The sequence below is a fragment of the Perca fluviatilis genome, chromosome 19, assembly GCF_010015445.1.
Source record: "Perca fluviatilis chromosome 19, GENO_Pfluv_1.0, whole genome shotgun sequence".
In the NCBI taxonomy this organism is placed as follows: domain Eukaryota; kingdom Metazoa; phylum Chordata; class Actinopteri; order Perciformes; family Percidae; genus Perca; species Perca fluviatilis.
The window spans coordinates 14,759,092-14,903,270 of NC_053130.1; the positions used below are offsets into that span (position 1 = coordinate 14,759,092).

General features: G+C 39.0%; 2 protein-coding genes across 3 annotated transcripts; one reads left to right on the forward strand and one right to left on the reverse strand.

Moving 5' to 3' along the window:
• Positions 1–10,366: 10,366 nt before the first annotated feature.
• Positions 10,367–58,245, forward strand: LOC120548334 (VPS10 domain-containing receptor SorCS1-like). The gene is made up of 27 exons (XM_039784514.1): positions 10,367–11,236; positions 25,500–25,567; positions 27,858–27,957; positions 28,186–28,344; positions 30,692–30,765; positions 35,236–35,300; positions 35,835–35,953; positions 36,295–36,384; positions 37,245–37,424; positions 39,483–39,629; positions 40,764–40,866; positions 41,088–41,164; positions 41,741–41,832; positions 41,989–42,096; positions 42,360–42,477; positions 42,608–42,741; positions 43,884–43,997; positions 44,669–44,840; positions 45,125–45,311; positions 45,788–45,921; positions 46,455–46,578; positions 47,401–47,513; positions 48,347–48,481; positions 52,385–52,484; positions 52,990–53,098; positions 54,159–54,313; positions 56,141–58,245. Exons 1-27 carry the CDS (start codon positions 10,514–10,516, stop codon positions 56,197–56,199), a joined length of 3,759 nt encoding a protein of 1,252 aa, XP_039640448.1. The 5' UTR covers positions 10,367–10,513; the 3' UTR covers positions 56,200–58,245.
• A 1,635-nt stretch (positions 58,246–59,880) lies between these two features.
• Positions 59,881–104,236, reverse strand: sorcs3b (sortilin related VPS10 domain containing receptor 3b). Of its 2 annotated transcripts, none has more exons than XM_039784651.1 (27): positions 103,395–104,236; positions 86,695–86,762; positions 83,207–83,306; positions 82,886–83,044; positions 82,623–82,696; positions 81,726–81,790; positions 81,035–81,153; positions 79,213–79,302; positions 78,814–78,993; positions 76,947–77,093; positions 75,402–75,504; positions 74,942–75,018; positions 74,734–74,825; positions 73,809–73,916; positions 73,482–73,599; positions 73,154–73,287; positions 72,457–72,570; positions 71,654–71,825; positions 69,592–69,778; positions 69,156–69,289; positions 68,677–68,800; positions 68,254–68,366; positions 67,861–67,995; positions 66,034–66,133; positions 65,065–65,170; positions 64,786–64,946; positions 59,881–60,209 (listed from the first exon to the last, which is right to left on the reverse strand). In XM_039784651.1, exons 1-27 carry the CDS (start codon positions 104,085–104,087, stop codon positions 60,172–60,174), a joined length of 3,711 nt encoding a protein of 1,236 aa, XP_039640585.1. In that variant the 5' UTR covers positions 104,088–104,236; the 3' UTR covers positions 59,881–60,171. The 2 variants fall into 2 exon arrangements, with proteins under 2 accessions (XP_039640585.1, XP_039640584.1); XM_039784650.1 differs by having other exon boundaries at positions 59,881–61,264.
• Positions 104,237–144,179: the final 39,943 nt, after the last annotated feature.

Here is a 144,179-nt window from a genome sequence, read left to right on the forward strand (position 1 = left end):
GTAGCTTCATATGTAGCTATGTACAGCCATGAGAGTGGTGTTAAAGGACAATTCCGGCAAAATAAACATAGGGGTTATTAACATATGTGTACCGAGTCGACCGTTCTCTGGGATATGGTTTCATGCTAATTGAATGATGTCTCTAGCTTGAAACAAGCTAGGGCAAACCGGTGATTAGCTTCTAACGCTAGCCTTCGGAACAGAGGGTAAATCGCTATTTCTACACCACTAACAAGGCTCAAAATAGCACCACACTTCAACAGTAGCATATTGAGGGTCCCTACATGTAAACCGAAGCATTGACAACTTTGTAAGTGTACAGACAGTTTATTAAAAAGATAGATTATAAAAACTGTACCGTTCATGTATACAGGCAGGCGCCATCTTGGGAAAACAGTCATGACCAGTCGAACCACGAATGGTGTGCTTGAGCTATGTCACTGGTTACTGTTTGCACGGCGTTCGTCGTTATAAGCTAATCAGCGGTTTGCGGCATCTTGTTTCAAGCTAGAGACACATTCGATTAGCATGAAAACATATCCCAGAGAACGATCGAAGCGGTACACATATGTTATTAACTCCTAAGCCGGAATTGTCCTTTAATCTCCATCGTCTAACTCTAAGTGTGTGTAAGGGTGTAAGTTTATTTCCCAACATTTTTTTACTTTTTCTTTAAATATACATATAACACCTCTACCTTATATTCCACTCACAACGTCTGAATGATGAAAATATATCCCATTGTACCTCCTTTGTGAGACAGCCACGTTCGCATCTTGCCACTGTCATGAGAAGCAAAAAGGAACTGATTTCTAATGGCGGTTTTAGTCTTAAATGACAGTTCTCTGTGAGTGCCATTGTGTGGAATCTACTCCAATAACTCCATTGATTAATTTTGTCTGTGGAAAGGGCAGCTATCAGTTCTTTTATACTGATACAGAGAGTCAATATGTGGCTTTACTGTTCTCAGTTTTCTCAGTCAACTACCGCTCAGCGTGTCTTGGAAATGACGTAGCCAGGAAAAAACGACTCTGTCAATAGAATGAACACTGACACGCTCTCAATAGAGGCATGCCCCCTCGCTTGCAGTGGAATAGATTTATTTCATTTTCTCGTTATTCATATGCCATTCATGACAGTCACCTGCATGCTGATGACTTCCTTTCAGAGATTCTTAATGCAAAAGCATTCTAAATATGAGCACACACAGTTGCAGCCACAGTTTGGTAAAGCATGCTGCAGTGCAGACCAGCTCGCTGTATAATTGAGAACTGGGAATAGCAGTGAAGGGACTGACCTATACGAAAGGAGCTGTGCATTTCAGACCTTCAAACCACTAAATTAAAACCTTCATAAATGGAGATTGACAGCACAGTTGCCTTGTGTGCTTGGGGAATCTTGGGGAAGTGCTGCCAAGTACTTTACCTGCGTCCCTGAGCTGCAGTGCAGGGTCAGCGCTGGAGGTGGCCACCTCAGCTGGGTGTAAAATGGCCAGTAAATCACAGGCGATACAGGCTAGTGCTTTTGTGGATATGTGTGTGTGTGCATTTATATTTCAATGCTGTTCATCCTCAGAGCTTTGTCTACACAATGCAAGCATGATCAGCCAGAAGATTATACATTCAGGTATCAGGATACTCTTTGTGCACCGGTGACTGTTTATGTTTGCTTCTATGCCAACATTTGCATGTGCATGTGTGTCTGTGTGCGTGCAGGTCACCCTGAAGCTGCCAGACCAGATGCGCAGGAGTCTGGATTGTGCGGAGTGATGAGTGGCTCCCTCGCTGACTCTGCAGACTTGGAACAATGCACACAGGTCTCTCCAACTAATGAGCTCTCTATATAGAGAGCATACAGTAAGAGCCTCCGCTCTGCCTACAGTTTCAATCAGGACGGGACCACCATATCTGGGGAGCAGAGCATTTTATACTTGTGCTGGCATTGGACCAAGGAACTTGATACAAAATGCAAATCAGCATTGAATACCAGAGGTGGTTCCAGTTTGTTTGTGTCACAAGATGGAGAGTGACAGGTTCTTTGGATCAGGATGGAGTAGGGTTAAGAATGCAGAGGCAGCAAGACTATTTTTGCTTTAGACTTTTTAATAGAGACAGTACAAATGCATAGGTTTTGCTTCTCCCAGAATGTGTTACAAAGCACATTGTATATCTGTGACAGCACCCCAAATCGTATAAAAATACATTTTAAATATTGTCAAAGGTATGTTGTGTGGGTAAACATAGCCTACTATATCACATTTACACATCACAGCACAAGGGCAAAGATGAATCATCTGTTATATTGTTGCAAGCTCATCGTATTGGAAAGCTCTGCTTCCCTATAGGCTGTTAAAACTGAGTCAAACTAATAAAGGTTACAGGGACTAGAGAGTGACGCAGCCCCCCTTGAGGCATGTGTCCAGACTTCTTACTGAGAAATGACTCTACATTATTCATTTCATGACTAATGTCTTTATTTTGCAACAGTGCTTAAAGCAGAGCAGGACCACTACCTTAACTCTGCAACGCCTAACTAGCAATGGGAAGCTGTGACAGAGATGAGATAAAATTTCACTGTGCATAAGAAAAAGATTTTTTTGTCATTTGAAAATATACAATAAAAAGTGCTATGGCAACTGTATCTCATCATTATTAAAAGCACCCACAAGGCGGGGGAAAAGTCTTTTTATTATCACCGGTAGCAGCAAAATTGAAATCTAGTCTTCCTAGTGCTAAATATGGCCCATTTATGAGTTGGGGAATTGTGGGCTTTTAACCTTGGGTAAATATTTTTACCTGCCTTGTGGTTTTTAACCTCAGGGGAGACAATAGAAAACACCATACCACATGTTTTTGGACTGCTGGCTACATTAAGAGGTTGGTAATGATCATTTTTTTTGCACAACAGGCAGTTTGGAATGCAAATCTACTCTTATGCTACCAATATAGCCTGGTAGCAATATCATAAAATATTCATTTTCACAGGAACCCTATTCTGTGGTGGTGCAAAATCCTCTGCCTCTGATGGAAAAGTACAAAGATAGACTTACATACCCTACAGTGTTCCTGTGCCATATCGTGTACCTGTCAGGGAAATTACAAAGACTCGTGAGTTTGCGTCGGATTTCAAACGCCTAACCTTTCAGTCTTAGGCTTGTGTTTCTCTGGCAGCACTAAATATATGAGATGCCCTCTAGTATTTTACAAGCTTGCTGTTTTGATCTATGGGGTTGAGATATAAGCTTTGGTTAATAATTGATGTTTGGAAGGATCTCTCTCTCCAGTTCCTTCATACGACTCAAAAATGACATTCCTGAAAATAAGAGGGGTCTTCTGCAGGATGAAATATTTCACTTTGTGAATCACTGATGTACATGTGGGAGTTCCCACCCCCTCCTTGCTCCCTTGTTATTGTGCAAAGTTCAGTGTTTTTTAGTTTGCAATGGCCTTTAGACTAGTAAGGATAGGCTGTGCTGACCTCATTAGTGGTTACTGGCTAGCATGTGAAGCTAGTGATGTGTGTCCTGAAGTTTCTCTCCATATGCTAAACAACAAAACTGACCTTCTCTTTTTCTCATATGTCTCTCCATGACTAATTAAGTTAGGGAGAAGGGGACTAGAAGATGACTGCTTTGAAAGGAGAAACATGAGAACAGCATGTTGCTGCCAAAGCTAAGCTGCTACCGAAGGGTGTGTAAGCCAAGTTTAGAGGAATAATTTACGCTTATTCGCTTTCTTGCCGAGAGTGACATAAGAAGAACACCACTCTCATGTCTGGTTGGAAAATATGAAGCAACAGCCAGCAGCTGGTTAGCTTAGCTTAGCATAAAGACTGGAAGTAGGGGGAAACAGCTGTTTCAAGTTTTTGTGGTACAGTAAGCTAAGCTAACTAGCTGCTGGCTGCAGCATTATATTCACTGTTCTATGAAAGTGGTACTGATCCTCTCATCAAGCAAATACTGCTGTTGGTCTCATGTTTTTTATTAAATAAACCTATAAACTGTAACTATGACAACAAAGCTCCCTTAACTTTAAAGGTGCTGTAGGTAGGATTGTGAAGATCCAAATAATTTGAACATCGACAACTTCTCGGTCCCTCCCCCCTTTCTGCTAAAGCCCAAAACAGTCTCCTAAGCCCCTCCCCCTACAAGGGAGTGTGTGCGTGAGCAGTGATTGACACACAGTCACACACACCCCTGGCCCTGATTGGTGCATCTGAACAGGGAGCGGCGGATTTTTGCAAATCGCACTACAGGCTGTAGGTGGTGCCAGAGGAGCTGGATTTTTTTTTTTTTATTACCTGCTTCATGTAGTTCTACTGGAACATAGGGTCAGTTTCAGCAAATATGACAGAAAGTTAGTTTTATAAGGCTTACCTACTGCATCTTTAAAGGAATACTTCACCCTCAAAACAGACAAATAATGTCGTCCTGCCGATAGTTGGCGTCAGATCAGCAAACGCTTCTATGTGTCATTGTAGAAGGCATGGACAGTATTTGGCATGAACGTTTTATTGTCATTTAATTTAGAGAACTTGTTGTAATGTCAGACTATTGCTTTAAGTGAAAATCAGATTGTATTCAGCACCACGTGGATGTATGTACGTATGGATGGATGGATGGATGGATAGATAAGAAAAATGTGGCACAAAAGAAAATTGTATTGATTAATTTGCATCTGATGAATATGTATGTTACAGTAGTCATTGTAGTAATTATTATTCAGTAATCAATAGTACCACAGAGCACTAGGTTTTATGGCTCTTGTCATTTGCAAATTGAGGGGACAGTTTGAATGTGGACATCTAGAATTGGTAATTACAAATATGTGTGTCATGGTTGTGCTGCTGTGGGCTAATGACGAGTTGATATAGACTCCCACTGTGCTGAAAATTGTTTGACTAGTCAAGCTGAGGACAAACCTGATCCTGAAGGTTTGTCCTGCAGTTTTCTGAAACACAATGTTTACCAAGTTCATTTATAATATTTATATGTGTAGTTATTACTTAAGATGTCTCTCTTCAGTTGCAAACTGCTGTAATAATCTCTGAAGTGAGTTGGTCAAAAAGAAAAAAGACACATTAATCAAGGAAATCTTCAGCGGGGTGCTCAGACTTCTGTCATTACCACCCAGCTTGTGAATGGACAAGGACTTCTTAAAGATTTAATTACAAGCTACTTAAGGAGAACTTTGGCCCACGCTGTGCTAATATTGCAATATTTCTCTCTCAGATATTAATGTTTGCAGCCAGGGTGTCGCCCAACTAAAGCTTATTTTTCTTTTTGCACTCTCTGGTCTTCCTCTGACCACCTGAAACCGTCAGGAATCACATTTGCTAATCTAATAAAGGGATTAATCACCTCGCCATCATTTCCCAAGGTGTCCCATTTTTATAAAGAACAATAAGAATACGGCCATTATATGCTTACTTGTGTGAATGTGTTTCCCAACATGAACTTTACGTCAAGTTTAAAAGCATCTTCTCATAAATAACTTTTCTCTAGCTTTTATTTGAGGCACCAAGTAACAATTACATTTGTATAACAACAATGGACACTCACTTGGAGAAAGCTATCAGCACTAACATCTCATCTAACTCTAATGTACAGGGACACAAAAAAACTCATTGAAAAAAGATATTAGGCTGGGACACAATGCATGGAGAGATCAATCCAAGTGTGCACACCAGTGGGATATTAATTAAAGAGATAGGCTGTTTTATTTTTAATGGAAGGTACAGATGGGCTCAAACATCTATGATGGTTTTCTTTGTTTTATTTATTTATATAAGTCTGGTGGCTTGACTGTGACTGTTTTTTAAGAACATTGTTTCCCAGAAAGCAAAAGTAATGGTATTTTTTTTGTGAAATAAATTCATATTACGACATTGAAAATTAAATTAAAGAAGTCATGTTTCATTTTGTGGGGACTAGCAAATATTAAATTTACTCCAGAGCACTTTATTCTGGTATTTTACTTAACTAACTTTTCATTAAGTTCTCTGCATACTTGGTTTTGCACGAACAACTTTTCAACGAAATATGCATAATAGAACGATCCATTATATCTTTTTTTGTGGTACACCATATAAAGACAAGATCATGGCTTTATTCCCCACTGAACCTTGTTAATCTAAAACCTTCAAACACAACAGATACAATACTAAGTGAGTGTGTATCTATTGTACAAGATAGTTTATAAATATCCACTAGGTCTAAATGGATATTAGCTTATTGGCAATGCTAGCAGACGTGAATATAAACACATTTTCAATATTCAAGCACTGATGTGAATGCCTTTTGGAACAATCTGCTACATTTGTTACTAGGTGCCAAGTGCTCATTAGGGCCTGTATTTTCTCTAATATTTGCTGGCTATCAAACCATAACAAAGTAGTTCTTGACTGTTTGTTGGATACATATGTGAAACATTTCAATATGATCTAAAAACATCTCGGAAGAAAAATGGGTGCAACTATAAACAAGATAGGGAAATGCATCATCTATAAAATATTGTCATCACAGAAGAATGTTAATTAGTTGAGATTGCTTGTTGTACACTGCGTAGTCTTACTAGTTGACTGAGTTTCTGTGGAGATCCATAAAGCTACGTTTGAGACTAATTTCAAATCAAACCAAAACCACTTATGAAAATGCGCTCCAAAATACATAAATGGCTATATTTGACCATTCTGCTCATGGTAAAAAAAAATTATTATGACTAAATCAGGCCAATAATTCTCTCAGACCTATCACACTAATTTGTAGTTCAGGTCATGCAACATTAGTGCATGTTTGCTTCTTGGCAGGAATGAAATGAAAAATCTATGCCCTTTAACTGAAAATTATCTTATCATTTATTCACATTGCCTGAAGAATTAGCTTTTCTTAAATGTGAATTAATGTAACTTTGTGTTCATTTGATATAATGTTTTTTTTGGACCCCAGGAAGAACTGGTCGTCTAGGTGTCAGCTAATGGGGATCCTTATAATAATAATAAAACTATATATATATGTATAAATAAATAAATAAATAAATATATATATATATATATAAAAGACTCATGTTGTTGTTGTCCTGAACAGCACTGAGGCAAATTCTGAAGGTTAAGCAAAAAATATGGAAGAATGAAGATTAACGTAATGGTGAAAATCCACCTCATTGATGATTAAATCTGTGCTGAATAAATTATGGTTTTGAATCAGACCTCATTTGCAAGAGCTGAAGGTTAATACATTATAGTCCTATCTGCTGTACAATAAAATAAACAGAAAGTAAAGTAAAGGACAGCAGTATGAACTGTACATACGGTATATTTATATGTATCTGTACAGTATCATTACACCATTTTACTTCACTGACAACATATCAGATGTCTTCGAAAGAGTAACTCAAGGATCTGTCGTATCAAATAGATAGAACCCGCAGCATTTGACTGGGATCAGAACACTTAACCTGATGCCTGTATTGCATTTCACCGTATCTCTCAATAATGTAATTGAAATCATTATTTGAAAAGGTGATTTTCTCTCCTGGTGCCCCAGAGGTGTGTTCAGCACTAATTGAAGTGAATGTCTCGGGTTTCTGTAGCTACCTTAACACCTTTTCATCTCAGCACGAGTGGTTCTGTAACACATCTGAAGAAGGCAAACTACAAAACCTGCACAGAAGTTTCACACTTTTTTCCATTCCTTTTTTTTAGAGAGAGATGTAATTACTGAATTTGGAAAAGAGAGATCAGTTTTCTATGGCAACTGTGTGTGGCTTTTGTCACACACACACACACACACACACACACACACACACACACACACACACACACACACACACACACACACACACACACTACTTATATTCAATGCAGCACTGAAGGCAGATGTTAGCTTTTTAGTTGGAGCAGAAGGGCGAGACAATGTACTGTGCATGACTAATGTCCTGAGTGTCTTTGCTCCTCTTTTTTACTGTGATGAGCACCGGAATAATTTAAACAGTGAACCAGACATCAGAGTGTAAAAGGTCTAATTTCAGAGATGGTGCTCTTTTCTTCGTTCACTGAATTCTATTTAATTAAAAAACAGAGAATAATCCAACAACATGGATCGCTGTCGTCTCGTTCCTTTGTGTGCTTTTCACACTGTCTGCTCACAAGTTTCCATCATAGAAGTATGAGCTCAGGGAGCATAGTGCAGTTTGTATTCAGCCTGTGTGACAGGCGGCAAAGCAGCAATCTTGTCTGCCGAAAGACAATGATTCCACTCAGCTGCCATGTTGTGCACACAAATGTGCTGTAAGACACCAGTCCTGAAATCTGTCACCTTGCATGGTGAAGTCAAAAAGATCCTCCATCGATGTTTGATTTTTAATGCACACCTCCCAAAGTGTGCTTGTACTTTCATTTGCCTACACAGATTTTATTTTGACATGTGGTTTCTAAATCCTCAGTTTAGTTTTTGAAAATAAATTATTGATTTTACATATGACATTTACACAGCTTTGCCCTCCCACTGTGGCGTCAAAGAGAAATCTACATTATAAATAAAAAAGGAAGTAGTACTTTTATCCAGAGCTCAAACTCTAAGTCTACTACTTGATTACTCTGCAGCTATTTTGATAGTGAAACTATTGTTTCAGTCATTTTTGAAGCACAAATGCCAAATATTCTTAGTTCCAGCTTCTAAAATGTGACATTTTCTGCTGTTCACTGATTTAGATCATTATAAATTGAAAATCTTTGGGTTTTGGGCTGTTCCTCAGATAAAGCAAGTGAATTTAAAATGTCACTGTAATCCCTGTGAAATGGTGATTGGCTATTTTCATTCTTTTCTGACATTTAAACAATAAATTGGTTAATCGAGAAAACAATCAGTAGATTAATCGATATCCATCTAAAGGTTAGTTTTATCCATCATTGAGAAATTCTTATTAGCACAGGAATATTACAAGCAAAACAAGACAAAGTCCCAAAAAACGAGGCATACACAAACCCGGCATGTGCACAACCATCCGTGTCTAAACTCAGCAGGTAAGTCAGGCAAAAACCCACTATGATCGCTCCACAATGTTATTGCAGATGTAGCCCAGACAAGCCACAGCAAGTAAAAAGTATGTGTAAAAAGTCGTACAGGTGCCACACACACGGGCACTTTCTTTAAGACGTCATCTGCATTGTAATAGTTGGACTGCGCATTAGGTTTGCATTATAGTCAAGACATGAGCTTTTTAGCCAATGTTCTCCATGATTGAAATTCTCAGTCAGCCATCAATCTGCATTATAGACTGGTTTCCCCTTGTCTGGTGGGGGCTAACTGAAACAGATTGAGACAGCTCTTGCTCACTGCATCACTAATGGCTGCCAATGAAAGACGTCTCTGTGCAGTTGACCCGTGTGTGGAACAGGATCACGTCGCAGCTTGGAGCGATGGGGAGAACACAGCTCAATACAGGGAGTCTCTTCAGCATCAGTCACCAGTCAACAGCATCCTCGTCCTATTGACTAAATGTTGCCTAGAAATAGAATCTAATCACGGGGTTTGGACAGACTCTAGTTCTCCTAATGGTTTACCATTAGCTGACTGGAACAAAGCCCAAAGTATAGAGAAATATACCTTTATATTCCAGGGTGTCAGCATTGCATGGCCGTAATGGGTTCTCGGTTATTGCCATGGCACCTGCGTACTCCTCTGTGCTTAAATACAACAGCAGAGACCAGGGGTGGTTGATAGAGAAAATGATTACTTGCTCGTCTCTTGTTTGAGTCCTTTTCATTATTTTATGCCAGACACCCCTATATTAACCCCGAGAAAGGGGCACAAAAAACAGAAGCTACATTTTGAGGAATATGCATTTTCTCCATTCAGCTGTGCAGCCCAGAAGCGAACCAATTTTCTAAGCCACTTTGCAGGCGGGCCACAACCGACTCATTACCTGCGGGGCATAATTGACAGTGAACACAGGCAATCCTGTTAATTGATTACCTAGGCCTTTACTAATGAAAAATGCAAAGCATCATTGTATCTTCCGTAAAGGCCCTGTCAGGAACATTTCCACACAAAGACTACCAGAGCTAGAACCAATAATGTCTCTAGACATTTCCCCATGGGACCCCAACATCTCAATATTTCAGATTATTTTGATCCGATGCATAATTACCTATATCCAGTCTGATATTTTACAGTGGAATAGTATGTGGCACACTGCTGATCAAAAACAGAATAAAAACCCACAGGGACGCGTGCCTCTACAGATATATAACTTAATTAAGTGTACGCTGTTTTTTTCATCCAGGTTGAGATGAGGAAGCGGGGGTATGGGCCCCTCTCCCCTCTCGTCCAGGATTCAGCCTCCAGCTCCTCCTCTGATGCATCGTTCGCATCAGTAGGGAAACACTTGTCTGCGCGCTGCTGTACCTCCCCACAGTGCATTCACGGACTCCACTTTATCAGGTGATGACAGACAAACGCTCCAGAGTGAAAATGATATGTTTTTAACACGCCTGAAGTCGGAATTAACGTAGAATGGAGAAGCGCCTTGGTCACTGCCTTTTTATCATTCTCTCAGAGTGGATTTGGCTCTTCACCCTAACTTCCATCCTGGGCGGAACAAAAGCGGAGCTAAGGTGCATTCCCTCGTGCCAGCTGCCGCTAATTACAGCATTTCCCAGGGAACTCTCGGAGCTGGATTTGACCAATTTTGGCGAGGCACCAGTTGAAGAATTTATTGGTTTTACGGAGGGGTCACCGGACACTAAACCCATCGCCTGCGGGGACGAAAGGCACAACATTGCGGAATTAAACGTGAGCGAACAAAGTTCGTCCAAAGTGCAACCACGGTTAGGGGTTCATAACACAAGTTGTCTCAAAAAGGACGCGTTGAACGGACAGCAAAAACTTTCAAACCCGAAAGTGTTTCCTGGAAGTGCTTCGCCCGCGGCTGTCACTTCTCCCAGTGAGGCTAACGTAACCGAAAATAGCACCGGTGATGGAAAAAATAACAGCTTTTACGTTGAAAATGGGGCACAGGTTGATATGACAGTAAACGAGGATACGGATGTGGCCAGTTGGAGACGAACACGGAGTGCGAGGAGCGCAGGGACTTGGTCTGAACTCAGACCTGAGGGCGGGGAGGGCGCTTCGTTGTCGGACCAGGAGGAGTTTGAGCTCACAAGTTCGACATTCGCACTCACCGGGGACACGGCTCATAACCAGGCGATGGTGCACTGGTCCGGACAAAACAGCAGCGTGAGTAGCTAATGTGCTCCAGGTTTACGCACGGACCTCTTTTGACGCAGTGTGTGGTCAGTGTTCACTCACAAATCCAAAGTTTAGGGTTGACAGAGCACATGAGACGAAACTGAGATTAAATGTGACTGCTGAGAGGTTGCGGAGTTTGAGGTAATCAGTCTTTGCTTGCATCATTCTCTCTCTCTCTCTCTCTCTCTCTCTCTCTCTCTCTCTCTCTCTCTCTCTCTCTCTCTCTCCCTCCCTTTCGTTCTCTCATTAACACACACACACACACACACACACACACACACACACACACACACACACACACACACACACACACACACACACACACACACACACATACTCACATGCTATTGTTTATGGATTAGCTGCTTTGGCAGGTAGGCTGAAGTTTAAAGGAAACAAATACTGTAAGTCAAAGAAGTTTAATTTTATGCAAACATTTTTGCTGTTTTGTTCTCAAATCATTTTCAGATTTTGGCTGTAGGCATATATTTTGTATATGAGATCAATCAACCTTTGCACCTGTCATCTTGCTAGAGCCTTATCCACTTTGCTTAAAATAGAGAGATTGTTGATCCTACTAAAGGTTAAGTAGACAGCTCACTGAACACAGACACTCGATCTAAAAGTGAAAGTCATTATACAGCAGATATGCTAAAATGATAATAATATAACTTCACTTATATAACACTCTACACTAAGAATGCAACTTGAAGAGCTGTATACAATAAAGAGAAATGGGGAGTAAAATGTATAAAATAGCATCATAGTATTATTGTAAAATACTAAATATATATAGAGCGAGTGCAAAAAGACATATTGAAAGCTAACAGAAATAGATGTTTTAACCTCCAGCTAATCCAGTTTAGGAACATCCAATTTTCTTACAGCATATATGTGGTTCTGAAAATGTAACAACCCACTGGAGGATGTGAGTAAATCTGAAGGCACTCAAAAAAACAGGGAGTATTCGTTATAAGCCATTCAGAGCTTTACTGCAGGCCTATACTGTATATATATACAAGCAAAGGGACTTTAAAATCAATTTGGAAAAATACTTGGAGCAATGTGCAGTTCAGCCAAAAACCACGCTCACATACTCTTTTTCTTGTTTTGATTAGGAGTCAAGCAGCAGAGTTTGAATTATTTCTAGTCCCTAAATAGACTTTTCGCTAAGACTAGTGAAATGTGTGTGTGAATTAGCTATTTGACATCTTGCTGGCTTAAATTGCACCCTGGCAATATTTCTGAGATGAAAGAAGCTGATTTGGAGGTGTGATTTAATACTTAAAGCAGCGTCTAACACACTGTCAAAGAGGGCCGAGGCTTGATGTGAGGAACCAGAGATTCAAGAAGGGCAGCATCTAGACTGAGAGCATGAGACCACGTCCCAGTCATGTATTAATGATTTAAAACGCATTCAGTAAGACCAAGCCATTTCACAAGGGGAGTTATAACAATGCTGCAGTAAAATAATGCAGCCAACCAGAACAGTATCTGAAATGTTTTGTGACCCATGTAATGCTTAATAAACCTATAACATCTGACTAATAGTCATGGAAATAAAAACCCAACAAATAGTTTGAGTCAAGTTATGTTTTTGTTTTTCTACTATTGCTGTCATTAAAGGAACAGTTTGACCTTTGGGGAAATACACGTTTTTGCTTAATGAATATGAAGCCAGCAGGTGATTAGGTTAGCTTAGCATTAAGACTGAAAGCATGGGGAAAACAGCTAGCCTGGCTCTGTCCAAAGGTATCAAAATCCACCTACTACCACCTCTAAGTTGTACTAATTAACAAGTTATATCTTGTTTGTTTAATCTGTACACATACAGACAACTATTTCTTGTCTCTCTTAGCCGTTTCCCCCTGTTTCCATTTCTTATGCTAAGCTATAAGCTATCACATCACAGCAACATTATCACCAGAATATGGCATCACCTTTTTCACAGTTACTCTTTCTAGACCTGTTTTGAGAAATTGTCCCCCTGATGACACAGAGCCTCATCCCGCCTACTAACAATGTAATAATGTGTGTGTGTTCCTACTTCTGCAACGTGCCACACCCTTTCTCTCTCTGTGTAAGTGCAGGCCAGGTGGTCACCAAGAAAATGTGCAGATTTTCCAGCTGGTGTACTCTTTAGAAATCTATTTAAAGTAGTAATCTATTTCAAAAGTTGCCAATTTGCTTTTTCCAAGTTAAACGTCTTTGTCTCACAGTTCAGACATTATGGCAGCAATCCACTTCCCTGGGTTTATGAGAAGATTATGAGAGCTTTAGCAGCCAGTCACACATCAATAGGCAACCTTATCTTACAGAAGGAATAAGGAGAGAAAGACCATTTGTAAAATGTTTAAGTAGATACATTGTCCAACAAATACAAAGAATGAAGAAAGGGTTTAGGGGCTGGTGAATGCTTGCAGTGCTCATATACGTTGTAAATGGGGCTCCTTTTGTGTGGGAAAGTGCTTCTATGTTCAGACACTTCAGGCAGTTCCCACATGTTGATGACATGAAATCAATTTTTCACACTTCAAACATGCTCAGAAATTCAGACATTTCTTTGCAGCTTACTGTGATGTGTTTGTTGCAAATTTTGAGATCTGATAACTGGTTTAGTTGTGGGTCCACAGAACATCAGTCAATTTGCATACAGTTTGTGAGACCCATTGTTTGAGCTTCTTGTTGACTTTTTAATTTTTTTTATTATTTATTTATTTTTACTATTCTAGTTTTTTCTATCCAATCCCAGATTTTATTTTGCCAGTAATTTGCTGCTGAAGCCTAGTTGGTGGGTGTTACTGTTACAAGGTTTATCATTTGCCCAATGACCAGAGTTTGCAAATTAAGCTGCAGTATAATTTCAGCCTTTCAATCAACATGAAAACCAAGGAAAATGTAGTGCACAATCCATTGCTGCTTCTGCACTGATTCACGTGGTTATTGTCCGTCACTAACCCGGGTTTGTGAAAAATGTCGACCTCTGCACTGGCAGTATTTACAGAATCTTCAAAGACTCATCTATATGAAAATATATTCCTTCTGCTGAATAATACAAATCTCTTCTCTTTACTGAATTTAAAGAACTGAATTGCTGCAATTAACCAGCATGCTTTAAGGATTTGATTACAATGAACAAAATGAAAAAAAATGAGAATGAAGTTTGCTTTATTCAGAACTCGAATGCAGCATTAATGCTGCCATAGCCTTGAATGGTTTACCTACAGGAGCCAGTACAGTAGATGAATAACTTCGATCATCTTCTGTTGCAGAGGATGTTATTCAAAGATCCACTGGGGTTTTATTAGCATCAGCCAAGACCACATGTTTTACCGAATAAAATGTTAGGGCTTCAATGTCTGAAGGTTTCCAGTGTCCAGCAAGGCATATTTGATTTAGTTGGGTTTTTATAACTGCAACAGGCCATGCTTTGTACTCCAGTGGTGGGTTTTCGTACAACATTCTACATGTCCTGTTGCCCTACCTCTACACTATGCTATTGTTATCTTCTCTAATACAAAATGGAGAAAGCTAGCAAGCAAACTAGCAATAATCATGACACCAAACCTTCTAAGAGGTAATATGAAGAAGCATTTTAGTTTCATTTTTGCATTCTGTATGTTTTAATGAATCTTGTACGCAGTGTTAACTCACACACGCTTAAATCAGCCTTTCTGCACGGCCTAAACATATGATTTCTTTGCTCACACTGTACAGATCAATTGACCAGTCATGACGTAAGGTAGTCACACTGAAAGTACACACGGAACCCACAGTCGGTTTTGTCCAGTGACAATTCCAATGAAGTTATTCAAAGAAGAACATTTTGAACATGCTAGAAATTAATCTGATTGCCCAACAACCAGATCGTTGATGATTCAAACTGAACATCACACAGCAACTAATGTTGCAGAAATTTTGGGGTACAATACATCGTCTGCTCTGCTTTACAGTAATGTTAGCTCGTCACTTACAAATAAGCAGAACAAAATTAACTCTACAGCATTTTTTAGGATTAGGGTTAGTTGCATTGCATTTAAATTGATTTGAATCAATCACTCAGGTGATCTAGTTTCCTCTCACAGTCCAAACACATGCAAGTAAGGTGAATCAGCAAAGTCTAAATTTCCTGGGGTCTGTTTCAGGAAGGAGGTTTAACAAACTGAGTCTAACCCTGAACTCTGAGATGGGAAACTCTGAGTTTTCGATTCCAGAACAGCTGATTTGAGTTGGTTCAATCAACTCAGAGTATGTTTACTCAGAGTTAAGCGCGTGCACCACCACTATAGAAAGGCAGCATGAATGGAGCTATGATACTTCAATTCACCATGGTAACAACCACAAACAAACTATTATTATATATTATTATTTTAAAATATATTTCGTTAAAAAAGCAACACAGAGTCTGCTGCAAAAGAGAGAGAATTTGCGTGGGAGAAAATTGCTGCTCCATTATAGTGTATCAATATCATATTTAATCATAAGTATAATATTACTGGTGAAATGGTATTGAACCTATAATCTATTTCATTTAGGTGCAATCCTGCGGGCAAAAAAGTACTAGGCCTACTAATCCCATTCTGAGGTTGCGGCACCATCATTAACAGAATTATAATTCATAATCTTTTATTTCAAAGGGTTTACATCATTCACCTGCAATACTGTGGAACTCCTTTTTAATGTCTCTTACTGGTTTTGTGTCCAGAGAACACTACAAAAACGTTTAAAAATTTTTTTCAGAGCGACTCACACTCTTCTGTGGCTCTACATACAGTGGCTTTACTAATATGCTCTGCATCACCAATGTTATAAAGAAAACTGCTGTTTGCAAAAAAACGTAATGCAACACAAAGAATCTGCTGGGATGTAAGAGCATGTCCACGATGGGTGACGTTAGTGGTATGAGGACGGATAAGTTATTTACATATCTGATGGACTGTGAAGAAAAATGATACCAGTCAAATAGGTAGGCTAGTATCTGGAAATGACAATGTATCTATAGTCGGTGGCTCAATATCATCTCCCGACGTACTGTATGTTTAATTCCCTGCAAAGTAATACAGCTTCTTCACCAACGGGATTGTCGACAAAAGGAAATGCCATGTTTTGAGAAAATAAAACGGGCAACACTTTACAATAAGGTACACAAAAAATAGATCGTTAAAGGAACACGCCGACTTATTGGGAATTTAACTTATTCACCGTAACCCCCAGAGTAAGACAAGTCGATACATACCCTTCTCATCTCCGTGCGTGCTGTAACGCTGTCTGATGGCTCCAGCATTAGCTTAGCCTAGCACAGATCCTGCAGGTAACTGGTTCCAACTAGCCTACTGCTCCGAATTGTGACAAAAGTGACAAAATAACGCCAACATGTTCCTGTTTACATCTTGTGATTTGTAGAGTCACAGCGTGTACAAAAAACAACGTAACATGAGACACAGCCGTCTTCTATCCCTAAACAAACCAGGAACTATGTTCTCAGACAGGCTTGCTGCGAGCATATCACTCCGCCCAAGTACTATATTCTTCCGCCTGAGAATATAGTTCCCGGTTTGTTTACGGTTAGAAGATGGCTGTGTCTCATGTTACGTTGTTTTTTTGTACACGCTGTGACTCTACAAATCACAACATGTAAATAGGAACATGTTGGCATTATTTTGTCACTTATTTGGAGCAGTAGGATTACTGGAACCATTCACCTGCCTGTTCTGTGATTGGCTGATGCCGCTGGAGCCGTCAGACAGCTTTACAGCACGCAAGGAGATGAGAAGGGTATGTATCGACTTGTCTAACTCTGGGGGTTACGGTGAATAAGCTAAATTCCCAATAAGTTGGCGTGTTCCTTTAATGATTAGTTACTGCTTTTTGAAAGAGTAACGAATGGATTAGTTACTGTTTTTCAGAAGGGTAGTTACTGTTTTTTGAAAGAGTAACAAATGATTAGTTACTGTTTCATTCGTTACTCTTTCAAAAAACAGTAACTACCCATCTTTGGCAAAGGGCTTTCGTCTCTTGGGAAAATACCTTCTCAATTCTTGAAATGCCTCCTCCATATTACAGCCATCTAATGTTTATGCCCTACTCATGGGTAATCAAATCCATGTTTTGTAGTATTTTCAGCTCCTCCATTTATTAGTAGAGGGCCTACTCCTCTTCACCTCCTTGTTTGCTTGATAGCCTGGTGCGGAACTTCTCCTCATCTGCCTCTTCAAATTGGACACTGATCAGGAATGCAGTAGTTGACTTCTATGACTCACTGACTGAACGATGGATAAAATATTTGGTGGCATTCTCCGGTTCCACTTGAAGAATCAAGGTCCTTGAAAAACCAACGTATCTGAGCATGGCTGAAGTATCTGCTGTTATATTTCATGTTGTTGAGCTGAGTCGTGACAAGCTATCAGTCCTGTCCATTCAATGCAAACATCTATCTTGTTCTACTGAAATAATTCAGCTGTGTTTAATCATTAAGTTCCACTGTCCTTTGGCGAGGAAAAGGGTGTCATACCTCAATTACACATAGTGGGGAAAAAACTCCATAAAAGATAACAATTTGGTGCTACTAAGACAAATGCCATGTTATTACTTCTATAATCATCCAGAGACATTTAAGATTGTGTGGCAAAAAGGTGAAAGTAATCAGTCAAACAGAGTGAGGGTTATTTCAGGTTGAATTTGAATTTGATTCTAGCTTATTATGACATGTTAATTACAAGGATTTACCTTGACTCTTTCAATGGCTGCACAAAAGTGAAAGTAAAATTAAATGACTGTATCCACAGTATGTTCTGCTGTCATTTTTTATGAAAATATAATCATTTATAAAGTATTTATAGAACAATTACTACATAAGTTGCAGCTTGCTATACTACAGCAAGATTAAATTTGGTTGACGCTGGGACCATTTAGTCAGTAAGCCCTTGCTCTGCATTTTAAATGGACAGACAGTGCCTTAGGGGGAGGAACAGGAGACTTAATATGACCAATGGTTAAATTCAGTTTAGTTCTAGTCCATTTTATCTCTACCTACCATCCCTACCTTCCCCACATTGATTCTGCTATCTAAGCATACTGTCACAAACAGCCCTATTCTGGACACTGTGATGCATCCAGCTTCCTACACAGCATGTTGACATGCTCAGACAACCCTGTGGCCGCTGCTTTCAGTACGGACCCCTGCCAGCTCCCCTCTCTCCTGGGTGGCTGTGATGGACAGGCTGCTGGGGGTGCGGTGCGGGGGGGTGCTGCTGCTGTAGCATTGTTTCAGGGAGTGAACATAACACATCCTGCTAAAGAAACATAAATAAATTCATGAAATACATACTGATAAGAATTGTAACAAAACGACTCAACTTTTTTTTCTTGTTTTTTCTTACAAATTCAGGATGTGGCATTGCCTACATTGCATGGATAAACAGAAGGGCTGGTTTTTAAAGCTCAGCACTGCGATGAAACTACCGGCAGGCTGAGTTTAGCTCTGCCAAGCCTTCCTGCGGGGAGGATCTCTAACGCCTTGAAATCCTGCAGTGTGTTTTTCTATCGGCAAGCTGTGTTCCCTGCCTGTTTTTTTTTTCTTCTCCAATGCGTGCTGTCAAATAGAGCAGAAATGCCATAAAATAAACAGAAAAAGATTTGATCCTAGACCACGATACAGTTAATTTGGCAGGAGCAAAGCATAATGACATCTTACCTTTCATTACCTCAGCCAAGGTTATGTTTTCTACATGGTTTGTCTGTTTGTTTGTTTGTTTGTCTGTTGTAAGCAGGATTATGGAATAACTACTGGACCGATTTTCATGAAACTTGGTGGAAGGTGGTAGCATGGGAAAAGGAAGAACCTGTTAAATTTTGGAGCTGATCCGAATCACGGGTGGAGATATTAACAATTTAAAATTGTTCAATAGTGTCAGAACATAGCCAATAGTAGAAATTAGATAATAATATTAATATATTTAATAATTATTTGATATAGCACCTTTTACAATACAGTAGGATCCAAAACAGAAAATAAACAAGCAAAAAACAAATACAGTACCAATGAAGGTTTTAAAAGACTAAAAAACTCAAAATTACAAACATGAGACAAAAGCGAGTTGAAACAAGTGTGTCTTCAGCTGCTTTCTAAAAGCGTCAACCGAGACTGCAGAACGTAAGTTAATAGGAAGGGCGTTCCACAGAGTCGGAGCTACCACTTCAAAAGAACGGTCACCTTTAGTTTTCAAACGAGTGCGTGTGACCACTAGTAATCCCTGGTTAGAAGACCCTGAAGGACCTGTTAGTAGTGTACGGATGGAGCAGGTCAGAGATATAAACAGGCACCTGACCATGCAATGCTTTATATGTAAGAACAAGAACTTTAAATTAGATCGATCGGAAGCCAATGTATAAGGATAAAACAGGAGTGATGTGCCACATCCCGCTGGACCTGGTCAACAGCCTTGCAGCAGAGTTCTGGACCAGTTGTAGACGGTCCTGGGAAGACTTGCTGAGACAGATGAAAACGGAGTTGCAGTAATCAAGCCGGGATGATATAAACCATGAATGATCATCTCATGACTCCATATCACATTCCACATTCACGGGTGCTAGTAATCCTCTGGGAGAACAGGTACAATTTTAACACCACCACAATTGTAACCACGCTAATTTCTCAGAATAAGGTGTGGCTATGGACATGTAGTGTAAATAAACACACATACTAAATCATTTAACTTATACTATTACTCACATCCAAATGTGAATTGTCTGCAAACTGGTCAGTCCTTTGTAAAAACTGCTTTTCATAGCATGTTCATAATGTTTTTTTCTGTCTAAGCATTTGATATTTGTAGGCTACATATGTACATGCTAAGAAGGTCCCAAATGTATGTTAAGTATGTGAAATATTTCCAATTTCTAATTACATAATAAATGCACATCTGAGATGACGAGGCTTCTGCTAGGCACAGCCATAGTTTGACATAATTCTAATAATTTTGGAGAGATATCCAGACATATATGGCTGTTGTGCTTGCAGATTTGCGTATCGTAGAAGACTGTACTATCTGCTTTCCGAGTGCCATTCTAATTTATTTATTTTACTTTGTTTTCGCTTATGTCAAACTTACGTTGTGCAGGTCCATATTTTTGTTATATGTGCTCTGCAAGTTTTCACTCTTTCACTGTTTTTCAAATTAAAATGACCACTGTATCTTTTGAAATGCATTTTCCAGTCCTCTGCTAGTTGGTGTGTTTATATTTAAACCAACACGGTCAGTGCCTTCTGTGCTCCATCTATGAATCAGAAACACTCATAGTTGCTGTTATGGTCAGTCTGCTGGTTATTGGCCATTGCTGAGTCGCCAGTCATTTTGTGTTTCAGAACTCTTTCATTTTATAGTGGCCACCTGCATTACTCATACAGTATGAGTTACACCATCTGGCTGCTGTAAGAAAAGCTTCACATTCACAACCTTAACTTTGATTTACTCACTGAAGTTTCCTTTTTGGATTTAGAGTGATGCAAAAACCGGAGGTTTCAAACACTGTTGGTGAGCCTAAGAAGACATATGGGCGAGATAAATCCTTCCCCAGCATATTTATGTAATCTGCTGTTTTACTTTATGTCATAGAAAATGTAATGTATTAATTATTATGAGAGTCCAGGGAGCTTTTGGTTTGTCAACATGCAACTAATCTTCTACCATCGCACTCAGCACTTTCAAACAAGAGTGCTGAAGAGTTAAAAGAAGTTTAGAAGAAAATCTCCTTTCACAGTGAGCTCAACTTTTTGGTTGGGTTGACAAACCTACCCTCTTGCTTTCTAATCTTGCCTGCATTGATCAGACCCCCTCCTAATGCACACTGAAGCTTCCAAGCTCAGCAGGCCACCGTAGCCTAGCTGCTGTACTAGCCTTGACTTTCATTTATGGTGAAGAAGCAAATGATGCGAGAGCTGTAGCCTGAAGGAAAGCCGTTTCAGATGACTTGTCAACCAAGCTGCTACTTCCACACAGATTCGTGGTCTCGACACGAAGAGTCCAATAAAGTCAGACTGTTCTGCTTGAAAGCCACAGCTGTAACATAGAGTACCTGTTTTCTGTCAATTTGAAATGCCAGTTATTTGATGCTCATAGATCAATATTATACCCTCTGCCAAAGTAACAGTATGCTGCCATCAGTCACATTGTAGCTGAACTTTATTACTTTAAGAATCACATTTTAAAATCAGTGCTGAAAACAATGACCAATAATGTTTTATTTATTCACCCTTGTATTAGTATATTAGGTTTTATTAGGACACCCATAGCTTTTTTGCGCAAAGTGATATTGTGAAGTCGCTTTATAATTCATGATTGCAGTGACCTGTTATCCATGTGAGAGCCAACAGCTCTGACTTCAAACAACCTAGCTACAGCACAACATCTGGTCTATGAGGAAATGTTGCCGTTGTTAATGAAGTGATATAAATTGATTTGGCAGACAAAAGCCTCTGTACGTTACATGTCTCACTGAGATGGTATTGAGGTATAGGTGGATGTGCTTTCCTGCAGGCTTTTGTTGAGTGAATCACAGTGCCATAAACAATGTAATACATAATGATTTCTTTTTTAAAGGTGTTCAATGATGCTGTTTTAATGTGGTGATTTTATTAAGTGAAGTTTCATACTTTATGCTATACTGGCCCCTGGGGTTCGCTGCCACGTTGTTAACACTTCTGTGGTGTTAAAATCTTGTAGGCAGGTGTTCTCACCCTTCTCCTCCCAATTAGTTTGTCTTAGTTGTGACATTTAATGTCACCGGGTCTCACTTATTTGAATATCATCATTACACAAAATCTTGTCTGTCCTATGAAAATGTGAAATTCAAATCTTTATAATTAAAGCTGCTATAATCAATTTTATTTAGATCAATAATGGATCAGATTAGGCAACATGTTAAATTTCCAACTGGCCACTGTCAGTCCAAACCCACATTAAATTAGCAAAAAAAAAAGTGCCCCCAAAAAAACTGAGCAATGTACTCAGCCAATCGCCGATGTATCCTTCCAATCGCCCAACCCTATAGCGCAACATTAATGCAAAAGGCAAGGAAACATTTTAGACACATGGCCAGTGTTTGATATGTCATATTTGTCTTTATTATTAATATTCCAGTCAGTAACTCTTGTAACAATTGCTTTTATGGAATCATCCATCTGTTTAATTGCAGTGGCTAAATGTGATGACAGTTTAATTGATGAGGCTGGATCAACTTGTTGGTTGCAGTGAGAATGAATCATAATGTGTATTCTGTTGCTCCTTTCATTTGTCTCAGGTGTTCATCCCCCCTTCTGCTTTCTTGATAACCCACCCCTTCTCCTTGTCATACAACACCTCCATTTCTCAACAGAAATCTCTTCACCCTAAACCCTATAAGTCCCCATTAAGCCTCCATTCATTCTTACATATTGATCAAATTCATCCCAGTCCATTTACCTTCAAAGGTTTAAGATTTACAAAGGATTAGAGGTTGAAAAATCAATTTGCTTGCTCTTGGATGTCAAGTAATCTAGTTTGGAGATGTGTTGGTGCCACTGCAGTATAAAGGGCTGCGCACTGCATGGTAGCTGGCATCAAATGTGATACCTTTGTTGAAATTCAAAGGGAAAGATATGCTAAAACATATGGCATTATTATTTAAATTCAAAGGACAAATGCCATTATACAGTGTATGGTGTAAGCTTTATTATTAGTTAGTTATTAGTTATTTCAAATAGCAATTTAATGGCTTATGTGACATGCTGAACTCCAAATACTTGTTTCACACAGAAAGATCTACAAAGTGAATATTGTATCACTGTATTTATACGTCAACTTCCACTTTCACCATCTCTCAGAACACAGGAAACTTTTCCAGCCGGCAAAGTTGGATGCAAATTACACCCGCCTGTAATTCTGGATCCTTCCCAAGCAAATGCATAAAGTTAATTGCCATACATAATGGGGGATATATTTTGTCCTAATTTTCAGACTGCTGCAGGTTGTTTTATTGCATATGACAGTGTCCATGAGGGTATGACTTTTGGAAGGTATAAAGGCCATTTTATTGGAGGACCATAAATCTCTGCAACCCATTCTGGACACCTGGTACCATAGTTATAACAAGCTCCATGGATTATCACTGAACTAGAGCTCATCTATTTCATATATTCAGCACAAAGTAATAGCAGTAAGAGTTTTCTTAGTCAGCGTATCCACAAAGAGGGCAAATAATTAGGAAATAAAGCAAAACTGGCTAAGTTGAAATACATTGCATTGACAGCAAGAGGTTCTTTAGGAACTTGTGGTACATTATTCACAGTATATAAATTGAGAAATCGTGCCGGAGAAGATACATATGTCTATGTTAGAAAACATAAATCAGCATTATGATAAATGTGCTGGACATGTAAGACCTTTTTAGTACAATGCATATATTACTGATTAGTTCATTTTAGAGCTGAAAAAATTAGGCTAGTAGATTCATCAATTAGTAGAAGAATTAATCAGCAACTAATAATTGTTAATGTAATGTAATTTCTAAAGGAAAAATAGAAAACTACCTGTTTCTAGCTTCTCGTTTGTCTAAGATTATTTTTGGGGCATTTTAGGCCTTTATTTATCTAGGACAGCCGAAGACATGAAAAGGGAGAGAGAGGGGTAATGACATGCAGCAAAGGGCCGCAGGGCGGAGTCGAACCTGCTGCCGCTGCGTCAAGGAGTAAAACCTCAATATGTGAGCACCTGCTCTACCAGGTGAGCAACCGAGGCCCCACTAGCTTGTCATTGGTGAGGAATTTACGGATTTTCTGTGTTTGACTTTTGGTCAGACAAAAAAGGAAATTTTATCTTGTTAGGCTCTAGGAAATTGAAAATCTTACATAACAGGAGTTTCTGTAGGATGATTTTTTATTAGATTTCATTGGCTTAGGTGATTCTATGTATTGATATTGATAATCAGATAGTGAGTGTCCTATATTTAGGATGAAATACTTGTAGAATAGTGTTTTGTATTGATAAATCAGTTACTGTTATTGTGTTTTGTGGTGCAGCACCAGTAAAGCATATCGACAGACAGTTGGTGTTAACGAAAAACCTAAGGTACTATCGTTTTTTAAAATTGATTTTACAGCTGCTGGATTGACTGTCACATATGGTTTCAAGAGGCTTTTATTTAGAGATGAGGACGATTGTCTTGTTTGATATGAGCTAAAGCCTAGAAAATAACTATTTGGAATTTCTACAAACTGTGCCAGCAAGGTTTTACAAAGTTCAAATTTCTTATTTACATGATGAAGTTCTTACTTATTATGGAGAATGTTACCCCAAGCTCTCATAACACTCGATAATTAGAGGATAGCTATGAAAAGTTGCCCAGAGAGGCTTCTCCAGAGAGCTATATGATCTGCAGATTTTACGATTGCACAGTGCAGGCTGGACACTGCTTGAGCGATTCATTTGTGTAAAGGGTGAAGGGCACAATGTGAACAACTTTTTCTGTGTGAAGGACTGCTGAGATTTTATAAAACGCCATTGTGGAAAAATGCATTCTTTTAGACGGAGGTTATTATAATAACTGCAGTTTTTCCTTATATTACTGCCTCACTGAGAAAAAAAGGAGATTACATGTACAGTGTAGCTAAACATGGCTTTATGCATTAGTAACAACATGTGTAGAGACACACAGGTTTTGATTTAGCTAGTTAGTCTCTCATTAATAAATGAAACCGAGGAAAATAGAAATGTCCACAGTGAGCCGTTCATTAATAGCTGGGAAAATTTAAAAGACCTCTGTAAAACGACACCTTTTAATGTATATTAAGTAAAGGCCTGTTCATTGTAAACCACATGCAACACTTTTTATGATCCTCTTCAAAAAAAGATGCCCATGTCTGTCCCTGAAATAAAATATAGTGTTGACTTATTTATTCATTTAGTCATAGTTTACCAGTGGTAGGATTTGCTGGTAGTCCACTGTGTCTTAGAGACCATTATAGCATGCGTATGTGATCATCTTTTCCTCAGAGAGTATGCACAATTTCTATAGCTTCACGACAAACAAAGCAATAGGTTGACATGCCATCACAGTTTTGTTTGTATTTTATAAAGCTGTGTCTGTCAGGGAGATTAAAAGACATGTGCATGGATGGCTCGGCGCTATTGTTTCATTTATGTGGCACTTTATTGCTGCTGTTCACAAAACTGATGATACCACTCCTTCGAAATAATCTGTTTAATCTGTTTCTTAGGTGATCCTCATGTTGACAAAATACTACGACTTCAACTCTGGCAGAGTAACAGAGAGTTCTTTATGGAGGTAAGAGCTTCTGTCTGGTATTACATATCAAACTGATTGTAGATTGTCAGAAATCTGCTACAGAAAATGACACAAAAAACATGGTTTAATACAATGCCTTTTTAATCTGCTTTATATCTGTGACTGAAGACTGTGTAGCACTTTTACACATTACTAAATTCCAAATAAGTTTATTTGGATTTCTGTTATTGGAGTTTTATAAGAACTCTGTTGTCTAGTTAAACATAAGTAACATTACTATGGCGTGTAGGAAAACACAGTATACATTCATTTTGACAGACAAAATGAATATATATATTTTTTATGCATGGCCCATGTAACATGTAAAACATGAAATATTTTGGTCATTCTATTATTTTGTCGCCTTCATTAAAGCGGCTATAAAAAATAGTTTTATAATAATAAAGTATCAAACGACAAGTGAAAGTGACACAGCCTAATCAGCCTGGTCTCACTGAATTCTGTAAAATGGGCACGGACTGGTAACAGCTCATTCCGTGGTGGTGGTACGGAATGTGTGAAAATTTTGTGTGGCTACCACGGAAAACAATGCCAATGTAAAGTCAATGAGAAGATGACGTAGGACGGTAGTGAGTAGTATGTAAGGCCGGAATTCCGCGTAAGGAGGTTGGTTGGGGTGGTGGATGGGTAAAACACAGGACTTTCACGGAACCATAAGCCCACCCACAACCTTTTCCTGAACCCAACCGTCCCGTTCTTGTCGCGTGTCACTGAACCGTAAGCCCACCCACAACCTTTTCCTGAACCCAACCGCTCCGTTCTTCTCGCGTGTCACGTAAGCCCGTGTTTCTTTTTCGGCGATCCTACTTTTCACGGAATTTTTCCGTGGGCCCATCACGGAATTTGGCGATCCGTTGGCGATCCGTGTTCATTTAACGGAATTATTCCGTGGCAATTTTGTTGCAATTCAGTGAAACTGCCACGGATTTTGAGTTAAGGGCCGTGTTCATTTCATGGAATTCTGTGAGATCAGGTTGGCCTAATAGTGAGTTTTCAGCTCATTGTCTTGCTGTCCGGCCGGCAACTTTACTGTTTTGGTTCACTCTTACTGCTCTCATAGCATTGTTTTCGGCTGCAGTATACAGATGTTCTTTGAAAAGCTCTAAAACCCGAGTGTACACGACCTGCTTAGCACCAAACAGCAGACAGACACACTTTGCGACTAGCTGGTGAACATAGCATTTAGCAGCTAAAGAGCTTGGTATTTTGGAGTTGGAGACCAAAAACAGAACTATTAACAGAATGAGTATTGGACTTGCATTCATCACACAACTCCAAACGAATGATAATGTTGCTCCCTGGATTTGTAACTAAAGTACTTTTTGCTAACAGGTTCGCTATATAAACTGAAAGGTGATGCTATGTCAATGTTTTGTTCACAAATAGTTTCTGCTGCCGTCAAGTGCCCCATTGCACGTTTAATCTACAAACTTTGTGGCAAATGGAAAGGGTTGCCACTTTAATACCTTTCTACATGTTAGATTTTAATAAGGTCAGAACAAAAGAAAAATGTGGTTATTCTGCAGTTGTCATTATTTTTACACAAACAGATTGGGGTCCGTGGGACTCCAAACAATCAGGAAGTAAATCGAATATCATCAATTCACAGGGGTTAAATAATCAATAATGACAAGCATTTGGGAAATAAGAAGTTCCTATAAAGAAAGAAAGATCCTATAAAAATTATAAAAACACAGGAATCCACAAATGTGTTTTTTATTTTAAGCAGTATTAAACATTTTCTAGGTTGCTTGTTTCTGAAATGTCACCAAGCATCTGAGACCAGCATCTATTTAGGTGACAATTTATATGAAAAACAACCAAAATAAGGTCAGGAAAGCAGTGCCTTTTTTGGAGGACAATTTATATTTTTAAAAATATTTTTTTTATATAAAAGCTTTATTTTTCAGCCAACAGGCAAATATTTTACCCAATCCTCCATTTGAGTTCTGAAACATAAAAGTCACAAACATTAAATGATGTTTATACCCCAAAGCATCAATAATAATAATAATAATAATAATAATAATAATAATAATATCTCATTCCCTCTCAATGCATGCCACACAGGATATTCTTGTTTATATTTGATAATTAAAAAAATCTCCATTCATCTAGCAAATTGCTTCATGACTTCTGCTGTTGCAATTTTCTGCTTGCCTGATATGCTTAATGATACCATCAGCATCTTAATCTTAGTAGATGTTTCTCCGTTCTCCTTTACTCTCCACAACAAAGTATTTACTTTATCCTTATAATTTAATTTTAGGTCAACTGATTATGGGACCACATATGAGAAATTTAATGAGAAAGTCGGGCCAAAAACCATCCTGAGCTACTTGTACGTGAGTCCGAACAACAAAAGGAAGGTAAGTTGCATCTTGTAAAACAAATCCTGCCTGTATTGAAAAAAATGGTCAATTATTATTGCTGTGCAGCAGAGGTTTTATCATTTATACCACAAAGCAGCCCTGCAGGTGTCTGCACCATACGTTTGTTCCAGGCAGCGCGTCGCACAAGTACACATAAGCCCTGTGGAATGGATGCTGTCAAGGTGGGCCGCTGATTCCACCGTCTCCTTTCTCGTCTCTTCTCAGATCATGTTACTTACCGACCCGGAGGTGGAGAGCAGCCTGCTCATTAGCCTTGACGAGGGGGCGACCTATCAGAAACACAGCTTAGCCTTTGATATCCTCAGCCTGCTTTTTCACCCCGAGCAGGAGGACTGGATTCTGGCTTACAGCCACGACCAAAAGGTAATGTGTGGTTGTCAGTAGGCATGAAATAGCTGGAATAAAACTGAAAATGTGACAGAAAAAAATATCTCTGGTTGCTGAATAAAGGCTGTTATGTGTGGTTCACTTGCTGCTTATCATGCACATATTAGCTTGGTGTGAGTGTTCTGCCAGATTGTTGTTCCGTCCGATTATATATCACAAGCCTATCTCTATTAAATGATACAAAACATCTTTGTTGTCATGTTCAAAGGCATTCATTTTGATAATAACGGCTAGCTTTCAGGACATAGTCAGAGACATCTGCCACTTAAGCCAAGGCTGCCATTGCCAAAATAGAAGCAGCTGATCACCTGCTCCCCTAAAAAAGTCATAAGGTCTGGCTGCAGACTCTTAACTCTGAATGGATGTGTCCCAGACAACACAGGGCAAAGTTAACAAGGAAGACACACCCAAACAATCCACAAGCTCACAAAAAAACACACAATTTGCGAGCATAAACACACACTCTTCATTACTCTGTGTGAGAACCCTGCTGTCTACTTTACTCAACACCACAGACGTCAAACTCGGCCTTCCCAGCATGCTATTGGAAGACTTGATTTTCTGAGAGAAAAACAGTCAAGGTCTGAGAAGTGAGATAAATGGTGCTGGGAGGAAGATGAAAGCTTAGTTGGGAACCATCGGCGGGTCAAAATAAAGACGTCATGGAGAAGTTTGCCTTCACAACTTTGTAAAAGCTAAATTTAATGTTTTTTTAATTTATTTTAACTGCTGAAATTAATTTTAGTTTGGTTTCATTTTTAGCTTTATTGATTGCCTGTCATGTCTTTAAAAGTAAAATGCTCTTAGATAAGTTAAAATTATGTTTCTTATCTTTGTAAAGCCCAGAGCTTAAGATGCTTGCAGCCTGATCATTATGGCAAGTTGACAGGCCTTCTGAATGCTTGAACACACATCCAGCTTTGCAGTAAAAAGAAGTCTAGCTTTATGGAATAAAAAGACTACAATGGTAGTTAAATGAGTGATTTTAACACCAATTAGGCCAAAATCCTGCTGTTACTATTTCAATCAGGAGAGACTTCGTTTGCAGATATGCAAAATTATTTATTGTACAAGTGTATAATATGAAATGTACAAAGTCTTTTGGAGATTAGACTCCATCGAATCAATAATATATTTCAAGGGGGTAGAGAACAGGAACAAACCCCCCCCGATGGAGTCCAGACACTGGTGGCGGCAGACAAAGAGACCAGAGACCGGACCGAAGAGGCAAGGAGAGCCGGGAGAAACACGAAGACGGCGGCAGGGGAGGAGGAGGGTCGAGCGCTTTGCCTGAAACGACAGCTGACAGCAGAGGGAGTGAACAGATTTAAAGCAGAGTTGTAAGGCTTTGATAGGCCCATGAATTTCGTGGCCAAGTCTGATTGGTTCGAGTGAAAGCGTCACTTCTAATCAGCTGTTAGATTTAAGAATGAGTAGTGCTTGGGTTAATGACGTCTTCCTGAAAGAATTTGCACTGAGCTTCATTTCAATCAGGAGAGACTTCCAGATATGCAAAGATTTCTTTTACATATGCATAATATGAAATGTACAGTCTTTGGAGATTAGACTCCATCGTTATGAAGTGATATTTTTAAAGGGGTAGAAAGCCAAAAGATAATCCCCCGATGGAGTTTAGACACTGATGGTGGTGTGAGGACCCCGAAGACCAAACTGAGGAGCCAACGGCAGTGGCCTGCCGGAGGAGGACCCATGAGCCATGCATGATGAAGACCGGAGGAGCAAGGGGAGGAGGAGGGTTGTGCTCTTAGCCTGAAATGACAACTGGGCAGCAGAGAGAAGACAGGTTTAAAACAGGGATGTCATGCTGTGATTGGCTCGTGAAATTCATGGCCGGTTCTGGTTGGTTAAAATAAAAGTGAACGCCTCTACAGCTGTTCAGTTTAGAAAAGAGAGAAGAGTGATTAAGTTTAGAAGTCTTCCTGAAAGAATTTACGCTGTGCTCTATAAGAAGGAGACACTTTGATTTTAATACAGAGACCAATTTGTCAGTCCCCACTTCCCTCTTTTCCAAGGAATCAGAATAAATCATCTTTTTCTATTTAATTTCTTTTTTGCATCACTATATTTTTACAGGAACTGATGCATTTTCTCATCAATGATGCATTTTCACAAAGTATGCACTCAGTAGTGCAATATTCAAAAGAACATCAACACATTGACGCCACAAAATCCACAAATCTTGACAGCTTCTTGATAATACAATTAGACATTCATCAGGGAATAATTATCTTGGATATTCTGGCGTGGAACATTATTCTTTATACTGTAACTCATTTTGTTAATGCATTCCTCTCATTTTCAGCTCTATGTCTCTGTTGAATTTGGGAGGAGATGGCAGCTTGTGCATGACAGCGTCGTCCCCAACAGATTCTACTGGTGAGATGAACAATCAGTCATTTGTCTTCCTGGGAGAGAAATGCTGCAGTATTTGATATGCTCCAAAACACTATGAATAACAGACAAACACAGAATTATACATTAATTAATAAAAATGTATGCATTTTTAGCATTCTGTACACAGCAGTTGTACAGAGTGGAAATTCCTTCACTGTACATATTTATATGCTCCATAAAACATTTTCTTTAGATGTATATTTTTGCTGAAGATGCTAACAGTGTGGTAAAAACATGAGTAAACATACTGCATTAATATTGCATGTTCCTGATCAGTCAGCAGCTCATTTACAGTAATATCAACAAAACAATGTTATTGAGCCAGATTTGAACATATATATATATATATATATATATATATATATATATATATATATATATATATATATATATATATATATATATATATTTTAAGATTATTGAATTGTAAATATTTACACATCAATGCATTTTTTGGTAGAAGTTGCATATCCATCTGAAACCTGTGGACAGGGCTGTTTTGTATTGTATTTTATATTTGTATTAAATGTTTTCTTTAATGTGAAATCTTAATTTGAAAAGCAACCAGTTACTACAGTTAACAGTCAGATACATGTGATGTAGTAGAAGTATAAAGTAGCATACAAAGGAAATATCCAAGAAAAAGTACAAATACCTTAAGATCGGACTTAAAGTGCTCATATTATGCTTTTTGGCTTTTTCCCTTACCTTTATTGTGTTGTATATCTTTTTTGTGCATGTTGTGAAAAAGCCCAAAGTCAACCCCAAAGGGACTTACTCCAACAGAAAACACTGTTCACAAACTGCTCCAAACAGCTCTATTGTAGTCCAGCCTTTACTTCAGTGACGAACATGTGTCACTTTGTAACACGCGTTATAATGCTCGCCTAGCTGCTAGCTTGGCACGCCCTCATACTCTGCTTCTGACTGGGTAGTAGTCCTTACCTAGGTACTGCGCATGTGCAACTCCCAACAAAGATGGAACAGAAGTGAGAGGCCTCACTCTGTAGCTAAAACACAGAGCTCAGCACACATGGTGAAAAGAGGAGCTGCAGCAATGTGCAGTACAACAAAAATATGGTGTTTTTTGAAAATTAAACCATGTAAACCTATTTTGATACAACCTCTAAATACAATTATGAACCTGGAAATAAGTATAATATGAGCACTTTAAGTACATAATTTGAGTAAATGAACAGTTACTGATTACAGTACAGATTGAGTCAATGAAATCCCGTGACACATTTTAATCCCATTGCTTTTATTTTTAAATGCTAAACCACGCTAGGCTTCTTTCTTTCTTTCTTTCTTTCTTTCTTTCTTTCTTTCTTTCTTTCTTTCTTTCTTTCTTTCTTTCTTTCTTTCTTTCTTTCTTTCTTTCTTACTAAGTGTCTATATACTGATTAATATTTCATCCACTGGATGCATTCTGCCCATGAAATATTGTTAGGATAATGTTGGGACACCACAGTATTACCAATCAAATCATATCCAATTTATTGAGCAGGTTACCTGATGTATATTGCATAGCTGTTGGGTGCTGGTACAGGGATTATGGCCCAGGATAAATATTTCATTTATAATGGTTTTTATAGTTGTTGGCGACAGAATCCCTTTCACACATAGAACTAAAGAAGCAAAACCACCGATTAATCAAGCAGGTTGGAGTGACCTACAGTACATGTTTTTGCATTGGTCTGGGAAATACAACGACCAACACATTAACAATGTTACAGTCAATAAAAATCACTTTAGGAAAGAGGTGATGAACCAGACAAAACAAGGACTATCTCCTGTTTAATGAGGCTGATGTTTGTATCCTCAAAAGGAAGGTGGATGTATGAAAACTCATTTCTTATGGGGGTTAAAGAGTAATATCTAAACTCCACAAGAGTTACTGACTCTCTCCTTGTGTGATCCGTTGTTGTTTATTGTGTCATGCAATACAAATACAAATTCCCAGCCCACATGGACTAATGAGAAACCAAAAGTACTTTCAAGTATTTTTTTTTTAAATCATCCATCCAGAAAAACTCAGAGAAGCTACGGACACAATAAAAAATAATAAATCATCAAATAGTGAGCAATAATACATGATCAATCATCTTCAGCCTCACCTAAATCACATCACGTAGCTAATGGTAATGTACTTGAGCTCACACAGAGATCTTTGACTTTTAGTTAGTTTCTCCTTCACATAGGGCTTCTCTAAGCTGCGGTGGTTTTCCATGAGAGAATATGTTCATAATTTAAGTTTGTACCAAACATCAACAGACTATCTTGCCTCATACATCAGGAACAATTTGCACTGAGCTTCATAAATATTACACTGCAGCCTGTTGAGAGCAAATAAAGATTTCACCTCACTAACCCAGATACATATGTTTCTAGTGAGCTGCATATTCACAAGTCAGGTATATATTCTGTACAGTTACATTTTTACATAATATTAATATACTGTATTTCCAATAATTATTTATAGCTTGAGTTTATGTGCTAATTAAGGCCAATTGTGTCTGAAATTTCTTTAGCATCACCCTGAAGTTTGAGTGTTACAACATGTTCAATCAAAAGACCACATTTTTGATGTTCACATATGCACTTCCTTTTATCTTTGAGGTAATATATTATATATATTATTTTATTTTATATATATATATATATATATATATATATATATATTATAGTAATAATACATGCCAGGAAAAGAAAACACTCCCCACACATCAGACATCAACTATGAAATAATTTATTACATCACATCCACTACTCATCTTAATCTGAAAAGATCTGACAAACATGATTTAGAAAAAGCCAACCAGGCTAGGCAGACATACTGGTATGTGTTAGTTATGGGAGAACACTGTGTAACATTGCAAGGGTTTATTTAAGAGCAAGCGCTGCTGTTCCCTGATAGAATTGGATGAAGTATTTGACAGAAAGTCCATTAAAAGAGATGGAGCTGTGAGGCAATTACAGAGTGCTGAGGGAAGCAGGACGGGGGCTTTTTATATTATAGTTCAGACACGGTATGGAAAATGAGAAGAAACCCATCTTCTGTCACAACAGCTGCTATTAATACAAGTGGCACTGGTCACTCCTGTCGCTCTGCACGTCATGAAGGATCTCTATCAAAAGTGAATGAAATGGCTAAGTGCACCTTACCCATAAAGTACAGTGCAGGTCAAATGTCTGTCAGGCCAGTGTTTATAGATACGGTTGTTGTGTTATTGCTGCTGAGAGAACAATTATGATCACAGCTGTATTTCCCATGCCCCCTTACACATTCAAAATGAAAATCTAATGTAAACCACAAATATTGCACTTCTGATAACAGAAAAAACTATTACTGTGAGCTAAATGCATTTATTATGTGAACAGTTTTCTGAATTTGTAATTATTTCCACAGCGTCACTTTATTAAATATGCCTTGGGACAGCAGCAAAATAGTTGATGAAGCTTTTCTTTGCCTCAATGCCTTATTAAGCCACCTGATGATCAAAATAAATAACAAGAAAGTTAAAATTACAAGCTTTGTAACCAAGTCCACTATTTGTATAGGCACTGCAGTAGTTCCCATCCTGGGTGAAACTACTGTCCTAAATGTGGGTTGAACACCCTATGGTAAGGGTACATGAATTATCATGTACTGTATGCCAGTGCTGTAGTCTATGTGATACAGCATATACCCACTAGGAAAGGTCATGAATTTCCATGCACCCACTTACAAAAGCCTTTCCCTGTAGCTACTGCAGCTTCGGGTGACACTGCAGCAGACGGTTACGTTACAGAAAATGAGCCAGATGAGGCTGATGCTATACGCGGCAACGTTACAAAAAAATGTATGGGGTTGTCGCTCTGGGACACGGGCGAGAATGACGCTGTGAGGGAAAAATCACAGTATACTCACTACAAAAAACTAGACTACACCACTGATGTATGCATTCCTGATAGTTCATAATTTACTACATGAATTAATTCATGCTTTTTCATTCATTGAGTCATGCATACATTCATCAAACATCTTTTTATTAAAGCATACGATTTAACATACATTCCATTTATACAGTCAGAGTCTTTTTTTATATAACTAATTCAAAAACCAAATAAGCTGTAAACTTAAAGTGGTACAACAATAAACAAACAAACAATAAATAAACAAAGCAATAAACAAACAAAGCAAGACAAGTAACAACACAAAATGATTGAAAGAACACCACCAGGCTGACCACGATTCACCACACTATCCCGACCCCCTGTCCGCCCGATTAACCCCTCCCCATGTATAGTCATGCATACATTCATGATAATTCATGTACCCTTACCATAAAATGTTACCCATATGATGTAATTTTTAATGGGCCCGTCATTATTAATGCACACAATTATTAACGGACACTTTCCCTTCAGCAGAAATCTTATGTTTCTTACCTGTTTGTAATACTGTTACAGGTCCAGACTGGGTTTAGACAAAGAGCAAGGAATGATTCACCTGGAGATCAGCGTCTCTGATGGACGTGAGTAATACAATTATGTTACCTTGGCAACATAGAAAACTAGATTAGTCAGAATTTTAAACAGATTTCACATCAAAGTAGCAACATTTTTTGTGATTCTTAAACCTTGATTTAAAATATTTTTTTTAAAGGAGTGAGAGCTCTTTTTTTTTTTGCTGTAAACTTGCCTCCCCATCTGAATTGGCTGCATGGAGACTCTTCATACGATTAAGCTAATTCATTTTTCAAGGGCCACGCTGTGACTTGGCTCTTTTTATTTGGCCACAGTTCAGAGAGGGGGGAACTTCCATAAGGCCTCCTGTGTTAATGCCCTGTCCCTGGGGAGACCGCCTCATTTGGCTGATGCTAACACACTGGGACAGCTCTCTCTCTCTACTTTATCTATTAGTGAGAATGAGGATTGGCCTCCAAAATGTTGCTTCTATGGGTCACTTAATACCATCAGCATAAGCTAAACCTTGATTGGGGACTATAGAAGATTGTTTGTTTTTCTCTTTGTTATATTTTTAGCACTCATTTCTTGCTTACCCACAGGGTCACAGTACATAACTTGTAAACTTCAGAATTGCTCTGATGGAAACAAGGGCAAGCCTTTCCCTGGATTTATCATCCCTAATTCCCTGGTGGTTCAGGATGAATACGTTTTCATCCAGGTGGGTTTTTACTGCAAGGTCTGGCTTCATTAAAAGACAATTAAAAGCTGTAAAACCACTGCATTCAATCGCATCTTAATGTACAGTCATGTTTTTCATTAACTAAAAGGGGCCATTATCCTGGGAAAGGATGGCATGTAATTGAAATCACAACATTGTGTATTATACTACAACTCCACTCTGCATAATGCACAACATCCTAATCAGTAGCAAACCCCGAGTTTTGATGGTGGCTTAAATTGTTTGATACATGCTGCTAACAATCAGTGTACACAGTGAAGTTTATGAATATTTACCTGAAATTCGATTGCACTGCAACTTGCATTATATTGCTTTTCCAGGTGCCGGTAGGTGGCCAGTCTGTCCATTATGTGTCCTATAAAAGAAATTCTTTCTACCCAATGAAGCTTCCCAAGTACACTCTGCCAAAGGTAAGACTGCTGGAAGGGATGCAGTTTGGTGAGTTGAGCACATGCAGAAGAACAAACAGCAAAACAAGTGCAGCATTTATTTTACTGTGAAACATTTCTTCAGGCTTATTTGTAGTATCATGATGACTTAGTGAGGGTTGATTTTAAGTACAGTTGTTCCCAGTTAATACTAATGTCTGCTGACAAATGCATTAAATTGTTTTCCCCACATTATTATCCTCCTGAAAATTGATTCAGTTATGCATAATTAGCCTACATCTTCAGATCTTGTGTTTATTTAAGGCCCATGCACAGTTTTTAATCAGTTGCCCTCTCGTCTGTATCAACAGATCTTTATTTAAAAAAAAATAATTTGGAGTTGCAGTTTCCCCACAACTCCAAAGGAACTTTTTTGAAGGAAAAATTCAATTAAATTTGCATTTGCACAAAAACAGTGTTCTGCACTGAATACCATTTACGAAAAGCACAGCAGGATGGCTTAGTGGTTTTAGAGACTGTGTCACAACAACAGATTTAGTGCCCACAGTGTTGTTTCGATCAGTCCATTCATCCATGTAGACTGTGAAAATGTTCTTAAGAAGGACACACGTCCCCTACCTCACCTCACTCTGGAGAAGGGATTCAGTCAAACTAAATGGAGCCTGTCTTAATTTTTAGTGCATGGCATGAAACGTCTGAGGTCTAATCTCTGCTGATCCTGACTGAATCATGTCAAGAAGTGACAAACTGTTAGCTTGCTGCTCCAGCTCTGTGGCCAATATGCGCACACTAATATGCAGATTTTTGTTGAGAAAACTCCTTTAAATACATTCTTAAAACCTTGTTGGCATCTACAGTACTCATGAATTTCACATATTTAGGACTTGCAGATAATCAGCACAGATGACAACCAGGTGGTGGCAGCAATTCAGGACTGGCATCAGAATGACTCCTACAACCTGTACATGTCTGAGTCCAGAGGGCTGTTCTTCACCCTGATGCTGGAAAACGTTGTGAGCAGTGGAGGACCGGAGGGCAACATCATGATAGACCTCTATGAGGTAGGCAGCGACCATGTCAGTCATCAGTCATAAGTCATCGTTTCACATGTTTTCATGTTATTCAGGCATGCTGGACCAACTCATAAAACATCTGCAGTTTATAGGTCAATGTGTTGTGTTCATGAATGTTAACTATCAAACCAATGAGTTGACATGCTTCATAATAATTAGCAAATTATACATGCAAAATCATTCTCTGTTATGCAATTTGACTCTTTGTGCAATTCTACACTGATATTATGTATGTTCCAGTGCTGCCCATACTTGGATTACTCTAAATTAATTACATTTAATTAGCACTGTAATGAAGTTTATCGACTGACAGAAAATCAATGAGCAACCATTTTGATAATCAAATAATCATTTAAATCACTTATCAAACAAAAAGCTAAACATTTGGTCGCTGTCTGTTCTTAGATTTGCTGCTCAAAGTTGAGGATTTGCTGTGTTATCTGTTTTGTATCATTGCAAATTGATTTTCTGATTATATTATCTCAGGTTTTGAATTATTGGCCAGACAAGAGTAGGGCTGCAAGTAACGATTATTTTTATTCAAACTGTTTTTTTGATTAATTGATTAATCGTTAGGTCTATAAATGTCAGAACTAGTAGAAGTTGCCCATTGTAATTTTCTAGAGCCGAGGGTGATGTCATCAGATGCCTTGTTTTATCCAACCAACTTGTTTTATAAGTCCAAAACCCCTAATTGTTCAGTTTACAATAATGTTATGAAGGATAAGCAGGAAATCATCAAATTTGAAAAGCTTGAATCTTTGTTTGATAATGACTTAAACGTTTCATTTATTATCAATATATATGCTGATTTATTTTCTGTTGATCAACTGTTGCAGGTCTGAACAAGAGAATACACTTGAAGAGCTCACTTTTGTGTTCTTAGGAATAAATGGACATTTGTCACTATGTACTGACATTGACATTGTCTGACATATAGTAACAGATTTATTAATAATGAAAATAATGCTTAGTTGTACACTTTAGTAAATTACCTCTTAGCTTTATTCATCAATCCACTCACAGTGATATGCAATTTAAAGTCCACCTAACTTCGAGAAGAAACTGAAGACTGTATCTAAGAGCACCATACAAATTTAAATTCCTCGTTTGGAAGCTTGAACAATAACAAGAGATTCTGACAAGTAAAGTACCAACAGACAGCCTAAAACTTTGCTTAGAGTTCATTTTGATTTTCTGCCATGCTTTCTTTAGTTGTACCTTGCGCTCAGATGTCTTGGGTGTCCTCACCATAATGGAACAGATGTTGGTACATTTCATTCTGCTGCATCTGAGTGTCTCGCTCATATGCACTTTCTGCCTGCTTTTATTATCTTTTTCATGTGACATTGTTGTCGCACAAAAAAATGTTTTTGCAGGTCTTCGGGTAATGTACCATCTATACGCAAGTTTAGGAATCACTAGTGTCACTTAAAGCGCATAGTCACAATGCAGGATAAAATATCTGCTTTAACTTCTGCCCTGAACATGTTATGTCTGTGTTGACAAATGTGCTATGAAGTTCACAGTGACTGCACATGTATGCATCACTTTAGATTATCCTCATCTGCAGCCAGCAGTAAAAGCATCACATTGTTACAAACACACACCTAACATAGCCATCAGCATTGGTTACTCTCACTGCTCACTGACCTCCACACACATTTTATGCCCAGAAATATTTAGTTGCATTGTCCAGTAGAAGATATGAAATGATGATTTATTCCTTTGACAAAGATCTGTGCTCTTTAAATGGAAGAGAAATGTGAACTCAAGTGAGAGCTGAACGTGAGAGTCAGCATCTCTGTGCATATAAATACAAAGAAGAAGCTATATCTCAAGGCTGCGCCATATGTTGTTTTGATTCAGCAGAGTCCTACAGATGGTCCAAAATAGTGTTTCCTGTCAGTAAAACTATCACTTTCTGACATCGTATTCTCTCCGAACTAGGCCTTCAGCTTTACTTAAGTCTGAATAATATATGTTTTTTTTCCTCCCTTTTTTGCAATTTTTCCCCCAACCCCTCTCTGTCTCTCATGTTCGCAGGTTGCTGGGATTAAAGGGGTGTTCCTGTCAAATAAAGTTGTTGAGAACCAAGTGAAAACTTATATCACATACAACAAGGGGAGAGACTGGCGTCTTCTTCAGGCTCCAACAACCGATCTCCAGGGAAACAAGGTTTATTGTGAACCAGTAAGTGGGCCACTGACAAGCTAGATTTATTTATTTGGATTTCCATTATCTTTTAAAAAAAAACAAACATGCAAAGCTGTTGTCAAAGAGTGCAATTAAATGTAAATCACATCAACATGGCTCAGAAATATGTCAGTAACTGAAGAGACCTTTCAAATAATTTGACATACTCAATTAATATCTATATCACTTTAAAGGTAACACCAATCTCAACATAACTATCCATTATTAATTATGAATCCAAAAGTCATATTATTAACAATGTTCTATTGTATTCATAAATATTGTTAGTCATGGTAGTCATAGTCTTTTAATAGTTTAGTGAGGATTTTATCATAAATTGTAAAATGCTCTATGTGTAACATATGATATCATAATTGTGATGATTTTAGTGCACTGATGTGCAGTACAGTTGCACTTCTTTGCACAGTTGCACAAACATTATTTATTAGATTCTTTATTAAATTAAGTCACCATTCATTAATCATCAAGACTGATGTTCAGTTGAAATAGGTTTTTGTTTTTATTCATTTTAAAGGAACATTAAAATGAAAATTAATACAATCCTACACAGAGTACATTCTTAGCCATAAATAAAATCTAAGAAGCCACTTTGTTGATTTTTATGAGTCCAATAAAAGTCCCATGAACATGTCCCATCATCCAGACTACATTTTAATGTACTGTGCAGTGTGCATACACTCATAAGATGATGTCTTAGCTGTAATAATACTAACCATAATAACTGAAAATACACATTTTGATATATTCAGTTGTTAAGTAAACATGTATCAGAGTCAAAGGGATACTTCCATATTGAGCTTCCAGCTTAACATACCCTTACTCAGTATATTCTATGGAGACTTGATGGTGGATGATGTTATATATGTAATGTTTTATAATGTAAACTTGTCTTCTTTAATTGTTCAAATTTATTTTACCAGATCTCTCTGATATTTACTTTTTTCTTAGTTAACAAGACAATTATTAATTTATTTCAAATAATGATAGATTCTCACTCAATTCAGACCAGTTATTATGAAGCCTATTGTATGTGATCCAGGTCGTTATCAAACCTTTGAATTACACGTTTTGACTTCAGCCAACTAATCTCCTCGTGTTTGTGTTTTGCAGCCTTACTGTTCGTTGCATCTACACCTTCATGTGTCAGAGAATCCTTACACCTCGGGAAACATTGTCAGCAAAGATTCAGCTCCAGGAATTATAATAGCGTCAGGTGAAGAGATTATTTGATTTGCTCTCAGCCTTAATGATGGTCCTCGAATGTATCCCTTAGCACTCTCATTCAAATCTGTCTTTCAAAAACAGTTTTCAAAATGAAATAAATCTTTCCTGCACATGTTCCATGTTACTTCAGTGGAAAGAATAACAAAAACATTTTGTTTGTCTAGCCAGAATAAATACTGAAAATTGTGCTGTTCTACCTTTTGTGTTCAGGTGTAGTTGGACCTGAGCTGACCAGTAATAATGTCAGTATTTTCATCACATCTGATGCTGGAAACAGCTGGAGAGAGGTACAGTATGATAACTGTAAGATTGGTTCCAATACCTGGGTTTCTACACCAATACTTTTTGTACAAATCACTTTGTTGAACTTCTTTAAAGCTTCTGTGATAATTGTTGTCTTTCCCTCAATATATTACAGAACAAAATGAAACAAACAGGACTTTAGTCAGGCATTATCTGAAAAAGAATAGGGCTCTGGCTGAGCTTTTAGTACCAACTTTCAGATCTCGCTTTTCAGTTCTTGGTGATACAGCCATGATCGCAAAGAAATAAAGAATTGAGGTTTGACACCCAGCATTGTGAAGACGTGCATCTCTGATCTGTAAAACAAATAAACCAAAAGGAACGTACCGATTTTTTTTGCCTTTTGCTTAAGACAACAAAAATCAACAAAGAGAGCAACGCTTGCTTGACGCTGTTGTTTATTCACACAACTAAGACTCTTGTGTAAAGAACACTTGTGGTTTCTACTTGTTTACAGTGTAGGTGTAGTATGCATGTTCCTAATGTTGTCATCGGTGCACACTTTATGTCGACTTGATTGATTCTCTGGTGTGATAAATGGAAGCTGGTCGTGTCTGCAGGTTTTTCAGGAAGAGTACAGCGTGTTTTTCCTGAATCAAGGAGGGTCTCTGGTGGCCATCCGACACACACCTCTGCCAATTAGACACATTTGGTAAGGCTCTCCAAGGGTGTACCGCATCTTTTTAGAGACTGTACTCAATCTTCAAAACAAGGAGTCAGACTGCTTTTCTGCTGAGGATTTTCTTACTGAATTCAACTCTATTCGTGGCTGGTCTGTCTTTGATCAAACCATTGTTCTCTCCCTCAGGCTGAGTTTTGATGAGGGCAGAAACTGGGACAAATATAGCTTCACCTCCTCTCCACTCTATGTTGACGGGGTGCTGGGGGAGCCTGGAGAGGACACCCTCATAATGACGTAAGTTATGAAAGAACCATAAAGCGCTCATGTGTTTCTAGTTTGTTAATTATTGCACTGGGTAATTATTTATTTAATCTGGTTTTAAAAGGGTTTCATAAGCCCAAGATGTAGAGGAGTTTATTTAACCCACAGAGGAATATGGATTAAAAAGTGCATTTAAATTACCCAAAGTGGAGTAACTTTTTTTATTTATTTATTTTTTTAAATCTGCCCCATATACCCAATTTTTTTGACCTTGTATTTCTGGCTTGTTTGTGCAGAATATTTGGTCATTTTAGTCATCGATCTGAGTGGCAACTTGTCAAAATTGACTTCCGGTCCATTTTCCAACAACAATGCACATCTGAAGATTACATGACATGGCAGTTACACAATGAGGTAAGAGGATCTTGCTGCTTCTTGCTGATTAAACCCAAGTGAATCTCTGTGATTCAGTCACACAATAAAAGCAAGATGATAAAAAGGAAAGAGAATCTCAGAAATGTTTATGATGCATTAATCATCACAGGGCGAAGTGTGCATCATGGGAATGAAGAGAATCTTCCAAAAACTGAAAGCAAACATTCTATGTGTCAAGGCCAGAAATCAGTATATTTCCCAGATGTCAGACTCCTGCCCGTGCACAGAGGCAGATTTTGAGTGGTAAGTTCTCTTTTTACTTCATTAAATCCAATGCACAACACTTTGTCAATCTCCAGAGGCAGAGTATGTGAAGCAAACCTAAGGCACAATAAGAGGAGTGTTTGAAGAGTTGTATATTGTGATTTGTTATTGTGTTGTCTTTCTATCGACTCAGGATGTAAGTTAGTAAGTGAGTACTATGATTTAAAAACATGCATCAGTTGTTTTAACTCTTAGGGATGAATAATCTTTATATAAGATTGTGGTTGTACTTAATATCCCAATATAAATAAAAACATTTTCTTCTGATTTTGATATCAAATATGGCAAATTTGTAGCCTGGATGCCAGCCGAACTTAGCCCCGCCCACAAACATCGAGGTCGGGAAGTTCACATTCTGACTAGAATCTGAGTATGACCACGTCAGGCTAGCAAATTTGTGCAAAATGACATAAATAATCAAACTAGTGTTTAATGTAATGAACTGTGAAACATGTTAAATTTGGACAACATCATTTTATAAAACAGGAATGATCATTTCATCACACACTAATTTAACTGACAGAAGATATATATAAGAATATTGAAGCTCATCCCCAACAGTCAAATATGTGATAGCAGTGCATTTCTAAATATGTGTTACTCATACAAAGTGCACTTGAATAGATTTGAATAATGAATAAAACTAATGCCTCACTCCTGAATCCATTATAATATTAAATACTTAGTATGTCTAACAAGTGTCACTTCAATTCAGAACTTCTTATACTTCTGTATACACTTTTTCAATTAAACAAGCTTAACACCTCTTCATTACTAAAAGGCTTATTAAACTTTCCAACTCTCCTGAGAGAGAGTTTCACTGATCACGATGAAAAACATCTGACCGATCCCTCTGACTTTCCCGAGGTATAATTATAGTTTGTGTAAACATGCACAATCCTTTTTCTTCCGAGGTTTGTTACACAAAACATCAAATCTCAAATACTCTGAGCTGCTGTGCTGTGAAAAGTTTTCTTGAGCCAAGAATACCTCCAGTCACAGTAGACATGTACTTATTGTATGATTCTGTTTGAGTAATTATATTTGATATGTGAATGAAAAGTAATCTCAATAACTCCTCAGTGTATCTCTTTCTGTACATGTTGCTCCAACCAAAACAGCGACTACGGGTTTGAGAGGCAGATTGATGGTAGCTGCGCTCGGGCTTTCTGGTTCGTTCCTTCAGCAACATCTCGAGACTGCATCACGGGGGACAGCTTCCTCAACACCACAGGGTACACCTGAATCCGTTGTATTGACACGAAAAAGGGAGTAGTGGCTGTAAAGATGTCGTTGGTTACATTCAAGCTCAACTTTCTTGAAAAACACCTGCTATTCTGTGTGTGAATGGTTGCTTGCATACTAAACACTATCCATAAAAGGCTCCTAACCTTCAAAACAGATGGAAGAAGGAAGATTGGAAGAAAGTCAGAACACAAATCGTCACAAAAAGCAGAATTACAAATTGATCTGAGGCTGATCTTTAGCATATTTATTGTCAAAATAACCAATGAACTACCAGCCACAATAAACTGACTGCACCTGAACACCAAATTCTGCAATTGAGTGTTTGAAAACTAGTTAGCAAGTGAGCAGAGACATCAAAATAGCTAAAAGTAATGGAGAAATAGTTGAAACATCAACAGTTTTCACGATAGCTATTGTAAAAATATTCATTTGTATATAATTAATAGTTTTAATAACATGGACACACTTGTAACTGAAGGCTGGTGTTGATAAAAAGCTTAATTGAGCTCATCTGATATAGCTGTTGGGGTATAGTAGACCAAAACGGTTGTTGTACATCTCTTATGAATGTCTCCCTGCGTGTGCATGTGTTATATGTCTGCTTTTACACTCATGTGGTGCTTATTTGTGTCTTTTGGGGGTCTTTAATGAATTCCAGATATCGCCGGGCTTTGTCTAACAACTGCACTGAGGTAATGCTGTTGAAGTATAGCCCCAGACGACAAAAATGTCCCAGTCAGACCCCCAGGGGCCTCCAGCTCTTCACCAGTGAGGGAACACTGGTAGCAACACTGAAGAGGAATGTCACTTTCTTGGTCTTTCTGGAAGAGGTGCTGGCTTCACTTTATCAAAACAACAGTAGTGTGTGTATTACAAGGTGATACTTGTAGGCTGCATGCTTTTTCTTTAGTGTTTTATCTGTATATCGAGATGCTGTCAGGGACGTAGCACAGAGGCTGGAGCACCAGCGTATCAAATGACATGACATGATTTACCACTTGACCTCCTTCTTGTAGATATTATGGAAAATGCACACCCTGTTATGTGTCAGCAAGGACACTGACAAAACAACTGAGGCTACAGTGTGAGTGATGTGAGTATTTTCTTTTCGAAGGGTCTCGGCTCCATGACAAGTATAACAGTGGATTTTGGCGATGGGACAGCAATATCGTATGTTAACATAAGCTCCATTGATGATGGGGTCAAGCATATCTACAGTAAAGTTGGCATCTACCAAGTTTCTGCTACAGCTACCAACACTCTGGGCTTTGACAGGGTGATACTCTACCTCCACGTTTCCTGTGAGTCAAATAACTTGGTCATTTAAAAGTGGTAAACAATTGTATGATTAGTCTTCCAATTTTTTTAAATGTGAAAACAGGCCCTTTGTCTGCATTATTTTAATCAATTGTGTAAAACCCAAAATCTCCATTTTAAGTTTTGAGTGTCACTAACCCCATGTAGGTGTATAAGATAGCTGTTTGTTGTCTTCACATTTAAAGAGAAGAGCAGCTGTGGTCAGTTTGAATTCAGCTCATTATAATGGATTCCAATGGTGACATTTTCATGGTGGCAAAAAAGCATCAAACCATCCACAGACATACAGTCAAAATACTCCCACAGTGCAATCCATTTCTCCACTGTCTTATCTACCGGTATATGCTCAGTATGTTCCGGGCAGTCATTGTTGTGCCAAAATATGGCTTCATGGAAGCAGTATTTAGCCATATTATAACAAAAGGTGTTCATTTATAGTATTCATGTTTTCTCTTTAAAGGTCAGCTTGAACACGTCCAGCTCTCGGCTCCTTCGGTGGTCGTCAAGAACAAAGCAGTAAACCTCACGACAGTGTTACGCCCCAGCAATGTGGGAACAGTCACCTATTACTGGTGGTTTAATAACAAAACGGAGGTAAGCCTTACTTTCTCATTCTTATCTCATTCCTACCATGCAGCCTGTTTACTGAATGGCGTGAGAGATTCACAAGTCACAAATAGCCATCTCATGTTATTCATTTATAAAGCCCTGCTTCCAAAATACCTCACATCTCTTCTCTCATTTAAATCTAGTAACTAAGGTACACGATCCAGTAACTACTTAACCTTAGATATCCCTCATGCATGCACACATGTTGGCAGAACTGGTTTCAGGTATGCACCTTTTAGATTCTTAATTGTCCTTTTCCAAGGCAATTTGTTGCCACAGTCTAAAAAACCTTGCATACATTTATATATACATAAATACATTATACACCACAACATGACTACATGAAAGAATTCAGATACATCCATATTTATGCACACTGTGGTCTGTGTGTATGAATGTGGATGTACTACAAACTGCCTTACATTCCCCTTGGAGATTGTATAGCTTTATTATCTGATGTTTCCTTGTTTATTGTGTATTTATGTTGTTTCTGTTTTTTGTTTCTGTTTGCCTTTCAGCCTGTTGTGACTCTGGACGGAGCGATATCCTTCACCTTCTCCAAGGAGGGAAGGCACACTGTCACTGTTCAGGCTTCAGTTGGCAATACTGTCCATCAGGATCAAATGACAGTGGCTGTTTATGGTAAACTCAATACACAAAGACATAGGAATAGTTTTGTTAAGCTGCTGTTTCCATGGTTAGGAATAAACCTTCAAGGTCGATATTGAGGCCTTTTTTTTTTAAAGATTGACTGTAGCTTGTGAAATCACAACGTCTCACGTCTACATGTATGCATTAAATTATCTTTAGAGTTTTCTTCTTTTTAACTGTAAACATTATTTGACTTTCTTTTTGTCTTTATTAAAGACATATCCCACAGCATATAAACCTAGTAGCCTACATCCCCAAGACTAACCCATCATTGAGCTTATTAAGGAATTACATCTACATTGAACCATCCAAACACAAAATGTTTTCAAAATAAATTTTTCCTGAGGCTTCTCTTTGATCTTGATGAAGGAGTTGGATAAATATTAGATATTGAGGGAATAACAATGCATTTCCTAGCTGCCAAAAGTAGGAGGTTAATATATTTCATCATGGGAACTCCAACATTTCACCATTCATCTTATGCACCTTTTCTGGGATATAATATGTGAAATCTTAAAGAATAAATCACATCAACATGTATGAACTTTGAGACAGACATATGTTCAGTTGTGCTCCTATGCTTCTTCATCTTCCTCAATTTACAATTTGGCAGTCACATTTAAGCCATTTAATTCTAGCCTCCATATTTTCAGATGAAAATACCATAAACTGTCAATACAGAATTGACTCTGTACAGTACTCTGTTATTCAAAGTATCTGAGGTGGCTTCTAAAGAGGTAATCTAGACTGTATTATTAAATTTAGACAGAAGACGTACATTAGGTCTGAATTTGATCTCTGCATGCATTTCAGATTATTTCCGGTCACACGTTTTGGCCTTTTCTTCTACTTTGGACGAGCTGAACCCCGGGGTGTCTGAGTGGAGAGAGGACATTGGCAGAGTGGTGAAGAGCTCCATGGTTCAGGTCAGTACCTGAAAGAATAAACTGAACTCATTCAGATTCTGGCAATTAGCAGCTTTGCACTAGTCTGGAGAGAAAAACTCAAGTCTCAGGCTAGTGAGCCATTGACATTTCCATTCTTGGTTATGCTGTGTTTGTAATGTATGCATGCTGTCTTTTGTCAAGCGACGCACTCCACTACTTGCAGTGTCTTTAACCTCACTTGCTGTGTAATTAGTTGTTAACCTCTGCATGCTGACATGGCGCATCACCTGAAATCATTATCACCAGCTTTCAACAGAACTTGTCAAAATACTAAAGGGCAGTAAAAGCATTACTGTGACAGTTTCCATGTGCTTTCTAAAGTACTGAATGCTATTGCCTGGAGAGAACACCAAAACCTCAATTAAAGTGAGCCCAACTGTGGTTAAATGCATCTGGTTTCACCTCTCAAGACACTGTGGGGATGTCAAAAAAGCAGCAGGTTATGTAAAAGACCTGGATACTGAGCTCTATATATATCCTACAGTAGCCCTGAGTATGAAACATTCACTTTGACCTTCTGTCTTGTCAGATATTACCATGGTTTACACCAGGAAACTGACAGGAGACCTCTGGTTACGGCATAAATGCACTAAAAGCCCTGGCCTTTACCAAAGACAGTCAAAGTGAACTTGCATGTTTCAGTTGATTCGTGCAATATATCTTGACAGTGACTGGTACTTAGGCAAATGATGTATGAAGTGGAGAGCCAGCAGTATTTACTCATTAATACAGGGCTAAAGCATGGAGTATCACTTCAAACACTGTCAATTAAAAAAAAAGTTTATAATGAGGTTGTGTTGTTGTTATTAAAGGTCACAGGAATCAACAGGGATCAGCTCCTGGTCACAGTGCTTCCAGGTTTACCAACAACAGCAGAGATTTTCATCGTGCCCGAGAAGAGGCCAGGACATGGAGCCATGGATGAAAAATGGGCACACCTGGATCAGGTACTGTCTCATCAAATCATTTTAACGGCCTCTGGCAGATGCTCACTACAATGTGGTTTTCTGTGATAATTAAAAGCGTGACATGGGCATCACAGTACTTGTACAGAAGCACTTCCTTTTATTGACATATACAGGATACATTTTATAGGCACATATGCTTATATACATAGCCTATATTTTTATCCAGTATTTTACATATTTTTCACATTGTAGGCTTAAGATAAAGGTCAATTTCTCCTTAGAATTTATTTCATCGATAGTATCCTGTGCCATGAGTTTATTCAGGGTTGTGCCCTGGTACAATGTAACAAGAGAGCCATTAAGCTCTATTCATCATTTTGTTTGCAATTTCTTGCCAATATAAAAAAGCTGATTTCAATTTTGGTAGTCATTGTCTGGCTTGCCCATATATTACTGCAATCATCCTAAATTCTCTCCAATTATTTCTCCAATTTCGTTTCCACATGAACAGTAAAGGAGTTTTTGGAGTTTAGTGTTACACTATAGCCTTACTGTTAGGTGTCTTTAATATACAGTACATCAGTGAATATGTTAACCAAAATAAGATCCACTACCCTCAGCTTGTTAATTTCTTTACTAAATAAGTCTCTGACCTGAGGATATCTGAAGAACAGAGGTATGTGTGCTGTAATCAGTATACAGTGAACAGATACTTATACTTGCACAGATGTCTCCCTGTAGCTCTACTCTTTTCCTTTACTTTTTTTGTTTGAGATATAAAATCTCTTATACAGTACTAAGAGGCTAAAAGTCAAAAATACTTTGCATTATCACGCATTATTCTCCATATCTTTTATGAAGTGTATTACATTTTAATTTTTCAATTGTCCAGGCAGCCATTGGTTTCATAAATTTCAGTGCGGTAAACTTGTCTTTCTGTGAGGCAATACATCACAATGAGCATCATGTCCGCATTTATTTTTGTCAAAGTTACATTATTGTGGCATGGTAACACAGTTTTAAGTGCAGCTTGATGTGGAAAGGCTGCACTCTGTCTCCACATAACAATACGGTTAAGTTTGACAAAAATAAATGCAGACTTGATGCTCATTGTGATGGATTACTGAAGTCAGCCAAGTTTAAAGTCTCTGCAAATGTATTTTCATACCACGGTAAAATTATTGGACACCACTGGCTGCATGTTGGGTAGGGAAAATGCTACATCATTTCTCGGAAAAGGTCAGCAATGATGAACAATGTAAATTTTTTGTAGTAATTGGGTAAAAGATGCGAAGAAGTCTGGTGTGGTTTATTGAGATAAAAAAACAGAGAACAAGAGGAATATTTTCCTATAGCTCCAGTTATCAGCATGCAGACACAGAGGACCCATCTCCTCATTTAGTTTTGGAGTAAACCACTTTGATTCCTTGGGGTGTCACTCAATCAAAGAACTGCTTCCTATTTTACTGTATTTTTGGTTTTATGACTTTAATCATTTTAGGGAGCTTGAAGGATAGCTTGAAGATAGGTAAGGGGAGATAGAGACAGGGGGGACGACATGCAGCAAAGGGCCAGGCAGGTCGGATTCGAACCTTCAGGCGGCTGCTGCCAAGGACTCTACTGGGCGAGCTAGAGGTTGCCCCAAACAGAAACTTAAATAGTTCATTTTAGTTTGTATTCTTCGCCACTAGACTAAAAAACGTGATTGGACTCTTTGTATTACACAGACTCAAGCTTTCAAAAATGAGATTGTTTCTTATTTGCTCAAGTCCTAAATGACTTAAAGATGCTGTAGGTAAGATTGCGAAGATCCAGGACTTAGCCAAAAAAATTGAACATCAAGAACTTCTCAGTCCCTCCAACCTTTCTGCTAAAGTCCAAAACGGTCTCCTAAGCCCCTCCCCCCACAAGGGAGAATGAATGTGTGTGCATGAGCAGTGATTGACACGCAGTTAGACACACCCCCTGGCCCTGATTAGTGCATCTGAACAGGGAGTGGTGGACTTTTGCAAATCGCACTACAGTACGGTGGCCCTGAAGTGCAAATCACAACAGAAAATAGAAAAACGCAACAGCAAATCATAAAACAGAACAGCAAATAGGAAAACATTTCAACAAATCATAAAACACAATGGTAAATATGAAAACATTTCAACAAATCATAAAACACAATGGCAAATATGAAAACATTTCAACAAATCATAAAACACAACGGCAAATAGGAAAACGAAACAGCAAATCATATAAACACAATGGCATTAACTTCTACTGGAAAAGGTAGGGCCTATCTAGCAGAGGACGGACCCTCCTGATTGGACAGATGGACTGTCTGTCTTTTAACAGGAAGGAGAGGTGAAAAACATGGAAAAGCGCATATTTTTAACAGACGGACTGTCTGTTAAAAGACAGACAGTCCGTCTGTCCAATCAGGAGGGTCCATCCTCTACTAGATAGGCCCTACCTTTTCTAGTAGAAGTTAATGCCGTTGTGTTTTATGATTTGTTGAAGTGTTTTCCTATTTGCCATTTTGCTTTCCTATTTGCCGTTGTGCTTTATGATTTGTTGAAGTGTTTTCATATTTGCTGTCGTGTTTTCCTATTAAAAAAGCAATGCATAATGTCAACACTAGAGGGCAATGTCTTCCCATGTAAAAACACTGAAATGGCATCCATCAGAGCAATGAAACAATACTCACAAAGCATCTCAGTACATGTTGTTTAGAAGTTTAGAGACTTGCATAAACCTTTAGATAATCACAACAAAACCATAATCATTTCAAGCCAAATTGCTTCATGGTTGTTATTGCTTTCTTAAGGGAAAATACATTTTTCAAAATGAATCTCTTATCATGTTATAGAAAGCTATTAAATATGTAAACAAAACAATAAAACCGTTTTCTTACGCACCAGCTAAACTAAAGCTCATGTATTCATCATAACGGATAGGACATCGATGTATCACAAGTAAACATCATTTTGCTGGCTCTCAGTAAGTCTTGAACTAAGTTAATAGGTATTTAATTACATTGATGCATCATATAATTGGCATTGAGAAAGAAGACAAACTGGGGCAGGTGGCCTGGATTGGGAATTAAAGAGATGTATTTATCTAAAGCCTGTCTGATTACCTGGCAGAACTTCACAGACAATAGGGTAATAAATCTTCAGTTCACCACTCTCATCTCCAGTGAATGACTTGCAATGTGGATGCATTGAGTGAGCGTGCGCCCACACATACATACATGCATTTGGTAAGTGTATGTGTGGAGCAGCTTATTAAAATGTGTAATAGATTTACTGACCCTGATATGCCACTAGAACAAAAAGTAATTATTCATACTGTGTAGAGTAGTCTAATTTTAACCAGTGGAAAGATTTTAGAAAGAGCGAGATGGAATTAGTGAGGCATGGCTAAGGACTCAAATGGGCTCTGGGAAGGCATTTTGGTCTCCTGTTAAATGATTGCTTCATTTAGGTGTGAAAAGCATGGGAACTTGAGGCACATTAGGGGAAAAATTAAAGCAGCAATTTTATGATATTAGAACATACTTTGATTTTGAATAGATTTGCCCCACAGAACTTTTAGATCGGTAAATCAGGTATGCTGAAAAAGATAACCACATGAAGAATTCCCTGTTTCGATTGAAATCGTAAAAGATGATTATTATTTTTTATAAATGTCACTGCCACTCTATAAGCAGGCTGCCATTTTATCTGATAGGGTTTCCATTGCCATTGAAAGCCTGCCGGGTTTTGGTGCAGCAGGTTTGGTTTTCTGTATGTCATATCAACGTTTGCTCCTCTTTAGAAGGAAGCAAAAATTCAGATTCATAATTCAGATTGTTGGATGGAATGACTGCAGTTGAAATATTGATGACTGTGGAATATTGCTGTGCAGCCGCTGCTAACTGAGTCTTCTCTGCTCCGTCACTCCTCCTCATAGCTTTCTCAGATTCTGCTAAGTGCTTTGAACCAAGACCTCATCCAGTTCACACTCAAACCTGGGGTGCAGGTGAATGTGTTCGCCACGCAGCTATCTCCAGGTGAGTCTGCTGCCTCTGCCACACACCTACCTGAACAAATAGTAGTCCAATCCATTTTTGGGAGAGAGGTGGTTTTTCAGGTGGTTGTCTCTCTGTTATTTGAGGCTAAACTTTGTGCAATCCCTCCAGGTTTGAAGTGAAGATGACTAGTAAGTCTATGTAAACACAAATTAATCTACAGACTTTCAAATGTAAACTGAAATCTTGACTTTTTAATGTGTTTTAATTATCCTATTGGTGTATTGTTTGTATATTTAACTCCCTGGAGAGCAGTAATGATAGGGAGTGGTTTATTCTTGATAAAGTAAACTATGAAGAAAACGATAAAGTGTTGATTGGACATTAAGCTCTTTGTCCTGATTTTTGTAATTTTGTCGGCATAACAAGACAGCGGTGATGCTCCATTGTTATATAATTTATATTGATGTCAGATAAAACATATGCATTTATCCTTATTTGGCTTGCATGTGTACTCAATTTCCATTTCATTCTTTCTCCTTCAAAGCTCCTCTTGTAGACAGCGATGATAGTGGCCACAGCAGCACTGCAGTCATCATGCTTGTGTCAGTCGTACTGATGGGCTTGGCTGTCTTTGTAATATACAAGTTTAAAAGGTACAGTATACTGGATGTAATATATTGTCTCCGCATACAAGGCACAGAAGAACTTTGTAAAAGAATGTGTGGAGATCAATCCTCAGATTTTCAGACTCATCATTGCATATATCTACGATAAGATAGATGTTATTGTTTTGTTTGTGTGTATGTTTGTGTGTGTGTGCGTTTTTACAGAGTCTGCCCCATTATCTACAAGCAAGCACCTCACTGCTGAACTCCTTAAACTTTCCAGAAGTATTCAGACTCCATATATCTCTGAGTTACGGACACTCGCGACACAATAATAGCTTGAGGAGTAAGACAATTCTCCTCTGTCTCAATCTGCAGAATATTACAGAGAATGACAGTCTAATCAATTCTCCCAGAGTGCTGAATGGATGTCAGAGTCCTGCAGTTATCAATATTCATCTAACTGACAATGTGAGGTTTGACCTTTCGGAAATGCTAAACACAGCCATCCTAGGTGAGGCATACTCTGCAGAATGGCAGGAAAGGTTGAGGAGATAAGTCCTGAGACAACATATATTATACAGTGAGGGACATACAGTAAATAGCATCCTCTGCAGCAGGTAATCCTATGCCAATCATAGGGGAATGGTTTAGTTCCTCTGTAGTTTGTAGAATTTTACTCATTATAAAGTAAAACATCACTTAACTTTAACTCTCAAGATCTTAATTACTACATTAAGAAATCAACTTTTCGTTTATAAAGCTGCCTCAAATGTCACTGCACCAGCTGCGGCACAAAATCACAAGGGGAGACTCTGAAATTAGAAATGCAAGATGTTAGTTTTAAGCAGAATTGGGGGTGCATCTGAGGGGATAAAAAATTGATTGAAAACGGAGGTGAACAATATGAAAGTGAGAGAGCAATGCCCTGTGGAATGCAAAATGCCCTAGTTTCCAGCTTTCAAGCAATCCTCTCCCATCTTTAACAGTTAAAAATAGTGGGTGACACATTATGCCTAGTGAAAGCATTAGTGAAACAGACCTGATGGCAGGTTTCCATTATTTTGCCTTTTTTTTCAAACGTTTTCCCCCTCTGCATGACCTACAGGAAGATCCCGGGCATCAACACATACACCGCAGAGCAGCCTGACAAAGAACAAGAGGTCATCCCGACAGTGACCTCCATAGCCATCCCAAACCCTGAGGGGGACAAGCTGACCTCACTGGATAATGTGGATGTACAGTTGGATTCAAAAGGCAGAGGTATTATCATGTCTTCCTTTAAAGCTACAGTCATTCCTCTTTATGTTGTGTTTTATTATATCACTTGTCAAAGTAATTATTCAGTCTGTGGTATTACACCTCTGAAAGAGGTCAGGTAATCACCACCTGCATTGTTTTCAATGCAACAAAAGGGGCAGTTTCCAAAATGTTGGTGCACTGGTCATAAAAAAACTACAGAATTACTTAAAGGGCCAAATTATCCTAATGACAAAAAAATCATTCTCTCAATTACCTTAAGTTGTATCTGGTGGTAGTGGTTTTACTTTACCAGGGGTTGAGGTATCCAACTATTTCATAACTATAAAGTAATTCCTATGAAAAACTGTTCAGAGTGACACCTATGAAGAGTAAAGCCGTAGAGGCATCGTCACATTACACTTCCATCACTTCAATTGAAGCCCATATTGTGCGCGTGACAAATGAAAGCAAGCTTTTCCTGTTCCGTTGCGATCTCCTGGCCTCTTCTTGATCTTTTCCTTGCAAATTTGCAGAAACAGTGATGCACTGCTTAAAAATACAGTCATTATTTTTGTTAATTAGTACAGAAGACTTGAGTTGGCTATTATTCACATACAAAACATTTACGTTAGCCAGTTACTTAGAGAAAGCCTGGGAGACAAGGAAAAAAAGCCTTTAATCAGGAAAAACTTTAAGCTCTTAGCATTTATTTTCCGTTCTCTAATATTCAGAGTACAACATGTTTGCAGTTTACACATGAACATATGTTATTTGAGAGTACATACAAGTACATATAATGTTTCTTTTAGTTTTGTCTATGAGTTAATCTGAAGTGTGTTATGTGTGATACTGTATATAGCAGTGTCTTGTAATCCCATGGGATATGGGCCAAATGTTTGGCATGACATATAAATAAAAACAAACTACCTAGCAACGTGCAATCAACTTGTTTTGTTCAATTACAGTTCGATGATTGCTCTGAAAATATTCCTTTACCACACCAAAATTTCGACACCATATCCTTGTTTAGGGGCCATCTGATCAAACAGAAGGCTAATGTGACCCTGCCTTAACCAGAACATTGTTTCTAGAAAGACTTGTTGCTGTTGAATTTTTAAAATGTAATTCTTTAATGCTATGAGCACCACAAACATTTTTATTCATCCCCTTTGTGTTTGAGTTGTGGCAGGAATCACAGAGACAGATATCCCACAACTTCAATAAATAAAGCCCAAACCATCAGCATAGTTATTTTTATACAAATTGTTATATATCAGGGTTAAGTAAGAGCACATGTTTTTTGTAAATGGTGTGAACTGACCCTTCAGGAAATGAAGTTGTCACGAAGATTGTGAAAGTATATTAAAAACTGCACTGGCAAAGAGGAACAGTGGTCACAAGTTGACGCTCCCTGACGGGAACGAGATACTTGATATTCACTTATTGTTTAGTGCTGATGCTATTCTTCCTCCCTCTGTATTATCATACAGGAGTTGCCAAGATAGTTATTATGTGCAGTATATTTATGGATTTGCCAACCTGAGTTTGTCACAGCAAAGTATTAGTATTCACAGGTAAGTGAAGCACAATCAAGTGCGAGCTAAAGTGATGAGAATGTCTAGGTGAATTATTTGACCCAATAAAATAATTAGTGCATCAGGAAAGTAGTGGCGTGGTGAAAGCATTTTCATCAAGAAATATCTACGAGGTTCCAGTTGATTTACTTCTACCCATAGCTAAACAATCGACCCGTCCAAGATAAATGTGTTTGCCTGCAAAAATACCCCCGTATGCAAATGGGTACATAAAATTCCTCCTCTGTCGCTTTCCTTTCTTCTCCCTTGTCAGGCTACCTGCCATCTCACACAGACATCAAGCTCTCTGATGAAGCGCCCCATGTGTTTTAATGTTGAGAGTCTATGACCAACTCGAAAGCAATACATCTTCTTTGGCAGTTACTTCCAGCAAGCTACGAAACCACAGTCACAATGAATGGTCTCAAGTGTTTTGCTACCCATGCATGGATGGACCAGTTTACACTGTGCTGCCTAATCCCTCTGAGGAGACTGTACAGATTTATACTTGCTTCTTGAAAAGGGACACTTTTTGACTGAAAATACTTGTATTTTTGCAAGGACATTGATCTTTTTATGTAAATAATGTACATCCCTAATGGAAGAAGTAAAAGTTATTTGTCTCATCTGGTTACAGCTGCATCTGCTCAAATATGAAATTATTAAACAGCGGGACAGAAGTGATGTATAATAATATCTCAAAATATGCTCCTATTTTGGTTCTCTGGGCTTGTGTTTGTGAAGTTTACTTTGTTTAACTGTGGAAATAGCTTATCTGAGTAAGACAGTGAGGGAAGCAGATTCATTAAGCTCTGTACAATCAGAAAATCTTATCACCAGATTCTCATCAAATGAAAGCTTGCAATATCCAGGAGATGAACGAGGGCTCCTAGGCCCAGATCTGTGTATTCCATCAAGCCTGTCTCTTTGCCGCTCAAAATCTTACATATGTCATAACAAAAAAAGGACAGAAGATGGAGAAGTGGATATACTAGATAGGTGTATATAGTATATGAGAAACTGAGCAATCCCTCTTGTTCAGGAGACTCAAATAAGTCATTTTAGTGCCACTGGAATGAATGATACATGTTATACCTACTTACTGTACAACTAGGTTATACACTATGTCTCATCTAAATCATGCATATGGATTATTATTAAAGTGGCAATCTTATATTTTCATTTAAAGTCAATGTGCCTGTTAAACAAGGCAATGGCTTTTAAACGTGCTTCATTGTTTTGCTTTGTTGCCCAGAGCATTTCTTGTACATTGTGGTTTCTATAAAGAAAACTAAATGTAATTTTTTGGAATAATTCCTGTTAACAAAGAAGCTACAGTACAGCAGCAACAACACTTGCTGTAATTCAGTAAAAAGTGCTACATATGTATTTCATTTAATTACCTATTAGTTCGAGATTGATTAGCTATTTGTTTGTGTTCGAGATTCACCACCATAAAGTTAAAAGACTTGTGCTCCTTGACACAGTTACAAAACATTTCTCATGTTTTTGTTGTTTTTCTTTAAAACTGATCTCACTGTGAAGGTTGTGGTGCCTTCTTACATGAAGTACGACAACACTGAAACCACCAGGTTTGAATGGAAACTCCTTTTACACCGTTTTCTTAATTCTGGACTGTTTATCTACCACGGTGATACCAGCATCTCCACATGGCATTTTCTCAGTTTACAGTAACGCAGAGGAGCCTGCAGTCTGTTCTCAGTTCGCCCCCAAGGACGCAGCAGACAAAAGGCTGCAGATTTGTTCATCTCCTTTGCTGCGAGGGACACAGAGATAGAGAAGACGTATCTCCTGTCAACAAGGCTCAGCCTACGCACAGAGCTTTGGTCAGCTGCTGTCTCTTTGGGATAAGTACTGAAGTTCTTCTTCATCAAACTTTTCTTTTTAAGTGTTGTCAGCATCATATGTCAGTAAGACAAATTGACTGGAGGCTTCTCCATACTTCTTCCTTCCAATCCTGCCGTTGAGCCTGAAGCATAAATAAACTCATAGGCCTACTCATCATCAGACGAACACTGTCTCTCCACGCCGATCATCAGAGTTTTATTTCGTGATTGTTATTTATTTAACAAAACTCTTGTCAAGTCCAAATAATCAACCTGTGAATACGATTGTGAACAAAATTGCATGATTTTTTTTAAATTTTTTTTTTATCTCTTTCAAGATATTAAAAATATGTCTTAATTAGGAAAAAATTCAATGTTAGAAATGTGAACTGCAGGATATTATGTTTCTCAGATGCTATAGAAGACCCATTCATTACAAGTGAACGATTATGCAGTGGGTTGATACTCTGTTTTTCATTTGATCTTGCAGGAGAAACCATGGTTGCAGAATAAAGCAGAAACACAACATTGATGCAGCGTGGCTGGTTGTTAAACTCATTTCCCAAAAGCATTAAGAGCCTATTTCTGCTGTCTTCGATCTGGTAAAATCCATGTAGTTGACTGCTGCATATAGTTGTATTTGACCTTTAATTTAGTCAATCGACAGAACAGATTTCATAAAAGGTGAAACAAATTGGTACTTTTGATCGACGGGCACTATCACTTCGCCAAATCTGTGGCTTTTGCTGCTTTGTCTCTAACACGTGTTGCTTTGCACGCTCAAAGTTTCAGTGCATCCATTTGCATGATACAATGGGGCCGAGCGGGAGGACAATGAAAAGCACCAAGTAGCCTGGAGAGATTCTAATGGGCTAGTTCCTTGGCTCTCCCACTGTGAACAAATTAATTATCCCCTCTCCAGGAAATCCACACACACACACACACACACACACACACACACACACACACACACACACACACACACACACACACACACACACACACACACACACACACACACACACACACACACACACACACACACACACACACACACACACACACAAAATCAAGAAAGATTTTCCCAGACTGGGTAGCACCTTGAATTAAAAATGTCCCACAACAATAACCCACAGCAATATTGTGTTAGCCACAGTGTGAAATTGATGAGCATGTTTCCTTTCATTGAGTGCTACATTACAGTGTCTGACTGCAGCGAATCATCCATTAGTGATTGTCACCGTTCAATTTGATTGTGTACCACCGAACATCCCAGGGCAGTTAGAGAAAGGCCTTGGTGTTAATTCAGACTGAGACCAGGAGTGAGAATAAGACTCTCGGGGCGTTGATGGCTGTTGGAGTGATGAAGATTGGTGTGTGATATGAAAGCTGTTGAGGTAGCAAACAAAATGCAAAACAGAGGAACAAGGGCCTTGTTGCTGCAGCTTTGTGAAGAATCATTTCAGCCACACAGTTCTGTCCTCCAACCTTGCTCTGACATTTTAATGTAAAAGGCTTGTTTGTCTTTTTCTAAATCTGAGGATGGAGAATAAGCAATAGAACGCCAGTAGTTCTTTACAAAATCTTTATCATTTGACTGCAGCCTCAGTAACTGTTCCCTATTAAATAAAAAACAACTGTAACTGGCAACTTGATTGATAGATTGATAGAGGTGGAATGAAGCTCAGTTAAAGTGTCAGATGGGAATCTTCACATGGGTGTTATCACACTTCTGCCCATTAAAGCTGACTTCAGAGCCTCTGAGGGATCATTAAAACTGTACTGCTGAGACTGATATGCAACTGTTACAAAGCACCTGAGTTTTAGATAACACTGTGACAATGTTGTAAAAACGCTTCATGGATCTCTTTGTTTTCAGGTTTATGTCATGACAACACAGACATTTCTCATACACTGAATCTGTCTTGGCATCCTTTTAAAGAGTTTAAACTATAATACTGTATAGCTTCCATTACAACACAAACTGTATAATAGAAAAAACATAATTTCATATAAAAATACATTTATTTTGAACAATTTTAAAATGGCAATTTGTTCACAGTAAGAAACATGATTCAAAACAAGACAATTTATATATCATAGACAAAAATGAACAATATTATAGATCATGCACAACTTTTGGCAATTGCACAACTAGACTACAAGGTGTTTAATAATTTGTTTAATGTGTAAACTTTAAAACCAACCATTATATATTTACAGTACTCGCTCACCCTAAATTTATATCTTTTATCACAGATAATTAGGGCATGCTACTATAAAATAGCAAATAAAAAAGAGGACATACAGCTTTTGAGACTGAAGATCAAAGACACATACTACTGACTGTTCAGTGAGTTGGCTTTACAATAAAGTAGAATGGTGCTACTGGATATATTTATATTCCATCTTCTTCTATGTACAGGTTTACAGTATGTCCACCTCTAAGGCCAGGCTTTCATGTCCATACATCACATTTTTGTAGCGTACCATCATCTGAGAAACAGTCATTGAAAGCACCATGTTATCTTACAGAGCAAAACCAACTACATATGTCTGTCTTATAAGCATTCAACAATCAGATTTCCTTTTTTATATCAATATTCATTAGTGTATACTTACAACTCAAAGACCTCTAGTTATTGGGCGGTAAATGTTAATGTTTATCCAGGGCGCAAAGTGGTTTATTTAATGTAATAAAATTATGACTTAAATTATCTATTAATTATATTTCTCTGGTATGGAGGCAAAGCAAGATGTGTTCCGCCTTAAAGAGACAAGCATTTTGTTGTTTGGGTTGTATCATCTATTCTAGATATAAAGAAACTGAATTATAGAAACAAAATTAAAAGGTTACACTTGACGAATTGTATAGCCTACTGGCCTAAATGTCCTAGTATATATCGTAGACATGATCATTCTCTGTCATTCAATGCTGAATTTAATGTAACCTGATCAAGCCTTTACACATATACAGTAAAGCGTATACCTTATTTCTCTTGTACTGACCCAATAATTTAATGGTGCTTTTCTCATTTAACTTTTTTTTTTTTTTTTTATAGCTTTTGAGGTATATTATTTCAACAACTCAGTCTGTTTTTCCTATTCTGACATGATCCTAGTTAAGAAAAATTATATGTCAAAGGCAGTAAAGCGTTCATCAACAGTAGACAATGGCAACTGAATATTCATAAAATACTAGAGCAAGGGAATCTTGATGCTAATTGGATATTTTGTGCTGGGTAACAGTATCAACCAATTTTATCAATTCACTGCCCTCAAACTAGAGGCCCTAGAGTCTGGCTCAGTGGATTGATCTTCATTAGGTATTATACAGTAGATACTCTATCCATGTGGGTTAAAAACATTACTTTGAATGATCGCAGCTATCGGCGTGAAATTAATTCGAAAAAACAAAACAAATTCCAAAAAAGCAAACTATTTCAGCACAATTGTAACACAGCAACTTAACTCAGTAACAGAGTCTTACACATTAGTACAGTTTGGGAATTCCCTTGTAACAATTCTCTCCATATTTCTTCCAATTCCTCCTGAAAACATGCAAACAAATAATAAAAAAATACAGGGACAGTCAGCTGCTTTGATATCACATGCACATCAGAAGTTGCTTGTTTTGATGATATGATAATGAAAGAGACTCTTTGCAAACACAACTGCTATGGTATTTCTGCTTTATCTAAATGACATTGATTTTGGGCTGTAGGAATAACTGCCTTTAACACAAACCAAATAACTCAAAGTTCAATCTTGCTTTCTCTGTCATCCTTTTTCCTGAAGATCAAATGAGTTGTACAAGCTTTTACATTTAATTATAAGCCATGCATATTGGTTGAAAAGCCCCCTGTTGTTTCAAAGGAACGTGGCCTCAAGGGCTGATAAGATAGGATCCCTTTGCCAAGTGGGGTCATTTAGAATGTGCAGACACCGGTTTATTCAAAGGTGGCCCTTTTATCTCTCAACTGGGTCAGTAGTTTAAATGCAGTGATTTGTATTTACTTAAGAAAATATGATTGACCCCTTTCACATTGTCATTTCATACATTGTTAATAAAATATTAATTATAGCTGCTTTAGGGATTTCACACAGATAAAAATGTAATGACAAATGTTTCGAATAACATCACTGAGTAAAATGTAAGGATATTTAAAGGAATAAACAGTAAAGCAGATGTAGGTATACATGCTTGTCTCTGATTGGCTGTTAATACAATTTAGTTTTATTTTTTACACTCAGCTAAGAACTTTTTTAATCCTAAGGTGTATCTTTAATGTAACACTTTAAGTATAATTGTTAGAGGTTTGATAAATACTCACACCACTCTTCCTCACAGTGCATGAGCATTGAGGGTGGTCTAGCAAGAGACTGATTCATGTCTATCAGAGAACTGTGGTTATGTAAATAACACTTTTTCTTATTTATTTTGTGTCTCTTGAATTGGAAAATACTGACTCAATTGGTCCATAGACCTGTTCTAACAACCTCCTACCTTGCCATGAATATCTTTTATGCTTAAAAAGACCTTATTTCAACTCAACTGCAAAATTCTACTTATTATGAAACACGAGCCCATGTGAGCTTCATGTTAATCATTCAGAACCAATTTGTATTAACATAAATCATTAAGTTACATTTTTTTTTATGTCAAATCCTGTTTTAAATGTTTAAATCATGTAACATAACATAACCTTTATAGAATCAGTGACAATTCTCCTTCTTAGGCCGGTTACACACTGTACGCGTCTCGCGAGCGTGGCGTTTCTGTTGCGTCTCAGCTGCGTGTCAGCTGCGTGGATTTTTCTGTGTCCTACACACCAGAAGCGTGTCTGACGCGGTGCTGCTCCTACTGCTAGATACAGGGAAGGCTGATCTCGGGACATAGCGCCGACAGATTCAAACTCTGAAAAATGGGTAAGTGGGCTGTCTGTGTAGCTGTAAAGAGCCTACAGCCTATCTGATGTTGGACCGTCACTCACGTTGTTATCGTAGCCTATCCTACTACCCTTTATATATAGCCTACTGATTTGATTAAAGCAAGACAACATCGGCAGTATTGACTGCAAAATATGTTACAGAATATTTCGTTCTGTATGACCAGTGCAACATTTGAAAATATTTTCTCTGAAATTTTGTATTACATTTATATCTACTTTGATGTCAAAACCTAGACTTTCAAACATCAAGATGTCATTTATTAGCATATGTGGGTGTCTAAATGACATATAAACATATTTTCCTACTCTATTTTGCCTGGAACGCTTCCAACACGCCCGTCTCGCGTGAAAAATAGGCGTCGGTTCTATTTCTAGCAGGCACGCGTCTCAGGCGCGTCTCGAGCCGCGCGTGAGCCGCGCGTCTCACGCCGGCAGTGTGTAAGCTCTAACCTGTTAACATGGGAGCCGAAATATAAACGGACAAGCCACGCGGCTGACACGCTCGCGCGACGCGTGCAGTGTGTAACCGGCCTTAGAGCCATTTGGACTAAAATGAAAACACATAAAATCACTGATCCCAGACATTAATTAAATTAAAACTGGTTAATGTTTTCCTCTGGTAGGGGACATGTTTCCACTAGCTGGAGCAAGATCTACTTTGCAGGCAATAAATAATTCTGTACCATTTCAGAAGGATGTAATAGCAATATATAACAATGTAATAGTGAATAATGAAGGCAATATTCAAAATAGATGAATGATTACTGGACAGCGGCCTGCACTAGCAGATAGATCTTATGTTCTTTGCTAAATGGATACAACAGGCTTGTATCCCAGCATAAATGAGACTGGATAAGAATCAAAGCAAGCTTCAGAGTATTAATGAAATCTTTAAACAGCAGGTTGAAAATTCATTTAATCTAGCGAGCACCAAATCAAAAGGTCCCATGCTGCTCTGCCCTTTTGTAAATAAACACTTTAGAAAGCAACCGAAAAGGAGTTCATTTGTTTCAGATCAGCTAGGACTTGGAAACGTAGGAACAGCTAAGAAATGAATAATGGCCAAAGTGCTGAGTGACCAGAAAACGGCCTGCAGCCCACATGTCTTTGTCAGGAGCACTGCAATGAAACTTTTGTCAAATAATTCACAGTGTCTGCAGGGACCGAATAGTTCTCATCTAAAAGCCATCACGGTGGATGTCAGCCATAGCAATCAAAAAGTTAACTTGCCATCGTGATATCTGGTTACTGCTTGTGGCGTGCAATTTGCAAAAGTATGACATATTGCATTGATAAACACGTTCCAGCACCTTATACAGGTGTGCTGCACTTCAATGTACAGTCATATAAATAAAACTGTCTATCTAAAACAATCTATTTTTTTCTCAAAACCAAAATACAGGTGCAATTTATTCAAAACATATGTTCAGTTATGTGTTTTAGGGCAATGTAATGTTAATCAGTATCAGTCTCTTACAGTGGCAGTCATCCTTTAAATCCTGTGAGTGTCTGAGCAGGACACAGATATTAATATTCTGTATGTACTTTTATACTTTTACTTTACTACATTTCAAAAGGGAAATATTGTACTTGTTACTCCACTACATTTATTTGGTACCTGCAGAACCCATTGTGGCTGCATAATGAGTTTTTTTTACCTTTATACTGTAACTACATTTTCTTGATAATACCTACACACTTTTACTTAGATATTTTGCTGATTTAAATCCAGCTCTGTGTCATAATTTTGTTGCCTGTGTGTTTAGATGAACAGTGTTTGGCTTCCCTCCATAGCGTGGAGATCTGCCGAGACACAAAATGATGCAGACCTCCACTGGGCGTTCCGTGCACTGGCGCCATGGAGGGAAGCCACACACCGTTCATCTTAACACACTGCCAAAACAAATATGACACATAGCTGGTTTGAAATCAGCAAAGTATCCCTTTAGGTAAGGTTTTTAATGCAGGAGTTTTACTTGTAACAGAGAATTTAAAATATTGGTATTGCTACTTTTACTAAAGTAAAATATCTTAATATGTCTTCCACCTCTGCTTAAAATGCTGTATAGTCACATAATCAGAGTTAATGGTGGTAAGTTGTAAATGTGTTGCTTACGTACCTCTGCTCCTAGCCTCCAGCTCCTTTTCCATGAGTTCTTTCGGAGAGGGAAACTCACTGAGCTTGACCTTGGACATGTTGTCGTTCTGACCCACTGTACTGATCACCTCCGGTTCCTTCTCATGACTGTCCTCAGTCTCAACATGGATCCAAGGGATTTTCCTAATGACAGGGAGATAGCGGAGCAGCTGTGTAAGGTTTTCATCAACAACAAAGATACATTGTTTGTGATTTACAGGTGAATTCAATACAATTTACTTTCTTATCTAAGTGAACACACCTTTTGAACTTGTAGATGAAGAATGCCGCTATACCAACAAACACCACGGTGAGCAGCATCAGCATGGCTGACCCACTATGGATGGAGTTTGAATCCACAAGTGGTGCTGAAAAACAAACACAATAAATGAGCATCACATTTTGACCAAGATAATGCTTTCTTTTTGTCCCAAAACCATGTCTAATTTCAAAGCGATCACTTTCATCACCCCATGTCATGTAACAACTGCAGGTACAGTTTAAAGAGCTGCTCTCTGCATATTATCCCCTCAGGGTATTAAAAGGAACCTTTAGGAGGTCTACTGGCTCTCCCTGGGGTCTGTCATGCAGGTAGCTTATGCATAGTCATGGCTTTTTAAATGCTGAGATGCAATATTCAAAGTATTTCCCCCACCTCCCATCTTTCTCTCCTTCAGAGAGAACACTATGAAGTCTATGACCTTTGTGGATCATTTTAAAAGGCAACTCAGACCTTTGTATGCAGACACAAATGAAGACAGATCCGTTGGTGGATGAAAAGGGTAAAGGCACACATGGTTGATCGACAAGTTTTTGCGTTATGCTAATGACCAGGTGACCCTGCCGATTTCCTCAGTGCATACCAAATGCCTTATTTGTCAATCATATCATTGATTGGCTGACTTCAAAAGAAAACTACTGTCTCACAGCCTCAGGTGCAAAACTGATTCACTGTGAAATATATTTAAATCCTGTAATATACAGTATCATATACATCTCACAGGGAATACTTTTGTGTTTGTCTTATTTTTTCAGTGTTTGGGTAGAACTCGATGTCAAATCATCTAAAGAAAGACACGGAGCAAAACAAATACACTGTAGACATACCATACTAAACTGGCATACATCTATTTGAACACTTTTTTATGTTCCTGCAGAAGGTTTTTAAATGCAACAATTATATTGGTCCAAGTGTGCAGAAATGATATGCTAAGGTTCCAAACAAACTTACCCAAAGTTTGCTGAGTCATGTACACAATAATGTGAATATCAGCTTTCAGCTCAAACTGGATCAGGCCTTGGTTCAGGGCAGTGACAAAAGTATCCGATATCTGTTTGAGGTACACAAAAAAGAAAATAATAATATGAAAAAGACTCTGTAAGGTTAAATATAATGCTCGAATCATCTTCCGAACTGGCAATTTATAACTAACACTTTCTTAAAAGAATAATTTGAGAAATATGTTTCTTTCTAGAGTTAGAAGATAATATTAAATGTCCTATGACCTGCTGCATTTTGGATGCTTTTATATAGGCCTTAGTGGTCCCTTAATACTGTATCTGAAGTCTCTTTCCCGAAATTCAGCCTTGGTACAGAATTACAGCCACTAGAGCCAGTCCCACAATGAGCTTTCCTCAGGATGGGCCATTTCTGTAGCCTGACAGGCCAGACCCACATCAAGATGTTGGGTCTGGGAACTCACCATTGACAGGGCTCAATGCGAGGGGCGGGATAAACGGTTGTCTTTCAAATTCCCTCTGCATGCAATAGGATAGCGCTACAACCAACCAGAGCAACGAAGAAGGTAGCGAAGCTAGTTGATAGATTAAACTTTTGCTGTATCTGGTCATCAAAACTCCGAAGACATCTTCCTTATTTAAGAATGATTTCAGTGCTGTTCTTTGTTCTTTTCTCAAAGAAAAGCTTAACTCCAAGTCTTCCAGAAGACTGCTGTTCCCAGCAGCAGCAACCATAAGCCCCGCCTACCGACTCTATACACGATGTGATTGGCCTGACCTGAGTTTGGTTTTTCCAGCTCGCAAGTCAACGGAGAGTGCCTAGACCCCCTGGCTGCAAATTAAATTTGCTGCCACTAGGGTGCGTCTAGATTTCTAGGCTACCATTTCTGTGTCTGTAGCTTTAAATGCTATTAAGGAGGAGAGAGGGGGGGCAAGGTGGAGGATGGGGCCTTGACCAACTGCCATGTTTCGCTTGTTTGCAAGCCATGATGTCTCTCTCTTTCTAATGGGCGGGCCAAATTCTCTGGGCGGGCAAAGCAGAGAAAGGGGAGGTAACCTTTCCCCTTATGACGACATATAGTGAAGATTCCAGATTGGCCCATCTGAGCTTTCATTTTTTCAAAGGCGGAGCAGAATACCCAGAGCTTGGTTTACACCTATCACAATTTCTAGCCACTGGGGGACCATAGGCAGGCTAGGGGAACTCATATTAATGTTAAAAAAAAACCATAAAGTGACATTTTCATGCCATGGGACCTTTAACACCACTCATGTCTGTACGTTGAGTATGGAGCTTAAGCCAGGAGGCGATTAGATTCATTTAGCATAATGACTGTAAGCAGGGGGAAACAGCTAGCCTGGCCCTCTCCTGGCTCTCCATAGTTAAAAAAATCACCTACAAAGAACCTGAAATTTGACTAATTAACACCTTAAAGCGTTTAACGCCCCATTAAACCACAACTTGTAAATTTTACATTTCTAATGTGTACAGAATAAACAAACAAGATAATATGTGTTGATTTGTTAGCTTTAGAGCTTTAGATCTAACTTATCTCTCAGCAAAAAAGCAAATAAACAAATGTTATTAATATTAAATTATTCTTTTAAGCGTTTTTTGGTCATTTGTTGGCCACTTTACATTCAGTAGCAGCTAGTATAAAAGTACACAAAACCAGGGCCTAAACCAATTTAATAAAAAAAATTGTAATACTTAATGATGTCATACTGTATATGATTTTTGTGTCATATCAGTAGAAGTGAAACAGCTATACTTAATACAAGTTCACATGATAATGTTATATATTTCTGGACATCTTACCATCTCTAGAGCCTCCTCACTCCCTCTTTTGTGCTCACTTGATGTTTGCTCATCAGGCAGAATAAAGAGCTCTGCTGAAGATGGAAGTCCAGGATACAAAGACACCAGCAGCTGATCTTCAGCAACCCCAGACACCTGAACAACACAACAGGCTGGTATAAAGTTTGAACTGATACTACTCAAAATCGTCAACCCAACAACATTTTCTGATTCAATTAAAATTTACTCTAGATAACCGTGTAAGGTTACTGTCTTCAAAGATCAACTAAAAAGAGACGCCAAGACCGTCGTATCAACACTGCACACAGGTATAAAATAGTAATGAGCCTGAAAGCCACTGGTGGCTGATGTTGGCTCCAGGAAAGACCTCAGAGTAATATGGACTCGATGTACCTGTGACAGAACTGTCCGCACCACCCGCCCTATGTCCTCCCTCCACTCCGGGATGTCAGGGTTGTGCTCATCAAGAGCTGGCGAGAACGACAACAGCAGTGATCTGAAGAACTCTGGAAAAAAGGCAAAGTGATGTCTTTTAGAATATGAATGTTACTTCTGGTTTCGTTTTTGATTAATCTGATGTGCAGTTTTGTCTTTTCTCATTTGGCAACATACCCTTGAAGTTAATTGCTTCTCAAAATCTCGTGTTCGCCTACTGTGACATTTTATTCATTAGATAAGTCCACATTGACATAAACGTGGCACCGTTCGCAGCGTGGACCGAGAAGCATCATACTTTCCCCGAGATCGCGTATTGCATATTCATGTAATGTGCATCGCACCAATTAAAGTGCTTTGAAGACTGTCTCCCCCACTCACCTTTAACAGTTATAACTTTTGAATCCTGCATTATAGTGCTCCCAGAAGCAACTTGGACCGTGACCTTGTTCTTTCCTTCTCTCTGAAATGTGTATGAGATGCTTCCCTCCAAGGTTATAATGGGCTGGATTTCAAAAAGGAAAAAAAACAGAGAATTTCACAGAAAATCCTGCATCCTCTCAGCCGAATATAGAATACTACGTACATGCAGCCCTTGACAAACTGTATAATGAGGGGTTACTGCAGTGAACACAATCAACGTGATAAATAAATATGACCAGCCATCCTAGCTGGATCCTCCAGAAAGACAGCGCAGTCACGTGCAGCAACATTTTAAATGATTTGTGTTAAAGCTCTGTAGATTTACACTTTGTAAACAACAACGAGAGGACATCAAGAGAAGATGGAAAATACTGCAGTAAACAGGACAAAAAAGTGTGTGCGAAACAATAGCGGGAGTGGGAGGAGAAGCTTCTCACCTCGGAGCTGTTGTCAAACCACCAGAAGAAGGCCAATGTTCTGGTGTGACTCGGCCAAACCACCACGGTCAGATTAACCTTCTTCCCCCTGATGGCTACAATAGGAGCGGAGAGATATACACGCTCCACTGGACCTGAGGCAGCAACACATACACCACCACACATACATGCATTACACATGTGTGCAAACAAATCAATGCAGGCATACGCAAACACACAAATTCATAAAACACTGAGTATTACTTCGATCACAGCTGATGTACATTTAGCTCCAGGAGTGTTTTTCCATTTTCCAAGGCTAAAATGCATAAAAGTAATACAGCCATGACTGAAATGAAATTCAGCTGAGTGGGAACGTGACTATCCATGAAAGAGGAGAGATTCATGCTATATGCACTGCCGCAGGAATGAGTAATGATGTTTCTTATTCACATACTGGTGATGTGTAAAAACAGTGTGCTGCTGTCAGATCCCAGGTTGTTTTCAGCAGAAGCTGTCACTCGGTAAATCCCAGTCGTTCTGTAGATGTGGTTGATGCCATCATCCGTCCTGCTCAGGTTAGAGTATGTGATCTTGATGCCGTCTCCAAAGTCTAGCTGGATGCTGGTCCTCAGCGAGTCTCCCTGTGGACAGACGGTAAGACATGGCATCTGTCACCGCGGCTTAGGTCAGGATACTTCAATTAGACCACATACAAGTGAAGTAAGCACAGTCCACTAAGTGCTTTGGCTGAGATGACCTATAAACCGTGTCACAAACTCTCTGCAGATGAATATGAATGGAAAGAGACAGAAACTCAACTGAGAAAAGAAGAATAAAGTAAAAGGAGAACTACAGAGGGCGCACGGATAGCTCAGTTGGTAGAGCAGGCGGCTGTATATAGAGGTTTATTCCTCGACGGAGCGGGCCTGGGTTCAACTCCGACCTGTGGCCCTTTGCTGCATGTCATTCCCATCTCTCTCCCCTTTCATGTCTTCAGCTGTCCTATAAAAATAAAGGCTTAAAATGCCCAAAAAATAATCTTAAAAATAGGAGAGCTACCAGGACCAGAAAAAAGCTGGCTCTCTGTCACGTTGCATTCTGAGATCGACTCTTTTTGACTAGCAAGATGTCGGCAACCGGAAAAACCAACAGCTAACAGAAAAACCTTTTTTTTTTTTTTTAGTAAACTCTGTCTACACAAACAATGTTCTCAATGCTCGAGTTCATGTGTAGAGCCGCTGGTTAGGGCTGCTCGATTATGGAAAAAAATATAATCACGATTATTTCGGTCAATATTGAAATCACGATAATTTAACACGATTACGCGTTGAGTTCTGGAAAGATGGTGCAATTATTGAACTTAAAAAAAAAAACAGTGGAAAAAGTTAAATAAATCAACAGTAAAAAAACACAACTGTGAAATTTGCCTTAATACTTTTCCTATTTAAACTTTATTTTTTCATTCAGAACACAAGAGAAAATAAGAGTTTATTTGCAAAACGTAATGAGCTAAATAATTGTTTTTCTCGATTATTCTGTTTTTGTGATCATTGGGAGCCGAAATCATAATCACGATTAAATTTCGATTAATTGCACAGCACTACCGCTGGTGATACTTTAGTTTCATGTTGTGTCGAGCCTTCTTGGTGTTTTAAAAATAGTGATTTTGATGCTATCATAGTAATGCCTCTAGCTCTCCCATTCAAAAGGCCATTTGACCGAAAACGAGAATACGGCAAATCTTAAAAGTAGCGTTTCCGTCCTAATTATGCTTTTAAACGAAAGTTTGACTCGGGTATGTTCACAAAAAGACCCTAGGTTGCATTTTGGCGAGAGTTATGCTTTAAGCCATGTTAGTGGCTCTAGACTGAAATATCTCAACAACTATTAGACAGATTTACATGAAATTTGGTGGACACATTCACCTGACGTTGGTTATCCCCTGACTGTTCCTCTTGCACCACCATTAGGTTGGCATTTTTGGTTTGTGTTAAATATCTTGAAAATATAATAGATTGATTGCCATGTAATTTGTACACACCTTCATGCCCCTCTAATAATGGTGATCCTCTGAGTTTTCATTTAGTGCTATCATCAGGTCAAAATCTTAATTTGTCTAATAGTTAAAGGCAGAATTAGTAGGATTTGTGAACACTCAAAGTTGACCCCTCCTTCCCGGCAACGACACTAGCCAGCAAGTTATCTTTAGTCTAGCTTTATGGGCGTAGTATTTGCTTCCAGACAGGAGAATTTAGCGGAGCTTCCCAAGCTAAGACTTAGACGACACTGATTACATTGTCAGCCAGGGCAGAACAGAGCCCCGAGGGAGAAGAGGCAGAGGAGTGACAGCTGGAGGCAGAGTGAGGGGCAGAGAAACGCTCAGAAAGGTCCTGAACACAGCAAAATTACAAGAAAAGACAAAATACAGGCAGAGGGCAGGGTCTCTGCAGATATAGACACCGGCCACCACACACTCTAGTGGGTCAGAAGTGATGATAGAGAGGGATTGGACTCACATCGTCAAGGTAGACCATGAAAGTAACGTTGCTTCCAACAGTGGCGCTGAGCTCCCCTTGATTGGTGGACAGCCGGAGGCCTCGAGGTGGTCTGGGACGACACAACTGCCTTTTGGGCGAGTACACATTCCTCCCTTCCTCCTTACAGTTATTGGACAAAACCTTTCGATACCTTTGAAGCATAAAATAAAAAAAGTTTTTTGTCATAATCCCATATTGCATGCATGCTAATTTCCATAGTATATAACTTTGCATAAATCTATGTACTTCAGTGAATGGAGACTTGTGGCAATGGATATCCATCATACAGCAACTTATAATGCTACTGCCAATTCAATTTCACATAGAGAAAGCAAAATGTTTTAACAAATGTTTAATATTTTTTTGTTTTGTTTTTTGTATTTATGTTTCTGGAACTTTCACTAGCATCCAGAATTTATTAAAACATTTTCCAGTTCTGAGCAGCTCCTCGGTTTCAATTCTGCAATTCGTTGTGGGACAAAAGTGTCAATCAACAGCACACAGATTTACAATAGTATGCATACTGGCCTCTTTGAGTATACTTAATTGTGTCACTTTTTGAGTGTGAACACATTGCATACTCAAAAGTGGCTCAGCATTATTATGTATTATGGAACTAGGACACAGTCTAGGTTACATTTTTCAGCTCATCTCAGAGGCTCTTTTCTGAACCACTGAGGAAGTGAACTATTATTTTATGTTTGTGTTTGAGACAACGTGACAAACAAGCTGAAATGGAATAATACTGTTTTGTGATGGAATGAACATTAGGGGCCACTTACCCTGTGCTGTTAAGAAAGCTTTGGCTGGTGCTGCAGCTTTTAGCCACACCATTCGGATTAAACCAAAAAGCAGGGGAGCACTTCCCACCTGCCTGGCGTTCCCAGCCATAATCACTGCCAAAAAAACACGATACTTCTTAAATGATAAACACTGCTACTAAAATAATCTAGCTTCTACAAGCTTTTGTAGTGGGGCAAATGCTTTGCAGTTGGCGCTTCATGGCATATTTTAAGACTATAACTAGAGACATGATTGTCAGACAAGCAGGATCAAACAGAATTTCAGACAGATGGATAAAAGATATTTAAAATTAATTTTGTGATTCATTATTAATTGAATTCTACTAAGTCACTTGACATTATGCAAATTACAGTAGCACGATTAAAAGTTCCAAACTCCCATCTACAATTTCAAAACTATAATTAGATTCGATGAATTCAGTCCTATTCGTTTTCCAGTAAATGTGCCATGTAAGATGGATATTAAGGCATACGAAGTTCTGCAAACTGATACTTCTGTTTTTGATTACAAATGTCTACAAGCAGTCGTAATTAAGTATAAGTGAATTAGATTTTCAAAGGAGAGGGGGTATTTGGTAAACATGGTCTGAAAGAAATGAAGGATCCGATTACTGAGGATAAAAGTCTCAGTTACAGTATAGTCCCAGTTGGGAAAGCTGAGAGAAGAAGTCATTACCATTCAAAATCATAGGCTGTGCAGGGGCATGGCTCTGAGAAAGAGATCCTTGAATAGTCCTGGGCAAGCATGCAACGGTTGCCTGGCCTGCGCTTCATATAGGTCTGCTTCTCACCCATCACACACAGCTCTCCCTATCAAACAAATAAAAAGATCATGTCGTTTTTTACAAGATTGAAAGAAACTCTGGGAAGTAAAGATCGACAGAAAGAAAGATTTTTGTTCATGCATTAAGCAAGTGTTGCTGCTGTGTGTTTACAGTGACGACAGACAAACATGTATCTTTTGAAGCTGACACTGAATCAATAATGTTTAACATCCCTGTTACCTTATTTTGCAGGTTCCATGTTTGATAATCTCCATCCATGCATCTCCTGTTAAAGAGGCCCTTGTAGTCAATCTTGATCAGCTGCCACTCCGACCGATGACTGAAGTGTCCAAAGAAACTAAAAAGTGATTCAACAAAACGCAAATTTCAGATGAGACTATTTTGAGTTGAAAATATACACGTTTCTGATGGTGTAACAACACCAAATGCAAATCTGAAGTCTGTCATTTATGCTGACAGACAAGTTTCATAGAAGAGCTAATTCTTTAAGCCTTAGAATATTTTGTTTTATTTCTGCTGGACTGTACTTGTGTGTCTCTTCCTTACGTGATAATGTGATTGTCAGATTCTGGCTCCATTAACACTCCGTCCACATACAGATGTGCCAAGGAGAAACTATGACGGTCCCATTTTTTTCCTTCGTCTAGACTTATCCTTCAGGAAAAAAACAACAACAGATGTCAAAGCATGAACATCTGTCCTTCTGTCTATGCATCCATGTTTATCTCTCTGCAGTGGCTAAATATATTGTCTTCTCTATGCGTATACCATTAAACATCCCAAGCACAGAGGTTAAGCAGTGAAAAACAAGGCACAAAGAAATATGATAAAAGATTTCGGGTGACTTAGCTTTTTGCCACAGATGAAAAATTAAGCACCTCAGATTCTCTTCAATGTGAAAAATTATCTCGACACAGAGCTGAACAATAGAACAAATGTTCCTCGGCCCAGGGACATTTTTGAAGGTGACAAAACAACAGAAAAGAGAGACATGACTCAGGTTGTAACATTAGAAATAGATTTTGGGGGTTTCAAATCACCTTTCCTAGAGCTTAATCACTTTTGACAGGGCAGTAATGTGCAGGGGCATCAAAGTAGATAGTGTTACAAAGCGCCTGCAATATGTGGAACTTATGAGAGCATTCTCAGTCTCATATTTCCACCCTGCTCCACTTTTCATTTACATAAAAGCACTCAAACCATCATATCCAACCAAGAGTACAAAGCTATAACAGACTCTCTGCTGTTGTAAATGATTCTGGCAGTTGTGAAGCTGCAGTGCCGATACAATAATCATGCAAACTTGGCCCATCAGCATTTCAAAACATTAAATGTAATCATATGCTGCATCAAACACAGAAGAGAAACCTGAAATTATACCCAGGTAATTTCCCACTACAAGTCCAACTCCTACAGTTCATACCTACAGTAATTATGATGTCAGCTATTGTTGAGCAGTAGCTACACCTACCATAAGTGTCGAATAGGCTTCGCTGCATGTAAGACTGCCAGCAAAGCCCCTCCATTGTCAAGAAACCAAACGTTGTGCTCTTCATCAAAAATCTGTATTGGTGCACATTGAAAAAACACATTTGCTCTGCTCATGACAGCTCACTTTCAATAACAATACATAATCCGTTTAAGGTAAATGCATGCGGTGTGTGTGTGTGTAGACCCACCTGTCTCCAGCTATTTCCTGCATCAGATGTTATAAACATCCCAAGGTTAGTGGAGGACAGCTCTTTTCCGATATTCCCTGAGTACAAAAACATGAATAATTTCACTCAGTGTGTATTTACATAGCAAAGACTCCCTAACACACAATGCACAATCCCTATGCACAATCACCTCATAAAATCGTTAAGAGTTATTTTGTGAATCCATATATGTCCTCATTTTCTACTAGAGGATATATATTTATGTCTGCAACCTAATCATCTCACCCAAAATATGAGATTTAGGAGTTGAAGTTTCAGTATCTGATTTCAATGACAGAAAGAGGGCACTGTGTGATTAGTTTTGTGTGTATTTGTAGTTGCACTACTAAAATGCATTTTCTGAGAAAGTAGGGATACCTCTGGTCTAATCTAATCAGTTTATTCTATAAATCAAATGCACTTCCTTCAGGTAACTCTATACCTGTAGCCACAATGATTCCTGGCACAGACTTTTTGCTGGTGATGGGTCCAGATGTGTAGGGATTCTCCGACATCTCCAGATGAAGATGCAGCGAACAAAATGGCTGTCAACAAAACGGATTCCAATGGAGCACAGGTTGAGACAATATTTATCAGACAGATCTTCACAGAAGCACTTATAATTAGCTTTGCCTTCCAACTATGCTTCCTGTTGAGAGGAAAGTGCTAACATTTTCAGATAGCATTTATAAAACAAAGATACTTTGTTCCTCTCATCTCCTCTGCCTGGAATAAAAAGACAGAAAATGGCTGAGGGGACACAGAGGGCATTTGAATTGTTTCATTCTAAAGCAAACAAGGCATGTAATTAGAATTCTCAAAGATGCACTGATAAAACTGGCAAAATTGATTCAAATCATTTTCACTCATCTGTCAGACTAAAGCACATTGAAAAACATCAATACAGCTTTTCAAACAGCAGAGGTTGGACGGGGGTCAGAAAGTAGCAACCCAGTCTCACGGCAGTTCGTCAAATGGTCACGTTATTTTTAATCTATTGATTTGTGTTCACGGGGACGTTTTTCTCGTTTTTTTCGTGGTGGCCAGCACAAAATGGTCTATACGGAGATTAACTCACACGCCGGGACACGGCCACGGGGTCGCGCGACAATAACGGGATGGCGGAGGTTGGGTTAAGGAAAAAAACAACGGGGAAAGGACGCCTCACACGCCGGGAGACGGCCGCAGGGAACGCGCAACAATAACAGGACGGTTAACGGGGAAAAAAAACGCCACACACGGGACGCGATCCCCGGCCTCTGGGGTGAAAGTCCTGAATTGTTTGACCCATCCACCACCCCAACCAACCTCCTTACGCGGATTTTTGGAATTTCATACTACTCGCTACCATAGTCGTGCTGTGCCCACGACATATGCTTCCCATTTAAATACATTAGTTTACATTTTCGTGCTGGCCACCACGAAAAATATGACAAAAACGTCCCTGTGAACACGAATCAATAGATTAAATAACGTGACCATTTGACAAACTGCCGTGAGACTGGGTTGAAAGTAGCCAAGAGCAAAATGGTCATTTGTATGACAAGGAGGAATGCAGTAACCTGCTATTAACTGAACAATTTACATTATTTTAAACAGACTATAAAGAACATACTGACCGGATTAGATTCATATCATACCTGCTGATTAACAACACGGAAGCATAATGTAATTCAGTGTAATCTAACATTCATTAGTCCAGTGTGACTACGGGTAGTAAATTGAAATCACAGAGGTTAATGGAAAGTCTGGACCCCTGAAACTATACATGATGACACTCTGTGCGTTACACTGATAATGAGAATATTCCAGCTGAGCATCTCCTCGCCCATTCAGGAGGCTGATTTAGCAAATATGACTCGGAATCAAAGAACATCCAAAGCACAGCTGATGAGGTTGAAATATTTGATAAATTATATATTTCATAAGCTTCCTTTCGCATTGAATAAGAGCATTCATTCACTCCTGCCCAAAAGCTCAAACTCACCAGAATGCAGTGAAGGTTATTTCCAGCCACATCAGCGGCAGGAGCTGGCAGCAGGGCCCATGTTTGTCCCTTGTTGTATGTGATGAAAGTCTTGACATGATTGTCCAACAGTTTGTTGGCAAGATACATGCCATTTATCCCCTCAACCTGTGAAGGAAAACAGCAAAGATGCATTTATTGTCTATGGTACTTTCCCAATGTACAATAACAATCATATTCATGGTGCTTTAGAGTTAAGAGGATTACTCGATTAGTAGATTAACAGAAAATTTATCATGAAGTAGAATAAGCAATACCACTGTGTAAAAATACTCTAGAAGTAAAAGTCTTGCTTTCAAAATGTTAATGTACATAAGTATTATTAGCAAAATGTACTTAATGTATCAAAAGTATTCTGAAAGGCACTTGTTATTATTGTTTTTATGTTAGTTTATTATTATTGTTTATTATTATTATTATTATTATTATTATTATTATTATTATTATTATTATATAAAGCCTGACATCCTATGTGTGTTGCGGTTCTTAAAATCCCTTTGCTACCGGAACAAAAGGCTTTGAGATAGCAAGCTACACGCTGAAAATGTCAAGTTTTTAAGAAAATTTGGATCGTGCAATAAGGTTATATATATATATATAATATGATTACGGCATTTACTATCTGAATGGGATTGGCGGGTATTTGTTATGGACAAACCACACACTGCGATACTCTGGTAAGAGCAAATTACATTTAACCATGTAACCAGCTAATTTAAATAGCTTGCGTTACTGTTTTGTGTGAACTGTATTGTGTGAACAACTTTATTTAATTCTGTATGTGGCGTTTTCTTTTGCAGGGTGCAAATGTTAGCGCCACTCCCAGGATTGGTTTAAAGAAATGCAAACAACCAAGACCGTTTTTTTCTCCTATCCTGGAAGGTATGTGTAGAGGAGCCAGGACAACTATTACCTCTCAAAAGTAGTATAGTAGAAGTATAGCAGCATAAAGTAGAAATACTTAAGTAAAGTACCTAAAAATTGTACATAAGTATTTGAGTAAATGTACTTAGTAGTAGAAAACAGATTAAATAAGGTAGGGTCTCCAAACTTACCTCAATTATAACTTGTCTCCTGCTAGTTGTACTACAGCACTTAATTTAAAATAAATAAGCATATGCCTATTTTTGAAGTTTGTAGACGGTCCCAAGTCTCAAGTCTTGCTGTCTCAAAACCGGAACTAAACAGAGCTGAATTAGCACAACTTTTATGCATTTCTTTCACATCTACTGCAGTCAGATTCACTGTGTTCACTTGGAAGGAATCACTTCATATGGGTAGGCACTTGTAATGACATTTCGAACATGTTAAGAGGCTAAAAGCACGTTTAAAACTTGCCCGGTTTCAGCCTCCTGAGTGCTAACGCTAGCAGGAGGATAACACGGTGTAGGCAACACAGAATTTTTCGTTTTTCTCACTACTGACAGCACTCCAAATTTACAAACAACAGAGCTACGTGTTGAAACCGACCGGAATTCTCCTTTAACTCCTAAAATGTTAGGATTTGCTGCTTTTCTTTGTTTTATATCACATTAAAATGAATATCTTTGGCATTATTCTGTTGATCAGATAAAACAAGCAATTTGAATATGTCCCCCTCAGGATGTGAAAAATGTGATACAACATTTTATAGACAAACGACTAATCAACTAATGGAGAAAATAATAGCCAGATTAATTGAAAATGAAAATATTTGGTAGTTGCTGACCTACTTTAATTACAATCACAGGTTAAACTAACAATGTTTTCTACTACTATGTAGAATATGTGAAAGAGGCATTAGTGGTGCAGTGACAGCAGCAACCCATGAACAAGACTAACTACGCACCTTATAAAAGTCAACCAGTAGATTACCGGCGGGTCCTCTGCTGGTTCTCAGGTTCTCTAACGAAAGGGTGAAGTAGACCCCGGGGGAGTCTGAGATATACAGGCTGTAGGTGTTGTTCTGATTCCACTCCTGGACTGCAGCAAATACCTGCTTCTCATCTGTACTGATTATATGCATATCCTGCAGGGAGGTGTTGATGAAAGAAAGTGAGACAGATGAAAAGAGAGAACGGGTGAGAATGACAGGTGCATGTATTGTTGAGGAGCTTTTTACTGTAATAAAGTGTGCAATTTTTTCACAAAATAACATTTGTACGACTTGTATTCTACAAAAGAAACACTAATCATCTTTCTTTATGATAATACTTTCATGTTTTTACAGTTATGTGATGTTGCTTACCTTTGGGAGACAATATTTAGGTAATTTCATCCGCTTGAAGGATTCTCTCATGTAGGAGACAAAGTAGCTGGCTCGTCCTGACTTGGTTACCTTTGCAATTAAGTCAAAGAAGTTTTGTCATTTTTTAAATAGACCGGATATACATGTTTTACTGTCGCTTCACCTAACACCTCTATTTTTAGGTCAGTGACTCTTTTATTTACATTTTGATTGATGCCATGAGTTTTTCCTACATAGAGAGGACTTTAAACTGTAGATTGTCCGGAAAAGGAAAAAACAAATTGAGATGGGAGTGTTTTTTTTTTTGTTTTTTTTAACAAGACAGTCACATCCCAAATGTGAAATAAGGACATAATGCTAAAAATGTCTCCTGAAGGAGGTGTATTAATTTGCAATGCATGACTGACTTGACCAGAATCTAGCAATTCTACTCCAGTGTTAAAAGCAGACTAAAATTACAAGCACAACAGAAATTACATGTATTATAATTATCTCAATTAGTCTAACGCTAAGAGGCACTGAAAATTGTGTTGGCTTTATCTGAAGTGTGTCTTGAAGATCTTAATGCACTAACACTTTCCCGTCCACTTACAGGGCAGAGCAACACTACTTGATTGCTTATTTTCTAATCAACTAGAAGGATGGTGTTTGTCCCCCAACACACTACATTAGGGCCCTAATGGAATAATCTATCGAAAATCAATGAGCTGCATTTTCCCAGGCCACATTTTTGAGGATGTTGCACTTGGCTGTTCCTTCTCTCCCAAGAGACTTTGTAGGTGTTGAAGACTGCTTATTTCGTTGTAGCCCAATCGATAACCTCATTACTCTTTGTCAAGTTAAATCCAACTGCCCCGAGCAATGAAAGTCACAAGAAAGTCATCTGTGCCACCACAGCGCCGCGCAGACACTCTCTGTGGCCAGTTATTTTCACCAGACAACTTCCTCATGTCTGCCTCTGCCTTGACGGTCAATCTCATCTCAGCTAAATGCAATTTGGGCATTTTATTGAATCACCATTTCTGAATCATGCTGTGATATTTTTTTTCTCATACATTTTCATTCTTACATCGCAGCCATTCCAATCAAGTCTGTGGATTAAGTGTGTTGAAAGTGAAACTGGGTCACTGCTAAAGTGTTGCCGCTGCAACATCATATCATATCAGAAGATTAAATCTGTGGATAAATAAATTAAAATCGAACAGCAAACATTTAGGGGCGTTTATTCGAAATGTAAGAGTGCAGAGTGATTTACTACAAACACTGAGCCCTAAAAAACTATATCATTTGATTTTTTTTATTTTCCTGAAACTTAACTGGAGTCTAACAGGATGAGCAGATGCATCAAGGCTGACCAGCAGAGAGAAAATGACTTAGCTGTGGATGGAAATCAATGACAGCTGAGGGCATTTGAAAATTAAATTTCTAATGATGACCCTGACTGCCAGTGTCTAATTGGAGTCAAAGTCAGAGTGAATAGTAATAAGGACACCAACCTGTCTATTCACAGTTCCTTTGCCGTGTGAGCTCAGCTAGCAAACACATTTTTCAGGAATGGAGTATGTCTGTACGGAAACTCAAACACTGAGCGTGCCTTCACATGAACGAGACAAAACATAATCAAAACACACATTGGGCAAGTGGGGAACAGGTGTGTTGGGGAAAGCCATTATGTGGGTTTTGATGGAAAAGCATGAACTGGATGCACAAGAGACCAAAATAAAAAAATATATAAAACAAGAAAATCAAAGTTCACAAAGACAGAAGCCTTTGTGTGAAAAGATGCAAGAGAAAAAGAAAAGTAATCTATTACTATGCAAACCTGTGTGAAAACATATTCATCCTGCACAACCAGTGAGTTGGTGTCTACATGTCCAGGAAAGAGGTACAGTCTGTTGCCTTCTGTGCATCGTTGGGCTCTGCACTTCACATACTGGGCGCCTGGAGAGAGGCGAAAGGAAATCAATCAGAAGTAAATTACAACCATTTACACCTTCAAAGTGTACTCTGTATGCACTGGAGCAGCTAGACATTATGCGTAATGCTACACATAGTTCACAGTTCTGAAACAACTTTAATCTAAGGTAACTAGAGAAATAATGTAGAAATCTGCCCTTTTACATTTCAAATTACCTGAGATTTAAGACTAATGCAGTATTTATATGAGACAAGAAGAGTTTGTATGCTAATTCAGAGACACATTTTCTCACCACAGGATAAATATGAGTATCTTTTCCATTGCAGGAAACCCCTGAAATTGGCTTGACAGAATACACCATGCTTTTTAGAAGGGGGGAGTTGAGATTTGTCTATGAGACACAGGGGATAGATTAAAGAAGAAACATCCATCAACCCACTAAAACTCTCCATTTTTGTCAGGAGACACCTATTCTGCTTTACTAGACTTCAGGGACCAATCTGAACAACAGAACTTTCCCATGACCTCGCTCTAAATGAAAAGCAAGGGGTCCTGTGGGTCTTCCTACAGCGGTGGAATGGAGTGCAGCACTCACGGCCTTTCGCGATGCGCGTCTCGATGTGGACCACATCTGATTCTCTGTCCAGCCCCATTACCGCCCTTGAAAGAGTGTGAGGAGGAGAAGATAGATGGAGCAGACAGAAGTGAAGATGGGGAAGAAAAGGGAAAATGAGAATGAGATAAAAGATAGGGAGGTCAGGTTCAGTATCACAGCTGCAGATGGACATCCCTATTCTTTGAAACCCGTAGAAAGATGTCTTTATCTCCTGTAAATCAGTCAGTGTAGAATCTGCGCCACCAGCGGCAATTAATCTCAGTGCACCAAAGCATCAGCACAGGACCCAAGAACAATAGGTATTCCGAGACATACAGTATCTACCATGGCAAATGTGTGTTGTTATGAAATTGTTGGTGGCTGCAACACCAATGTGAAAAATAACTATCTGACATAATGTGCATGAAGGAATGGTTTTCAAGAGCACAAATAATGCATTGTTTCGGGTACCGCTATACCTGCTGCGCTGTTCTTATTTATCTAACGTCTCGCTGTTCATGCATGTGGAGAGGATGTCCTCCAACCAATGTCCTTTCTTTCACAGCTAAAACACTCTTGGGCTTGACACGTACCATGACAAACAGGGATACATGGGCTCACATCATTATTCACTGCCTTGTGCCCGAGCAGTCGAGATTACTAAATGACAGCGACAACAAAAACAGCATGTCATGTTTGTGCAATGGAAAAAGAAGAACAATATTTCTTCAGGTCTACGTGACATGGATATAATCAGTTTTGTGCTTGACTGCCATGGGGGAGATCTGTTTTAGACATAGGTCACTGGATCCTTCTGGCAGCATAGGGATCATGAACACTATCATTATGCAAATTACAATCAATCACTATAGAAAAATAAGATGCACGTAATCATACCAGTAGAATCGTCCCGGCATCACATTGTCGTGAACAAGCTGCCATTTTCTCCCAAAGTCCATTGAACTGTACAGCTGCAAGATAAAATTGGGTCCCATCTTCATCACACTTAAATGTTTGAGGAGGAAGATAATGTTAATGAGCAGCACAGCTATCATCACATCCACAGCAGAATCACATAAATAAATAATACATAATAATAAATAAAATAAAAACAAAACCGGTCATATATTATCTTCATTGTGGATTCACTCAGAAGCTACCTTGTTGTCATGACTGTAAGCCAGTATCCAGTTCTCCTGTGCAGGGTGGAAGAGCAGGCTCAGGATATTAAAGTTAATGGGATGCTTCTCAAAGCTTGCCCCTTCATCTGAACTGATGAGAACAGCGCTCTCTACCTCTGGGTCGCTAAGCATCATTATCTAAAGTACAGAGGGCCAGACAAAGTATAGGCATTAGAAGAGGGAGAGAGAGACAAAGATACTGTCATTTGGCAGCAATTTAAAAAAAAAATGTAATTTGATGTCAGGACAGTGCTTGTGAGAGATCAGACAGAGAGATAAAAGCAACAGGGAAATGCTGACCTTCTGTTTGTTGGTAGGGCAGACGTACAGGTAACTTAAAACTGTCCTTGAGCCCACTTTGTCGTTGAGTTTGGTGTAGGTGCTTCCATAATCAGAGGATCTGGACACAAACAAAAACAACATGTTGTATCTAGGATGAAAAAATCCATTAGAGACTTGACTGAGACAGATTTTAAAGCACCATACCAGTGGTTTGGCATTCTTTAGCCGATTAACTGCAAATCAGTTATCCTTCGCATGACTGCATCTCGAAAGCATACCTTGCGTTCTTAGATTGATTTTCTACCTCTCGGGCAGCCTTTTGCCTTATGGAATGAAAAACAACTTGCAGAGATAGAGACTAGCTTCTTGCTAATGTGTTATTTTTGTTTGTGTTGCTCTTATAAAGCACTTTGATGCAATCCTGCAAGAAATGTGCCATGCTAAAAAAGTGACTCATTATTCCACTAGTCATCTACTGTAGGTGTTGAAATTATACAAAGGACCAAATGGGAAAAAATAACACGGGAAAACACACTCACTAATGAAAGATTCTCCTCTTTATTCAACCAACATCTTTCAACAGCACAGGGTGACTGTTGAATAAAAAGCAGAGCTTTCAAGTAGTCAGTTAGTGTTGTTGAGATATATTTTACAGAAATGTGCTTTACAAACATTCAATTAATAACCACAAGTGTTTTGACCACAAGTGAGATGGAAAGTAACTAAAGCCTGCTCAGAAAGTAGCTGGATTTCTTAAGATAACGTCACAAACTAATTTACGTAATATATAGATATAGATAGATATATACACAAGACTTTGAAAAATGTAAGTAGTCAAGTAAAACTTAACTGACGGTACAAGCTTTTAACATTAGCCATTATTATTTTTCAACTTGCTATCATCTCATTAATATTCACCTCCCATTTCAAAAGCCTTATATGTAGGATGTTGTATAAATATCATGAATAGTGAGAATCCAGACACTGGAATAAACTCTTGGAAACTCAAACAAAATTAGTCATGTACATCATTTACACCAACACTAAGATAAAGGATAAACAATGGAAAGCAGGGATTAATCGATAAACGCACATTTACATTCATGTTATTTCGGGTTGAAGATTAGCTTGTTGACTGAGAAATATTATTGAGGAGTTTTAGGTTTGTCCAAAAAGTCAAAATTTAGTGAGAAAGTTGCTAAAACAGTAATGCAAATGTATTGTGCATGCATGCTATAAAATATATAGAATACATAGAACAAAACGAACAAGTGAAATACTTTAAGAAGCAGAAAACGACAATTGTCAACTGCTGAAGGTGAAGCAGCAGTCAAAGCAAATTAATACATTTACTTAAAGTTTGGGTTAGTCTGTCAAATGAAATGATTAACAATCAGTGGCAATAACACTGCAATAAATGTAGAAATGCACCAACAAAAGACAGAAAGTAGAAGATTTATGGATTTAACAATGCAGGTTTAAAAAAAATATATATATATATGGATATCAAGAGAAGCACATTGCAAGTTTGGTAGCTTTCTGCATTAAAATGGTTGACATATTCATTAGGCTTTTCCTCTTGCAACTATAATACCATTCAGCAAAATGTAGCTTTGACAAATACATTATGCAAACTAAATATTCACTTTACACGTGTCAACCAAGTCTTTGCAAGCTGGATTTCATGCTACGCTGACATGTAATGAAACTAGCCTGCAAGATAGGAAATCCATTTATGAAACTCAGGTATGCTTTGGAAAATGGTCAACAGTAACGTACGTATACAAAAAATTCCAATTGCAGTAAATGGACTGAAACCTCCAACACGAGCATAGCCCTTGAATACAACAACATTCTGAGTCATGAACGCATTGTTGTCTTATAATAGAAAAGCCATTATTCTCTTTTCATGCTGGTAGATGTTTGTACATTGAAGATGTTGAGGAAGTAATTTAAAGACATCCTTTCCAGAGCAGTGGTATAATCCATTCATGCTGTTTTTTTATTTTTTATTATGAATTAGTGGCCTTTGGTTCTCTGTGTTTTTAACTGACTTAGATATTTAGTTTCATATTTTTGTATTCAGTTTTCTTTTCAGCAGAGAAAGTTTAAGTGCGGTATTTCTGTTACTATAGCGCAATAAATTAGCACACAAAGCTGACAAATACACATATATCCATGCATCCCATGACAAGGGTAGATGTGTTTGTCATCCCAATCTCCATATTTCTCCTCGCCACAAAAACAGCCAATCATGCTCTCAGTTCTACCTGAGTGCCTCCAAATGTAATTTCACTGCATAATTGGATAGATACCCTGTGTCTGCTATCATTGGTGTGCATTAATCTGAATCGTCCCATTTGGTGTTGAAATTGTTTACAAAGACTTACTCCTCAACACATTTGTATTTGTGCTTAAGTAGCCTACTCCTTTCAGTTGGCATATTTGATTGAGGCTGTGAAAGAAAGCCTCTTAAATGATTTCATTACATCGTGACGTTTCTGTAGCAGAAAGAGTAGCCATCTAAAAACACAAAGGGACTTGATGTGTGTTTAGCTTTTGCAAGTCACCCATTGATCTGCACATTGCATTCTGCCACCAACAGTGGCCCGGAGCTGTAGTCATAAATCATTTATTGTGTTATCACAGAAATCATTTACTCCAGTTTCTTTTCATAACATTCAGATCTCTGCTTTTCTAATACCTATACTAAGAGCCTTTGTGCACCCCCTGAGGTACACTCTAATTTAGTCGTGGTGCTATTGTTAAGCAGACACCCTTGATGATGGAAGACTGTACAATATGTATACAATATTGAAGAAAATCTGCGTCTGGTGAAACAGATAATATTGGCTACTTTGAAACTCATGAGACTGATGTATGTATCTGACGACTGTAGTTCTCTGCAATATAGAAGAAGGCTATACATGCTGAATTGTTCTGGGTATATCCTTACGAATTTCCATTCTTATTTATGATCTACAGGCACCGTCAACACCGCTCAATATAAATGAAAATGCTTCTAAATGACAATCAATCAAAAAACTCCATCAGGAAGTTTCTAGGTCAGAGGAAAAGAGACACCAACAAAGAATCCTTCTGATGAGTCTTCCGGTTTACCTCTCAAAAATAGGCTTTCAAAAAGTTTCTTTGCTGATGATGGACATAAAATAGGTTGGGCATTTTTTTTAAAGGTTATTTTTTAGTTGTGTTATTTATGACACTGAAGGAAGCAAATATGAGAATATTTCCTTCGGAACTACTTCAGATTGCTTTATTAAAACATACTTCATATTGGCTTCCAGTGTAACTTGATTGTTCATTTCCTAGCAAGTAAGAACACGATAAATCACACATGCACTATACTGCACTCTCTATGAATATATTATACTTATTGTTTTTTGGGCTGTGCTCTTGCATCTTTAAAAAAGAAACCTTGCAATGATGCCATAACCTTTCTATTTAGATGGAAAAGGAAAAATAGCAATGATTAAAAACAAACTTACCTCCAGAGTGAGCTCTCAGTAACAGCCCCCAGGTTGAAGTCATACAGCTTAGTCAAGATCAGGATCACCTGCAACGTAACAGCAACAGACATGCTTAATTACATGCCAACGGCTGCACTAAAAAGCTTTTGCATAAGTGCCTCACCAGCATACTTACCTGTCTACACCTAATGACGTGGAATGATTACAACATGTGTGCTACATCCCTTCACTAATAAATATCAGCGTCTTACAGTATGTTATCCCAATGACAAGTGATCCTCATGTTGTCAGGAGATGTCAGTCTCCTAGTGGCAGGATCTAAAGAGAATCCATGTGGGCTTTCAAGAATTGTGTCTGTAACTCATGTGGAATGATACCTACATAACAGCAAAATCTGAACACAATTGTTCACTGAACAATGAGAAGAAATGCAGTCAGTGGTTTCACCGCACAACCCTCTCTCCTTTCCTTTTTTCTTCTGTCTTGCTTTTACCTTTAAAATAGTGAAGTAAGCTGCAAAAGCACCGACAGATGTTGATGTCAAATGTTACTGGAAGATGTTACGTCACTCATTTTACTTATTGGAAGTTGTCCAGTTCCAGTTTTGGCTAAATGCTTTTGCGTGTTCTCTGAGGCCCATAAAAGCCTGCCAAGGCGCAGAGGGCAGAGTGAAATGGTGTGCAAACGAATTATTGTCACTCCAATGGCATTATAAATGACTTGCCATGGGGATGCTCATAGCTCAGGATAGAAAGGGGCGTTGGGGTAGAGAGTTTAGGGTAGGGCATGGAGGGAGGGAGAAGGAATGGTATATAATAACAATCAAGGAGCAGGGACATGGCATAATATGACGAATTAAAAAAAGAAGCTTGAAAGATAGGTCAAAAGCTCAATTACAGTGAGTTTAAACACATTAACCTTATGGGACCCACGGAACGAGTCATTAAACCGAGAGAAGCCACACAAGACTCGGAGGAACAAAAGACATGCCTCTAAGCCTGCTTTGGAAATGTTAAAAAGCCAATTGACCCACAATTTAGCCATCAAACGGCCACTGTGCATCGCTGGGACTATCTGCATTACAGGTTAATTAACCAATCACACAGAGAGATAAGCATTTGCATAACTAAATGCACCATGTCTGCAAGGTCCAACGCTGAAGTCTGAATCAATTTGGAGTACAGACTTAGTTAAGTGGCTGTGATGTTAGGCCTAATTGCCTGCTTTGAAAAAGAGATACAAGAGAAAAACTCTGCCAAACTGTTGATTGTTTGAGTCTTTAGTTCTCTTTTGCTAACAATGACTGTGTGTCATGAGACATTATAAATACTACAAGGTAAATTGAATCTGGAATTGATTTTATCAGTGTCAAACTAGAGGCAGTTCATCCCAACCAAAGGGATTCAAATATCCAGCACTGCAAATTGCAAATTAACTGAGTGAACACCGCATAAATGTTCACAGTTTTATGGGCTTAAATCACTTGCACCATCTTTCTTGCACATGGATCCAATTTAATCAAATGCTCACGAATTTAGTTGAGGATGTTAAACAGTGTCTAAAAATAGCCCCAAATGGCAAAATTTGATGACAAAAAGCCTCTCAGCAACAAATCTGCAATTGTCATTAGGAACTCCATCTTAAACGTGTTTGTGTGGTCGGCTCATTAACAAAAGCTGACCCTTTAAATTGGGTCAGTGACAATCTACCTCAGGGACCAACAGCCTAGCCAGGCAGATGACTGTTTGGATGATTTGTCCCAAAGTGGATACATCAAGAGTACATCACTGGAGACACGTCTTCAACATTATTGATAGCTGTGCATCTGTGGCTCAGGTCAATAGGGAGCTACTATACATGAATAAAAAATTGAAGTAGCATTAAACACATATTCTAAGAGTTTATGCTGCAGCCCTGCATTTATGTAAATACAGGGAACAAACACAAAATGGCTTCCAGAATTATTTTGAGCCTTCTAGGTAAATACAATTTTCCATGCGTATCATCGCTCACTTGCATACATGAAATTAAGTAAGGACCCTAGAAGGCCAAAAGCAGTGCATTTATTCATGTTTATGTTTTATTGATGTGAGCAAAGAGAGTTTTGCCCCGGGAAAGTCAACCAATCATTTTTCCGATTGGCCCTCCCCCTCCAAGGAGTTGGGTTTAGTCATCCTTTCATCCTAACATTCTATTCTTGTCGCTTGCTTTCCCTTCTTTGCTTCCTTTTTTTCCTTTCTTTCCTTCTCGCTTTCTTTCTGTTATTCTTCAGTCTTTCTGTCTTTGTTTCTTTTTCTTTATTCCTTTGAAAAAACAGGCTCACCAGTTTTTTTTTGTTTTCTTTTTTCATGTAACCAGCATATTTCACGAGAAACCAGCACATGCGGTTTGGCCATGTAAAGGTATATTAACTCTTTCAGGTGGCTGAATAACCATGGCAACAAAGTGTTAGAGCCATTAAATCATTCTGATATAATGTATCGCCTTAATGCCAATGCCTCATCCACTCACAGACCTCAACGCTACACTTCTACAAGCATACAGCGTATGCATGTCTTGCACATTCACGCAAAAAAAAATCAAATCGTTAGAAATTCCATATCCCTCTATTTGTTTGTTTTTTAAAGAGAAATTCTCAATTTATTTTAAAGTGCTTCACACCATGTTGGTGGGCAGAAGATTTTCTACACAGCTCACAATTTAGGTATGAATCATTTCTGTGTACTGTACTGCAATATAGCTATTAATAAAATAAAAATAGACTTGCAGCACATCAGCACAGTTTTATTGTGCTTTTTTAACCTCATGCTCCAAATGGAACCTGTTGCCCCCAGTAAAGCATCATTAACATGCCACCCCTCAAAAACTATTTCTGTTTAATTGGGTAGTCAAGGGAAAAAAGGGACCCTTTCTCTAAAAATCACACCTCCAGATTGTTGTTTCTTTCCTTTTCAGGAGTAACACACAACAGGAAGTAGGAGCAATCTTTAGAAGTGTAAGAAATACAGCCACTTTCATGTAGATCTGGCAATGTTTTTGAACCTTGCCGGAGGGGCCAAGTGAACGATCTAAATTAATTTCCAAGGGACCCCCAAAGTTGATATCAGTGAGTGACGTAAGGCTCTTTGTAATAACATGGCTAACAGCTCATTGACACGTATATCTATATTTTATTTACCTTCAGCACCCAGTGAAAAGTGCACTCCTAAAATGATACAAATTTACATTCTCATGAATATACATAATGTTGTGTATATTGTACTGTAGGGTAAACACATCTATACACAGAGCCATCTCCCAGGAGTAACCCTTGTCTATTTACCTCCTCTGAGTCCAACCACAACATCAAAACGCCTGACAATTTGCTGAAATATATCAACACTAATTAAATCATGTCTTAAATAGCTTTCATAAGCTTTCATGGCTTTTACCCAAATATGCCATCTTTCTCCGACAGCTGTCTGGGGGTCAATTTTTGTGACCTCATCAAATTTGATAAACAAAGTAAAGGTGGGTTTTGAATCTGTCAAAAGATTGAATTAAAACATAATCTGACAAGCCTCTTTTTTACCTGGGCTGTGTGTTGATGCACGTGTACAGTAAGTGAATATTTTTATGTTTTTCTATTTTCCAACTAGAGTCAGGCCATGAAGATGATAATACACAAACAAATTATATAATTCATAATAGTTATGACAATAATAACTTTACTTAACCAAAATGCTAAGACTAAAAACATCTTTTATATGAGTAATTTGATCACAATAGCAGAATAGAAGTTACAAAACGTGTAACTAACTGAGAATCATCAGCCGAATCTGCAGCTCAGCTTTAAAGGATTTATAAAAGAGTTTTGGCTCTTTGTTTAGCTGTCCGGTCCATAACTTTGCTGTTTTGGTTCACTCTCATCGCTCTTATAGCGTAATTTCCGGCTGCAACACGCAGCTATTTTCAGTTAAAAAGGTCTAAAAACCCACTGTACATTACGTGCTCATCACCAAACGGCAGACAGACACAGTCACAGTTAGCAGTTAACTTGCTTAAAAACCCACTGTACATTACGTGCTCATCACCAAACGGCAGACAGACACAGTCAGTTAGCAGTTAACTTGCTAATCACCACAACACGACAGCATTGGTGAGTGAAACGGAAAGGGTAGGTACGCATTAGGCACATAGTATATTTTGGGGTATTTTACACCGTTATTTTTTATTTTATGAATTATTTATTTTGTACATTTGCAAAAATGACATACCCCCATTTAATGTATTCCTTATATGAGTATAAAGGCACAAGATCATCCGTTGGTACAGTGTACATAAACTGTTGGTTTGTGCTGCATTCTTCGGTTGGCCCAACGTCTGAATGAATGTTTGAGTAAACTTGTCACTCCAAACATCCTTTCTCCACTCTCTGGTCAGTTACAGCTACAGCTATGGCAGCAAGTGACAGCTCCTGCTAGCATAGCTTAAGCTAAACAGTCCGACCAATAATCACTTATATAATTACAATTTGGCACATCTAAACAAAATCAACATTTACCATGAACAATCATTCCCCAGGGACCTTAGCTTATTTTAGCAAACTTGTTATATACAGATTAGAAAATAAGAGCCAAAATCTGGAGGGGAACTACACTAGCATTATGAATGACAGCCATTTTCGCTTACTAATTTAGAAAGTGTAATACTAATTCAAACACAATAGACAGCCTTACTAGATTACTAAAACAAATGTGAAGGTGCTTCAGTGACATTTACCCACCTGAAAGAAGTAATTAAAACATTATCAATCTGGTGGCTTCAGTGGCAAGTTTACTAAAACATTCATTCAGACGTTGGGCCAACTGAAGAATGCAGCACAAACCAACAGTTTATATACACTGTACCAACGGACGATCTTGTGCCTTTATGCTCACATAAGGAATAAATTAAATTTTTGCAAATAAAAAAATAACAGTGTGATTTGCTGTTGTGTTGTGCGATTTGCTGTTGTGGTTTGCACTTCAGGGCCACTGTAGTTGACCACAATAGATAGATAGAATAAATTCCTAAAGAATAAAAAACTGTAAACCAAAAAAAATTTTTTAGAGCAAATGGACTGTAGTAGGCCAGGTTGGGGTGATGCCAAGCTTTTACCAAATGTGTGTCACAGCATAGATTACCCCAAAATTGACTCTTCGTTATTACTGCTTTGAATTAGAAGCATAAAAAGTGGTTTGGAAAAGGAGGCGGGGTGAAAAACATAGTGGGAAGAGCCAAGTCTACGAACTAATGCAGATCCATGGGGGCACCCTAATGTATCCTGGCAATTATCAGAAACCAAAAGCTGGCATATCAATGTGAGAAGAGCAAGCTGGGACTCCATTGTTCACCTCACCACACTGCATTTCACTGGCCTGTGCTATCCTGAGGACACAAAAATAAAACCGGTTTCATTTGTTGTTAAGCTCATTACATTCTCAACTTCATTAAGAGAAGGAAGGAAGAAGCCAAGGGCAAGTAGAGTCATTTGAGCAATTTGACAAACACTGTTCTTTTTTAAGTCAACTAGCTAATTAATCTCCTACACACGCTGACAACATCTTTGGTCTGTTTTGGACTATCACTTTTAACTTTAATTTCTTGTGATATGAAGGGAAAAGATCACCAGCCAAACACAAGAAAGAATATTGTTGTATGTCCTTTGTTGGGCCACAAACACACTTGAAAGTGTAGAAAGTAGTCTGTGTATCGAAATGAGCTCAAAACTTTCGTGTCAGAACTCATCCAAAACAAAAGACATAAAATTTAACTTCTTTTTCCCTCTCATAAGATTAAAGATGAATGTATTCATGCATCAATTAGAAATTATCTGATGCAAACACCTGCAGAGAACAGAAATACAGTATTGGTTGCAAATTTGCATAAATTTGCTTGACAGCGACGAGGGCAAAATCAAGATGCATTGCAAGTGGGTGGAGGGATAAAAACACAACATCTTGATTGTGGCTCTGTGAGGACGTCTCTAAAGTAGAGCACTTAGCAGAAAAGACAGGAGTCTTTCAAGAGGAATGGTGCGGTGGAAGGGAGGCCTTACTCTGTCCTCATCTTATCTGTGGACCAAATTGATTGTACTTTAAGGGTGAAAACATACTCTGGGGATGCTGCTTTCATCAAGTAAACCGCCAGCAAAAGCTCCCTGGTGCATTAGTCTGCTGTCTGTATGTTTGCTTATCCTCCTGACTTCTGAGCTCTGGTCATATAGACCTAATGCAGGTTGCTGCAATCAATTCAGTCCATTATGGTGGGGAATTAATGAAATGGGCTGAAGGGAAAAGGGTTTCACTTTGAACACAGCCCTATTGTGAGGAGAGTTTGTGTTATGTATCTCTGCTGCTAACAACAATACACAATAAACTGTGCTGTTTGCCGTTAGTGGAATAAAAGATTGTGATTGGTCTGCTTCGTTTCCTTAAAGAAAGCTTGAACTAGGTTTAATGGACTAGATATATAAATGGCACTCTGTTTTAATTTTTTCCTTTGTGTTTTGATGTTGACGTTACAGCACAATGCACTGTGGTTTGCAGAGGAATGCAGCATTCAAGGACAATTCTGATGGAAATTTTAAGTCATTTAAATGTTTTGACCCATTTCACAAAGTTTTAAGCACATCCCAGTGCAATTTAAAATTAATTTGATGCATTGTAAGTGGTGTGGAGAGCCAAAAATACAACATTAGCATTTTACTCTAAAGTTTGTTTTTGTTCTGTGCCACTCTTGTTTGCTCATATTTATTGTTCAGAGTTTGTAGCATGACTACATTTACTTCTTTTTGTGTGTAATCCTGTGTTATTCATTAAGCTATGGACTACAACAGAGAAATGTACCACGTAAAATATAATAATATAACATCTATGGAAAATGAACAGATTTGTGATCAATTTGAACACTAGTTTGTATTTTGGAGAACTTTGAGCAACGTAACACCATTCAGACATTTCTTCCAGTCTATTATATTCCTTCACAACTTTTGGCTCCTAATGGCTTGGCTTCTGCCCATGGGGGTCTGAGCTGGAGCCAAAGGCGGCAGTGGGTCCAAATTGAGATTTTGGAAAAGAGAAGCCCTCCACCTAAAATGACCCCTTTCACTGCCAAAAGTGCTGTGAGACTCAGATCATGAGCTAAATATGTCCACATATCCTTGTTTTTTCATCCCCTTGTCACTGATTTGCATTTTTCACAATGTGTAATGGTAGATATTGCCTGCTCTTTAAGGTTAAGTCAAGGTTCAGATTTGAGTATCTATTTATCCTAGACATTAAGTGTATATACTACACATTTGATTTGCCAGTTACATTTAGAAGGAAACATAAATGCTGCCAGGATTTTACTCAGAGGGAACATCTTTCCCAGGCAACAAAGTACTATGTTCTTGGACTGAACTGAAGACATAAAAAGGTGGTTGAATTGGAGGTCGTCAGTGTTGCCACACTGGGTGGTTTTCCAGCCAAATGGGAAGGTAAAATGTGTTTTGGGCGTCTTGTAGTAATTTGGACTACTTTTTGTACAATTTGGTTGGTCTCACTCTCCCCTGATAAAAAGTTGGAGATACAGTCCAGTGAATCGGCTTCTTCTCCTCTCCAGGTATTATTATCCAGACGGACAGGGCAGTGATGACCTTTTACGTTTAATGTAACGTTATCTGAAAGAGTCAAAGTAGATACATTTTCATTACTTTAACCATGGTTTTGGGTTTGGCTTAAAAAGAAGACCAACAGAACACTTTATTTTTCATCTTGTATTCGTATTCAGTCACAAAACACAACAGAGTTCTGAGGGGCCAAAATGTAGTATATCATTATTATATTAGTAGTATATAAACATAATATCTAGGAGATAGGGTTGATAATGTGGGTCACACTAGGTTAATATTGGATCCCATTTAACCCAAATTGTGTATAATGAGCTGTTGATTTGTTTGCTTTTTTCTTAGTTTGTTTGGTCACAATAATATCGACATAAGCTACCTATTTTCTAACATATGCATTTCAGAGACTGGTTGATCCATATATGTCACACCTAGTTTAGATTTTTGTTGCATACCATGCTAACATCTGCAATAGGCCATCTACAGTTTGTAATATGTTTCCAGCCAGGGACATTGTTTGGGAGAAGAAAGGCAACAGAAGTACAACCAAATGCAACATCATATATGATGAAATTTCAATTTCAATCACCTCCGTGAGGAAAATTTATCCATTTACTGTAAAGAAATAGAAAGAGCACAGAGCAAAGAAAGAAAGAAATGAGTGGGAATATAATCAAAGTCATTTAAACATGGTGAAGAGCACTATTTAACTATCAGAGCTTGTCAAATAGAAAAGCACAGAATACAATTACATGTTATTTCAAATTCAATGCTTAGTTGTTTAAATAATTTATAGTCTAATGAAATTCTTATTAACGTCAATTCACATCCGCTCCAATACAACCCATAACTCATGTAAATGATGTGTAGTTTCTGTCAAGTCTCCTCTGCTGATGAATATTTTGTCATAATTTCTGAATTACTGCCATCATTTTGTCCATATTCTTTTGTCAATTTATATAACTCCTGATTTTAACTATAACTAAATTTTCTAAATGTGTCCTTTTGTGTTTGGAAGTTTTCCATCAGCTCCATTGATTGTGTGTGTGTGTGTGTGTGTGTGTGTGTGTGTGTGTGTGTGTGTGTGTGGTGCGTTAGCTTGGGTCCATTCTATCCCACTAGAGAGGAAGAGGCATTTCCTCCTGAAACTAATACATTCCTGTCACTGTAAACTGCCAAGTCAAACAATTATTTAAGCTGACTGCCACCTGAGCAATCCCTGTCATCTTTAAACATGATAGTAACTGCTGTGTTGCTTCAGGCAGCATGCTGCTTCAAGGCCCTGTGAGTCTGAAGGCATATCTAATGTAACCAAACTGGTGTTCTCGCTTTGCCCGACCTTCCTCCACTGCGGCGCTGCGGAGGAGGGTCTGGCTAGTCCACACAGCATTCCAGGATGGGAGAAAAACGTGTTCTTTAAACCAATCACAATCATCTTGGGCGGTGCTAAGCACCAGGAAAAGCCACAGTGCTGCTGCAAAATAGCCTCGGAAGGAACTTGTTTTGGTGGAACGTGTGCATTCATGCAACAGAAAACTCAGATTGGACAGATAGTCTAGCTAGCTGTTGGGGTGCACCGATCCGATATTAGGATCGGATATCGGCCCCGATATTGACAAAATAGCTGTATCGGGGATCGGAAAAATTAACAGATCCACAGGCCGATCCAGTTTTTTTTTTTTTCCTCCGTCGCAGCACAGGGACCCCTGTTAACTGTAGTAACTTTATAACACAACAATTAATAACCCATAACTAACTATCTTTAAAAGGATAAAACACCATAGCATATAACAATTTGTGACTTAAACAGTTTCTAACACTAATAATTTTACATTTACAAATGTAGCTACACCGCCCAACGGCATGCTGGGTAACATTATAGCTGCTAGCCTAGCTAGCCAGGTTGCATAACAGTCTGTTAAGCTGGGACAAGCTCCGGTCGCTACTGCACATTCAAGAACAGAGAAGAAAGTTAGCTATGAAGAGGAAAGACCGGAGTTACACCAGAACAACGTGTGCTCAAGAGAGGAGCCGTCTGTTGTTCCGAAGTTTTTTGTTTCTAAAAAATCTGACATAATTAGCCACTGTTGTTGCCCGTCGCTCTAACATTACTCGGCCGTGCTAACGTTACCGTGCTAACGTTACTGTGCTAACGTTAAAGACATGTCACTTCAAGTATGCAGCGGAGCAACATTATGAAGGCAATCCCCCTACGGTCCCGCTAGAGACTGTTGAGAAAGATGGGTTCGGAGCAATGATTAAAACTCTGGATTTAAGATGTCTTGCCTCGCTGAAATATGTCCGCCAACCTACTAACATTATTCAATCACCGAAGGAGGCTGACAGCAGAGCTCCGTTCAGTCGCCCACTACAACCACACTACAACAACCTAACTTACCAAGGTAGTGTTTATACAACTAGCTTACAACTATTTGTTTTGAAAGGGAGACAATGTTGAAGTTGTTGGTATGTGTAGGCTATTCATTCGATTTGAGTTTATTTTACTACTTTGCAGTTTGCACAATAAAAAAGCTTTTAGTAAACATGATGACAATAACATGTTTTTGTGATATTCTATGTACTCCTGACAGTAGAATAAGCCATTATAAATTTATAAAGGTAGCCCATTATTGTTATTTATTAAAATGTATTTTAATAAGTTTGATTACATTATATTTTCGATTTGAATGCAAAATTGTTTTTTAAATAACAAATAAATAAGAATTCAATACATTATATCTATGTTATTTTGTCTTAGTTAGGAAAGTCTGGTGCCTTTAGTCTCATCCACATGGTGGAAGGAAGGTATAAGGTGGAAGGTATACAGTTTATTATTAATTCAGCAACGGTATCGGATCGGTATCAGATATCGACAGATACACAAAGCCCTGGCATCGGTATCGGTATCGGGACTGAAAAAGTCGGCTCGGTGCATCCTTAGCTAGCTGTCTGGATTTACCTTGCAGAGATCAGAGAAAAGGTTGACAATAGTCCTCATAAATCGACTGGAATTTCAAATGCCAACACAAAGGAAGCCCAAGGCAACGGATCAATCCCGGAAGTGGAATATAGACTATCAAACTGGCAGAGGTGGAAAGTAACATTTACTCCCGTTACTGTATTGAGTAGTTTCGTTGTGTATTTAGTATTTTTCAAGTAGTTTTTAAAATTGGTAATTTAAAATGTACTTGATTACGTTTTGAGTGAAGTATTGCATTTCGCTACATTACAAATCCCTGAGTAAAAAATAAAACTTTGACTAACGAAAACCAAAAGGAAGAAAATACAAAATTGCGCCCGATACCACTACAGTGACGAATGATCAGCATCTAGGCTGCCTACCAGGCACCAAGTCTTTCTGTAGGAGATTGAGAACAAGATGGAGGTGGATCAGGCAAGCGACAACGGTTCAGCGACTGTTTCAGTAGAAATGCTAGCTGAAACATCGAATTCTGCTGCCCAAAATGACGAAAATCCTGTAAAGACTGTTTTTCATTTAAATTCAAGAGGGCCAATAGTTTCATCACGCAATGCCAGATGTGCCTGCCAAAGGTGACTGAACTGGTAGCATTCAATAACTCCACATCTAATCTGCAGAAGCATGTATTTGTGCATTGGTAATTCAAACGAAGATTTCATGACTAATAGCAAATTGCCAATTAGCAAAACATGTTTCATGGCATTGCTAATTTTTGTCTAGATCTAGCAACCCATAGGACAACGTATGTAGGACATTGGCTAAATTAATTCACATACATCTAATTAGCTCATACGGGTTACTTATGTGTGTAATAGTTTTGGATTTATGACCCCTTGTCCTATTTTCACTACATGGGAGAGATCCCCCCCGCCCCATTTTACAGTTTTTTTTATGTAACTAAGTAACTTTTACTTAAAGTACATTTTAAATGAACTTGTTATTACTTTTACTTGAGTAATTTTTCAGATAGGTAATTTCACTTGTACTTGAGTAATATTTCATCAAAATATTGGTACTTTTACTTGAGTACAATATTTTAGTACTTTTTCCACCTCTGCAAACTGGGGTCACTTGGTTGGCCTGATATTAGGAGCGATGAAACTAAAGAACAGAACAAATTTAGCAATGACCTTTAGAAACAAAAACTTCTTTAATACTGGTAAAGTGCCACAGTTTGTGTGAACTCTATCTCTGTGATAATTAATAAGGAGGTCTTTCTCCCAATTTGAATTTTATAATTTTCCCAATCACAAAATGCATAAATTTGTTTTTAAAACCTAATCACAGCTATAGTATGTGTCTACCACACTGCGACAGTTATTAAAATAATTAATCACAGGCAAACCTGTCAGATATTATTCAGCACCCGCTTTGTCACTGTTGATTAAAATTTAAATATAAGTGTGTGTGTGTGTATGTGCATGTGTTAAAGAGGGAGAGAGAGACTGGGACTGATAGAGAAACAGATAGGAATCAAGCAACAACAGTGCACTTGAACATACAACTGGTGGCAGACCTTTATCTGCTGTTTAAAATGCACTTTGTGAGCCAAAACTACAGTCTAAGTGCTGAGGAAGTGCTGAGAGGCTCTGTTGATGTGCTGCATTATGGTTCCCGAGCACAAATGATTCATGGGGAAAAAAAAGTCACACATGCATGTCAGTTAAAAACTGGAATTTCACTAAATTATTACTATACAGAGGGTAGCACTTGTATCCTGTGCACCATAAAATAAAACTGAGGCAAAAAAAAAACTATAGGAAATGCAGTATTTTCTAAAATATTTAGAAATTGCCCATCCAGGCTCCTGAGAAATTGTTTTTGCTATTGTGACCAGCAGTCTACCTCTAACATGGCACGCAGGATTGCTGCAGTTTCTATCAGCATCTTACAATCACATCAGTGGACAGTGCACCCCTAAAGGCTTGAGACGGGCTGGATTAATGAACAGACTTATGGTGCTGACACCCCGAGGGACAAGCAGGTGGAGGATGAAAATGGCTTGTAGAAAGAAAAGTACCTTTGTTTTATTTTTTTTCATTGGCTACCACTTTAAAATCCATATTTAGTAAAAAATCTGAAACGTGACACCATGGTGTATTAACAATATATACACAATATAGAAAAGGCTTATCTTAAAAGGTCCAGTGTGTAACGTGTTTAGTTGTTCATTATCAAAATCTGTGTTGCCCATTCACAAACTTGTCCTTTTTCATGAATATTTACCACCACCATCAATTCCAAGTATTCCTATTGAGTTGAAATTTTACACTTGCGTTTGCATGAACTGTGGTAGACGCTCCATATTCATGCACCATTTTGAAATACGTTAGCAGGTAAGGGACATACAGGACATACTGCTCCGCCTTTTGCGTTTTCGCTGTCACATGATAAACTCACAGGTGCTGCTAATGGGTATCGTCGCTTCCCTGCCCCGGCAAGTTTGAAGAAGGAAACATGAACATGAAACATGAAAACACATATTCAAAATCCAAATTTCAGGAACAGGAGTCTTCTTTTTCACCCAGAAAAAGAAAAAGGATATTGAAAAGAGCAAGAGACCAGCTTTTTGAAGCGTGAAGGCTACCGTAGCTGTAATACGTACTTTGAACTGCGTGGCGCGAGAGAGTTGATCTCAACACTAGATGGGATGAATTCCCACACATTGGACCTTTAAATAAAATAAATTCCAAATGCTAAGGTGCTGCAGTATTTGCTAATACATTTTTTTTTTATCATATTAGGAAAACAGTCTGTACTGAAATTATAAAATGTGAACCACTTTTGATTTTCATCAATCATAGTATGGATCAGCTAGCAACCAGGGAGCCAGAGGATGATGAAAAGTGCATGTTTAAAAGGTATATATAGACATATCAGCCCCTTTGACTGAACTTAATGTGACTTTTATGAAAATGGATCTTACCCCAAACTATAACTACAAAACCAGGAAAATGCAATTATGTGTGAAGAATATGAAAGAGAAATGTGGGAAATTATCAGAAAAACAAAACCACATTGAAAGTTTTCCCTTTATTGTATCCGAACATGCAGCATTTGATTGCACTTTCATCATCCTGTAACACCCACAAACTCTGGTCAAATGCCTCTGTGAATTGGGAACCCATTCCATTTGATTTTATGGATCAAGGAGTTTCTATGCAACCAGCTCCGGCATGTTAAATGGAATGGCTGTCTATCTAATGAACCGGTTTTAAACACAAGTGTCCCCCAGGGCCGTGCCATTTCCTCTTTTTTATTGTCTATTTATACCGATGAGATTATGTGCAACAATAACCGCTTCGTTCTGATCAAGCATGTGGACAACGCGGCCCAGGAGGCCTGTCTGATTCCCAGTCAAACGCAGCAGAAAAAGACGATGTTACAGAGCTGACAGAATGGTTTGACTCTCGCCACCTCATAAAACATTACAAAACAACAAGATCCACTCCTTAGCCAAGAAGAACAGCTGGCCTCATCGATGTCCAGCTCCCCTAGAGCAAGTTTCTAATAGCAGGCCAATGAAGATGACCAGACCCATATTCTGCCTTATTTACACCAACATACATTTCTGCAGCAGAAGCTCAGAGGGAGGGGGTGGGGGAGAGGGATGTCAATAAAGACGCTCATTAACTGTCTTCAGCTTCAACACAGTGTCCTAGTTTGGTCAGCTGTCTGCGAGGATCTTGCAAAAATGGTCAATCAGGAGTCTAAAATCATTTGGCTGCCAATAACTCCCTGATCACCAGCTGGCTTGCACACTAAGACTTTTGCCTTTAGGGGGGTAGGAGGGGGGGGGGGGCATCCCTTGAGTGTAGTATGTGCTGCAATGGCTGTTCAAAAGATTACCAACATAGACATATCACAGCTTGAACACTCATGTGAGGCAAAAATACTGAAATATTGATTTTCCATCAAGGACATCCCCAGCCAAGTGTATTTATCAGTATATTTGTATTAGTTTAATTTCTATTTTTGCTCATATTTATGGCACACATGATTATAAATCGTGAATCTTTATATCTCCATCCCCATTCACATTCTGGGCAGATTTAAAAAGCGAGAAGCATGCACAGTCAATCAATACTACATGTAAGAAGCGTGAATTTAAAAGGGAATCTGTGCAGTATATGTATTACCATGGTTGAGTCCAATTAATGTTATCTCTCTCAAAGTCAGAGACCAGAGAGCTATAGACTCCAGGCTTTGATGTCTCAGACAATCACAGAAATCAAATAATAGTGGGAGGACTGATTTGTGGACAGATTTGAGGTTTTATACGATGAAATTCTTTATCAAATCTGAACTCTGAAGATCCCGCCCCTGGCGCTTTCACCATCACCATCTACATCTTTCTCATTTTCACTCCCTATGGGAGTTTACATCTTGGCCAGATCACAGGCAAAGTCTTAAAATGAATATTTGATAGAGCTACACTAGACCACAGGAATGAAGTCATTTTCCTTCAAATGTCCCTTTTAGATTTGATTTATTATCAGTAATTTACATCTAATAAAGCCTGAGCTCTAACATCCAGTCATAAAATGCCATCAATTTAAACTCTGCACTTCCACTTGTACTTTTGGGACCACAGACAGGGATTCAGACTGTGTAAATCTCAAATGTTGACTGGCTGCAGTGACAAGCCCATCAGTGATGATGCAGTAAACAGTGTCCTGCAGTACAAAGGGCCATCGTTGGTGAAGACATCTCTAACCAACAACATATTTCATAATACAGCTCACAAATCAGATTGTATTAGGTGCATATGTGATTTATATCCAGAGACTGTCCACAGCAATGCATCATTAGGCCAAAGTCTGTGATGCCTCTAACGTTAAGACATATATCACCAAAAAGAAAAATTACCAGATAATAAAATACAAACAAAGTTTGAATTATATAAACTATCCAGTACAAGATATATGCATTTTTGGATAATGTATGAATAATATTCATAGTGTTTCTGGGACAAATCTTCTGATGTACTCCCAGATTTATGTTGCTGCATCACACCCTTTTGCCTAGCAAACTGAGGTGATATGAATTACCTGCAGTAAAAAGGCAGAGTAGCTCCTTTCTTTTGTACAAGGCTGTTTGTACTTGTTAGATCTTTGTTCCTGATAAATGCTGGAGCTTGCAAACACGTTTGCTTGCTGTATATGTAAAGTAAGAGATAAAATCTCCATGGCTTTGTCTTTGAGATGGTAAAATGGTGTGTGTGTGTGTGTGTGCGTGTTTGTGTGTTTGGGAGGGTGGGGTGGGTGATCTGGGTGGTTTCTGCAATGTCTTGTCATCCATTAAAGTTGTGCACATTCCCATCAACCGGTTTTGAGGTGAAAAGCTTGGCAACATTTCAACAACAAACATATTGTAATGCAGTATTCATCCAGGCAATTAGACAACTACCAACAAAGTGAAAGTCAAATGTTAATGACAAACACATGGTTAATTTGCCAAAAGGTCAGGCTGTGTCTCATCAGTATCACATTAAGGGCCAGATTGGACACACAATCCCTATTAATTGTAGCTGATGCACCTTCCTGAGAGCTATATTACTTGATTATTTCATAAATAATGTATGTGTTGTGATTGCTGCCAAAATACCTGCACTTTCCCATAGCTCAGTCTCACATAAATTTACCTGCGGGGTTAACTGTTAATTTAAAGTTCAGGTGAAAGTTGTTGAAATAAATTACTGTGCTCTGCTTTTTTTTTTTTTTTTTTTAAGCGAGAGGGAATCCTGCAAGTGGACAGTCATATCCATCAGGCGTCCACACAAACAGGCGCGCAAACCGCTTACAGTAACAACCTATATCTAGGCAATAGCAAAAGAAATGATCAGGAATGTAAAAAGATAAAATGCACTGCTCAATGCAAGACTATGTTAGACTGAAATAATGAGTTCGTAGGTAGGAATTCCCCTAGTGCGCGACGAAACAGCTGTGCGTAAAGATTTGACACATTCATGTAAATCTATTAAAACATGTTAAAAATGTGCATTTCAGATAGAAAACATAATTGGCATTGCAGTGTGCGTGAAAATGGCGTGCGCTCTAAAACCTTTAGGAAATTAAGTAGTAGTGTTTTTGTAAAACTGAAACTCACGCTGCTGTTGTGTCCGGACCAGTGCACCATCGCCTGGTTGTGCGCCGAGTCTCCCGATAGAGCAAAAGTAGAAGTGTCTAGGTGCGGCTCACTCTGCCTCGGGTTAGACCCTCTGGCTTCCTCCCCAGAGCGCCGGTACTCGGGTCTCGAGTTGGAAACACCTTGGACACTCTCCACAAACCTCTCTCTTGACTGAGCATCTCCACTTATACTCCTTTCCACATGTTCGGTGTATGTTGTACCAGCACTCCTTTTTACCCTATTTCTTGTGTCAGGAAATGTGTTTTCTAACATTATATTCGCTGTAGGTCGCCTTTGGCTGTCCTCGGATATGTTACCACACTTTTTACCAGGCATTTTGAGACGATTGCGACAGTTTGGTGCCGTTTTGTTGCCGAACAGTGCCTCGTTTCCAAGTCCACTCTGTGTTTCATTCCCCACTTGCTTGCCATTGTTCTGGTTCAAAACACCGGCTGCTTCCGATTTAAAAGCGCTTAAAACTTTTGAGCTATTTACGACTTTGACCGTTGATTCTCGGGTTACACGTGCCTCCAGCAGCGTTACATCCACGCGATGAAATCTGTCGTTTGCTCTGGAAGAACTTATTTCCGCTTGAGCCAAAAACTTGCGGTGGAAGGGATACAAAAATACGAAAGCCAAAAGGGAAAAACTACAAAATGACCACAGTCCCATTGTGTTCCTCCAAACTGATAGTCTACCAGCGGGGAGAAAAAAGATGTGTCAACTTCTAAAACATTCAGGGTATCATCTTTACGAGCAAGAAGCCATTCATTCAGCAGACCCGCTCACATCCAGGAATTTGTCAAAGTGAGGGACCAGTTGGGGAGGCGCTGCGCATCAGGCAAACGCGCCGACGGAGAGTGACTGCAGGGACGATTTAAGCTCATTGTTCATGAGGATGTTCGGAGTAAAATATGGCTTTAAAATTCTGAAATCATTTCACGATTATATTTTCGTCAGTCACGGCAGTTTTTATTCATAAAAGTCTTTTAAGCTATTTATGTAAATCTATACAAGTTATCCAAAACAGCACTTGATTGACTCGGAACGGTTGACACCGAAAATAATTTGTGCTTTACAGAACAACGTTGTGTTCACACTGTGGCAACATTTTTTACTCTGGAATGACAGAAAAAAAAAATCATTTACTTGCATCAATCAACCCTGGATTTTGCACGCGCGTGCGCATGTGTGAGATTTTACATTTTGGGGAAATTTAGTTGGACTTTCTGATAAAGATCCAGACGTGACACTGATATGGTTTCGAGGTGCAGGCTTATCCACTGTTCTTGTATTTTCTTGACACTCTTAAGACTTTTTTTAATTAGGCCACTAATACAATGCACCTTAGGCCTTGTAACAGCCCAGGAAGCAGAAGGAGCTTTGAAGTCATACTATTATTTTTGCTGTCATCTTCATGACTTGTGGTGCCACACAGGTAACACGCCTCCCACAACTATCTTTTAATCTTGGTACCTTCACATTTTGTATTATTCATTCATTTTTACTGTGCACATCTGAAAAATTGTACTTTCTCCAAATCAATATACTATTTGAAAAGTATTAGTTTCAATTAGTGGGGCCAAATGAATCCTGAAAGGCAATTTCTATTTCCTGCTGACAGAGCTATCCGTCTGTTGTTCCAGAAATTGTATGTCAGTCTTGTTGAAAGAAAAAAAAGCCTTAATTTCTTTTACTTCATTGATTTATGATGCCTGATGTTAAAGAGCTGAAACACGAGTTAGATATGTTTGCTTCAGCTGCCAGACAGCTGCCTGAGGAAAACAACCATCAAGAGAAAGATTTCCATCTTCAAGGACGATAAACACATCTTTGGATTACAAGAACAGGACAAAGAATATAACCACATATGTCATTATAATGTGAAGGTGAATGTTACATTTTGAAATAAAGTGAGAGCAATTACTCCTTTCTGTCAAGGTTAAACTTGTCCAGGACCTGAGCGCAAACTTCCACTCTTGGCCGCAAAATCATGCATCTACTGAGCTTTAAATCATGCTGTGTGGGAGATAAGAAAATTCCGTCCTTGAATTTTGCAATGCGAGAACTAAGCGCACAACAATCCACTGGAAGGGCTGACATTGACATGAGTTCATTGCTGAGAACAGCATCTTCTGATCTTGCACACGTCCTCAGACAGTGCAGTGAAAACAGCAATCAGAAGGCTAGCCAGTACTGCCATCTTCCTCAGAGGGCTCACTTCTTGGTCACTGTTTATTTTATTTTATTTATTTTTTTTGGCACAGCTGAACAATCAAATTGAGATTCATATAAGTGAGGGCTCTGGGCAGCAGGTGCTACTGTTGCAACTCTGCCGCACGCCAGACAGCTCACTCTCTCTACAGGCCATTCCCGCCAGAACGCCTCTGCAATGAGGGGGTAATTGGACTGATCACACTCTGTTTACCCATTATGCTGCTAAAATGAAGTGGGTTGTTCCCAAACACACTGTGACAGGCCGGGGAGGGAGGAGGAGCCTCTTCCATCAATGCCACGTCTTTTAATCTGTACTAACCTTGGGCCGGGAGAGCATTGTGCGGATTTTGGTGTGTTTGTGTCTTCGAGTGTGCATGTGAGAGAGAAAAAGAGACGTTTATGTAAAGAAATATCTAGGGGGAAGAGTTTTAATGTGTCTGTGTGTGCGTGTCTATGCCCCACATCCTGCGTGTGCTTAAACTATGACAAGGAATATTGCATATCTTCCTGGGTTTAGAACATCTCAGATTCTGCATAAATCTGAACCAGAGTGAAAGAGAATAAGAGAAAAAGAGAGATGAGAGGGTGAGACTGAAAACTGTGTACATCGGTGTAGCTCATTCAATTGTATGTGCTCTCTTCCCCAGTGTAGATCATTAGCAAGATTATCAGATATAATCATTTCATTCTGATGGTGGTCAGACAGTCCCTGCAAACGGCACCATCCTCTCTCCTGTTTCTACTGAAGACAGGGAGCAAACTCTAAAGCTTTCAGGACAAAATCCCATTTGTGCATCCGCTGTCTGTATCCCAAGCTTGTTAGTTCCAACACTTCAGTGATCCCGGTGGAGCGGACGCATAGGCAGTAGCAGGAACCATAATGGCCATCACCCAGACAGCTCACACTCGAATGCAGGAGATGAACAGCAATGTGCACTCCCCACTCAGCTATACACATGCCATTAAAAAAAGAAACTTTCTTTTATTGCAGATGGCAAAACACTTATTTTGTACCTCCTTCATCGTCGAGATGAAAGAAAGGCATTTTAAAATCACAGTGGGAGCCGAAGTTCAGGACACTTTGCCACTGCAATAAACTGGCCCCGTCACTGAGAATACAACTCATCAGCTCATTGGTAAATCACTGGATTACTATTACCTCTTTGATGTCTTTCTTCTTAAGCCTTTTTCCCTGTACATGATGAACACTGGGACAAGCCTGTAAAGATATCAATACAATTTACTTGATCTCCCACAGCTGCAGCTCATCTTTCACACACAACTGTAATGTAACAGTTTGCATGATTTGCTCAGATGTGCTGGGTCAAATATAGTTTTTGTTGCTAAACACTTATTTTAACATGATCCATATTATTTAAAGGATATTTCCAGTTTATTACAGCTTGGATTGCCACAACTTGCCCATTGTCGATGTATGACCTTTGTACTCATCAAAGTAACTGCTGTAATCCGGGAACACGGAGACATTCCTACAAGATGGATCTTTAGTACATAATAATTGTACTAAAGATCCCTATTTTTTAACTTATTTTGGCACTTGCTTTCCTCACCTACCTCACTTCCTGTACCTCACTTCCTTTCCTCCCCTTTCTTACCGTGTGTTCATGGACATCGGAAAAACGTTTTTCCGAGTGAAAACGTCAACATTCACGTAACGTCCTGTGGGAATCAGAGGTGGGAAACTCGGGCTGGATTTTGATACCCGAGTTTCCCAGTTGGTGACGCGTTGTTGACAACTGACGTTTGATGGAGGCGACTTTGGTTCACTGAACATATTTTAATGACAATAAACTGTTTATTGTGGACAAATGCCTCTGCCAAGAAACATACACAGACATAATATGTTTCAAATTATTCATAAATAGGCCCATGTATAAAAAAAACAAACACATTATCCGTAGCCTTTCCCGTTGGTTGTCCTGCAGATAACACAAACAAACACCTGTCCATGTGCTGTTTGGATGCTCGCATAAGAAAACAGCAGAAAACCTTTTGTTATTGTGGCCTCCATGTTTTCACACACCTGATGCTCTCGGCTACGGCCAACAGTTGGTGGCAGTCATGCAAAAAGTTGTTATGCCAAACGCAAATATAACAGAAGAAGAAGAACACGCATCCCGACCATGTGAACGCTGCCAGTCGGAAAAACAACTTAACCAGGGGGGCTGTGCCTGTTATTCCGAGTTGGCATGAACGCAGGGTTCACCACTGATAAGGCTCTTGTTTCCACACTAATTACCTGATTGAGTTCACAGGTCACTTCTTATTTAAGACTGCACTCCCTCTCAGTCTCTTTTCCACCTTCACATGGGGCAGCAGCAATTTATTTCTTGATAACATGTCTGATATTTGAATGACAGCTTTATTTATCTGTGAGAATATTGACTTTGTTAAGTTCAAATTTCTATCTGTTTCTTTTAGATTTTCCAACCCATGTGTGTCTGTTATGTTATCCATTATCATTTGCTTCACCCTTTTGTTAAATAAATCTTTGTTCAATGGACTGAACTTCTCTGTGGCTCACTCATGCATACTGACTGATGCCCCATGACGATGGCAATCAACCTCTAAAACTGAACTCTCCTCCTTAACAATATGGAAATTATGTAAATGAGCATCTTATCTATATCTATATCTTATCTGCAAAGTCACTAAATGTTGATACTTAGCATAGCAGTAAAAAGTTCACTGACAAGGTATTGCATTTGCCATCCCTACAGTGCAATATCTGCTCTTGCAATACTATATCTGATATTAGCAAGTATGATAAACGTTTTTTGGGGCATTCACAGCAATTGATTAAAGGTGCTGTAGGTAGGATTGTGAAGATCCAGGACTTAGCCAAAGAATTTGAACATTGACAACTTCTCAGTCCCTCCCCCGCTTTCTGCTAGAACCCAAATTGTCTCCTAAGCCCCTCCCCCCACAAAGGAGAATTAATGTGTGTGCATGAGCAGTGATTGACGCGCAGTTAGACCCCCTCCCCCCGGCCCTGATTGATGTAAATGAACAGGGAGATGTGGATTTTTGCAAATCGCACTACAGGCTGTAGGTGCTGCCAGAGGAGCTGGATTTTTTTATTTTTTTTTATTAACTGCTTTATGTAGTTCTACTGGAACATAGGGTCAGTTTCAGCAAATATGACAGCGAGTTAGTTTTATAAGTCTTACCTACTGCATCTTTAAGGTTAGGAAACAACTGTGATCTTGGTTAAATATTGAAAAAGGTAAAGCACAAGACCCAGCATATTTACTTTATTAAAGTGTAGTATCTGGACTTCTAACGGACTTTTTATAAACTTATCTCTTAAGTTTTTGGTAACAAAGAAATTCATATGAACGATCTATATGCATGATGATCTGGATGAACCTTACCCTACTTTTCAGAGGACACCTCTCTGGAAACATCTGGAAAGTGTTATCAATGGGGCCCCCAAGATGTTGAAAAGAAGGCCAGTTGGCTTGTAGCCATTGGTCGATTATTGATCCCACCCTAAGTTATGAAGAATAGATATGTGTTAACAGCAGAACCTCAGAGGGACTTTTGAGAATCTGGGAAACTGGTCGCTCTCCGGGCTCTTCAGAGCTTATAAATTGATGCTGATTTCTTTGATGTAAATAAACCTTTATAATCAAGAAACAGTGTCGGCGGATTCCTCACCACAACAACATTACAGCATCGCTACCAAATACACTACAAAAGCTTTAGTGCATAGTTTCTGTCGCCCCCATGAGGAATTCCTAGTAATGACAACAACACTGTCGGCACGTCCACATGACACAGCCTTCCTTGATTGCGCACGCGCCCCCACCCCTCCTCCACACAGTTGCTAGTAGCCAAAGAGGACACGGAGGAATAAAAAAACATGATGGACTCTTCAGAAGAGGTAATTATCTTCACTCGAGCTTCAGCGTGGGAAAGTCATAGAGATTTGGCGTGTCCCCTTTTTTTCGTCTAGCTGTCACACATCCAAGTAGCGATGTGAGCGGGAAAGGGAGGGAGGGAGCCTGGTTCAGCCTGCTGGAGAAGCCTGTCTCCTTCCCTTGCACATCGTTACGGGCTGTAGCGGCGATGATGCCGAATCTCTAGATGAGCCGCAGCTGAGCTGAGTTTGAATATGGGCAGTTTTACAAGAATTTATGGCCAATTGCATATTTTCTCCGATATGTTGTCGGACTAGGTGACAGCCAACTGGCGTTGGCCGGGATCGCTTGCTTACTGGCAGCCAGTAATACTCACAGAAACTGCTGTCAGCTGGAAGTGGTTTCAGACCCTCCCACCAGCCGTTGGGCCATGCCTCCTCATTTAAATTGACACCTGTCACTTCTAAATGAAAAGCTTAATGTTAAATCGAAATCTAAAAGGTGAATCTTAAAATGTCAATGTCAAATGTAAAACATAAAATTCAAAAGATAAAATGTCAAATTGAAAATTATAAAGGGGAAAGGCTAAAATAAATAAAATATTTCTTTTTTTCTATTTGAGATTTTAATTTAAGTATTTCCATTTAAGCTTTTACATTTCACATTTAATTATGGCATGATTTTTCCTAGTAGCGTAGTAAAATAATAAAAAATTTTATTAAAATAATACTATTTTTAATTTGATCTTGCTTCATTTTCTCTTTGGACTTTCAATTTGAATTACGAATAAATATTTCCTCCATACGCCACGGCCATGCCCTATGACGAAAAGTTTTTCTATTAATAACTTTTCATCTTTAATGTCTTAAGATGGCACAGACCAAATTTGAAGTCAATCGGATAAAATCTCTAGGAGGAGTTCGTTAAAGTATGACACGTGGAAATGGCCAAAAACACAAATTTTGAACTTTCAATTAAAAATGGCGGATTTCCTGTTGGGTTTAGGATATTACTCCAATGAGCTTTTGTGTACATCTTGACATGCTACATATGCGTACCCGATTCCGTGAGTCTACGTCAAACGTACTGCAGGGGCTCCATTTTTTAAGTGTTGTAGGGGGCGCTAGCGAGGCATTGTTTCACGCCTATCTATGAAATCCTTAAAATATAAACCTTTTCACCAGGCCTGATGAGTGTGCAAAGTTTTGAGTTTGTGAGTATGATAAAGTCCCCAAAGAGGCGATTCATTGTGCAGAAAAAATAGGGCCTTCGCCACTGTCGGACCTCAGGCCCTAAAAACAGAAAGTGTGGAAAGTGTGTTGCAACAGTGAATCTGCTTACCTGTTAAGTTAGGAGCCTGTCTGTGGGAAGCCTTCTTGGATTGTTGTTCCCGTGTTGCAAACAAAGTAGCCTACGTGACAACAGTTTTGACTGTCTCCAGGAGTCCGGTTGCAGTGGCTGCTTGTCCTCCCGTGTCTATCCCTTTACTGGCGTATTGCTTGCATTCTGTGAGCTGACGCGCCGTGTGGGGTCTTGTGCTGAGCAGGCGTAAAGTCAGCTAACTGACAAAACAGACACTTTCCTGCTTTCCTTCCTGGAGCGTATTGCTGGCCTAGTCAGTTCACACGCTCTGGGAAATGAGCAGACACATTCGATGCCTAACCGGCGTCTCTCTGCCTCGGGGTAAAGCCCGGGGTGGTTGGATGCTGAAGTCCCTTGGGCGTACTGCTGGCTTGGTTTACGCTCCCATGGAAAATACGTGTCTCCATACAAAGAAGGTGACAACGGTTTGACTGTCTCCAGGCGTCCGATTGCAGCGGCTGTTTGTCCTCCTGGCTCCGTCCGAGCCAGCATCTCTCCCAGATGCTGTAGTCCCTCGGGTTATTGCTGGCTGTCGGTTCACGCGCCCGGGGAAAATTTGTGTTTCCAAACGAAAGTCGCCAATCAGACGGAAAAAGACATTTTCCTGCCGAGCCGTCATCTCTCTGCCTCCGGATGAATCCCGGGGTGGTCAGATGCTGGAGTACTTCGGCTGGCTTGTCAGTTTGTGCGCCCTGGAAAAAATAAGTCAGGTAAAGCTGGCCATTGGCAAAATCATACGTTACATTTCCCAAGAACATGAAAGTGCAGTGAAACAAAGTTGAAAAACCTGTTGCATAGCTCCCATCACTGTTCACGATAACAGGCATGAGGTTCCACTAGTTGTGTGAGCGCGAAGCTTTCCGTCACACTGCTTACATTCCATCTGTGAGTGACTGGTCACAACAACAAAAATGTCTGTGTTGGCACTGGGTTAGTTGGTTGACGGCGTACAGTGTTTCCCTCTTCCATTAAGAGCTTCTGGGATAAATTACGTTGACAGAAAGGCAGAAGTGGCTGTTAGTTGGTTTAGCACACAGCTGTTAGCCTTCCCGGGCTAGTATAAACAAGTAAGTGTTGGAAAGCCAGCAGGAGCGTATACTGTGGGCACCTCCCAGTTGCAGTGGCTGTCTCCCTCTCCAGCTTATTCGTTCTTGCAGTCGTAAACTGACACGCCTGATGGGGCTCCTGCTGAGCGCAAACGTCATGTCAGCTAACAGGCAGAAGAAACACCTCTGGGATTAATGCCCCCCTCCCCACTTTGATATGGAGGAAGTGGCGGACTCAGAAGTCTCTCACTGTATGTCTGTAGCACTCATAGGCAGCGAGGGCTCAGGATCCTCGGTCATCTCAATGGTTGGCTGATTGAGGGCCTTGAAAGGATGATTCCACTTTGCGAGTTCCAGCTGCATTCCCAGGTTGACTGGTGGCTCTGCCTTCACCTCATAGGATTGAGGAAATCCAGATAGTTCCCCTCACCCTCCTCTACTTGAGACCTGTGCACCGGACTATGGTTGGTCTCGTAGAGGCACGGAGCCTTATGCTGGTGGCTGACTTTGAAGCATAGCAAAGAAGTGCATTGCGACCAGTGGTTTACCACCAGCTGTTCTCCACAGATGTGCCCCAGGCAGGTTTGGGTGCTGTCCACAAAGGCCGCGGGCTCAGCAGCCGTTGGTACAGCCTTTAGGTGACTCAGCATATCTCTGCCCTGGAGCTAGATCTGTTCACCTAGCACTCTGCCAGATCTTGCCCTGAACTGAGGGGTCATCGTCTTTGTCAGGATCGACAGCACAGTGGTGGCAGCCAATGTGCAAACTGGGAACCAGGCTGTAGCTGTGGGCACATCCCCTCTTCTGCTCGCTCATAGCAGTGCATATGCCGGGCTGCTAACTCAGCAGCAGACATCATGTTGTGAGGGAGACCGCACCCATGGGAGTGGAGGCTCCACCCTTGGGTGTCGCTTCAGCTAGATACAAGAGGACAGACGGTGTCTACTCTTCTCCCTAGTAATGTCAGTCTGCCCCTGGGTTGGGACACACTGGCATGAAAGTAAAGGAAGGTGCCCTGGTTGCTCACCTGGTCGAGCATGCACCCCGTGTACTAAGGCTCAATCCCTGCCACAGTGGCCCAGGTTCGATTCCTGCGGCCCTATGCTTCCTTCAGGGTCTGCTTTACGCCTTTCCTCCTTCCGCCTCTCCTTCTTCTGCTCTCCTTCAGCCTCTTTGGCCCCCCATGATGTGGTTTTAGGCTATACCTCCCCTCTTGGAAAGGGCGCTCTGGGGCCCCCGGCCCAGAGGGTCTTGCTGTGTGGGAACAGGTTCTGCCCCTTCCTGACAGGGCGCAGGCTGGTGCCTGGCCCCTGAGTGTGGCTTTGGGCTTGCATTTGGGAGGGTGCTTGCCACATGTGCAAGTTCACCAGGTGGTTCCCTACTCTGCAACAGCAGAGGTGCCTCCTGTTGTTTCTGCTGACCCAGCTGGAGGTGGGAAACGGTCGCTTGCAACCCTACAAGGAATTTTTGCAGTGGTCTAGGCAGTGTGTGTTTGTGCTTCCACACTTCATAAGCATGACTGCTCCCTGATTTCCTGGTTTCTCAGGGGCTTCCTAAGGCTGGCGGTCATAAGTCCAGTCCTTAAATCTCTCTTTGGGTTTGACCATGGTCCTTGGAGCACTTCTGCATCCTTCCTGATCTGAAGTGGCTCTCCCTTCACACTGGGTTACTCTGCCATACCTTTGCCTAAAGAGTAGGCAAGCTCCATGACCTGCCTGTTCAAAAATTGCAGTTAAGGCTGCAGGTTCTTGCAGGATGGGGTTGGTTTAACCTTTACCCTGATCCAGCATTCCTGAGAGAGGTTTCATCAGGGTTCCACTCACCCACTCACTCTCCTCTCCTGAAGAGGCTTGGATGATAGAATGGCCCCAGTCCACATTTTACCCCTCAGGAAGACCAGCAGTTCATTCTGCTTCCGGTCGTCTAGGCATACCTTTGTCAAAATTATGGCTGTCCCACTGGGTTGTTGATGCTATTGAACATGCGTATACATTTTCGGGTGTGCCTGTCACGTCCTGGGTACCGGGGCACTCGACCCTTGGCGTTGCTACCTCGTGGGCTTATGGTGGCAAGCCTCCCATGCTGCCACATGGTCATCTCGGTCCACCTTCATTTGCTGAATGTGGCCAGCCCCTCCTTTTTGAGCATGTGCTGGGGGTGTCACATTGATGGATTACTAAGCCTTGGTGGCTATGTGTTCATTTCACCGGTTTGTTGTCTCCCTGGTCAGCTGAGTGCTTTGCAGGCTGACCGGAGTGGACTTTTTGTTTAGGTGTTGGCCTTGAACAAAGAAAAGGTGCGGGCCTCTATGTGTTCCTTGGGTCAGTTTTGCATCTTGCAGCCTACTCCCGGCAGCCCCTCTGCCTCTCAGGCTTGGCCTTTGCGACATGCAGGGCCTTGACCTGGTTGAAGGTTCATAGTGTTCTTTTAGAAGTTTTCCACTGGGCTTGGGCAGCACTGTCTCCTCCTGGTCTTCTCCTCACGGTCTTAAAGAGTTCCCCGTACATATGGAATATGTAACGGTGGAGAGATAGTCTCGATATGATAGAGAACACTCTGTTACGTTGAGTCTCTCCAGCTGTAGGCCGCTCGGAGACGTTTCCGATCAAACTATCAGTGATTCCACGCCAGCACAGGTGCTTTATAGGAAATAGCATAGGGCGTGGCCAGTGTTTCTTAAAGAAGTATCCACGTACCTGGCCTCAGGGGGCTCATACCGGTACATATGGAATATGTAAAGGTGGAGAGATAGTCTCTTCACTCAGAGAACCAAAGTTACAATGTAACCAAGCGTTCTCTCAGTGCAACCTTCACATGCAAGATGGGTGAAATTCATACTTCAAATTGACAGGTGGGAATACGTGTGACTGTCTGTCTCTGTCAGATGTGATGGACTGACAACCTTTGCAGGCTGGTTTCTTGTCTTGTGCCACATGTACTATGCTGGGAAAGGCAATAAACCCTGAGTGGGGTTATTGTGCAAGGGGAAATGAATGAATGAATGTATTCTTTTAATAAACCACTTCTGAGAGAATATGTACATGAACATATGTGGTTCCCAAAAATGTTTTAGAATCCTTTTTGCTTGAATGTCACTACACTCTGGGCAGCGAACATGACCATCAGATATATTAACACAATTATAAAGCTGCTCTGTTCATTTCCAATAAACATGTTTGTTTATTGCCACTGGAGAGCGAACACCATCTGTTATCAGAAATTCTTTGACCCACTTTGAAAATACCAGATCTGTCTATTAAAGGGAAATGCCAGCACTTTTATGCAGAAGGGCAGTTTGACTTGCAGAAATGCACATTTTAAACCTCAGCCCAGTTGTTAGCATATGCCACTAACTGTAACAGGGTTTTCCCCCTCCCATTGGCGACATCTGTACTGAAGACACTTATGTTAAAATTTCATCTCCTGAATGGAGCTTATTTCAGACGAAGACAGAAGCAGTTAAAGCTGTAAAGCCATACTGGTGTAAAATGAGGCCTCCCATAGAAACTAAAGCCATACTTATGCATATGCAATTGAATTACAGTATGTTGAAGAGTGAAATTAAGAAGGAATTGGTGAGGAGAAACAATATAACTATGCTCAACTGGTGCCAGTTCCTAAAGGTATAAGACAATTTGTACTATGTGAGCAACATTCCCTACATCTACAAAGTGACCTCTGTTTTCACTGGAACAGTATCAGTAAGACATCATCTTATGGACACAATCTTGATTCTCTGGTTTGTAGCTTTAGGGCATCTTTATGTTCACAAATACTGCTTAGGATGTCAGACATCATTGTGGGAGGAATATATGCATACTTAAAAATGGAGTGGTATTCAAATTTAAGTTAGTTCCAGTAGGAGTGGATGGCAAACAAAAACAGGAATAGATTAGATGAGCAAAGTGATAAACCCCAGCATGGCACCGAGTTCCTCCAAATCCCTCCTCTCCTTTTTAGCATGAGTATGATGTTGGGGCAGATTTATAGCAGTATAACATGGCAAATTAAAAGGAACTAGTACGTGTTTGGAATAACAATTAATAAAAAATCCTCCCTGCACTCCAACATCATAAACAAGTAATGGTTGTATCAGTTTACTGTTGTGGTATATTTTATGCTGACAAGAGAGAAACCACAGGAAAGAAATGTCTTCCCCATTATGGATTTTGTCCCACATTTACACATAGCTTGAGTGGGCTAACTCGGACTTTCAGTGGGTTTCCTTTAGGCTTTCCTAACATACTGAAAGTAAAGTCAATACTGCCTGAAACCCTCTGCAACTTTTCTGAGTTTATATTTTAGAACTCGACCAAAGGTGATGTGTTCTCTGCTCCCTTACTTTTTTGGGTCTATTGGCAGGCAATTGCTTACCACCAGCAGCCCTTTTCCTCCCTCCCACACACACACACACACACACACACACACACACACACACACACACACACACACACACACACACACATACACACATACATTTCTCCTTTTTTTCTCCCTCTCTTTTTATTGGTCTTTGTCTTCCTTTCAAGTACATTCCCACCACCATACCCCACCCTCTCTCTGTCTATGTGCCTCCACTTGCACTTCCTTGCTTTTTTCCCATCTTACCCCTTTTGAAGTCTGAGACAGCTCGAAATCCAACGTGGTTCTTCTTTTGGACAGCCAAGGGGAAATGGCTCAGAAAGAGGGGCTCAAGTTCGATTACAGCTGTTAATCAAAAATCGACACTGCCCAGCATGGCGTGATGTGAGAAATGATTTTGGTTTCGATCTGTCAAAGCCACTGTATGTTACATGCACAGGCATATATGAAGATATATTGTATTGTAAATCTGCACACACTTTCTGGGCAGAATTAGAAAAATGAAAACTCACTATACAAAATACACACCCGTGAAGCTATGCAAGAGAGGACAAATGAAAGTGAAAATAGAAAAAAAATACACCACCAAATATCCATGCTCAAGCAAGTGTATCTCCTCTGCCTTAGTGCAACTCATTCACCACCCAGATGTACCATTCTGCAAACCCTGGATTATATTCGGTGGCAATGTTATTGAACATTTACTCTCAACGGTTTTTACATTTTTTGTGTGATTCTAACAATTCACTCTGATGGCATGTTTTTCTTTGTAGATGAATGAGACAATCCTGGTAGCAGCATGCATTGTTGTCTGCCAAATAGTTTTTTTGTTAATGTTGGTTTTTGGACACTTGGGATTCCGTCAAAGTACAAAATGTTCAAATTTTACACATGGTGGTTTTAAAGGATAATTTTGCAGTTGTGTGCATAATTTCCAATCAGCAGTAATTTTAAGTGTTGAACAAGTTACTTGACAAATGTAATCAGTTACCCTACTCAATACAAATTAAGTGACTTTACTAACTACTCAACGGCAAAAATAATTGTACCTTTAACCAAATCAAAATTCTCTACATTCTCTACATCAGAAATTCGTTAGCAAGCCAGCAAAGAAAACACAACTTTGAAATAACTACAAGTCACATTTCTCCTCTTTTTGTAGAGGTTAGCCACCTCCCCACATAGCCACTATGTCAAGCTAACATGTACAGTACCAGTCTGTCAACTGAACACAGTGAATAGTGATATGTGATAAGTGTGTTGATGATGTTGTTGAAACTGATATCAACCTTCCATCAAACTCCTGTTAGACCACAAACAAGTCGACCCCCAAACTGTCTAAGTAACGGAGCTTTACTGTCTTGACTGTCCAAAAAATGTCAAATTCAAATTGTTATCCCTTACACTAGAGGAAATCAAGAAACACAAGCAGTCAAACCTCCAGCTTAGCCAACTTTGACTACTTGCCGTAGTTGTGTACGTTAATATAAGTAAAACTAAAGAAAGGTTGTGATCAGTCCTCACCGTGTCAGACAGGGTTGGCCAGTCAGCAGGATCAATAGGTTCTCCCCTGATGGACTCATGGATATCAGAAGTTGTTGTGGAGGATAGGGTGTCTGCAGGCTGTAGTGTAGAAGCAGGGCCGGTTGTGTCTGTTGCTCCTTCACCTGAAGGCAAATACATACAATTGATCTTTTAATACAGATACATGATGGCAATAGGCAATACACTGACAGATTTTCTCTCTTGTTCATATGTTGAGATGTATCACTGATCTTGTGAGTCATAATACGACAGGCAGTAAATACATCTAAATCAAAAGATTTTTTTACACGATCAGTGGTGTTTAATGGAGTGAACAATTATTAAAGCATTTTAAATTGGCATTAGGTGTAAATAAATCATTGTTTTGTAAGCTTATAAGTGTAAAGTAAAATAAAGATTATTAAATAGAATTACCTGCTGCAGGATCGGTGTCCCCGGTAGTGTTTCACTGGTTGCTGTGCTAGGTGTGCTAGGTGTGATCCTAGATGTCCCGTCACCTGTATAACCAGATCAGTGGAGTTCAATAAAATGAGTGAAACGATCGAGAATGAGGTTGAAAGTCGTAGTTTTATAATGAATGGAAGTCTGAGGTCATATTTTGAGTGTATTTACATAATCTTGAACTATAACAGATGATTATAGCTTTATTAACATGCATTTAGAGCCCACTACTACTTCTACTACTAAAACTAATACTATAACTACCACCATCAGCTAAGCTTTCTTCAGGAGGTGAGGATCTCTACAGAAAATTCTGGAGTGCATCTGGACATTTTAAAATATAAAATAATATTAGCATAACATAACACCACTCATCACCAACACCATTACATTTACTATGTGTATTCACATGTATCTACTATTTACATGACCGTTCCAAATCCAGGCAATGTATTATGTGGAATGCATACGTAGCAGATTCTACATTAAGATAGAATAGAACTTGTCAGCAAAATCTTTCAATAGCCTGACGTCTCCCAAGCATGCCACAGCTTTCCACCTCATAGCACCATCACTATGTTTTCTCTGATTACTTTGAATGTTTACCTAGCTGGAAGGCTAGACAAATGTTAAATGAGAAGAGAGAAGAAAACACTAGCTAGGCTACTCCTTAAAGCAGTTTGGCTAACAAGGTTTTTATTTTCCTTTTTTAAAAACAATTTTGTTGCTTGTGAAAGACAGCTTTTGGATTAAGCTATGTAAACGATAGCCCACAACCAAAGTGTTTATCCAAAGAATCCTATGTGTGACATAGTTAAAATGAACTTAAAGCTATGTGTGTCAAGTTGTGTCAGTCTGTTCAACTTATTCTGTATGTTTATTATTAGTGACACTGCTTGGAGAAATGGCGACACATGAGAACGTGCTTCCAAATATTGGTCATCTGTCAAACATTCTTGAATAAGTTTTGATCAGGCTAGCTAGCTCCATTTACAAGCAAGCTTACTAGGAATATAATAGAATGCTATTCTAGCTAACTGCTAGCAGCATGCAGTGATAGCTAAATTTATACAATTTTAGTATACAGTATACTAAAATTGTATAAATGCTTATCAACTCACCTCTTCCGCCACGCAATCAAATTACAGGTTGCTACAGTCCTTCAAAATAAAAGTAGTAACAAATACACTGCTAATAAACTCAAGTAAAAATTGAAATGCAATAAAATAGTTTTTGTGATTGTTTTTTCATCTCATTGGACTGTCATGGGAATGAACACTAATAATCCAAGCTGTCAGCATTAATCCACTAGCCACTAACTTTGCTTGTTGCATCTGCATCATTATCCCATAGACTGATGGCGATGAATTGCATGCCATGAGACTCACTTAATAGTTTTTTTTGTTTTACTTTTCAATTGGAATACCAAGCTGTCACATTTACAGGCTCCACTGTAAATCTCATACTAAAACTGGGCAAATAAAGATAGTGAGAAGGATGTATTAAACTTTCTCATTTCTCACTGTGCAAATGCAAAGACCAGAGCAGACCAGAGCAGGCACCTAATTATAAAGCTAGGGTCAATTCAGGCCAAAATGTTGAGATAAATGTAATGGAAGGAAGAGAGAGCCTGGAGAAATACACTAGATACAGAGATAGAGTCTAGACATGCTACGGATGGATATGCAACTGTAGAAACAATAACACCCTGATTTATCAATAAAACACTTTTATTATTATTATTATTATTATTATTATTATTATTATTATTATAGTGCATTACAACAGGTTCACATACTGCTCTACCTGTGAATTTACAGCATAATAGGATATCAATGTGTCATTTAAAGGCCCAGTCACTATTTTTCAGCGTTCATTGTTATTTGGCCAAAAGTATGTGGACACCCTTATCTACATACTTTGGTGTACTTTTGTTCTGAGGCTTTGTACATGATTTGGACTAGGCTCTTCAGTTCTGATCAAGGGCAATGTGGATGCTACAGCATAGTAGGATATTTTAGACAATAGTGTGCCATGTTTACTTTTTTAACACAATAATGCCACTATGCACAAAGCAACGTCCATTAAGGATTTCTTTTTTACTTTAGTGAGGAAGACCTTTACAGTAAGTTCATCATTTATACTGGAACTTACGGTGGCTGGGAAGTGCAATGCAACATTACAAAGAATGAAACACTTTTACAAAGCTCGAGACAAATTTACATTTTGGAAAACAAATTTACATTTTGGAAAACAAAATAACATTTTGGAAAACAAAATAACATTTTAGAAAACAAATTTACATTTTGGAAAACAAAATAACATTTTCGAAAACAAATTTACGTTTTTAGAAAAAAATTTACATTTTGGAAAACAAAATAACATTTTAGAAAACAAATTTACATTTTCGAAAACAAATTTACATTTTAGAAAACAAATTAACAAGATGCAAAACACTTTTACCAGTCCCGAAACAAATTTACAAATGACAGATTCTTCACGGAAAGGGAATGTACCACATACCGGAAGTGATGAGGTGTTGTTGGTCAGCGCAGTCAATTTGTGTTGTTGTGAGTGAGTATATGGCGTGAATTAAGTTTATGGTGACTTTAGTGCGGGTCGGTGTTTGGAGTTTTTATATGACGCGGGACCTGACGGAAACATTGGAAAAACAGGGAACGATCGACAGCCGCGGCCGGATCGAACGCTACAGCGGGGCAGCTGAGTCCGTCCTGCAGCTGCAGGACCTGGAGCTCACTGCCCATTCCTGGGAGCCAAAACCGACACCACGCAGCTGGAAAGGCCCGTGCCGGATTCGGGCCTGGGCCGCTGGGGGAAGGGAATAAGATCCAGGACTAAACGGAGGGGGACTGTCACAGCCTGCTGAAGTTTAAATCACAGGTTTCCTAAAGGGAGTCTGGCGGGACTCGGACTCTGGATTGACCGAAACACCGACTTAAAAGTCTCGTTAAATAAATAAATACATGCAGAAATAAATGAATCATTAGTGGGGGAGTGAGCCTGGACATTTCAGTCTGTTTAAACTTCACTTTGAAGCAGAACCTCTTAGTTCAGAAGGGTGAAGTTTCCGTTTGTACTCATATCTGTGAACTGATTATAATAAATATTCTTTGTATTAACACATTAATTAGTCTCTTTGTCTTTTTGTTTAAAAAAACTAGAACATCGCATGAGATTTTGACGATTTATAGTGATTTTATTTCCGTTAGACCTTTGCCTACATTGACGCTGATGCATTAAGGACGGCCCATAGACAGTATATAAGGCAGTGCCTCCCCTGTTCCAAGATGGCGGCTCTATTGACGCATTCGATCCATAACTGCCGTAGTCAAGGCGACATGTATACAAAACCTCATCACTTCCGTTATGTGGTACATTCCTCTTCCCGTAAAGAATCTGTCATTTGTAAATTTGTTTGGGACTGGTAAAAGTGTTTTGCATCTTGTTAATTTGTTTTCGAAAATGTAAATTTGTTTTCTAAAATGTTATTTTGTTTTCCAAAATGTAAATTTGTTTTCTAAAATGTAAATTTGTTTTCCAAAATGTTATTTTGTTTTCCAAAATGTAAATTTGTTTTCTAAAATGTTATTTTGTTTTCCAAAATGTAAATTTGTTTTCTAAAATGTTATTTTGTTTTCCAAAATGTAAATTTTTTTTCCAAAATGTAAATTTGTTTTCTAAAATGTAAATTTGTTTTCTAAAATGTTATTTTGTTTTCCAAAATGTAAATTTGTTTTCTAAAATGTAAAAGTGTTTCATTCTTTGTAATGTTGCATTGCACTTCCCGGCCACCGTAGGAACTCTAGGTATTATGAAACTTCACAGTTAACTATTGGTATTTACCATTCAATGACAACTTCCTAGTGATAAACTTTTAACTTTACAACTTTATGAGGACCGCCGGAATACACCATTACTTTTGTCTCTGCGAGGCTAGACTAGTCTCATTTTGGGAGGTTCATTCTAGCCTTCAGGTCTTTCAAAGGACACAGCATTGTGGGCTGTGTCTTACAACGGATGCAAGCCCCTGAACTGGGATAAAGCAAGAGACAGAGCCGATATCCTGTAGCTGAAGTGTTTGATGTATGTATTTGTACAATGAACAATCACTTCTGCCAAAGTGCCATAATGTACGATAATTTGACAATTTTGCAATGCCTACAGTTAGTAGTTGGTTTTAGTCTGTGGTGTCTCATTTTAATTAATTTCCCGACATGATCAGTGTATCCAATTGTGGATCCTACTGGATCTGTGTTTATGCATCTCATCTCACGTGACTTCTTTCTAGCCAATCATTCTGGTGAACGTAACGTGGTATTTGTTAGTTAAGTGGTTTTTTTTCTTCACTTTTTAAGAGAGTAAGCCCAGTTATGTATTTATTTAATTAGCTTAGCTAAAAAAAAGTTGTTTAAATACGTGTTTTGTAAAATTACATATTTATGCCTATTTGTTCTCGTGGTTATGATTCGGGTAAGATCATTTTCCTCAAATCATGATACTTTTAAGCCACTGGTACGCTGGTTTGTTAATTCGATTATTATATATATATTCTCTCCCAAATCATTGTTTTTAGCCGCAGCAAGCAGCTGTTTTCAGTAAAAAAGCTCTAAAAACTAACTCTACACTACACTACCTGCCCAGTATCAAACAGTATATGGACAAAGTTAGCCACTAACTTGTGAACATACGCATTTAGTAGCTGAAGAATCAGATATTTCCCTCAGGAGTCGGAGAACCCAACAGAGCTGAAAGGAGAGTGAATATTGAACCTACATTTGCAGGTCGACAAACGAGACTCTAAATTAATACTAATGTTGCTCTGTATCTGAAACCGCCAAATTACATCATTGTGTTTACAGCCTGCTACCCCACAGTGGCCAAAAAAAATCAACTAATGCAGGTTTAAGGGCTTCAGGGGGCTATTTCACAAAACCAAGATAAGGGATCAAGCCAGCATTTCCCAGTTATCCTGGCTCAATTAAGCCTTGACTCGGTTTCACAAAAGCAGAGGCTCCTAAATTACCATGGAGATTTATTCTGTACAGCTAGCCTGGTCCCGACCAGGCTAACAGCCAGGATTTATTAATCCTGGAGCCTTTTCTGTTCACTCAGCAGTGGTTTTACCTTATTGTTAACAGCCTGCATTAAAATACAACAGGAGCATATTGCTGTTCACTTAAGTACTGTTATTATTTGAAGTTGTGACCATTATTATTTTTAATAATTATTCACGTGACATTGTTACTGTTATATTGCTGTATGAAGAAGTTCATATTGTTGTTAGAAGTTTGATGAATATATTATGGCAGTTGTTGAGATAATTAGAAAAGGCTGATAAAGTTGCCAAATGGGTTTTAAATGAAGTCAGTTACTAAGGGCAATAAATAAAGTGCTGTACATGTATGTTTCTATAGTGGACTAATGCACCTTTAATTATTTTAGTTGATTTTTTATTTTATTTTTTGTATTCTTTAACAATAAAGGATTCAATACATTGGCCTCCTTAGCACACCATTTGTGTTTTCCAGTAAACTCTGACTATAATTTTGGAGGATTGTACAATTTTAAGAATATATCCTAATTGTACAATCCTCCTAAATTATAGTCTTAGTTCACTGAACCAATAACTATATAGTGTAGACTACTGTACATTCATGTAACAACAGGGAGATGACACCCAAATGGTTTTTGACCTTATATTTAGTTTGGGGGAAATAACGGATGAATATAGCCTACTCTGTTTCATTCATATTTACAGTGAATTTGTCACTTAATTCTCTTTATAGTTTCTAGATTCCAATTTCTTCAGTGTCTTTCTTTTGTATGCCCATAGGCCTACAAGGAAGAAAAGCATATAATATGTAAAGATGGAAACTCAGCCATTAAAAAAAAAAGAAAAAAGCGTGGCAGATAATAGCGGACCGACTGAATGATAGTCTAAAAATATAAATGTATGAACTGCTCTTAACTGAAACCATTCAATGAGTCACTTGTCATTTGCAACAGTTGTACACTTTGCATTAAAATCGAGCAGTGGAAGTTAACATGACTTAGGAAATTTATATTTTAGCCCATGACAGCGAGGGAGAAACAGAGTGAAATAGATATTTATGCATCCTATTCTAGTGTGGTAGAAAATTGATCTTCATGGTAAATTTCCTGAGGAACATTATCTTCTGCTCACTTTTAAGGCAAAGAGTACAAAGGTTAATTTGTGCAAATGATTAGTAGCCTAATCCTTGAATGGTGCGATTATCGAATTGCACTGATTATGCGAATTTTAGTATCAGTAAATCTGTTATCGACCTTGTGGTCTGTTAAGGAAAGCCGTAAACACGCATCTATCCCAAATATCAGCCTGGCTTGACCTAGTCACTCCTCCTCAGCCTGGCTTGGCCTTCGTGAAACGCACCAAGCCAGGCTGCACAGATTAGACTAGGTCAAGCCTCGCTTTATCAGTTATCCTGGATTTATAAATTCTGCTTTTGTGAAACAGCCCCCAGAACTCAAATAACATCTCTAAATCATCAACATACAAAAGCAAGTGTTTTCAGGCATTATTGATGTAAACAGCACCAGAAAACTATAATGACATATTTAGTTGTATTACTGTCACAACTCAGGCAATGCAGGACAGTACCTTAATGCAGACATGTTTTTTTGCCGCAAGGTATAGACTTAAACACAAAGCAAGAAATGAATATTGCAACTTTGACGAACTGACAAGGAATAAATCGATCTAGGTTGTATATGAACTAAGAGGCTGAGGCCACCACTGAGAGGTGGGCGGAAAAGGCCAGGCAACTGCAGAGAAAATGACGAAAGTGAAAACATGGTGTATTAGAACAGTGGGGGAGTCAGGTGATGGGGAGAGGAGGGAAATTACGAGGGCATCTGGTGGATGTGGGGGACCTTGGGGATGTGGCTGCGAGGAGAGACAGAGAGACAGACTGTGACAATTCTAGTGTTAATCATTTTGTTAAAAGAAAACAATTGTCCCTATACTGTTTGGATCATGCATTGTGCCTTTTAATAACTAACCTCCTATATCTTCATTATATACTGTACATAACTAAAACACTCTTTGCATGCAGTTTATTGGTTTGAATCATCTAAAATGACTTCATCTGAGACCTACTGTATTTGGATGCAAATCTTTAACAGGCTTATGTGCTGAGATTAAAACAAAAGTCATGAATCAATGAAATATCACATTTCATTTGGTGTTTAACCAAAGTGCCAACATTTTCATCGCAAGTTACTGAAGGAAAAATAATTGGTAGTGCAGACTTTTCAAGGCAGAGGGTACAGACGTGGTATAAGAGTCTGGTGGGCATTCATAATTTTCAAAGTTTAAACTGCCTCCTGTAGAGCCAGGGGCTGAGTCTTATCAGGGATGACACCACTTTTACTCTCTGGCCCCCGACTACTCACTGCTGTTAACTCTAATGCTTTACATTTTTTCACTCGACATTATGAGGAAAATGCACAAGTTGTGCTGTACAATGGTTACAGAGCAAGGATACCTGCAAAGAGGGTATATGTTCATACCTATTACACAATCACTCATCACCACAGAAAATCTGATGGAGGTGCTGTTAAAGATGTGAGAGGGCAACGTACAGCTGCAGTGCTGCACTTTCTCCCTGGTAGGATAGAGGCTTTAAGCTTTCCTCTGAGACTAAATTAAAGGATCTTCCCCCTGTGCCCCGGCTCCTCTGTACTCCTCTCCCCTCTCTGTTGGGTGGCTTTCACCACAATGAGATGGAAATGTGACACAGTTAGGAGGGACTTCTGCCTGGGCCTGTACAGGGAGGAGTGTAGGTGTGTGACATATTTCCAGCGACTCCTAGCTGCTCGTAGAACAGCTGCCGAGGACTGTTATGACAGCTTTCCACTGAGAGCACAGGAATCCATCTTCTCTCCACGACACTTCTATTCCAGTTCAGTCACTCTCATTTTTCCTTTTTCCACAGTTTTTGCAATGCTGTCATTCAAGCAGCCTAGATTAGGTTGTGGGGGGCTGGAAATGAGGTGGAAAGCATTACTTTTTTGAATAACACTTGGCAGGTGTAATTACCCAGATCTGTGAAACCTTCATACAGCATCAGGAAACCGAGCTCATAAATGTTCACACTACTTACAGACAGATATTAGAAAGACACCCTTTGATCTTGCATTGTCTAACTATCCTTTGATGTGACTTTTGACAGCTTTATCAAATCAGAGGTAATGCTTGTGGACAAAGATGGGATCAGATGGAGACAAGAAAGGCAAAACAAAACCCTTTTATTTTCTTCTTTTTATTTAGTTCATGCCATTTTATTTGATGTTCCGAGTAAAAGCACATATTTTGTACTTTCCATGAGCTCTGCAGAAAGGTAAAGGAATATGCAGTTCAGTTCCACACGGTTCACCTACACTGAATAATCTCTAAACGGGCACCTGTTTATTCTGGCTTTGCTGTGCAATAGCAGCAGGAAACCAGGAGGAGACATGTTTTCTGAGCAGCAGCTTATGTATAAAGTTCTGCTGCAAGCCACAAAATGTAAAAGCAAAAATTAAAATCCTCCACCCAGGAAAAAAAAATAGAGCAGAAAACAATAGACGTTTGCTGTGAGTCCTTGGGAGGGCGCAACACTCATTTTTTATTTCTTTTAATAATCTCTCTGAAACAGATGACATTCATGTTCCGCTGATATGGCTGTGGGTTAAAGGCTGAAATATTCATTGCATGAGTGCAGAAGAAGAGCTTAACAGTCAACCATGGGGCAGTTAGTCAGGCAGGCTTGCAGCAAGTGTGTTTTCCTGACAGTTGATGTGAAAACCACCAGAACACACACAACGATGATGATAATGTGCAGTGGTGACGAGTAAGTCACATTCATGGGCGTAGCAGTGAGGGAATAGTGGAACTAAGTACCCCAACAAGGGGGAAAAAAGCCTGGAATTAAAAGTTGTGGTTTTTTATTTTATGTTAGCAGCATTACAAGTAAACTATTACTGTTGGCTCAATAAGTAGCGTGACAGACTATTTCTTGCATCTGAAACCAAAAGGCACACATAGTTAAATCCAGTCTTGCAGGTTGAACAAAAGAACCCCAGCGTGAACCACAGAGCAGTTAGTCCCCTGATTACATTTAACCATTTACTGTATTATTAAAAATAGTTTATTTTTGCGGGTTGCAAATGTTCCACCACCATCGCTGCGTCCGGAGCTAAGTGCCACCCAAAACGATTGTGATTGGTATATAGAAATGCAAACAACCCAGATCGTTTTTTTCCTCCTATAACCAAAATGTATCTGTGGTGTTGCCAGCCCTTACTCCACAGCGCTTTGGAGATAGGTCTGGCAATGTGAGACTACTGATTACCCAAATAACCACTACAGTACAGATGCATGTGTTTACTTGTTGATTCAGTTACTGTATTTACACAGGTGTGACAATAGATGTATTAAAAGGCCTGAGTACAGAGCCCAGATTTAACACCCCGGGTCACATTTATTGATTGCGATCTATAAATCACAGTTAAATGCAGGGGTAGCACAACATATTCTTCCTGTTGTATATTTCCATATAATACATACAGTAGTATCATGTCTATAAAAGAGGATCTGCAGTGCGAATGAACTTCTAAGTCTGTAAATGTTGTGTTCCACCGAATTCTGCAGGACAGAAAGCACTCTGTGCTGTTGGATAAAGAAAGATAAAGGTTAGCTAGATAGCAATTTGTGCTTTCCAGAGGACTGAATTAAAATGTTGGTTGACCTTGCAGTCAGGTGAGCGTGAGGCAATACTTAGGCAGCTGATTCTAAATACTGCTCGAGCAGGGGGCAGATCAAACTCTGCCTAAAGCCTTTCTAAGCTCCAAACTCTCAAATCACCACTTCTCAACCAGCAGACCACAGTGCGTGGCCTCTCCGGCTCTTCTTGGCTTATGTGTATGTATTTTTGCCACTTTGTTCTGAGCCTTTACGCCTCACACCATTAGCAAGCCACCTCTCTCTCTCCCCCTTTGTTTCCTGCACACGCCAGCAGGATTTAGATACCCTATGTATTATGGATGGGAAAAATAAACAGAATGCGCCAGCCATTTATATGACACACTTGTGAGATCACAGGACAGGAGCGATTAGAGTGGTCAAATAAAGCTTCAGAGGGAGACAGGGAAAAAAGGAAAGAATAACTGAGAGAGAGCAGATTTTATAAATCTGCTTCATTTTTCATGACGCTTTCCTCCGCATGTCGTCTTGTAACCAATTACATTACGCCACCACTACCACTCTTGCTGGGAGTCTATTAAAGTGGGCCTTAATCTAATAGAGAGCTTATGTATGTGTTGTTGTTATAATTATTCCTCTCATTGAGGGTGATAGCACCTTCATCAAGCACAGCCGGGATCCGCAGGACCTCCCTATGCACAAGTAAATTAAAATAGCTGCATATGCAACGTTGTCACGCACTGCAGCGTTACACTTACGAGAATAATTATTCCTGAGGATAGGAAGGGGCACTTTTCTATTAAATGGTCCCTAACGTTACGCCTCAGGTAGTCCTCAACATATCAAAAACAAAACATTTAGCCTAATGGTCATGTATGGTAAACTTCCCACCTTGAATGTTAAAGGTCAGTTGTCAAGATAATACATCGTAATACATTGGTATGTGATGAAGGTCAGACGCGCATACTGGATCAGCAGAAAACTAATTACTTTTACAAAAATGATTGCTTGTTCTTTCAGGTTGTGAGAGAAACTACTGTATGAACATGTTTTCTTTTTTCTATGCATGAGGTAACCACTCTGTACAGATGTAATGTTTTTAATCATTAAGGCCCTAAAAACGTACTTACTTAATCAGCTTCTTACTATGAATAAAAATGAGAACACAGTTTTCTGCCAGTTTTAAAACAGTTTTGTTTATTTCACACAAGATGTCTGTATTTTTTTTGTTTGTTTTGTTTTCTGTGCTTTTCTCACTGGTTTCAAGTGGGCAGGATTCAGTTGGAATTAAGGTGATGGCACGTATTTCTGTGCACCAATCAGGATTTAGCAATATTCAAATCAAAATGTGATGACAGGTTTCCTAACTAAAAACACACTCAGATCATCGAAAGTATTAAAACAAGTGATCCAAACAAAAGATACGCTAGCAGAATTGCAGGCTATACTTTTCTTATCTATTACACTGTTGCGAGCAGCAGATGCAATGAGAATTCAACATCTCAGCAGTTCATTTGTAGTCATACTGTACAGCTTTCACCCTGTGACAGAAAAAAATTATATATTTTCTAGAACAATTTGTAGTGACACATTCCAAGCAAATGCTGCAAACTCCATGAATTACGCAGCGCACCTCTATGGGAGGTATACACAAAACCACCTTTCATATCATGCTCAAAAGTTCATAATATCAAAGGACACTGGCTGATGATAAGATGTCCAGGAAATTCGAAGACCTGCAGAGAAAATTACACATATCCCAACAGCAATATCTTGGCCAAAATGAAAGTGATAAGTGTGTAAACTAGGTGGAAATAAAGCTATGAATATATCAGTGTGTTAGGGTGCAATCTTTCTGATTGTCCCAGTGGATCCAAAGCTCATGCTTGGATAGAAAAAGACTTCTATTTACCAAGATGGTTACAGTGTGATAGATCCGACAAGCTTAAAACAAAACAGCAGTCAGTAAGACACCACTGCTGCTGGCAATCCAGTCCTGAATGTCTGCTGCACTTCTGTATCTCAGTAGACACTTCATGGTGTCACAGGCTGTGTTACGTTTTGCAGAAAAGGAAAGTATCAGATAGGAGACCCAATGTGTTAAAATAACATAAAAAATACGAACACGTTCCGGTGTTTACCACCATTATAGAGAGAATCTAACACTTTCCCTTTTACAACTTTCTTCTAAATCCATCTCACATCAACTCAAGAAAGGGGTTAAATGAAGTAGAAGTAGACAAATTGTTTATTTTCTTCCATTGCTCATCTTCTTATGCCCCTCAAAGATGAGGTGGATCAGAATCACGGTCCACAACGCTGAGCAAAGCTGTTCTGTTTGGCACAGACACTGAGCCCATTTTTACAAGTACCAACCGCAGTGTTTCCTGTCAGCTGCATGACAAATAACACTCAGGGGTCCTCAAATGCACCAACTTTCCAAAGTTGGATAAAGATGAATTTAAGTTCTCATTTATGCATAATTCATTATCATTATTCTTTCTATCCTGTCAGTCGGCAATGTGTTTGAGTTCAAGGGCAAAGATGAAATGATAGAACAAAGGGGTTGGATAACTCACAATGGTAAAATGGCATTATATCTCTTCCTTAATGTTTAATCAACGCTGTCACTGAGCCCACACAAGGCTCAGTCAGACAGACTAGTCAATTTCAATGACTTGTGTGTGTGTGTGTGTGTGTGTGTGTGTGTGTGTGTGTGTGTGTGTGTGTGTGTGTGTGTGTGTGTGTGTGTGTGTGTGTGTGTGTAGCTAAGAAGCTAACGTTCTTTTTGAAATGTCCTAGAAACTTTCTCTGCCGTCAGTGTATTTTTGGTGGAGAATGAGAGCTGAAAATCACCAATTAAAATGTCAATGCTAAAACCAGCCGTCAGGACAATGACAGACTTTCATCACGCTGATGCAGTGTGTTCCACATACATATTTCATAATTGCTTTACAAGTTAAATTAATGAATTCTCTGCTTTCATCAAAAGTAGCTGCGACCAAACCTGGTCATCTCATTCATATGCTCGGCCGACTGAAGAAAAAACTGGACCAGTGGAAATTTTAATTATTACAACTAGCTGAAAATACCTTATGCTTTTTCCATGAACTGCTGGCTACTGTCAGTGACTTTTAATTATTTGCAATAGAGGCTAACAAAATCTTGCTTTAAGTCATGGTTTTTCAACACAAACCTTTTAAAATGTTTACAACCATTTATCATCGTTCATAGAACAAACTCAGTGAGAATTGTAACCATGCTCACTGGTCTCTCAATTTAATGGAAAACGTGTGGAGGTCTTAAAAACATTAAAAATCTCATTTTCAAAAATGGCAGCTCAGAATGTAAAATTCAGACTTTTGAATTCTGAGGTTTTAAATAGTGCATGCTCTCTGTCAGGCACAATTCCCTGCTTTCTGTCACAGATGTAGCCACAAGAAATGAAAAAAAAATACCAGAAAAGAAAACTCATGACTTCTTATGCGCAACCTGATGAATCTGATGCATTCATTTCAATTAATATTCTGGTCACAGCAGAGTGTTACAGCAAAATGTATTTGCACGTCTTTGCAAAATATTTAGAAGCTTGGTGATGCAGGGACCATTCTCACAGGGTTAGTTGGTGAACTGCTAAATGCTAAACATAAATGGCGAGCTAACCGGAAACTACTGTCCTGTTTACTCCCCCCTGTCATTTCGTTAACCATTGCACACCATTTTGTTCAATAGAACTGTTAGGGTTATTGAAGTGGGAAAATAAAACTCTCCCCAGGCTAATGGTCAGTTAGCGAACTTGCTAGCTTAGCGTGGTCGCTAACGGACCAATAAGTTCACACAGTTTATTCAAAAGATATGTGTGCCATCAACTCCTGTCACATAATTATCTGCAAACCATTACTCTTTTGTGGAGCAGTTAATTCCCATCAGAGCAGCGAATCCACAAAATGTTGCTGGATGAAGTTTGATTGCTTTGTAACACCTGCCCTACTTAGTTTAGAAGCCAGTGAGGTGACTGTTCTAAAACTGAAGGATGCTCTTTGCCTAAAGGTTGATCTTTATAAGTTGAAACAAATGCATTAGAATTATGAGTGTGCCACTTTCTATTTCCTGTCTTTGATGTCTGACTGCAAGCCAGCACCCTCTGCTTTTTAGAACAGAATCTTTAGTAACAATGAACAAACTTGTTAGGTTAAAATACAAAATTCTCACAAAAACAGGTGAAATTAATATGAACACCAACCTTGAAGAACGAGAACTTCTTTATTCTAGTTCCCTTCTCACTGAGGATGGTATTTGTCACTTTGCTGCAGCTTGCTGAAGATGAAATACAATACCGTGGTGTTGTGTGGTGATTTTAGCCTGCTGTACGGTAGCCCCGCTGTCCTGAAAATGATGACATGCTAGACTGTCTAACTTTGGCCAATATAAAGGCTGTTATGGTAAAATGATGAAATGTCAGTAATGTCACCTACTCATGAAAGACAGAACTTCACAGCCACAACAAAGGCTCTACAGCAAACCTCTCTATGGTCCAAATAATAATGGAGTCCACAGAAAGTGTGCTATATTCTGACTCTGCAGGCACTCTGGACCAACCACATGGAAACACTGAGCCTTTGTACACCGCTGTTTAGCTCTCTATACAACACCCAATACATTTTACATTGAATTTACATTTTAATATCAAATCTTATATTGTACTGTGAAGGAAGAAATAATTTTTGTAGTTTGTAGTGTAGTTATCACCCACTCTGTAGCTCCCCTCAACTGTACTTAGTGCTTTTGAGTCTTTCGGCTCTGTGTTTTGGTTTTACGGCCTGTTACTTTACTGTTTTGGTTCATTTTCACTGCTCTCCTCAACCCTGTTTAAAGCAGCTGTTTTCAGAAAAGGCTCTGATAAACTCAAAGTAAGCTACCTGCCAAATACTGAACAGCTGACAGACAAAGTTTGTCACTAGCTAGTGAACAAAGCGGAGCATTTAGCAGCTAAATAGCCATATATTTCCATCAGGAGAGCAAAACAGAACTAAAAGCAGACTAAATATAGGACTTATAGTCATCATGTTGCTTGAAACACAACTCCAAATACGTGTTGATGTTGCTCTGTGTCTGATGGGTGTGTAAATAGGCAACATATGCAAATATATATCAACTTTATAAGGTGATAATATATGAAAGATGTGTTTACAGTGTGTCGTCCTCAAATGGGCGAAATCAAGTCATGCAAGTCATGCAAAAGAAATCAAGTCATGCAGGTTTAAGAATCATCTATTGATGTAAGTAGAGACTATCTTTATTACTGTACATCAAAAATGTTTTTGATGAGCAAATGTACCTTGAAATGATAATCAATAAGAAAGAGGCGAAACACAACATACATTAGAAGGTGTTTGTAGCATACAGTAATGTAATGCCAACATTACTACCAAAACTGTAGCGTGCACCATGATATACATGAACCACTGTGACACACAGCAGGTGGGTTGGCTCAGATCTATGAAATTACCAAACAGGTTCCAGCCAAAAAAATGTAATGGAATTTGTCAGACTTGAAGTGAAAGAAAATGTCTTTGCGCTACCATCAGATGACAATAATTAGAAATGTATTACTGTATTTTCTTTTCCCGAAATTGAGATATATCAGTGTTTTCTTTAAGTCATAAAATAAAGCCCAATTAGCAAAAAGCTAAAGCAAACAGTAACAAAACTTTAGCTGTCTGTGAGGTTTTGGTAAGCACTCCTAAATGACCAGAAACACGTTAGATAAGTCCATACATACCCTTCTCATCTCCGTGCGTGTTGTAACTCTGTCTGACACACCCAGCGCTAGCCTAGTTTAGCACAGATCCTGGAGATAACCGGCTCCAACTAGCCTACTGCTCCCAATAAATGACAAAATAACGCAAAATAACATTTTCCTATTTACATGTTGTGATTTGTATAGTCACAGCATGTATAAATAATAAGGTCACATGAGACACAGCCATCTTCTAACCGTATACATACTGGGAACTATATTCTCAAAAGGCAGAGCACTGCTACTTGGGCGGAGTGATTAGCGCAACACGTGAAAAGCACCGTTGTCACTCTCTGCCAAGGGGGTAAGCTTCGCTTCAGAACTCAAACCTCCTATGGCGCCATTTTGTTGCTACCTGGCCATCACTTCCCGTTAGCATTCCATTGACTAGCATTAATTTTGGCGCCACTTGACAGCGAATAACTTTACATCTGAAGCGTTTAACTCTATTTGTCCATTGTTTAGTTCTAAAGAAACACGACAATGTATAAAAGGCTCCATTACCTTGTACCTCACGTTATGGCTCCGTAGCAAACGTTTTTGTAAAAATAGGCTAACAATTGTGTCACATAGTAGAGGAATTACCGTATAGTACAGGATAAGCTTGCAGGCAGTTTTGACTTACATGAGCTGTTTAGGATTAATTACTAAGGTTAACTAGCATTTTAGTTAGCAATAATTAGCCTGTGCCGATGTTATCTCCTTACATATACCTACACTCTCCTTCTCTGTAAGATTGGGAATGATTGAGATTTCTCTTGGCACAGCTACCAGAAGACTTACAACTTTCAGACACGTTGCTCACGTCACATTTACGCTGTCTCTAATACTTGGAGGCTGCGCAGTAAAGCTGGCCATCACCGGAAAAGTGCTTGTAATAGCCTTCACTGGTCTCCGTCCAGAGCAACGGGCTCTGTTGGTCCATTATATACTGTCTATGCTCTCTGCTCCTCACCACGGGGCTTCTCAGGTGCTGCGAGCAAATCACTCCGCCCAAGTAGCAGAATTAGCAGTGCTTCGCCTTTCTGAGAATATAGTTCCCAGTTTGTATACGGTTAGAAGATGGCTGTGTCTCAGGTGACCTTGTTACTATACAAATCACAACATGTAAATAGGAAAATTTGGTGTTATTTTGTCACTTGCTGAGAGCAGTAAGCTAGATATAGCCGGTTACCTCCAGGATCTGTGCTAAGCTAGGCTAGCGGTGGGTGCGTCAGACAGAGTTACGACACGCACGGAGATGAGAAGGGTATGTATGGACTTATCTAACTCTGGGGGATACGGTGAATAAGCTAAAGTCCCAATAAGTCGCCGTGTTCCTTTAATTGTTGCACAATGTAAATGACAGATGCATTAAGTCTTTGCAACTACTGCAGCGGAATAATCAGTTTTTACAAAAATCCTGCAATGTTCTTCATCTTGAACAAAGAAAGTTGATTAATTCCTCTTTAATTATAAAACACTATAATGTGTATTGAAAATGTAATATAGACTCAGCTAGATATCATAAAAATGTTGCTGTAGCTTCAATTAATCATCTTTTTATCTTTGATGTTGAAGTTGATTTATCCTTCACATTATTTTGTAATAATGAACACTTTAGTATATGTCTCTAGTGAATAGAGCCTTGTCCAGGCTTGAATCTTATCTGGATGGACAATTTCCCTCTGTTGCAGACTTCTGAGATTTTCAAATGGGAAGTCATTATGTTTGACGAGAAAATATCACTATCATTTACCTTTCAAAGCATCCCTTGAACACAAAACAAACAAGCCAAGGCATCACAATATACAAGGCATCATCATGGGAAGAAAAGATAATGTTCTCTTGACAAGTCCTATTTAGATGTGTGCACTACAACACATTAGGCTCTTTATTTACTTTCTCTCAAGACATTAGAAACACTTAGCCCAGAGTGCCTGCCAGATCTATGCTGATGCATGTTTTAAAATTCTACGCTGGGAGTGAGTCCAATTTTCATTTCAAATTACATGATTGCCAATTTGAAGATACATATGTAAACAACATTATCTTTGTTTTTTTAAAGTGCATGTGACCAATAACTCCACAACTCCCCTTAGAATGAAAAATAACTGATTATAAGATGTTAGATTTACGAGATGAATCGGGCATGAAACTCTCCCACGCTCTTCAAAGGGGAGGGAGGAGGGAGGAGACGGGATGGGTTTGTACCAGGCGGATCCCATATTGCTGCTGTTTAATGTCATGTAAAGCACATCCATCTGAGTGGAAGCAAATAATCTACTACTACACGAAGCGCCTCTGGCAGCAGACCACTCTCCTGGTAACAGATACCGCTGGGGTGTTCAATCAGCAGTCAGGAGTGTAACAGGAGTGAAATCCTTTCCTGTGGTGTCTAATAGCATAAGACCCTCTGTCACAAACATTGGAGGGAGTTGGGGACAAAGGTGATTCCGCTTCTCGTGATATCAGAACCACTGTGACAGATCTTCAGCAGATATGTGTGCAGAATACAGAAATAACCTGGATTTAATGACTGTGGCACGCTTCCAAAAATATGTCCCTCTCTGTGTCTATAAACTGTAAAAGTTATCTGACTGGGGGGAGAGGTGCTCTCTCCTGCACCCCCGGTCAATTTGTGTCTTGAGTCAAGTCCTTTACAGATCAAGCTGTTTGATCCGGCTCTGTTGGCAGTGTCATCTGCTGCTCCAAGTCCATGAGTAGCTCTGGCCTATTGACCGAGGCAGCTGTGTCGCCCTTACCAGCCAATGCCGCAGAATTTCCATTCAGTTCATGTCAGAGTTTTGAAAAAAAAAAAACAGGAAGCTTCAGCTTGGGAAATAAGAACATGTCAACATTGATTCATGTCAAAAAAAGACTATATCCTTGTCCCTAATAAGTTTGTGTGTTTGTGAGACAGCAAGTGTGTTTCTGTCTGTGTGTGTTGGTTCTTCATTAAATTGGCCATTGCATTGATATTTTGCACTCGTTAAAGCTGAGCATGGCACATTTGATCTAAAAAAAAAACTCCACAATAATAATCAAAAGTATCTAGAACAACTGCAGTGTATGTATAATGTGTATAATGTAAGTACAGTTTTGAGGTAATTGTACTTTGATTGAGTGGTTCTATTTTATGCTACTTACTGTTTCTACTTCACTACATTTCAGAGGGAAATGTACTTTTTACTCACTACATTTATTTAATAGATATACACTCAGTTGGCAGTTTATTAGGTACACCAAGCTAACACAAATGCACTCTATACAACAGTCCTGCAATAAATCCTTACGTCATGATGAAGGTTAGTTTGTGGTGCTGTTGAACTGTATTATTTTTGTTATTTAGCTTATCCTCACACTATATGGGGTGGATAAAACAAAATAGAAACACCTGTCATTCACATTAAACTCTCATTGTTTTCACATTGTTTTGATTATAGCCACTTTAAACATTGATATGTTGATGGTAATGGTAATTTTCACAGTCAACAAATAGCACAATAGAAGTGGAACTAGCATTTCTCAAAATGATGTGTCCTGTTTATCGACTACCCTAATATCTAACCCCCTCCCCTCAGATCATTTTCGTACAGTCCCTTGGAGGAGCAGACTAAATTTAGAAACAAAGTAAATTGAATTTCTCCAAATGATGCTTTTCCAAATTGAGTGACATCTTGATGTACTGTAACGGAAAACCAACAAAGTGTTGACAGCAGATTGAAAATTTGACAAAGGCATGTTTGAGAAGAAATAATTAGAGATTTGTGTGATGTGTTTGGATCAATATTAAGGACACAATTCAAACATTTAAACAAATAATAAAACAAATTAAATATTCACACAAGCAATCTAAAGCAATCTGAGATGACTGTATCTGATCAAATTAGAAAAAGATTCCTTAAGGAGTGTAAGAACAAATTCCACAAAAACCTTCAGCACAGCTCAGATTAGACGCGGACTGAATATGAGTGGTTGTGCCAATCATGAAATGGTGAAAAACGTATCCTATGATTACTGTACTGTAGTTGTCATTATAGTTTAATTATAGCAATTACATGTCATCTGCCTTTGAATTATTTCAATTTAGCACTACAGTGAGCCAGTGTTTTTTGGTTGCTAATTGCAAAACAATATAGATTTGCAATGGGTACTAGAACACGTACTGTTGAGAAAACGAGTGCGGATAAATGCCTGTAATTGTCTTTCAAACAGAAGTAGCATTCCCAATGTAAGGACTAAATGGGGTGGCAGTAGTTCAGTCTGTAGGGAGTTGGGTTGGGAGCCGGAGGAATGCTGGCGCAAGTTCCCATGCGGACCAAAGTATGGTGGTGGACTGGTAGCTGGAGAGGTGCCAGTTCACCTCCTAGGCACTGCCCAGTTGCCCTTGAGCAAGGCACCGAAACCCCAACTGCTCTGGGTGCCTGTCCATCAACAGCTGCAGCCCCCTCACTCTGACATCTCTCCATTAGTGCATGTATAGGTACTGAGCATGTGTGTGTATTTCAGGCCTGTGTGTAATGTGTATTCTAACAACAGAGTGAAACATTGTAATTTCCCTTGCGGGATTAATAAAGTATAAATTATTATTATTATTATTATTATTATTATTATTATTAAAAGAGCTTCAGAGGTTTAAAATTATTTTGATGCTGCACAAAGAGAGAAATAATGCGAGGAGGCAGAGAGAAAGAAAGAGAGAGTTTGTGTTTGTTTTGTATGTATTTTTGTGTTTGTGGGATGCATCACAGTAGTCCTTGGCATACATTGAACTTAACATGAAGGCCAGATGATCAAAAGGATGAATGCTGCCGTGAACACAGCTGTGCTTTAATACACCGTTTGAACATTCACAGTCTTTTCAATAAATTGACATTCTTCTTTGGTCTGACTGTGCTTTGAATCAGCAGACAATGTCCTGACAAGTATATTGCAACACTATTCATGATTTTTAAAAAGATCTCAGAGACTTAGGTGGGAGAAAAATATTCTGTGCTACACATGCATATATGCAGCAGGTCAGGACTTAAAATAGGTATCCTCTGGCTGCTTTTTAAAAGTTGCTTTTTGGAAGACATATTCCACGCTTGCATAAAACACAGAGAGAAAACATGCAGTCATTACCTAACTGTAACCAAGGAGGTTATTGTTGGAACCATGACGACAAAGGTCCCCTAACCTTAATTTAAGTGTAACCCCTTCCTGGCACTGGAAGTATAATACTAGACAGGATACTGAGTGCTTAGCAGTTGATGGTGAATTGACTAAACCCCATTTTACCAGTAGATGCAATTATAGGCATAAGTAAAGTTATAAATCAGTAATTAAGAAATAATAGTAGTATTTCCCCAGAAACAAATTTTAAGTATCCAAAATGTCTACAAACCTTAGTCAAATTAAATGTTCAGGAAAGCTAAGTACATGTAACAAAAAACATTTATTTTACTAATGGTTTCTCTTGCTGTGTTTCTCTTCAAGGTATCACTTATGGTACACATGCATCTCTTTACTGTTGCTTTACCAGTCCCTCCAGGATTTCACAGCCTTTATTTGAGATTGTTGCAGCCCAAAATACCTGATTTTGCAGGAGCTTTTGTACAAAATTGCGATAGAAGTGGCGATATCTTTTGCATGTTTGTTGCAATGAAGTTGAGGGAGAAAGGGAAAGTTTTTTTTTCTATAGTTCTTTAAAAATAAAAAGGAAACTTGTTTCGGGGAGAATAAAACTATCCTGGGCTGAGTTTTCCTAGTAAACTTACCAAAAAGGCTCAGGATGCTGCAAATGTTGGTATAATATGAAAATGGCTGGTGGATTTAAGACAAAAAATAATAATTTATTGAATTAATCAAATTTGAACATATGTGTCAGTGGCTTGTTGATCTTTACATTGATAGTTAATTTACTATCCTGGCCTGGCCACATTCATACGGTTTGATAAAGTACTTATTGGACTTTAACTTATCATTGCACCTACAATAACGAGCGTAGCTGTCCTCAATTTAGGTCATTGTGTCGTCTCATCTCCGGTTTTTCCTGCATCCACCGTGTGTGTTTGTGCACTTCAGTAGCTGGGGGAACTGTATGAGCAGCAGCCCCCGCCCGCTGCAGAAAGCCGACAGGATTTAAACAGCAGCCGCTGACCGCGTACATTGATGTTAAAATGTATGCAGGTTGGCAGGATGGTCGGAAATGTTTTGCATGGTCTTTCACTGTACGTTTTGTTGGTAAATGTGAGATGCTCGAGTCTCATCTTCATATCGGAAAGAAGAATCTCTCTCACTTCCGCTTGGTCAGTGGCACTCAGAGTCACATTATGCTGACGTAAAGTACGTGGGACTGCTGGGATTGGTTGAAGTCACGGGAAACTCCGGTTATTGGTCAAATTTGTGGAAAAGTTGCGGTGATTGATCAAAATTGCGAGTCACACCAAAGTCATGGTGATTGGTTGAATTTGTGTGAATTGGCGCGATCGCGACATTACAAAATCCTGGAGGGACTGCTTTAGTCTTTAGTCTCTAAAAAAACTCAAAACCTGTGCCAATGCACTTGAAATCCTTTAAAGAAAGTAATAGCTACAAATAGTTTCAAGCAAATGTCCTTTAACCCTTTTCACTTAAAGGAAAACGCCAACTTATTGGGAATTTAGCTTATTCACCATAACCCCCAGAGTTAGACAAGTCGATACATACCCTTCTCATCTCCGTACGTGCTGTAACGCTGTCTGACAGCTCCAGCGGCATCAGCCCATCACAGAACAGGCAGGTGAATGGTTCCAGTAATCCTACTGCTCCGAATAAGTGACAAAATAACGCCAACATGTTCCTATTCACATGTTGTGATTTATAGAGTCACAGCGTGTACAAAAAATAACGTAACATGTGACACAGCCGTCTTCTATCTGTAAACAAACCGGGGACTATATTCTCAGGCGGAAGAATATAGTACTTGGGCGGAGTGATATGCTCGCAGCAAGCCTGTCTGAGAATATAGTTCCCGGTTTGTTTACGGATAGAAGATGGCTGTGTCTCATGTTACGTTTTTTGTACACGCTGTGACTCTACAAATCACAACATGTAAACAGGAACATGTTGGCGTTATTTTGTCACTTTTGTCACAATTCGGAGCAGTAGGCTAGTTGGAACCAGTTACCTGCAGGATCTGTGCTGGGCTAAGCTAATGCTGGAGCCGTCAGACAGCGTTAGAGCACGCATGGAGATGAGAAGGGTATGTATCGACTTGTCTTACTCTGGGGGTTACGGTGAATAAGCTAAATTCCCAATAAGTCGGCGTGTTCCTTTAAGTATGTAACTATAGTAGACTTACAATTCATATAGGTACCCTTTAAAATGAAATAAACTCTTTTCTTTCTCTCACAAAAACACACCAGAGTAAACTAATGCTTCAAATGATGTTAGCTTATCAAATATTAAACAGTTCACTTTAACATGAAATATATTAAAACAAGTAACAGTCAATGATTGTGGGTTTAACCAGTTCAACCTTTTTTTACAGTCAGAATTTTTTTTTAACCGTTGGGGCCCTTGAGTTGGTGCACATATGAAGAAACAAATCCTCAAATTCTTTAATGAGCTGAGACACAGTGTCTGTGTCTGATAGAAACAGCTCTGTTACTCACGCATTCCGATCTGCAGCTCAGTAGAGTCAACGAGTTGGGCTGATGAGACAGCTGCAGGCAAGGTTCGGCAGGCAACCTGTCTGTGTGGCAACAAGGTCCGGTGGCGTGAAGTCTTTAGGGAACCCAGAGTCATGTAGCTTATATGAGAGAGTGTATGTTCATTAATTATTATTTTTTTTAAAGTTCTCCAACGTGCAAAACTCTCCATTTTCAATAAAGTCAAATGATGCTGTGAGAAATAGGCCTACAGTAGGCTACACTAGGAGAAGATATGAGGAGAATGAAATTGTATAAGAAATAGAGGCAATACTCATCTGCCCAGAGATTGCAGGACAGACTGACATTTTGATTTCTTTCCTGCAAGTTTGATGTTAATGATTTGGCTTGGATGGGGGACCTTCATAGAGTCTGAGCCATATGAGTGCAATTTCCGTCCTGGGGATGAAAGCACATCGATTGCCCTCTGATGGTTTTTATGGGGGGCTGCTTCCATCCAGACTGAGACATTATTGGACTGCGTTCACCATTAATGCAAGGCTGATTCTGTGTAACTATATCAACAGGAGTCCAGCAAACATTCAATATGCAATACTTGTATGTATGATGTAGCTACTATGCCACTGCATAAGTACCTCATTGTTTTTGAGTGAATATGCAAATATCAAAGTGAAATAGGATAATTTTATTTTCGTACAATGGAGCACAAACCTCATATTATCCAGTGAATAAAGACTATAGGAAGTCAGCACGCCAGCCACCCATGGTAGGCATAAAAATGAGCTTTTTATTCTCTGTAATTGATTAATATTGCAATAAGACTTTGCAATCAGCAAACTCTTCTGCATTCACATTATGGGATTTTATCCCTGCTGGTGTGCAGTAGGGAGGATGCTGTTGGAAGCCTTTGTGTCTTTATGAATCCCTCTCCCAGTGTCTGGTTGGATTAAGGAATCATCCACAGCTGCCTCTACAGCGCTGATGGGGTTTATGCTCGGGTTAAACGCTGAAATGTGCTCAAGTGATCGCCTCATAGTCCAAACCTTACTGAATTGACCCACAAAGACACGGACGAATGAAAATGTCTAAATCTAGACAAAAGCCTCTTGTGAAGACATCACACACACACAAACAAACACACACACACACACACACACGCACTTATTCACATCAAAACAATATTCAAATGTTGCACAAACATACATTTTCCATGCATTTTGAATGTAGTATGTATATCCGTAATACTCCAGGGAGCATGCTTCTCCTTTAATATAATATGGCATGATATAGTTCAAGGTAGCTCAATACAAGTATCATGTTAAGAAATACTGTAGTGAATAAAATAAGACTCTCAAGGGAATTATGGCTTTTATACAGTTGTTACTGAGCCAGGTATGCTTTCATGAGTTGTTTTCATCAAAGATTACATTCATGTTGACGGGACAAAGATGGGTATTCTTAACTCTAAAGCCATTTGTAAAGCAATGTGCCTTTCTGCCTCTAAATCATGAGCAAACCTTCAATATATTTAATCAATCTCGCTGCTTGGCTGAGTAATGACTGATGTCCTTACTCTTTAAGGTCAAAATTCCCAGTTTGACAACAATCTAAACCAGTAATAGGATCACCTGGTGATATTTAGTACCCAACACTAGACTGCAGAGTCTGCATATTTGCCTGGAGGGGATACATTGACCTCTGCTCTTTTTACTTAATTTACTGCCAAATTATAAATATGGAACATAGAGGAATCACCTTTGCACTCTACGTTAGCACAGCACAAGGTGCGCTAAAGGGCAGGGGTGATTTGAGAAGTCAGGTGTGTTTGCATTACTGTAGTATACAAGAACCCATATGCATGGCAAGAGGTCCAATTAAGTCCTTCATTACAATATGTGGCTGTATGCGAAACGGGCGCGGCTGATTCAGAAAGTATGACTTTCTCCTAAATAATGACCAGGGATCAGAAGTCAACCCACAAACAACCCACAAATAATCCAGCACATTATTCCAAATGTTGTTCTGCCTTGTTGATCTGAGATATGCTTATCCCTTCTTTCCTGCACCTAATAGTCTGGAGTTAAGGAAGCAGGACTGATTGTTGGTCCAACATGAACAACATGTTACAAAATAGCCAGTACACCCACAGGACACTTGAATCTCCAATCCAATTTGCAGTTTTGTTCTTTAGCCTACTCACTCCTCTCTTTTTGTTTCTTTCTCTTTTTCTCTCTCTACTAAGACCCACAATCCCTTTCAGATCTCAAGAGGCTTAATCAGTGTCTGTGTCAGACTACTTCATGGCAGCCTTTGGCCACAGTGGATATTATCCATCTTTTCCTTCTAACAAATCTGTCAATCCACTCAACAGGAAATGAAACTTCTCCTTTTGCAGACAAGCAAACTGTTTGTCTGCAGCAACACACTGGCAAAGCAGAACAACATGAATTCAACATCAACACAGGCTCCACAAAAAAGGAATATCAGGAATAAAATATTGGTCTCAAATTCACAATATGCAAAGAGGTAACCAACCAAGGGAAAGCTTGCTTTGATTTGACTCAATTTGCATAAACCCTCCCAACTATGTTTTTAATAAGTGATCTTCACCTAGGGAGTTGCCAGTGCATAGAGTATTAGCATATTCCAGACAACATAACCACCGGTTGGTTTAGAAAGAAAAAAAAATAGAAAAGGGAAAAGAAAAAAAGTGGTATGAGGCCGAATCAGAGAAATTGCAGGGGAA

Bases quoted from the DNA above. Each gene is read 5' to 3' on its own strand.
- LOC120548334 (XM_039784514.1), top strand. From the start codon at position 10,514: ATGGAGAAGCGCCTTGGTCACTGCCTTTTTATCATTCTCTCAGAGTGG. The intron at 35,301-35,834 runs GTGAGTAATACA...GCTTACCCACAG, and splicing joins GATCAGCGTCTCTGATGGAC to GGTCACAGTACATAACTTGT. The intron at 43,998-44,668 runs GTACACCTGAAT...AATGAATTCCAG, and splicing joins AGCTTCCTCAACACCACAGG to ATATCGCCGGGCTTTGTCTA.
- sorcs3b (XM_039784650.1), bottom strand. From the start codon at position 104,087: ATGGGACTGTGGTCATTTTGTAGTTTTTCCCTTTTGGCTTTCGTATTT. The intron at 86,763-103,394 runs GTGAGTTTCAGT...GTTACGTTGCAG, and splicing joins GGTCCGGACACAACAGCAGC to GTGATCCTGATCTTGACTAA. The intron at 75,019-75,401 runs GTATAGAGTTAC...TTTTGTACTCAG, and splicing joins AGGAATCATTGTGGCTACAG to GGAATATCGGAAAAGAGCTG.